The sequence below is a fragment of the Hyperoodon ampullatus genome (genome assembly GCF_949752795.1).
Source record: "Hyperoodon ampullatus genome assembly, chromosome: 14".
Taxonomy (NCBI): domain Eukaryota; kingdom Metazoa; phylum Chordata; class Mammalia; order Artiodactyla; family Ziphiidae; genus Hyperoodon; species Hyperoodon ampullatus.
In genome coordinates this window covers 58625753-58728964 of record NC_136927.1, presented here as the reverse complement: position 1 = coordinate 58728964, position 103212 = coordinate 58625753, and the positions used below count along the sequence as shown (strand labels likewise).

The window sequence follows — 103212 nt, the reverse complement described above, 5'->3', positions numbered from 1 at the left end:
TGGGTATAGGCCTCATGAGCAGCTTTGGACAGCCTAGGCCAAGAGAAGGGAAGGTGGACTGTGGACTTTCCTAAGGTGGAGAATTGGAAAGATGGCACATTTTCATCACTTTATAAAGAAATCCCATAACCTTTAGCTATCATCTCCCTATCCACTCCCTGCCCCTTCCCTGGCTGGCCCTAAACAGCCACTAATTTACTGTCTGTCTATAGATTTCCCTGTTCTGAACGTTTCATATGAATGGAATAATATCATATGTGTCTTTTATGACTGGCTTCTTTCACTTAGCTTCATGTTTCAAGATTCACCCATGACATAGTATTTATCAGTACTTCATTCTTTTTTTATGGCTGAATAATATTCTGTTGTACAGATATATGACATTTTGCTTATCCATTTGTCAGTTGGTGGACATTTGGGTTGTTTCTACCTTTTGGCAATCATAAATAACTGCTATAAATATTTATTTGCAAGGACATATGTTTACATTTCTCTTGGGTATATACCTACGAGTGGAATTGCTGGGTCACATGGTAACTCTATGTTTAAATGTTTGAGGAACTGCCAGATGGAGATCATGTTATTTTAATTAATCTAAAAATTATAATTATGTTATTATTATAATATTATTCCAAATTATGTTCTTTGGAAGATATTTTCAAATACAGACAAGTTTTAGGATAAAACTATTTAATCACCATTAATTCCATCACTCAGAGAATACCCTTGTAGGATACTTATCTGTGCATTTTTTTTAATAATAATTAGAAAATTTATTTATTTATTTATTTGGCTGTGCTGGTCTTAGTTGCGGCACGGGGGTTTTTTAGTTGTGGAATGTGGAATCTTTAGCTGCGGCATGCGACCTGTTAGTTATGGCATGCGGGATCTAGTTCCCTGACCAGGGCTTGAATCCGGGCCCCCTGCACTGGGAGCACGGAGTCTTAGCCACTGGACCACCAGGAAGTCCCCTGTGCATATTATTTTTAATGGGACCACGCTTGGCATAATATTTTTTAGCCTGTATTGTAAAGATCTTCTCATATCAATAAATATCTACATCAATGACTTTCAAAATTCTAGGGCTTCCCTGGTGGTGCAGTGGTTGAGAGTCTGCCGATGCAGGGGATGAGGGTTCATGCCCCAGTCTGGGAGGATCCCACATGCCGCGGAGCGGCTGGGCCCGTGAGCCATGGCCGCTGAGCCTGGGCATCCGGAGCCTGTGCTCCGCAATGGGAGAGGCCACAACAGTGAGAGGCCCGCGTACCGCAAAAAAAAAAAAAAAAATTCTTTTACTCTAGGAACACTTTCTCCAAAAGATCATTTTCCAAGAGTCCAATAGGTAATCATTCAATAATCAGCAATTATTATTGGGCTTGCCAGGTGCCAAGCATCCCTACCCTCCCAATACTTGTTCTCTTTAAATGCTTCAGCTATTGCACAGTATAGAGGAACCACCTTTGTTGGCTAGTTCCCTATTGAAGGACACTCAGTATTCAAGGTTCTGGGAGACGGGAGGAGAGGTAAATGACTTGGTCCCTGTTCTTCAATAACTCAGATTGAGAAAATGAGATTCAGGAAAGGGCAAAGGAGATTTTTATAAATAAAGCCCATTCCTTCCAGCAGTTTCTCTTTAGGAATTCATTCTATACATATCTGTTGCATCATTTAAATAAATGTTCAGCATTAGGGAATTGAGTAAATATATCAAGTAAAAGAAAGCAAGGTATAAAACATTCTGGCAAGTCCAAATTGAGATGTGCTGTGTGTGTAAAATGCACATTGGACTTTGAAGACTTGGTACCAAAAAAAAGTATGTAAAACATCTCATTAAAATTTTTTATATTGATAACATGTTGAAATGATAACTTTTCAAATAGGTTAAATAAAATATTAAAGTTTTTTTTTCCTTTTTTTTTGTTTTTTAAACACCCTTCCTTTATTTATTTTGTAATTTATTTATTTTTGGCTGCGTTGGGTCTTCATGGCTGTGCTCAGGCTTTCTCTAGTTGCGGCGAGTGGGGGCTACTCTTTGTTGCAGTGTGTGGACATATTGCAGTGGCTTCTCTTGTTATGGAGCACGGGCTCTAGGCAAGTGAGCTTCAGTAGTTGTGACACGCGGGCTCAGTAGTTGTGGCACGCAGGCTTAGTTGCTCCATGGCATGTGGGATCTTCCCGGACCAGGGCTCAAACCCGTGTCCCCTGCCTTGGCAGGCGGATTCTTAACCATTGCGCCACCAGGGAAGTCCTTTTTTTACTTTTTAAAATGCGGTTGCTAGAAAATTTTAAATTACATGTGTGGCTCGTATTTGTGCCTCCCATTTTGTTTCTATTAGCTAGGACTGTTTAGACTGACTCCAGAAGACTATGCAACAAATTATATTAGTGACTGCCTCTGGGGAGGGGCTCTGAAGATTTGGGTGGGGTGGGAGACATGCTTTTGTCACGTCCCCACCCTCCTCACCCCTCTCAGATGGGATTGGGGTCTTTCCGTTCCCTTCCTCCACATGTCTCCTGGCCCACCCAACCCCCTACGGCCAGGCCCTCCCTTCTGCCACCCCCACCCACTGCTCCTTGGCCTGAAGGATTGGGGCTACAGGGGAAGGGACTCAAGGCCTAAGCTCCAGCATTCCTGAGCTGCGACCCGACAAGCCGGAGGGCACCTCTCCCCGGGGCAGATGGGGTGCAAGAGTAGTTTACCACCCACTCGCTTTTGGGTTCAGCCTTCCCAACATGGTCCAGGAAAGATGGCTCCCTAGGAGGTGATCAGATAATTAGAAGATGCTCAGTTAAAACTAGTGACAAATTCAGCCTCCCTGATCAAAGAAACACCAATTAAACGTTGGCACCACATTAGCCAAACCATCAGTGGGCATGAGATAATTCCATAACTGGGTTCTGAGGTTGCTGACACCCTCTTTGGCCCTCACGGCCAAAACTCATGGCTAGACCAACCATTAGAGCCTCCTCTGGGGCTGCGGGAGAAAACTGGATCCCTTGGCATCACATCTAATCAGAGGCTATGGAAGCACCATCAGTTACGTGTCAGCCCCCACCGCGGGTCCACCTCCCGCACTGGGGGCTCCCCGTGGGAATTACGCTTTGAGGCCGCTCTGAGCTGCCAGTCGCAGGGTCAGGGAAGCTGTGGGAGTAGAGGCGCCTGGGGTGAATCTCAGCTCCACCATCTGCACAACCATGTGACCTTGAACGAGTTAATGAACTTCTCTACATTGTCCCCGTTTGTAAAGTGGAATGGCGAAAACAGACCGCACAGCACAGCTGTATTCTGCAGACTCCGGGAATGGAGGCTCTCAAGATGCCAGCCGGTGCTTGTGATGATGTTAAACGGCGGGGGTCCCTCTGAGGCTACCCTGAGGGGTTGTTGCATCCTCTGAGGCCCTCTTCGCTGGAGGCCCTCTACACACCCTCTTCGCTGGGGGGTGTGTAGCTCCAAACCACATACTGAGAAGCGGAATTTGGGAAGCCCGGCTCCTCGAACCGTAGCTGGGAGGGAGTGCGAGGGGCGTAAGAGAAACCCTAATTCCTCCACCCCACCCAAAGCCTGGAACTGGGCGAGGCCCTGCTGGTCCAGCCTCCGCGCCTTCCACCACACGGGCTCCGCCCTCGGTCCCGCCTCTCTTCTAACCCGCACCCCCATTGGTGGCGTCCGGCGGCGCGGCCGCTGTTATTTTTCGAATATATAAGGAGGTGGAGGTGGCAGCTTCTGCCAGAGGCTTCCCGGGCTGGTGGCTGGTCCATGCGTCCCTCCTCCCTTCCCCACCCTCCCCGCTTCCCTCTCCTCCCTCGATCCGGCCCCGTTGCTCTTCCTCCCTCCCTCCCCCCTCCACCCCGGGCCGGCTCCCTACCTCGTCCCGGCCAGCTGTGCCCGGCGTCTGTGGGTCGCCCTTCGCCCAGCCCTCCCGCCCCACCGAGATGGAGCTGCCCCAGCCGGAGCCCGCGGCAGCCTCGACTCTCAGTCCGGCCGTCGTGCGCGGTGGCGCCCAGCGTCCCGGCCACCTCCCGGGCCTCCGGCTGGGGGCTCATGGCCTCCTGGGGTCTCCGAAGCGCGCCGCCGCTTCCTCGCCGGTCACCACCCTCACCCAGACCATGCACGACCTCGCCGGGCTCGGCAGGTAGGGCGCCCCAAGGATGCTGGGTGTGGGGTGAGAGGCCCGCATTAGGGTTTAGTCCCGGGCCTCTTGGGAGCCCTGCCTGGGTGCCAAATGGGGAGGCATCCGGGACAGAGACTGCTTCAGGGGCCCAGGACTAGGGCTGTGCTGTTCACACTCTCCAGGTGACTTGTTCTTGGCCCTCACAAGCCTCTGGAGACCCTCTTCCCCACCTCCACCATGCTGCCTTCCTAATCTCAGCCCAAATCTCCACCATTTTGCCCCAGGCAGGGGATTCTGAGTCTGGAGGGGGAACTTGAGGGTGGCCCTGTTCCCTCCACCCCCAGTTCTTTCCTGGGGTTAAGGGGTTAAACTCTGGTCCTGCTCCCCGAGCAAACCTGCAGCTCCAGCCTGGGTTGTCCTTGGAGCAATAAAGACCAAAGTCTTGGCCATTCCTCCAGAAAGGCTTGTGGATGGGTAGGGGCCTGAAGAGTTTAGGGGAAGGCCCTCCAGGGCTGCCTGCTGCCCCACAATCCCCCAGGATGATCCCAGCCCACCTCCTCCAGCCTACCTCCTTGCTCTTGCTCTGGGTTCACCTTCCCCTGCACCCAGTAGAACGTTAAATCAATCAACAAAGAGAAGACACTTAGAGTCTCTGTAGAAGGCCTGAGAAGAGGGTAGGCCCTTGATGCCATCACCTCCCTGGGACAGTGCAGAGGCTGGATGGGCCCTTCAGAGGTGGGTGGCTGGTGGGAACATGGGCCGGCCAGCCCTTGAGCCCCACATTTACCTTTCTCCTTCCCTGGGTCCCTGCTCCCTTCCCAGCGAGACCCCAAAGAGTCAGGTAGGCAGCCTGCTCACATGCCTATCCCTGTCCCGTCGGGCGTCTGAATCCTCCCTGTCGTCTGAGTCCTCTGAATCTTCTGATGCAGGTGAGGCCCAGGGGTGCCAGGGGAGTTTGGGGGGCTGCCTGAGCCTCCCCACTTCACTACTGATCAGACTAACATCCTTACCACAACCTGGTGGGCCCAGCAGCCTCCCTCTGCCCAATTCTGGTGGGGCTTACCACACCCAGCACAGACTGGCTGGGCAAGGTGGGTGTTGGGTGGGGTCCTCTGCGGGAGATGAGATCCCACCTATTTAAAACCAGGCGCCAAAGTCCTGAACCACAGCCCCACCTGGGAGGCATTAGGGCTGAAAGTCTGTCATTTTATAACATTCACTTGCCTTCAGCTTTAACTTTTTCCTTTAAAAAGCCATTATCTCTTCTAGAACAGATTATTTTAAACCAGTTCTAGAAAAATGCTTAGCAGAGTTCTGGTTTAAAGCCTACAGGGAGGAGTTTCCATAGTAAACATGGAGTGGAGCCCTGTGTGATTTGGCAGTGTGTCAGCCCTTGCGGTCCATGGGTGGGTTTTGTTTCATTTTTTAATGTGCCAAGACCTAAAATAACAACAGGTTTTTTTCCCTTTTCTGAATAGGGTTGGGACATGGTGGGGGAAAGTGTGCAGGAAATGCCACCACTTTCAAACCAATGCACTCTGTCCCCAGGTCTGTGCATGGACTCTCCCAGCCCTATGGACCCCCAGGTGGTGGAGCAGACGTGAGTAGAGAAGAGGGACCACACTACCAAGGAGGGGGAACCTGCCCTGGGGAATCTCAGTTCTACCCTAAACTCACTGGGAAGCCCGGTAGAGCAAACAGACCTCTCTGGATCCCCAATGGGGGCACTAACTGACCTTCCCATGTCCTGGAATTCTGCTCCTTGTCTCAGGGAAGGGTCTGCTCTCATGGGAGCAGCTCAGAGTGGGTTCAGGGCCGGGGTGGTAGGAAAATATGGTCCAACTAATTCAAAGTTTTTAATTTACTTTAGGCCAAACAAAACAGTTGCTTCAAGGTGGTTTGGCCCTTGGCCATCCTATCAGTAACCTCTGGTTTCAGTGACATTTGACCCTCTGGCCAACCCCTGGACCAGGCCTTTTGTGAGGGGGAGTGGAGAAGTTGGTGGGCTCTGCTCAGCATAGTTCCCTGCTTCTTGGTTGTGGGACATGAGTAGTACCTTCCAGAGCACAGCTGTTCCCATCCAGCTGATCATGCCCCAGCAGGGAGAGCAGCTGTCAGGCATTACTGGGAACAGCTGGGCATCCCTGGCCTGAGCTAAGGGACTATGGCTTTGGTTTTAGGGCAGTGGCTGTCTTTCCTCCCATTGCCTTTGATCAGACTGGGCTGGGCTGCAGGTTTGTTCATAAACAGGAAATGGGGAGAGCATTGGGTGGTGGTGTGGGGACTGCACGTTGGGTTTTGATGGTAACACAGGACTGTCCCTGCTTTACCCCCAGGGCCCAGGTGCAGACTGAAAACCAAGCCAATTAAATTGGTCATCCTGATGCCAGGTTGGCTGGGCACAGCCACCCCCCTACTCGGGGCAGGGGCATCCCCCTGACACTTTAGCCCTCAGTTCCCCCCACCACCACTGCACCTGCTTTGATGGTTACACAGAAAGAAGTGTGTGTGTGTGTGTGTGTGTGTGTGTGTGTGTGTGTACACATAGACACAAAAACCCCGCCTGGCAGGTGGTCTCTGGTAACACAGCTAGCCTCAGAAGGAACATCTGTTGGAATTCTTTGCCTGCTGGCCTTTTCTAAGGCAGGAGGAGGGGGTAGGACAGAGGCTGGGTCCTGGAAAATTCCACAGGAGGGAGGAGAGGTTGTGACCCTGCTCATTTGTCACTAGGGGGTCTGGTACAGCAGACTGAACCAGGCCCCTGTCCTGGAGGAGCCAGGACAGTCCCACACAAGGGAGGGAAGCCCAGCCTTTCTGGCATCCAGGTCCTGGAGATATCCACATTGTCAGGACAAGGCCTGTCATCATGGGATGGATGGATGCCTTTCCTGGCAGCCATATGGCCCTGCTGAGGTGATTTGCATACAGGTGGAAGGCCTGTGGGCAGGCTGGTGAGACTGTTGCCTTGGTAACTCCTCAGCCACCCTGCAACCTACACCAGCTGTCTCTGTCACTGCCATTCTCCAGGCCTCCTCCATTCACGGCAGCCTTTGAAATCCCAGGCTGCCTCTCATCTCCCCTTCCCCTACACCTGGGCCCCCTGATAATCTGCATTCTTCCTCCCTCCTCTTTCCCCTGGCCTGAGCCCTGGCCCTGGCCCTTGTGGACTGAAAACCTAATGCTGGGGGTGGGCGATGGGCTGTGAGGGGAGCTGGGTTGCATGGGACCCTTCTCTCTCCTAGATTTGAACAGGCCATCCAGGCAGCCAGCCGAGTTATTCGAAAGTAAGTGCTCGTGCCTTCCTCACGCAGGCTCCCCTGCCCGGTGTGGGTGGAGTAGGCCCGGGGAGGGTGCTTTCCCAGGTCCTCCCGAAGGGGTGCACAGGGCTCTGTGGTGGAGGGGCACCCTGCATGCTCTCTGTCACGGCCCAACTCTTCAGCCTTGAGGTGTCCCTGTTTCCTTCTGCAGTGAGCAGTTTTCTATCCGACGCTTCCAGTCCTTGCCGGTGAGTGTCCTTGAGGCCCATCAGGAGGCTCGGGCTTGCTGGCCAGGATTGTGGAGGGGCAGGAGGGACTGGGGTTGGTTCCCAGAGGGTGGGCTTGAATCGGTTGGGTGTCCCTGGTCTGGCTGTGGGAGCTGGGCTTTGGAGGTGGACAGGGGAGCTGGGGGAGTTGGAGGAGGGATGGGAGAAGGTAGGGCCTGGGCTGGCACCAGAGGAATGCAGCCTTCTGTACCTGCTGCCCTCCTGGCTCTCTAGGGGAGGCTTCTGGGCCACAGCCCTGTGCTACGGAACATCACCAACTCCCAAGCGCCTGGCACCTGGAGGAAGAGTGAAGCATGTGGCCGAGCTGCCCACAGCTCTAGGGAGGACAAAGAGAATGTGCGCTTCCAGAAGGCCAGAGTGGGAGCACTCCAGGGAGAGAAGGGGGCTTGCTGGGATGGTTCTCTGGCATTTGATCATGTACCCCCCTCCGCTCCCTGTATTGCCCGCAGGATGGATTTGTCTTCAAGATGCCGGGGAAGCCCACACATCCCAGCCACACCCATGCCCTGGCAGAGTGGGCCAGCCGCAGAGAAGCCTTTGCCCAGAGGCCAAGCTCGGCTCCCAACCTGATGGTATATCAGGAGAGCTGACCCATGCAGGGCAGGCATGCACACAGGGCAGGTGCCTGTGAAGGCAGCCTGGGGGACTTGAGGGTGATCCTGAGCCCTGAGGCACTGGGAAACTTTTCTCAGCAAGTTTGGGGTGGGGACTGCCTCAGGGCCCCACCCCTGAGTCATCTGCGTCTATTCGTCACCCACACAGTGTCTCACCCCTGAGCGGAAGATGGAAGTAGAAGAACTGACTCCCCTGGCCCGATGTTGTTTCTCCCTGACCCCAACCAAGGGGGCTGCCGAGGAAGATGATGGATTCGTGGATATCCTGGAGAGTGACTTAAAGGTGAACAGCCTTGCCCTTTCAGGCCCCCTACCTCTCCCTCCCTGGGATCTTAGAAAAGGGGAGAGTTCTGAGTTCCTACAGCAAGATTATGACCTCATTTCAATGTCATAAGAAGAACTGGAGGTTGCCGAGTTACAGCTTGACCTCTGGCCAATCAGAGAAGAGGAGGTGGCTGGTGCTGCAGTGAAGGGCGGTTGGGCAGGGCAGAGGGAAGCCTGGTCCTCCTGCATGGCCACACTTCTCCCAGTTCTATCTATGCAAGCCCCTGCAGCGAGTGGGGCCCTGCAGCTTCCTAGTTCTGGGGGTCTGCCCTGTGCTCGGGTAAAGTGAGGGAGGTGTGAGCAGGGTGAGGGAGGGCTGCTGGCCTGGAGTTTGCTGGGAGAACTGGGAAGGCTGTCCTGGAAGACTCGGGGCCTTAGAGGTTGGACCTTTGCCTGTGAATGTAACCATATCTTTGCTGATTTGGCCTCAGGAGGATGATGTAGTCCCCCCAGGCATGGAGAGCCTCATAAGTGCCCCACTGGTCAAGACCTCAGAAAAGGAAGAGGAGCAGGTGAGCCTCTGGAGAGGCCCCTCAGAATTTGGAGGGGTGGGGCCCTACCCTCCAGGTGGGATTTGGGGTGGAGGGCAGGGGCTGGAAACTCTGACCCCGGACCTGCCGCCTCTGCCAGGACCTCATCATGTACAGCAAGTGCCAGCGGCTCTTCCGCTCTCCGTCCATGCCCTGCAGCGTGATCCGGCCCATCCTCAAGAGGCTGGAGCGGCCCCAGGACAGGGACCTGCCCATACAGAGCAAGCGGAGAAGGAGCGTGACCCCTCCAGAGGAGGAGCAGCGGGAGGCTGAGGAACCCGTGAGTGCCCTCCTTCTAGGGCGGGACTGGGCTTGGCAGGGCTGAGCTGCCACCCTCCACGTCCACCCTGCAAGTCCTTCTCAGCTGGGTTTGTGGCAGAGGACAGGGTGCAGGGAAGGGGGGTCCTAGCCAGATGGGGCACTGAGGGGCAGCCTCACCCCTGACCCTGGCTGCCACCTGCCTCACAGAAAGCCCGCGTTCTCCGCTCAAAGTCCTTGTGTCATGACGAGATTGAGAACATCCTGGACAGTGACCACCGAGAACTGATCGGGGATTACTCCAAGGTACTAGCAGTGGGATCCCTCAGGAGGCTCCATCCCTTACTAACTGTGGCCCCTGAGCCCAGCAGCTGCTTCAGCAACTCCCTCTCTCCCCAGAGGCCCCTCGCCTTGTCCTTTGCATCTTATCCTTTATTCTCATCTAGACTCCTCTCTCTCACTCTCCTTGATATCCTGACTCTACCCAAATCTGTACAGGGCATCAGTGGTGTCTCAACCTTGGAAAACATTTCCAAACCATAACATCTTGCTTGGAGCTTCTTTGGGCCTCATCCTGGGGCTTGCTTGGCAAAACATGGGGGCAGGAGGCATGGGGGTTCATCTCTTCTCCCCATCTTCATTTCCCCTTGGAAGGTTGTTCCCTGGGGATCAGACCCTAGAGGCCCCTCTTGGTTGCTATGGGAACCAGAGCTGAATTTGAAGGTCAAAGCAGGTGTGGCCTTTGGGCTTGGGAAAAAACTCCATCTTTTCCATCTTACCAATCTCACTTTCTCTCTCCCCTCTCTCTCCTCTTCCCTTTAGGCCTTCCTCCTACAGACTGTGGATGGAAAGCACCAAGACCTCAAGTACATCTCACCAGAAACGGTATGCAGGCATGAGCTATTTTCTGGTGCATTTGGGACTTCTGTTTGCCTGTTAACCTCCCCTGGGGTCAGGCTACATGCATGGGTCAGCCCCTGCCTGCCAGCCTGAACTGCTGGAACCCACCTCCGTGGCCTCCTACAGATGGTGGCCCTGCTGACAGGCAAGTTCAGCAACATCGTGGAGAGGTTTGTGATTGTGGACTGCAGATACCCCTACGAGTATGAAGGCGGGCACATCAAGGTGAGACAGGGTGATGGGAGAGGACTCACCCAGTTCTATCCTTCCTCTGCCTGGAGGATGAATCAGTAGGGGGTGGGTGCACCCTCTCATGGGATTCTGCCCCTCAAGAGGTGGGGTCACTCATCTGAAAGATGGGGACCACATAGGGCAGGGTCTCCCGCCCAGGCCTAGGGCTGTGGCCTGACCTCTGGCTCCTTTGGCAGACTGCTGTGAACCTGCCTCTGGAAAGGGATGCTGAGACCTTCCTGCTACAGAGCCCCATCACACCCTGTAGCCTGGACAAGAGAATCATCCTCATTTTCCACTGTGAATTTTCATCTGAGCGGGGGCCCCGCATGTGAGTCCCAGCTCCACCCAGCCAGCTAGTGCTGCTCCTGACCTTCCTCGCCCAGGACTGCGGGTGCTGGAGCCATCCAATGGCCAAGAGGCCCAAACCCAGCCATGGCCCTTCTGGGCCTAGACCTGTTGTCTCACCTGATACCTTGGAGCAGACCTCATCCCTGCTTCCCTGTGCATGGCACCCTCCTCCTGTCTCCCTCTCACTGTCCTTCCCAACAGGCCTCCCATCTACCCTCTGTCCCTTGCCGCCCCCCTCCCTAAAACCTAATTCTCCATCAGTCTCCATCAGTGTCCTTAAAGTCCAAGGGCCCTGTCCCAGTCCTCAGTGACACTGATCCTTCCAGAGTTCAATCGTCCTTTCTCTCTCCACCTCCTCCTCACCAAGCCTTGTCTAGACCTTCTGAATCTACCTCTTGAACTTGGTCCACTTCTCTCCTTTCTGCCTCCCCTTTCTCAGCCCAGGAGAAATGTCTCTGACAGAGATTGAGCAACTGTCTTCTGGACACAGAACCCCCTTGATTTGCTTCATTCCTTCTATCTCCCCAACCTCTTCTGTACCCAGTTAGCCAGACTGATCTAAAAGTGTTCTTGTGGCTGACATTCCTCCACTCAAGCCTTCTGTGGTTCCCCAAGGCCCTCAAAAGAGTGGGCACGGGGACCAGTTCCCCTGATGTACACCCCACTGCACGCCCAGCTCTGAAACCCACACCCCTGCTGGTCCCAGGTGCCGTTTCATCCGGGAACGGGACAGAGCCTCCAATGACTACCCCAGCCTCTACTATCCTGAGATGTATATCCTCAAAGGCGGCTACAAGGAGTTCTTCCCACAGCACCCGGTACCATGGGTGGGGGTGGCCATAGCCTCCGTGGGAGGGCTGGGCTACAGGGAAAGGGCTCGGCTAGGCAGTAGCCCTAGGAGAAGGAGTAGGGAGGACTGGGTCCCCCCCGCACCCGAAGTTGCCCATTTCCCCGTATTGATCAACCCATCCCATCCTGCCCTAGACCTTTTGTGAGCCTCAGGACTACCGGCCCATGAACCATGAGGACTTCAAGGATGAGCTGAAGACCTTCCGTCTCAAGACGCGCAGCTGGGCTGGCGAGCGGAGCCGGCGGGAGCTCTGCAGCCGCCTGCAGGACCAGTGAAGTGCTGGCAACTGTCCCACCCGCCTTTCTTGCTTTGTGCGGCCTGGGCGTCAGCTGCACAGTGGCTTAAAGGACTGAGGGTCTGCTGTCTGGGCGAAAGACGGTGAGGGTGTCCTGTCTGTTTGCCCCAGTGCTGATCCCCTGTCTCACTCCAGTCATACTCCATATCGTGGTGACACCCACGGCCCCACCCCTGGCACCCCTGGAAGAGCCCAGCCTGCTGACTTAATGAAATTGGATTAAGTCTAGTTCAAAGGAAGTGTTTTGTGTCTAGCAGGAGCCTTTTCGTTTTTTTTCTTTATTGTTTGGGTTAACCCTTTGTCTTCCTGTATTCAGAAAAGCCCCCTTTTTTCTAGGGGCTTTCTTTGTATGTATGAGGCTGAGAGAAAGCTACAGCCCCCTAGGATGGGCCACAGCTGTACTCTTCCCTGCCCTAGGAGTCAGCACTGTGCCCCAGGCTCTCGACAGCACTCCTGAGTGTGTGCGCCATGTTCCCCTTTCTCTTTTCCTCTTTCCTGTCCCTCCATATGAACACCTCCAGCACAGACATGAGCTCTTACTCTTTCCTGTTTCAGTGTTATATATATGCTTGATTTGTCTGGTTTTTTTTTTTTTTTTTTTTGCCCATCTCAGGATAGTCACAGGCTAAGATTTAGGTTCCCCCGTCCAGTTGGGGTTAAAGACTCAAACTTTATAACCCACTTGGCCCTGGCTTCTGTTGCCTCAGGAAGGGATGTTATTATCTGTGGAGGCCCTTGGGTGAGGGCTAAGGCCTGCATCCTGAGCCCACTAGAAGCCTAGCCCTCACTGCTGTGAACCCTGGGGCCTGAACCATGTCAGAACTTGCTGCTGTCTTGTCATGGATGGACAGATGGACGAAGGAAGAGTGGATGGATGGATGGCCGTGGATGCACAACGCCTTGTCCACAAACCGCTGAGTTGAAAGTGTCTCAGTGAGGATGACAGCCTGCAGCAGGAGTATACGTGTATCTGTATGGACAAAATCTTTACACTTTAAGGTTTGGAGATATTCAAAAGGAAATGTCATGGAAGCAGCTAAACCAAGGCCAGCCACCTCTGGATTCTGAATCTCAGGAAATGGGCAGGGCTTCTTGAAGGCCCTGATGAGTCATCTGGTAGGGTCTTGGTTCAATAAAGCACTGAGCAAGTTGAGTAAGGCAGCATGTGTCCTGTGGAGCCCTTGACAAGACTGCGGCAGACACTGATGGTGGAATATGGCAGGGGCAAGTCAGCAGATTGAGGCTGGAAGACTCCTGGGAAGGTGGCCTCATACCCTCTTCTTCCCAAGTCTTGCCAAGATTTTGGATTCAGACTCCCCATTTCCCTCATCTGGCTGCTCGAGCACTTCTGGGCTCACCCTTCCTAAATTCTGCACCAAAAAGGCAAGAGTGATGCCATCACTTCTCTCCTCTAGAATTGTCAGTGGCTCACCATTGCCCTCAGATAAACTTAAAAGTCTCATAGCCCTTTAGGACCTAGGCCCTCCCCAGCCTCATTCCTCACCTCTTGCTGAATCAAGTCCCAGCAACAGAGTTGCTGTTCACATTTCTTTGTCTTTGCATCTGCTGTATTATCCTCAGCAATGCTCTCCGCAATCTGCTTTTCCTCTTTTAAGATTCGGTTTCAAACGTTAATTCCTCCCGGAAGTCTCCCTGCCCTATCAGGGAAATGACTTTCCTTTCAGTATCCCCAGCACCCAGCAGAGGTTCCACCACCTAGGAGGTGCCAAGTTCAAGATCAAGAGAGTGGGAAAGGGCCAATCTGGGAATACCAGTCCCAGGCCAAAGCTGGGTGTGTCAGGAAATCCTCTCGGAATACCACAGCAAATAACTCTCCCCTCAAATATGAGCTGTGATTGTAGGGAATCCTTTGCAAATGTACAACTAAGACGCTGCCTGATACAGAGTGCACACAGAACATGTCAGGTGTCATTACTGCTTTCTGTCAAAGTTCATCTACCTTGCCATGATTATTTGCTCCATTTTGCAGATGGGAAAACAGGATATTTCTTGCCAGAGCAATAAGAAGGGACTTGAGATTCCCAGGCTGGGTCTAAAGGACACTTACCTGGTCTCTAGCTTGTCCCCCTGCCCACCCCAAGTTTCTTCTGCTCCAAGGCTTGGTCTTCACTCTTGGTCTAGAGCCCCCTGCAAGGGCACAACCTGTGGGGGGGCCAGCATCTTGGGGGCTGGACTTCTACTCAGGAAGAGGAACTCTGGAAGCCTCCAGAAGCCCCCTCCACTGAGCAGGCAGCTGACACCAAGGCCAGCTTTATTTGGGTGAGGATTTGCCCCAGAAAAAGGAAAATATCTGTGCAGACGCCTGAGAAAGAGGGAGAAGTAGAGGGAGGGGAGAGAGTGAGCCCTGGGCACGGTTATGCTGAGACTTGCCTGTACCAGCCTGAGGGCTCAACTGGTCTGGTTTTATGAGGAGGAAGGCAGCTGGATGCTCAGAGGGCACTCACTTACCCCAGGTTACACAGCAGATACAAGCAGAGCAGGTATTACAGCTGCCCAGGACTCTCCCACTCACCTTCTACCTCTGGCCCAGAGGGCCAAGGTGGTGGGGCTAGGCTGCCTGGCTTCTGCTCTGAGAGTCCTCTTACCACTCTGTCCATCTGGATCAGGTCACATGGGGAGGAGAAAGTAATAGGAGCTGAGTGTCTAACACCGCCCAGACTGTGCCAGGTGCTGGCAGCTGCAGCCACATCTGCCCCACTCATAACCCATCAGAGTCATAGCTGCTGTCAGTCTGCTCCAGACACTTTTACCTAGTGTCTTCTATGCACACCAGGTCAGTATTCAGCTCATTTTGCAGGGGAAACAGAAGAAAGAGGAAGGCAGGGAAGGGACCCTGGTCAAGCGAGGTCGAAACTGTTCCCTGAGAGAAGGCCCTGGTGCTGACATCCACCTTGAGGGAGGTGTGGGCCTGGGTCCGGTAGAGGGGGCGCCAGGGTTCACCTCTCCAATTTGGGTCAGGCCAAGACCTCCCTGCCCCTGGGAATTTCCGGGGATGGGGCACAGGTGCTGCAACCCCCTGTTCCACCAGGAAAAGAAGCTATAACTTTATTCCTGGATGCTCATTAAGAGGAGTGGATCAGGCAAGGAAGCGGTTTAAAATACTGGGCTGCCAGCCATTTTTTTTTTTCCCTTTCTTTCTTTTTTTTTTTTTTTTTTTTTTTTGCGGTACGCGGGCCTCTCACTGTTGTGGCCTCTTCCGTTGCGGAGCACAGGCTCCGGACGCGCAGGCTCAGCAGCCATGGCTCACAAGCACAGCCGCTCCGCGGCATGTGGGATCTTCCCGGACCGGGGCACGAACCCGTGTCCCCTGCATCGGCAGGCAGACTCCCAACCACCACGCCACCAGGGGAGCCCTGCCAGCCAGTTTTAAAGGTTGTTTTACTTGGGCCAAGGTGGGGCAGTAATTCCCACCTCTGGCTAGGAGCCTGGGAGCAGCCACGTGCAGCCGACTCACAAAGTTAAAGAGCTGTGCAGGGCAGGGCCCAAGTAAGGAGCCTCTGCCAGGCCTGGCAGAGTCAGGAGGCATTGCTGGGCACTGGGCATTATTGGATTTGCTCACCAGATAACTTGCAATGACAATTTAAAAAATGTTTTCTTGGGCTTCCCTGGTGGCGCAGTGGTTGGGAGCCCGCCTGCCGATGCAGGGGACACAGGTTCGTGCCCCGGTCCGGGAGGATCCCACATGCCGCGGAGTGGCTGGGCCCGTGATCCATGGCCGCTGGGCCTGCACGTCCGGAGCCTGTGCTCCGCAGCGGGAGAGGCCACAAGAGACACTTGCGTATCGCAATAAAAAAATAAATAAAATAAAATAAAATAAAAAATGTTTTCTTTTTAAATTGGGGAAAGATTGACATTTCCTCAAAGGTACACATCTTAAGCATAAAGCACAGATGTGAGGAGGCACCACACAGCTCAAGATGTCGACATTTCTAGCATCCCAGGAGGCTCCCTCCCGCTCCCTCCTAGTTACCCACACTCTGTGGTCACCACTAATTTGACCTCTATCATGGTAGATTAGTTTTGCCTGTTCTTGAGCTTCATAGAGATGAAATCATACTCTTTTGTGTCTGGCTTTTTTCACCCAGCATAATGATTTTGAGATTCATCATGTTTCTTTTAGCAAGAGTTATTCTTGTTCATTGCTGTGTAGTATTCCATTATATGGATATATTCTTTTTTTTTTTTAATTGTGGGATATTCCTTTTCACTTAGAAAATTTGCAAATAATTTTTAAAAGGCAATAGTCAATGTTGGGAAATATTTTTTTTGACTTTTTTTTAACATCTTTCTTGGAGTATAACTGCTTTACAATGGTGTGTTAGTTTCTGCTTTATAACAAAGTAAATCAGCTATATGGATACATTCTTACATTGAATTAGTCATTCTACTTTTTTCTTCTGGCCTTTATTTATTTATTTTCGCCATGCCACATGTCTTGCAGGATCTTAGTTCCCTGATCAGGGATTGAACCCACTTTCACGGCAGTGAAAGTGCCGAGTCCTAACCATTGGACCACCAGGGAATTCCCTGGCCTTTAAATCTTTAAAAAATTAAGGTAAAATTCACCCTCTTGTGTATACAGTTCTGTGAGTTTTGACGAATGCACAGTTTGGTAACTGCCACCACAATTAAGATATAGAACATTTTCATTTTGCCCTCAGTGAATAATTTGGGACTATTTCAAATTGTGGTGGAACTATACCAGGAGTGGAATTGCTGGCTTGTAGCATGTGTGTTTTCCACATAGTTCTCCAAGGTTGCTATACCAACTTACCTTCCTACCAGCAGTGTCTGAGAGTTCTGTTGCTCCATATTTTCATTAAGATTGGTAAATTTTAATTTCTCTCTCAACCAGAAAATGTGGTTATTTATAGCAAAAAGCTCTGTTAACTGTCAAGTGCTGAACCTACATGCTGTGATGTGGCAGTAGCAGGAGTTCCAGCCTGTTTTCTGATTCTCCTACGTTGAAATACTGATCTTAGTCTTAATTGTTTCTCAAGTCAGATTCTGAAAAAAGTTAAAGTGACTCTTTGGAGTTAACTGACTGTAGATCACTGGCTTGAGTCTTCCAGTGACAATAGCTCACAACCACCTAGAAAACATGATTTTTAAAAAGTCTTTATCCCTGGGATTGAACACACAGGCACCCTACTTTCCAGAAGCGATAAAACTGTTGGTGGTACAGAAAGGAAGGATGTTTAGACAAGGAGGTCTATAGCCATGTGGAATCTGGAAACAATCAGGAGAGGGAAGTTGAGCAATGATGGAGAAGTTGCTGTTCTACAGCCTTAAAATTCATGCCTTGAGAGAATGTTGGATGACATGAAGTTATTCAGCCTATTGTTCAAAGTAGACAGTTGGTTATGGGACAGAAGCTAAGAAGCATTCCCACCCAACCCACATGGGAATGTGGGTGCTGAGCAGTGCTGCTAGGATTGCTTCCTCCCCACCCAGTCCATACCAGCACACGTACCCCTGGGAGGGGTGGTGACTGAAGCTGCCAGGCTCTGAGTCAGCTGGGCCTGGGGCAGCGGGAGGGGAAAGGGTCTCACGTGGCTGGGCCTGAGCTGCCTCGTGGGGCCTCCTGGCTCTCAGCCCTGCAGGAAGAGCAGCCGTTTGAAAGGACAAATCACACACTGCCTAGCCCTTCTGGAGCCCAGCCAAGACATGGGGCCTGGGGCTCCCTGAGGGGAGGGCTCAGGGCGGGGGCCTCCTGAGCTGGGATTGGGAATACCAGAGAAGGAGATCATCCAACCAGGGTGGGAAGGGAGCTCCCAAGGTTGGATTATAGCAGGTAAGCAGGGCTGGGATTATGGCCTCTGGGAGCTGAGGGTGTGGGCCAACAGTCTCTGTGGTGACCCTGAAGGGATGGGGGAGAAGGGGACACACAAGGGAGGGGATGAAACAGGCTGAAATTTATGGACATGCACACCTCATTCAGTACATGTGTAATATCAGGAAAGTTACTTGATCTCAGTGCCTCATCTGCAAAATACGATAGTAAAGCCCCTCCTTCAAAGGCTTGTGGATTGGATCAAATGAGTTGGTGCATGTAAAGCACTAAAAATAGGGCCTGTCTACATCAAGTGCCACACAAGAGTCTGCCATGGCTGTTATTACTTAGAGCCAATGTGGGGATTACAAGACCAGACAGGTAAAAAGGATAAGCCTAAAAACACTTAATTAAAAGAAAGGGGCTAACCTGAGGGTTTGGCCCCTTTCTGCCCATAGACATGCCCCTGGGTGATGGGTTACAAGGGAAAAGCCCAGCCGCTCTGTGTAGGAGACTGGTGTCCTACTGCACCAAAGTAGCAGTTAGGAGACTGTGGATGGGGGTTGGTGCAGGCAGAGGAGGAGGAGGCCGTCTGGTGACCCACATAGGGCAAGCCATCTCTGAGATGGCCCAGGAAGGTGGAGGGGGATGGAAGTATAAGGCTTGCCCTACTTTGGTCTCCTTAATTCTAGGGCAACCATAGCCACTCGAGCTCAGCCCACCTGGGCTCTCAGTAAAGCAGATCCCCTCTTCCTCTTAGTTTCCTCCTCTACAATTTGAGAAATGGCTAAACATTCTTATCAGACATTCAAAAAATCCATTGCCTGGGGCTGGCAGAATCCATCTAATTGCCCTCCCCTCATCCAGAAGTAGGTGGTGGCCCAGCTGGTCTGGCCTGAGGTCTCAGGGGTCTGTAAAGATCATCAATAAGCATTTCCAGCTGTCAAAAACCAGTGGGAGGGGGGGACTTCCCTGGTGGCACAGTGGTTAAGAAGCCACCTGCCAAAGCAGGGGACACGGTTTGATCCCTGGTCCGGGAAGATCCCACATGCCGAGGAGCAACTAAGCCCGTGCGCCAACTAAGCTACTGAGCCTGCACTCTAGAGGCTGCGAGCCACAACTACTGAAGCCCGTGGGTCTAGAGCCCATGCTCCACAACAAGGGAAGCCACTGCAATGAGAAGTCCCAGGTTGCCGCAACTAGAGAAAGCCCGCATGCAGCAACAAAGACCCAATGCAGCCAAAAAAAGAAAAAAAACAATGGGGCTATCTTGGGGGAGTGAGCTCCCCGTCCCTGGAGGTGTGTTAAGCAGGACCTGAGGGTTGGTCCTGATGTCTGGGAGAAGCAGCAGAGCTTCCCAAGCCAGGCTGCCCATCAGTGATTCAGGACCCTGCATGGCTTGGGTGAGTGGGAAATGGAAACTGCTGTCCAAATTGAGTCAGTATCAGACACCACGTGCATCCTGATGGTGGGCATCAATGTGGATCGGAAGGGGCAAACACCAGGCTGCCTGCCACTGTGGGGCAGGCCTCACCCTGAAATGGGTAAAGAGCAATGGAGGGTGGGAGTGTGAGGAAGGGGTCAATGTGAGGGGCTTCAGGCAACCCCCCCAACTCAGAGGGCCACTGAGAAGAGCAGAGCTGGGCAGTGGAGTGATGGGCACCTTTGCCCACAGCCAGAGGAGGGGGAGGGGAAATGACTTGAAAGTGTGGCCCCTCGTCTCAGCTAGGCAGGTGGGCCAGGCCTCAAATCCAGCCAGCTGCTTATTTATTTATTTTTTTAGGGTTTTTTTTTTTTTTGAAGTACAGTTGATTGTGTTAGTGTTGTTGTGTTAGTTTCTGGTGTACAGCAAAGTGATTCAGTCATATATAATATACATATTCTTTTCCATTATGGTTTATTACAGGATACTGAATTGTAGTGCTTTACTTTTCTTCTTCTCTCCTGTCTCTATCACTCACACACACACACACACACACACACTCTAGCCACAAACCCACATCTTAATGTACTGTGTGCCTGGCCCCGCTACAATTTCTAGGGTAACTGCTATAAAAGGCTGGCACACATGAACATGCACATACCAGGAAGCAGAAGTTCAGCCTGTCCATCGCCCTGCCTCTGAGCTGCTGCCAGACCAGAAGGCCCCACCTGCTTTCCAGGACTGACCAAGGCCTCTCTGACACCTTCTCCTATCCTGCCTCTGCATTAATGCTTGTCAACATTTACTGATTTATTGAGTACCGACTACATGTCAGGCTCCACTCTGCCCACTTCACATGCTGCCTCACTTAACTCATTTGAGTTAGGCTGCACATAACAGAAACCCCACACACCGGTTTAACAAAATAAATACATTGCAGTATGTGCTACTCATTCAGCAAGAAGGCTCTGCAGCGTCTCGGGGGACCCAGGCTCCTTCCTGCCTCACTGTCCCCAGCACATTACTTTGACCTTGGGGGCACAAGTTAGCTGAGGGCTGCCAAAAGTTGGGAACGGCATCTGAGTCTGCCTCATTTATCTGGACACCACCTCCATCTGGGTCCCCCACTGACCTCCAGAAGCTCAGGCCAGCTTCTCACTGCTGTCTTCTCTGTGTATGTCACACTAGGCTGGCCTCCCCACCAGCCTGGGACCTGGAGTAGACTCACTGCCTGAGGAGTGGACAGAGGCCAGAATACTGTGTTCCGGATGCCAGTTGGCCCCCAGCAACCAGTGCCCTCTGCCAGCTCTTTGCTGTAATCAGGTGGCAGACATGAGTCCTGGCTGAGAGTGATAGGGACCAGGAACTGAGCCAACATCATCCCAGCCTTGTGGCTGGGGCCCAACTGTCTCTGGGCCTGCCCCTCCACCTACAAATACATATATGTGTTGCACCTGTGGTCAGAATGCCCACATGCTCTGGCCAGCCCCAAGGCCACCTCCTCTAGCCTCCCTTCACTGCCCCCCTGCCCACGTCCTATGGCCAGAGGGGCCCAGACTGCACTCCAAGGTCCCTGCCTGAGCTGCCCTGCCCTTCTTTCTTCAGTCACCAAGAAGTGTGTTTGGGGGCTTCCCTGGTGGCGCAGTGGTTGAGACGCTGCCTGCCGATGCGGGGGACACGGGTTCGTGCCCCGGTCCGGGAAGATCCCACATGCCACGGAGCGGCTAGGCCCGTGAGCCATGGCCGCTGAGCCTGCGCGTCCGGAGCCTGTGCTCCGCAACGGGAGAGGCCACAACAGTGAGAGGCCCGTGTAATGCAAAAAAAAAAAAAAAAAAAAAAAAAGTGTGTTTGGATTGGCTCCAGGCCTGCCTTGTGCATGGACGTGGGGAATGAAACTGGGCACCACAGCCAGGGTGTACCCCATAGGAGACATCAGCACCATAGGCAGACCCTCACAACGGATATAAAGGGGACAGCTGAATGCTAATGGGCAGTCCAGCAGGAAGACTTCCCCTAGGTTTTGGTCTGAGCACCTTTTGAAGGGCTAATAAAGGGGTGGAAAGGGCAGGCCAGGCCGAGGAAACACCCAGTGTGGGGTTTTGAGGCACAGAACACATCTGGGGAGGTTGCAGCAGTTCACATGCCAAGAAGTAAAAGGATTATGTGGGGAGGTGGGGGCTGGGGCGCCCAGGGCAGGCAATGAGGCCCACACAAGTCTTGCAGGGGCCCAAATACCTCTGGGCCAAGACTCCAACAGGGAAGCACCTGGCAGTGGCCCTTTCAGGCTTAAGGTACAAGTCCTTTCCCTACACTTTTGATGGCCTCCCTCAAAGAGGGGACAAGGAAAGAGCTTGTTAGAGGTGGGAGTGTGAAAGGAAAAACTAATATGGGGCTTCACTGGGGCCCAGTAAAGTGACTGACCTGCCAGGGATGCATAGCTGGTGACCAGAGTTTTAATCTTTCCACTCCAAACCAAGCCCTAGTCTTAACCCACCGCAGGAACCCACAACCCAGAAGCCCTCCCCGCCAACTACGTAAATATGCATGTTTCCCCACAAGCCTTCTTTCCCGGAGCTAAAGCCCAGCAACCTGAATTTTAACAGGCGCCCCCGTGATTCCCACGCATATCGGCCAGTTGGAGACCTCGGCCCTGCACCTTCAGACCCCGCCTCTTCCGGAAAGGCCACGCACCGGGTTGGGCGCCCCCTCGTGGCCTCCAGGGGAAGTGGCCTGGGGCTCGACTGGTCTAGGGCTTCGAGTGGGAACCCCGCGTACCCAGTCAGTGAGTGACCAGCGTCGGCCGCGCCGTGAACCCGGAGCAAGGGGCTTTTGGTCCGACGGTGAAAGTCGCCTGAGCCCGAGGCCCAGGCTTCCGAAGGCCACCCACGCCCCGCATCCGGAGCACAGCTCGGGATATGAGGCCCCGCCCACCCTGAGCGCGTCACTCTCGGGCGCGCGCCCGCTACTGGCGTGCGCAACCGCTATATCTCCCCTTTAGCCGAGTGAAGTGGCTTGTTAGTAGAAGTCCGTGGGCACGGAAGAAAAGGTGAGTGTCTCGCCTCGAGGACAGCGGCCCGGGGTTGCAGGGCACACGCAGTCCAGGGTGCCCCCTCCTTAGGCTTGGCTAGCTGGGGCAAGCAACTACAATCCCCCAGAGGCACAGCGCTACAGGGTTGCGCTGAGTAGTGACGTAAAGTGTCTTGGCCGCTACCATTCCTCTGTGGGGGGCGGGGGGGGGCGACGCGGTGGCGAAGGCTGATGACGGCTCTGATTGCGGGTAGCGGGTCGCGGGAAGTCAGTCGAGGTCTCCGAGCTACGGGTTTCAAAGCGCTGTCGTGAACCTTCCTGTTTAACCAGTTTAAACTCACGATCTATTTACCCTTAGCTACAGATATCTGCTTACCGTCTACCCGCTGCCTTTCACCCCCGGGCTGGTCACTGAGCCAAACACCATTATTATTACTATTTCGTGGTCTTTATTTTGGCGTGATCGCAAGCTTACGGAAAATTTCAAGACTGTTCTGATAAAGAACTCCTGTATACTTAAATTTCCAATTAAGTTAGTTGCAGATATGATGCCCCTTTACCTCTATATTTAGAGGTACATCAGTGTGTGTTTTCTAAAAACAAGGACATTCTCCTACATTCAAAATCAGGTAACATCGATCAAGACTATTATCTAACCTGTAATCCGTACTTAAATGCTTCCAGTTGTCCTAGTAATGCCCTATGTTGAAACTACCTTTTTCTCTGCCAGGGCTCCTATCTAGTATCGCAGGATGCGTTCGGCTGTCTTGTCTCTTTGGCCTCCTTCAGTCTGGAACGGCTCCCCAGGGTTCCTTGACTCTGATGACTGACATTTTTCAAGATTCCTGGCCGGGTTTTTGTAGATTTGGCTTTGGGGTTGTCTAAGATATCTTAGCTGCTAGACTCTTATGGACAGAGTTGGTGCTGACCACATTCAGAGGCTGGGCGTGTGTCTTGGATGACTGAGGAGGACCAGTGACCAGCCACACCAGCCTCCAGACATGCTCCCAGGCCTAGCTAGGCCAGACCCTTTCTGTGGTTGCCTCCCCTCTGGGGTTTTACACTCATCTCACTGAGGTCTCTGGCTTTCCTGCAGCATCCATCCCAGAGCCATGGTCCATGCCTTCCTCATCCACACCTTGCGGGCCACGAAGGCTGAGGAAGGCCTTTGCCGAGTGCTCTACTCCTGCTTCTTTGGTACCGAGAATTCACCCAACGACCCACAGCCACATGGTGCTGAGAGGGACAGGCTCCTCCGAAAGGAGCAGATTTTGGCCGTGGCCAGGTAACACAGTCCAGTCCATTGAATACACACCGATTATGATAGGTTTTCTGGGGGGCACAGAGAAACAGGAGGACTAAGAAGCAGAGAGAAAGTTTTAGAGTAGTGCTTTCAAAGAGTCTTCCACAGTTGTCACAAGTATTATATGAAAAAAGGTTAAAGACGTAATAATGTATTATCATCATCATTTATTATAGTTACCATTTATGGTAATTTTTTTGTAGTTAGCATTTATTGAGCCTGTATGTACTAAGCATTTTATGTTCTGAGCATTTCATGTATATGAACTCATTTTATCTTTGAAACAGTCTTTTGAGGTAGGTACATTATCCCCACCTTACAGATGAGTAAACTGAGCTGCAGAGAGTTAAAGAAATTTAACCGGTCTAAGGTTATGCGTCTAGAAAGTGAAAGAGTTGGGATTTGAGTGTAAGCAGTACAAATTAAATATGCTTTGCAGTGCAGGACTTTTCAGGGCCCTTAGTGTGCCTTTAAGCTTTATGAATCTCTAAGGAAGAGAGAGAATGTGGTTTATGGGAATCTGTGCCAAGAGCCTCCCAAAAGCTCAGGATCCACAGGGTACAGTTGGGAAACACTGTTCTAGATGGGATGGCTGACCTTGGACCTTCCCCTCCCAGACCCAGTCTGAACCAGCAGGTTCCAGAATCTCCTGGCCCCTCTGTGTTTTGGGTGGGGGGATTAACACTCTGGGGCAACCCTGGGCCAGCCTCTTGTTTATCTTTTTGTTCTGCTGGGTCTCCCCCTTATGTGGCACAGAAAACCAAACGTGTCTTTAAGAGCAGCCTGTACATGGCCCAGATTGGAAGGTGATTCATGAGAGATCAGAGAGTGATTTCAAGAGCCTGGATGTCCAAGTGCAAGGTTTTTCTTTTTTATTTGGAGAGGGCTGCAGGATGGGGTGAGGGTGGAGAGGTTGGACAGCCTGGGTTGGACATAGCTTTGGACATAGCTTTTACTCCACTTCTCATCTCTTGTTGAGATGTTGAGGAGGCCTCTGTGAAGCAGGTAGGGGCAGGATCTTCATCCCCTGGTGCTTTTTCCCAGCCCAAGGAGCTGTGTTCAGAACCTGCCTTCTCTTGGCCACATGGAGTGAAATGGTTCAGGGCCTGGAGGCTGGAGCCTGGATTCCCATCTGGGCTTATGCTCCCTGCTCTGTGGCCCTGGGCAGGTCACTTCACTTAGTCTTTCTGGGGCTCAGTTTCTGCATCTAGTTATGGGGATAATGGCAGCTCCCAGCTCCAGGGGTGGTCCTGAGGGTGACAGGTCAGTGACCCACCTATTCTCCACAGGCAGGTGGAGTCCATGTGCCAGCTGCAGCAGCAGGCGTGCGGCCGGCCTACTGTGGACCTGCAGCCCCAATCCTCAGATGACCCAGTGCACCTGCATGAGTCCCCATGTGGGGCCTTCCGCCTGACAGCAGGGGACCCTTTCCAGGAGCCTCGGACAGTGGTGTGGCTAGGCGTGCTCTCATTAGGCTTCGCCCTGGTGCTGAATGCCCACGAGAACCTGCTGTTGGCAGAGGGCACGCTTCGGCTGCTGGCCCGCCTTCTCCTTGAGCACCTCCGGCTGCTGGTCCCCACTGCCAACGTCCTGCTGCGGGCTGACTGCATCGAGGGCATCCTCGCCCGCTTCCTGCCCCATGGTCAGCTGCTCTTCCTCAATGACCAGTTTGTCCAGGGTCTGGAGAAAGAATTCAGTGCTGCCTGGCCCCGCTGACCCCTCCTAAGAGGGCAAGGAGGGAGGATGAAGATGGACGGATATACAGCCAGGTAAAATTTGGCATCTGCCTCCTTCCCAGCCTCCTCTCAGCTCTGGTGTGCTGTCACACCCAGGACAAATGGATGGGACAAACTGGCAGAAAAGGGGCCCGGGGAGAGGTTAGAGAGAAGGAATCACAGAGCATCCTATGCCTGGAGTGACTTCGTGACTTATTCAGACTGCTGCAGTGGGCCAGCCCGCTTGTCCTTGACCCCACTTTCTCCCATCCCTGCCAGCCAGCCCCAAATAGTCCACCCGCCACTAGTGCTGGGGCAGTAAGGAACGGCTGCGTGGAACTCAGCCCACTTTCTTCCAAACCCATAGTCATCGCAGTGCAAAAGGAGTCTCTGAGATTTCGAGGGTCAGGGAGCTGGCTTCTGCCTTTGCACTTACTTAGGCGCCATCATCAAGGATTTTGTTGGTGAGGGCCTGCTCAGTGTCCAGCCCCACCACAGTTCACAAAGGTGTGAGTTGTTCAACAGAGAGGCTCCATAGCTCCTTTTGGCCCCAGCCCATGCCCACTGGCAGCCATGAGATAATCATGGGCTTACTTTGTCTGCAGGGAGAGAGGGTGGTGTCGGGTGAGAGAGGTCTGATGCTGTCCTTCTCATTTTGAATTAAAAGCACCGAGTGTGATTTCACCCTCTGTTTCTGTGAGTTTGATTAATTCACGTCTTTTCCTGTGCCACTCTGAGCTGGGTGTCTGAGCCTTCGTGGTCAAGTATGTCCCCAAGAGACTTCTTGGGAGGTTCTCCACCTCTTGTCCCCCTCATCACTTCTGTCTCCTTAAATGCCTCCTTCGGATGGTAGCACTTGCTTCCTCTACCAAAATGTGGTGGGTTGGTGTGGATCCCTGAGAAGCAGAGCCTGAGACAAGGATTAGGTACAAGCAGTTTATGTTGAAGGTGATCCCAGAAAGCCCTGGAAGGGGAGGCAGACCATACAGGTGTCTTATCAAGGGTAGGTAGGGAGCTAAGTGCACTAAGTGCCCCTGGGGGCCAGTGCACAGCAGTCACCTCTGAATGACCTCACCTGAGGGGTGAAGGACTGTGGGTGTTTGTCTGGAACCCCTTTCCATCTGATTGTGAGTTGGTCCCAAGGCAAATTCCTTGGCTCTTTCTGCCCCCACAAAAAGCCCTTGGGCCTGCCTGCACCATGGTCAGGCCCAAAAGGTTATGGATGGGGCACCCAACTGCTGTTCGGGAGTCTTTACTCAGTAGCTCCTAGTGATGGTTTAAAATGATGCAGTTGGATAAAACCTCAGTTGTATCTATTTTCACGATCTACTTGTGACCTGTGAAGTATGGCTTTCTTGCATGGGCAGAACGGGCCTCCTAGGTGGTCACTGTGCGGGTGTGGGCCTGGTCTCATGTTTGCCAAGTATTAGTTGCCCCTCGGCACCCAGGAAGAACCCACCCACTCTCACTTAGGAGGCAGCACCTGTGATTGGAGTTTTGCCCTTCCAATTCTGCAGCGAAGGCCATCAGCCATGCCATGCCTTCCGTCACCACCGTCACTACTAGGACAAGGCTACCTTCTCCATCCTAGGGTGCCACAAATCACCCTCTGACCTTGAAGCACTAAAGGGACCTCAGTCTGTATTTGTGGCAAGCTGTACCACTGGAAATGTCCCAGAGGCCGCCAGTGGGACACCCCTGCCCTGTAAAGTCTGCTTTCTTGGCCTGCTCCTCCCCTCACTCCAGGCTGGTGGTCCTTGCCGAGTGGCTGTATTCTCACAAGAATAGGCCCCTCTGACTTCGGTTGAAGGGCTCAAGCTTGGGTGGTCTGAAACCTTTCTGCCTATTTTTCAAACTGAACTTGAGGAAGAGGGTGAGACCCTATTCCCCTAGAAGCTGTGGGAAATTGGGGTTAGGTGAGGCTTGTGGTGAGGCTTGAGGTGAGGCTACTTCCTCCCATCAAGTAGAGGAAACTGATACACAGAGAATGGCAGAGTGAGATCCTTCTCTGAGGCCACTGAGCCCCTGGTTTCCGTGGTTCCAGATGCCCAGTTAGTACCTGGGTTTCTTTAATCATTCGAGTTTGCCCAGTGCCCTTTCTGTATATTCCCACTTTTGCCCCAGTACCTCTGAGCCGGGTTTCCACCACAACTTCTTACGCTTGCTTCACTTTCATCCAGCCTGCCTTGGCCCTGACACTCTGCTAGGTGCTATGCATGGTATAAGATGACTTGCTAGGATTTTGATTGGGAATGCATTGAATAGATGAAGATGAAGTTGGGAAGAACTGACATCTTGACAATACTGAGTCTTCTATCCGTGAACAGGGAATATCTCGCCACTTATTTAGTTCTTTGATTCTTTCATCGGAGTTTTATAGTTTTCCTTAAGGAGATCTTGTACACATTTTGTTAGATTTATATCTAAGTATTTCATTTTTGGGGGTGTTAATGTAAATAGTAATGTATTTTTTATTAGTATTGAAGTATAGTTGATTTACAGTGTTGCATTAGTTTCTGGTGTATAGCAAAGTAGTTCATTTATACATATATATACATATTCGTTTCCATTATGGCTTATTACAGGATATTTAGTATAGTTCCCTGTGCTATACAGTAGGACCTTGCTGTTTATCTTATATATAGTTATTTGTACCTACTAATCTCAGAGTCCTAATTTATCCCTCCCCCACCCCCTCTTCCCCTTGGCAACCACAAGTCTGTTCTCTATGTCTATGAGTCTATTTCTGTTTTGTAAATAAGTTCATTTGTGTCATATGTTAGATGCCACATATAAGTGATATATGGTACTTGTCTTTCTCATTCTGACTTACTTCACCCAGTATGATAATCTCTAGGTCCGTCCATGTTGCTGCAGATGGCATTATTTCCTTTTTTATGGCTGAGTAGTATTCCACTGTATGTATATATACCACATCTTCTTTATCCATTCATTTGTTGATAGACATTTAGGTTGCGTCCATGTCTTGGCTATTATAAATAGTGCTGCTGGAGACTTCCCTGGTGGTGCAGTGGTTAAGAATCTGCCTGCCCATGCAGGGGACATGGGTTCAAGCCCTGGTCTGGGAAGATCCCACATGCCGCGGAGCAAGTAAGCCTGTGAGCCACAACTACTGAGCCTGCGCTCTAGAGCCTGTGAGCCACAACTACTGAAGCCCGCATGCCTAGAGCCTGTGCTCTGCAACAAGAGAAGCCACCGCAGTGAGAAGCATGTGTACTGCAACGAAGAGTAGCCCCTGCTTGCCGCAACTAGAGAAAGCCCGCATGCAGCAACGAAGACCCAGTGCAGCCAAAAATAAATAAATTAATTAAATAAAATTTTAAAATAAATAAATAAATAAATCAGTAGTGCTGCTATGAACGTTGGGGTGCATGTATCTTTTCAGATTACAGTTTTCTCTTTTCCAGATATATGCCCAGGAGTGGGATTGCTGTATCATATGGCAACTCTGTTTTTAGTATTTGAGGAACCTCCATACTGTTTTCCATAGTGGCTGCAATGGTAACGTATTTTTAATTTCAAATTCCACGTGTTCATTGTTGATATAGAGGAAAGGGAATGACTTTTGCATGTTAACCTTATATCCTACAACTTTGCTATGATTGTTTATTAGTTCCAAGAGTTTTTTTGTTGATTCTTTCAGATTTTCTACATAGACAATCATGTCATCTGCTAACAGATATGGTTTTATTTCTTCCTTCCCATTTTACTTACCTTTTATTTCTTTTTATTTCTTTTTTTTTTTTTGTCTTATTGCATTAATTAGGACTTCCAGTACAATTTGAAAAGTAGTGGTGAGATGAGACATCCTTGCTTTGTTGCTGATCTTAGTGGGAAAGCTTCTAGTTTCTCACCGTTGAAGTATGATGTTTCCTGTAGGTTTCTGTAGATGTTATTTATCAGGTGGAGGAAGTTCCCCTCTATTTCTAGTTTGCTGAGTGTTTTTATCATGAATGGATGTTGGATTTTGTAAAATACTTTTCCTGTATCTATTGGTATGATCATGTGATTTTTCTTCCTCAGTCTGTTGATGTGATGCCATTAATTAATTTTCAGATGTTGAGCCAGCCTTGCATACCTGGGATAAATCCCGCTTGGTCATGGTGTATAATTCTTTACATATTGTTGGATTCTATTTGCTAATAATTTGTTGAGGACTTTTGCATCTGTGTTCATGAGTGATATTGGTCTGCAGTTTCCCTGTATGCCTTTGTCTGGTTTTTTTTTTTTTTTTTTTTTTTTTTTTTTTTTTTTGTGGTATGCGGGCCTCTCACTGTTGTGGCCTCTCCCGTTGCGGAGCACAGGCTCCGGACGCGCAGGCTCAGCGGCCATGGCTCACGGGCCCAGCCGCTCCGCGGCATATGGGATCCTCCCGGACCGGGGCACGAACCCGTATCCCCTGCATTGGCAGGCGGACTCTCAACCACTGCGCCACCAGGGAGGCCCCTTTGTCTGGTTTTGATATTATGGTGATGCTGGCCTCATGGAATGAGGAAGTATTTCCTCTGCTTCTATATCTTCAGGAAAAGATTTTAGCAAATTAGTATATTTTCTTCCCTAAATGTTTGGCAGACTACCAGTGAACCCATTTGGGCCAGCCTTGAATTTTTATTTATTTATTTTAAAATTTATTTATTTATTTAAATTTTTATTGGTGTATAGTTGCTTTACAATGTTGTGTTAATTTCTACTTGAATTTTTTAAATGTTTATTATTTTAATTAAATTTCGTTTTCTAAACAGGTAACGTGGTTTAGAAATCAAAATGATAAAAATGTTTTTACTGAAAAACTTGGTCCCACCTCTGTCCTCATCTACCCTGTTTCCCCCTCTGCCCTAATGTATAATAGCCTTCTAGGTTTCCTACATATCTTTCTATCTCTCTTATACAAATACAAGCAAATACGTACTTTTTTTGGCTGCGTTGGGTCTTTGTTGCTGCGTGTGGGCTTTCTCTAGTTGCGGCAAGCGGGCTACTCTTCTCTGCAGTGTGTGGGCTTCTCATTGCGGTGGCTTTTCTTGTTGCGGAGCATGTGCTCTAGGTACGTGGGCTTCAGTAGTTGTGGCACATGGCTCTCAGTAGTTATGGTGCACGGGCTTAGTTGCTCCATGGCATGTGTGATCTTCCCAGATCAGGGCGCAAAAGCGTGTCCCTTGCATTGGCAGGCGGATTCTTAACCACTGTGCCACCAGGGAAGTCCCGTACGTGTATTTTTATTTTACTTCGTGCTTGCACTGTTTTCTTACACAATAGATTGCCTACTATATGTAGGATTCTGCACTTGTTTGTTTCACTTAACAGTGTATCTTGGAGATCTTTTTATAGCAGTACATAGTATTATTATTCTTTTTTTATTCTTATCCATTGTGTGGATATATTGTAGTTCATTTAGCAAACTAAAAATTACTGTGAAACAGTTCACATAAAAAAAGTGCTTAGAATTATAAAATGAGCATCTAAGTACTAATCATTCAACTTTAAAAAAATAATAAATTTATTTATTTATTTTTGGCTGCATTGGGTCTTTGTTGCTGCACGTGGGTTTTCTCTACTTGCAGCTAGCGGGGGCTACTCTTCGTTGCGGTGTGAAGGCTTCTCATTGTGGTGGCTTTTCTTGTTGCGGAGCAGGGCTCTAGGCGCGCAGGCTTTGGTAGTTGTGGCGTGAAGGCTCAGTAGTTGTGGCTCGCGGGCTCTAGTACGCAGGCTCAGTGGTTGTGGCACATGGGCTTAGTTGCTCCGCAGCATGTGGGATCTTCCCAGACCAGGGCTGGAACCTGTGTCCCCTGCATTGGCAGACGGATTCTTTTTTTTTTTATAAATTTATTTTGTTTCTTTATTTTTGGCTGTGTTGGGTCTTTGTTGCTGTGTGTGGGCTTTCTCTAGTTGTGGCGAGTGGGGGCTACTCTTCCTTGCGTTGCGCAGGCTTCTCATTGAGGTGTCTTCTCTTGCTGCGGAGCACGGGCTCTAGATATGCGGGCTTCAGTAGTTGTGGCACGCGGGCTTCAGTAGTAGTGGCTCGCGGGCTCTAGAGCACAGGCTCACGGGCTTAGTTTCTCTGCGGCATGTGGGATCTTCCCGGACCAGGGCTCGAACCCATGTCCCTGCATTGGCAGGCGGATTCTTAACCACTGCGCCACCAGGGAAGTCCAACTCATTAATTTGTGCTTTTATTTTCATTAAGTCCTTCCTTCTGTTTTTATTTGGTTTATCTATAACTCTTTAAGGGTGCTTATTAATTCTTCTATTTTCAGTCTTTTTTACAAAATTGGTATTAGCGGACTTCTCCTGGCGGTCCAGTGATTAAGATTCAGCACTTCCACTGCAGGGGGTGCAGGTTCGATCCATGGTTGGGGAACTAGGATCCCACATGCTGTGCAGAGTGGCCAAAAAGAAAAAAATTGGTATTAATGTTTAAGTTATGAATTTTCCTCTGACTGCTGCTTGAACTGTATCCTACAGGGGTTCTGACATTTAGTATTTTCACTGTTGATATTTTCTAGAAAATCTAGTTTCATTTTTTTTTCCTCTCTGATTCCCTATTTCTGTACAATTTCCTAAGAACAATATTCCTTAGTTCTTATGTATTCAAAAACATTTTTTTGGAGCCTTTATGCTTGCTCTTTTTGCCTGGGTGCCCCAAAGATTGTTTGTTTTCTAGTAATATTACTAGACTATATCTTTTAGTATAAACATTGTTTTTTTCAAATGTAGATTGAAATCCTTTTTTATTTTAGAAACATTTTCCTGAATTATATTTTAATTTTAACTATTGTATTTCATTGTTTTTGTTCCTTTCAGGGATGCTAATTATGCACTATTTGGCTCTCCTTTGCCTGTCATCCATAGCTTTCTTTTTTCCCCCATAATCCTCTGAACATGGCAGATCCCAGGAAGCAGGAAAAGAAAAAGCATGCCCTGAAGATGAATCTTGTATTTCAGTGAGGTAGGAACTGCATCACAACGGCACCCCTGGACTCAGTTTAGCTTAACGTAGGAGAGAGCCTGCAGGCTATGAAGTTCATGAGGTTCACCCATGTGATTCAGGTCTCTGCCTTCTGGGTGGTTTGAGGTCTTCCACCCCTGTGGAGCTGGCCCATCCTTCAGTATTCCAATACCAGTTGCTTGAGCCCTCATCCTGCCTGAAGTGGGATACACGGTACTGCCCCAGCACATCATATGTGTCTCCTGGCCATCACTTGTTCTCATCTTCTGATTTTGTGGCATTGTCCTTCTCACTTGGGTCTCAGTGCATGTGGATCCTCCCTTCTCTCTGCCCTGATGTGTCTGCTAAGAATACATGCTCTTTTATATTGTGTCTCTTGTTTTCTACATTATACTTAACACCTGGCACATAGCAGGCCCCCAAAGAATCAGGTATCTGGGTATAGCAGACTTTTACTAAAGTTTAGGGGGATAGAGGAGAGTTATCTTATAGAATCACAGAGCAAAAAACTTAAGATTGATTGTTAGACACTTGTGTTCCCTCAGTCTCTTGACCATTCCCCTCAAGGGGGTCTTCTCACTCCTAGTTCTCCCTGGTCCTTGGCCTCCCATCAACTTCCAGGTTGCTCCCTTCTGCTTTATTATTATTATTTCTTTTTTACTAAAAACTGTTTTTCCTTCTTTTTATTGTGAAATATACATAACATAAAATTGACCATTGTAACCATTTTTTAAATGTATAATTTAGTGGCATTAAGTACACTCACATTATTGTATCTTTTTTTTTTTTTTGGCTGCACCGTGTGCCATGCAGGATCTTAGTTCCCTGACCAGGAATTGAACCTGCGCCCCCTGCAGTGGAAGCGCGAGGTCTTAATGACTGGACTGTCAGGGAAGTTAACTGTACTAATTTTTAATAGCTTTCTTCACCCCACCCCCATTATATGTGTTTATTTGTGTGTCTTATAGTTTAATGTTTCTTTTTCCCGTCAGATTATAACCTCCAAGAGGGTTTATATTGTCTCTTGTTTTCTACATTATACTTAACACCTTGGCACATAGCAGGCCAGGTGAATGAATGAATTCATATTGAATGAATGAATGCATGAATGAATAGGTGGTTTATAGAAGCCCCTTGGGGCCAAGGATTCTGCAACATCACCAAGTAACAACTTTTTCTTTCTCCTGGGAAGCAGATAGAAACAATAGACTGTATTATCTCTCAAGGTTGGTACTCCCCAGGATCACAAGTCCCTTTCCCAGGTGATAAGCTGCTTGTTGCAGCAAAGGAAACATCATGTAGCATCTGCAAGTTTCCTGCTGCAAGGCCCTCTGTGTTCAGAAGTTATGAGTTACACTGGCTTGCTTTCACATTTCTATTAATGAATAAGAATGATCTTTCCCCTCAGTGTTCTGAAAGAGGTTAGAGTTATGATTGGCTGTTGCTACAGGCCTATGATTTCTGCCCCTAGGAAAGGTGAGTAAAAAAAGTGGTCAGGGGGCTTCGCTGGTGGCGCAGTGGCTGAGAGTCTGCCTGCCGATGCAGGGGACACGGGTTCATGCCCTGGTCTGGGAAGATCCCACATGCCGCAGAGCGGCTGGGCCCGTGAGCCATGGCCGCTGAGCCTGCGCGTCCGGAGCCTGTGCTCCGCAACGGGAGAGGCCATGACAGTGAGAGGCCTGCGTACCGCAAAAAAAATAAATTAAAAAAAAAAAAAAGTGGTCAGAACTCCTGCTCTTTCTGAAAGTCACCTGGAGGTGGCTTTGTCCACCCTAGTTATACAAGCCACACAAGCTTGAGGGCCCAGAAGTCTTTGAACCAGCAGAGATTCCACCTTCAGCTAGAGCTGGGAGCAGAGCATTTACTGTCTGGGCACTGTTTTTGTAACTGATACTTAATCAGAAGCAAAAGGACATTAAAACCCTTTGATAGGTCTCTGGCTCATGTGGCCCTGTAATATCCATGTGATAAAAACAAAGTAAGGGGCTTCCCTGGTGGCACAGTGGTTAAGAATCTGCCTGCCAGTGCAGGGGATGCGGGTTTAAGCCCTGGTCCGGGAAGATCCCACATGCCTCAGAGAAACTAAGCCCATGTGTCACAACTATGGAGCCTGCGCTCTAGAGCCCATGAGCCACAGCTACTGAAGCCTGTGCGTCTAGAGCCCATGCTCCACAACAAGAGAAGCCACTGCAATGAGAAGCCTGCGCAGTGCAACGAAGAGTAGCACCCCCCTCGCCACAACTAGAGAAAGCCTGCGCTCAGCAACGAAGACCCAATGCAGCCAAAAATAAATGATAATTTAAAAAAAATTCTTAAAAAACAAAGTAAGTCCTGGGCAAGAGGAGCCTTCTCTGATCCAGAGAGGTCCTAAGGTAGGTGGTTGATAACAAAATGATCAGTAAAAATAACTTTCCTATGTCCATGAATAATGAGTTAGTACATATAATGAAAGACAAGATCTCATTCAGGGTAAAGACAAAAATACAAAATACCTAGGATCCAACATAATTAGGAATACATTGTGTCTATACAAAGAAGATCTATGAAATCTACTGAGATGCTAAAACCAGTCAGTGAAAGATGGATGAGGAACAGGACTTTTATGTAGCCTTTCAGTGAATTAGTTATTAGTTACAAATGAGGAAGTAGTAAATCTACTACTACTGGAGGGCATCCCATTTATCAAGTGATCGAAGTGAACATCCCCAGTAATGGGACAAATGGACATCCTGTGCCTCCTGATGTGCAGGAAGGACACAGTGTCACTTCTGAGTGTTAAAAATGTTTAACTTGAATCTGATCAGGAGGATGAAACCAAACAAACCCAAATAGAGGAAAATTCTGACCTGCAGTCTTCAAAAATACCAAGGCAGTGAAAGGCCGAGGAACTGCTTCAGATTAAAGGAGATCAAAGAAACATGACAACTCAAAGCAATGGGTGATCAAAGTTGGATCCTGAATCAGGAAAAAATTGTTATTGTCTGGGCATTATTGGGACAATGATGGGACTTGGAAGCCACAGACTTTCAAGGGATTCATGGATAGAATTCATGGGATTCTGCAATTCAGATGGGGAAAAAAATGCATCTTTTTCACTAATTACTATCTGAAATTAAGTTTTAATTGTTCTTCTACTTTATTATATAAAATGTATGAAATGCTGCTGAGACTTTGTAGTGTATTGTGAAGTACCTGCATGGTTTAAACTGATTGCATTTTCAATAATAGTGTTTTCTCTCCCCTCTGTGTTGGTGCATAAAGGTCTTTCTGTTGGTAGGATTCCGTATTTACCCAACATTACACATATTTAAAGTGTACAATTTGATGAGATTTGATGTATGTATGCACCCATGAAACAATCACCACAATCAAGATAATCAACACATCTGTCACCTCTCCCCAAAAGTGTGCCTTTTTAAATTTCCTCCCTTTTAAAATGTTGGGTACAAGTGACAATGCTGTTAGCAGGATCTGATACTTGGTCACCAAAAGAAATTTTGGGTGTTTTAGTATCATTATAGAATTGATGCAGATACCTCAGATTATCATCTTTGCATGACACTATTTACATATTTGTTTACTGAAACATTTGTTTAATACTTTAATGTATTTCAGTATTGGGTTTTGTTTTGTTTTGTTTCTTTGTAACCCTATGTATCTTTAAATGCCTTTAAAAACAGTGTTCTGGCCTACAGACTTTACCAGACAGCCCAAGGAGTCACTGGCCCAAACCAAGTTAAGTGCTCATGTTCTAAAGAAACAGAACAGCCCCATGTGTGAGAGTCCCTCATGTTCTGGCCTGTAGGGCTCTTCCACAGGCCATTCCCCATATGGCCCTTTCAGAAGCAAGCCAACCAATGGATGTGTGCAGAACTTCCTTCATGCTTTTTATTGCCTCACTCTTAATGTGAACAAAGTTCACCAGACATTTGGGGAAAGCCTACAACATAAAAGAGAAACTAAATAAACAGCGAGAAATGGTTTCAGAGGAAAACCATGCAGGGAACATAAAAGATTTTTTTTTTTTAAGAAGGCTTTCTAATTGCTCTCTTTAGTAATTAGCTTCAGAAAGATATCACATCCATAAAGCAAAACCAGGAAGAACAGATAACAAGAATGAGTTCTCAATGTTGTTCCTTACATTAAAAATTAATTAGAACATTTAGAAAATAAAGTTAAGGAATCTAAGAAACAGGATAAAATAAAGGGACAGAAAAGGGAAGGTACAGGGAATATTGTTGCTTTGCCCAAAAAAAGGATCCGAGTACTTGGGATTTGCTGGCTAGTTCCAGAAGTGGGAGGCATGGTGGGGGCTGTGGATTAGTGTGACTTTTCAACCCACCGCTTAATCACACCCTTGCAGGGTGAATTTACCTCACCTTTTGGACGAGGTGGAGTCTTATTTCCACTCCCCTTGAATCTAGGCTAGCCCTGTGACTTGCTTTGGTCAATAGAATGTGGCAGAAATGATGTACCATTTGGAGCCTAGGCCTAAAGAGCATTTTGCTCTCTCATGGAAACCTGCCCAGCCATCATGAAAACAAGCCTAGGCTGGCCTGCTGGCAGATGAGAGACCACATGGGCAGAGATGGTCCATCTCAGTTGAGCCCATCCTAGGCCAGTCAATTCCCAACAGAATTGGCAACTGACTTCAAAGTCATGAGTGAGCCCAGATAAGATGAAAACTACCTAGCTAAGCCCAGCCCCAAATCACCAACCCACAGAATTGTGAGCTAAATAAGTGGTTGCTATTTTAGTCTGTTTCATGTTGGCGTAGCTTTTTTTTTTTTTTTTAATTTATTTTAGGCTGTGTTGGGTCTTCGTTGCTGCACACGGGCTTTCTCTAATTGTGGCTCGCGGGCTCTAGAGTGCAGGCTCAGCAGTCGTGGCGCACGGGCCCAGCCGCTCCGCGGCATGTGGGATCTTCCCAGACCAGGGCTCGAACCCGCGTCCCCTGCATTGGCAGGCGGATTCTTAACCACTGTGCCACCAGGGAAGTCCCTGGGGTAGCTTTTTTACTCAGCAAAAGCCAACTGATACAACTGGCTCCCTCTGCCTCCTTCTAGAGTGTTTTCCTATGTTGGGCAGAGGCTAGAAAGTAAGAAACTGCATTTCCCAGATTTTGTTTTTTCAGCCATGCTGTGCAGCATGTGGGATCTTAGTTCCCTGGCCAGGGATCGAACTTGTGCACCCTGCATTGGGAGTGTGGAGTCTTAACCACTGAATCACCAGGGAAGTCCCTCCTGGATTCTTTTGCAGCTAGAGTTACGAATATTAAGGTATGACAATTAGATGCCCCACCAGAGATTGGGGGTGGGGGGCAGAGGCCATCTTCCTGCTGTCACTTATGCTGACAGCAAGGACACAGAGATGCAAGGGTCTAGAGCCAGTCTCAGCAGCCAGACTCAGCATATTCCTGCATCAACCAGATGTTGAGACAGAGCCATGTGGAGCTGAGGGTGGCAGCAGTGGCCTCCTCAGTTCTGACCATGGTTATGGTAATGTGCTGTTGAACTCAGTTACTCCAGTGGCAGCCTTCTGACTCCTGCTCCTCCATTCCCCCTCACCATTTTGCACCAACTAATTCCCTGTATGAAATTCCTTCCTGTGAAAAAACTGACTATGTCAAGTGTTGGTGAAGAAGAGGACTGTGCTGGAGAACCTGGATCCATTGATATACTTGCTGGTGGTAGTTTAAAGTGGTGCAACCACTTTGGAGAATTGGTTGGAAGCTTCTAATAAAGCTAAACATACCCTACTCTCTTGTCCACCAATTTTTAAATGCATGCATAACTCCACAAAAAGACTTATATGTGAATGTTCATATCAGCTTTATTCCTAATAGCCTAAACCCAGAAAAGGCTGAATATTCCACTAAAAGTAGAATAAATAAACAAATTGTGATATATTCATATAATGGAATACTGCTCAGCAATGAAAGAGAAATTCCTGACACATGGAACAATGTAGATGGATGTCAAAAATGTTGTGTAAAAGATGCCAGAGACAAAACAGTATGTTTTATATGATTCCATTTATATTAAATTCAAGAACAGGCAAAACTAAACTATGGTGATGGAATCAGAATAGTGACTGAGGATGGAGACTGAAAAAGGAGTACAAGGGAACTTTCTGGGGAGATGGAAATATCCTAGATCTTGATCTAGGAGCTGGTTACACAGGTATTTACTTGGATAAAAAGTAATCAATTTGCACAGTTAAGATGGATGTATTTCACGAAATGTAAATCATGCTTCAAGAAACAAAAACCTTTCGTGCACATAATACCTACAGTGATTTCTGTTTTCTGCACTGAGCTCCAGATCCTGGGGGAGGGGCCCTAGGAAAAGAGACAGCAAGAGGGCCTGAAAGCAAGTCAGGCACCGATAAGTGTGGCAGGAAGCTGGGGTCTTGGAGGGATGTGGCCAGGGAATGGCCTTCTGCATTGGGGGAGGTGTGTGAATTTTAGGAACTCCAATATCTAACTTTGAAGGCATGTCCTACCCATGCACTCATTTCCTTGTTTTTCCCCAAACTGCAAGTAAATGTCTGTTGCCACGCAACTTATGTCAGTAGTTCTCAGAAAGGAAGGGCAGGATGGCAGCCTCCGAGTGGCAGGTGATGAGTAACACAATGTCCTGAGGTTGGTGAGGCCACACTGACCATAGGGGGCTGGATAGCCCCAGAGGCGCTGGCTGCAGCAGGGATCGGACCCATGAGCTGACACAGACCAAGTCCCTTCCTTCTCCTGAGACCCCTGAGAAGTAAGGTGGACTCGTACCAGACCAGACCCTTTTATGTCCTTCCCGTGTGGCTGGGCGAGGCAAGGGTGATTCCAGAAAGCCAGAGGACTCAGAGATCCGGCACTGTAGAAGAGAAAATACTAGAAGAAAAGACACCAGAGTGTTACCAGTAGTTTTTTCTGGGTGGTGGATCATAAGTATGAATTTTGGTTTTCTTCCTCAAACATTTCTGTTTTTCCCCATACTAACTTTATAAGCACGTATTAATTTTTCATAATAAAGTTGACAGTGTGAAAAAATAAAGAATAACAATTTTAAGACTTACTTGAAATGAGGTTGTAAAGGCAGGGATTGTATTTTGTTTTTCAGTTTGGAGAGTCCCCTGAAGGAACTTAGACATTTGAACATGTACCTTTTTGGGGCCCTCTGGCACTATCTTTGGGGCTGACTTTGGTCTCGGGGGGGGAAACATGAGCTGGTGGTTGCTGAGTCATAGCATGTGAGCCACAGCCTTCCTTGGAGCACTGGTCTGGAGACATGGGCTACCTGCCTGGGGATGAACTTTACTGGCGAGGGGGCCTCCTAGGACCTCAGTGGAGCGGGGGGCGACCTGTGGTATAGATCACTCTCTGGACTTGCCTTTCCCCTAATAAATGGACAATGATCAATAAATTTTATTCATGAAATAGGGTGGGATGCAATCAACAGTAAAAGATAATAGCTGGATAGAGTCAAAAGATGATTTTAAAATTTTATTTCACTTAAAAATTTTCATTTTCAAATAGTTTCAGACTTACGAAACAGTTGCAGAAATAATACAAATGTTTACATCTTACATAACCACAGTACAATGACCAAAACCAGAAAATTAACCGTAATAGAATATTAACTAATCCAAAGGCCTTAGTAAGATTTCATCATTTGTCCCACTGATGTCCTTTTTCAGTTTCAGGGTCCAACCCAGAATCCCACATTGCTTTTAGTTGTTATGTTTCTTTATTCTCCTTTAATCTGGAGCAGTTCCTCAGTCTTTCCTTGTCTTTCATGTCCTTCACATTTTTGGAGAGTTATTCTATAGATCAGTGCTGTCCAATACAACTTAAAAAAAACCTGGCCAATAGAACTTTCTGTGATGATAGAAATACTCTATATCTATGCTGTCCAATATGATAGTCATTAGCCACATGAAAATAGCATTTGAAATGTGGCTAGTGGGGCTGAGGAACTGAATTTTACATTTTATTTAATTTTAATTAAAATAGCTATATGTGGCAAGTGGCTACGGTATTGTGTAGGACAGCTGTTGAATGTTCCTTATTTTGGGTTTCCTCAGATTATGAGTTTTAGCAAGAATACCATAGATGTGATGTTGTGCCCTCCTTTGGTTCCCTGAAAAAGGTGGCAGGAAACTACCTAGACCTGGATTTTTATTGTGGCAAAATACACATAATGTAAAATTTACCATTTTAACCAGTTTTAATTGTGAAGTTCTGTGACATTAAGTACATTTACATTGTGCATTCATCACCATCATCCATTCCAGAACTTCTTCCTCTTCCCCAGCTGAAACTCTCTACCCATTAGACACTAACTCTCCATTCTCCATTGCCTCAAGTCCCTGGCAATCACCATTCTACTTTCTACTCTGTGAATTTGACTACTCTAGATCCCTTATGTAAGTGGAGTCATACAGTTATCCTTTTTGTGACTGGCTTATTTCCCTTAGTATAATGCTGTCAAAGTTCATCCATGTTATAGCATATGTTAGAATTTTCATCCTTTTTAAGGCTAAATAATATTCCATTGTATGTATACACTACATTTTGTTCTATCCATTCATCCATCAATAGACATTTGGATTGCTTCTCCCTTGTGGCTATTGTGAATAATGCTGCTATGGACATGGGTGTACTGTTTGAGTCCCTGCTTTCATTTCTTTGGGTGTATATCTAGAAGTGGAATTCCTGGATCATAATGTAATTCTGTTTTTACTTTCTAAAAAATTTTTAAATTTTTATTTTTTTTATTAAATAAAATTTTATTGTCTACTGTTTACACTCATGTTGCTGCTATAAAGTACGACAACATACACAGATTCCTAGCATGAATTACTCATTGTTCACACCCACTGAACTATAGACATTGCTTGAGAATTAGGTCTTTGCTTTAGGGATTAAAAAAAAAAATTGGGGCATAGTATCTTGAAAAGTATTCTCCAGTGACGTGTTGGAATTCTAAGGCATAGCCAATACAGTAAAACAGCACTGACTGTGCTGTCCCTGGGAGGAAAGGGGAATGGAAAACAGGCAGAGTAATTTTAAGCAGTTGTTTCTGGTGACAGATGTGACTCTGAAAGCTTGATTCTGCCCATCTGGGCTAAGTGGCTGCTTTGAGGAGGAACAAATAAAATGGGGGAGGGTGGGAACGTGGCTACTATGAGTTAAAAAAGTATAAAAAGTAATTAATTATATCTAAAATATAGATTAGATATGTGATCCAGAACTCATTAAATAAGCTCAAAAATACTGTAAAGTGGCAATTTGAGCTACATTTATTTTTAAACAAGTGTGGGGAATACTGAGCGTCTTGAATATTGTGTGCAAAACTGATCCACATCACCATCTCACCGTAACAACTGAACATGGCAAGGCGGGTGCATTGGTTTCCAGAGTCACAGGCAACACTGCATGTAGGTTTTTTAATGAACAATGTAAACTTCAGCGTTAAGGCAGCTAGCACTAACGTTGCACACAGGCTTAGCTCCGTGCCCATTTCAGGAATGAGACCGTCAGCACTTGAAAACAAACTGTGAGAGAAGAAAAGGGGAACCAGCATTATCCGACAAAAACAATGTGTCAAAATATTTTCCCTTTCACACACACAAAAAGAAAAACACATTTAGATAAACAAAGCACCCATCCCGCCAACTTCATCCTGTTCCTTAACAAATATTTCAAAATACTGATCAATAATAGTGACTGTAAATTCCAGTGCCCGAGCCTATGGCCCCAAGGAAGTCAGCCAACACCGACAGGGTGCCGATGCACAAGCCCCCAAATGCAGCCACCGTGGGCGTGTACCTATTAAGCTCATGAACCATAGAGGTAGCCCTGTGGCCCCTCATTACCATTTGCTGTTCTTTAAGCTGTTTAGCTACATCTTTGGCTGAGGAACCAGACACCTCTATCCACATCTTAGAAAAGAATGCACATGATCCCAACATGAAGATGATACAAACAACCACATGGACAGGATCCTCAAATATGGCGCCCATGGACTCAGGAGGAGAAAGGTAGTAACAGAGGCCCCCCACTGGGTAAGAATGAGCAGGTCCTCCCTCACTGACATCAGCCCACTGTCCTAGTAAATTTACTAAGTTGCCACTAAATCGAACTGACAGCATCTGGGAAATAACATACAGGTTGGACACCAGGGCCGACTGCAGGGTGATGGGGATGTTGGAGGTGTAGAAGAGCTTGATGGGGTAGCTGCTGTACTGCCCTTGGTACTGGGCCAACTTAATGGACAGGTCCACACAAAATCCCTGAAAATATATAACAACAGCAAACACGAAAACTGTAGCAATGAGGTTCATGAGACTGGGTAAATTCTGACGATAGAAAGCCTCCCTTAGAGCTCGAACTTTGTCCTGGTGGCCAGTAAGTGAAAGAGAGCTATGACTGCACCCTCAAACTCAGTACCTCTGCCAGTGTTAATGGTAGTGGGACTAACGGCCTTCCAGACAATGGTTTCTCAGATGTTGGTGGCAATAAAGAGGGAAATCCCAGACACCAAGCTGTAACCCTTCTGTAGCAGCTCATCTAACAGCAGCACAATCAAACCAGCAACAAACAACTGAATGATGATAAGGAGACAGATTCCAGAACCCATTTCAGCGGGATCCCCATACATGCCCATCATGACATACACAATGGCTTGCCCAATGGTAATGATCATACCAAATAGTTTCTGGGCTCCATTGAATAGGGCTCTATCTTTGGGTGTATCCCCAACTCTGGGCTCTATCTTTGGGTGTATCTCCAACTTCAACGATTTTGGCTCCAGCTAACAACTGCATAATCAAACCAGATGTTACAATTGGGGAGATACCCAATTCCATTAACATTCCTCTGTGGGATGCAAGAATAACTCTCATCCAGTAGAAAGGATCTGCAGAATCTGAAGACATGATTCCAAATAGTGATATCTGACAACATACTAAGAAGATGAAGAGAGTTATAGCAGTCCGTAGTACCTTCTCTCCAAACTTGATTTTCCTTTCAGGTTTCTGAATTTCTGGTAGAACTGCACAGAAAGGTTTGATAACTTCTAAAAATTTGATGCCCATGGTGGCGGCTAGGGCGGCCAGGCTGGGCCCTGCTACCTCGGCCCGGCCTTCGCTCGGGTCCCGCGGCTCGGGCCTCGGGGCCCACTCCCGACACGCTCCGGCCTGCCTCGCCTATTTTTTGCTTTTTTGAGGAACTGCCGTACTGTTTTCCATAGCAGCTGCACCATTTCACATTCCCACCAGAAATGTATAAAGGTTCGAATTTCTCCATATCCTTGCTGACACCTCATTTTGTTTGTTCTATAATAGCTGGCTGATATTTGCTGTAGACTGAATGTTTTTGTCCACTCCACCCCCCATTCATATATTGAAAACTAATCTCCAATGTGATGGTATTTGAAGGTGGGGTCTTTGGGAGGTGATTAGATCATAAGGGCGAAGCCCTAATGAATAGAATTAGTGCTTTTTAAAAAAATTTTATTTATTTTTTTATACAGCAGGTTCTTATTAGTCACCCATTTTATACACATCAGTGTATAGATGTCAATCCCAATCTCCCAGTTCATCACACCACCGCCTCCCCACCCCCCGCTGCTTTCCCCCCATGGTGTCCATACATTTGTTCTCTACATCTGTGTCTCAACTTCTGCCCTGCAAACCAGTTCATCTGTACCATTTTTCTAGGTTCCACATATATGCGTTAATATACGATATTTGTTTTCTCTTTCTGACTTACTTCACTCTGTATGACAGTCTCTAGATCCATCCACCTCTCTACAAATGACCCAATTTCGTTCCTTTTTATGGCTGAGTAATATTCCACAGTATATATGTACCACATCTTCTTTATCCAGTCATCTGTCGATGGGCATTTAGGTTGCTTCCATGACCTGACTATTGTAAATAGTGCTGCAGTGAACCTTGGGGTGCATGTGTATTTTTGAATTATGGTTTTCTCTGGGCATATGCCCAGTAGTGGGATTGCTGGGTCATATGGTAATTCTATTTTTAGTTCTTTAAGGAACCTCCATACTGTTCTCCATAGTGGCTGTATCAACTTACATTCCCACCAACAGTGCAAGAGGGTTCCCTTTTCTCCACACCCTCTCCAGCATTTGTTGTTTGTAGATTTTCTGATGATGCCCATTCTAATTGCTGTAAAGTGATACCTCATTGTAGTTTTGATTTGCATTTCTCTAATAATTAGTGATGTTGATCAGCTTTTCATGTGCTTCTTGGCCATCTGTATGTCTTCTTTGGAGAAATGTCTATTTAGGTCTTCTGCCCATTTTTGGATTGGGTTGTTTGTTTTTTTAATATTGAGCTGCATGAGCTGTTTATATATTTTGGAGATTAATCCTTTGTCCATCGATTCATTTGCGAATATTTTCTCCCATTCTGAGGGTTGTCTTTTCCTCTTGTTTATGGTTTCCTTTGCTGTGCAAAAGTTTTTAAGTTTCATTAGGTCTCATTTGTTTATTTTTGTATTTCTTTCCATTACTCTAGGAGGTGGATCAAAAAAGATCTTGCTGTGATTTATGTCAAAGAGTGTTCTTCCTATGTTTTCCTCTAAGAGTTTTATAGTGTCTGGTCTTAAATTTAGGTCTTTAATCCATTTTGAGTTTATTTTTGTGTATGGTGTTTGGGAGTGTTCTAATTTCGTTCTTTTACATGTAGCTGCCCAGTTTTCCCAGCACCACTTATTGAAGAGACTGTCTTTTCTCCATTGTATATCCTTGCCTCCTTTGTCATGGATTAGTTGACCATAGGTGCGTGGGTTTATCTCTGGGCTTTCTATCTTGTTCCATTGATCTATATTTATGTTTTTGTGCCAGTACCATATTGTCTTGATTACTGTAGCTTTGTAGCATAGTCTGAAGTCAGGGAGTCTGATTCCTCCAGCTCTGCTTTTTTCCCTCAAGGCTGCTTTGGCTATTCGGGGTCTTTCGTGTCTCCATACAAATTTTAAGATTTTTTGTTCTAATTCTGTAAAAAGTGCCATTGGTAATTTGATAGGGATTGCACTGAATCTTTAGATTGCTTTGGGTAATGTAGTCATTTTCACAATATTGATTCTTCCAATCCAAGAACATGGTATATCTCTCCATCTGTTGGTATCATCTTTAATTTCCTTCATCAGTGTCTTACAGTTTTCTGCATACAGGTCTTTTGTCTCCCTAGGTAGGTTTATTCCTAGGTATTTTATTCTTTTTATTGCAGTGGTACATGGGAGTGTTTCCTTAATTTCTCTTTCAGAATTTTCATCATTAGTATATAGGAATGCAAGAGATTTCTGTGCATTAATTTTGTATCCTGCAACTTTACCAAATTCATTGATTAGCTCTAGTAGTTTTCTGGTGGCATCTTTAGGATTCTCTATGTATAGTATCATGTCATCTGCAAACAGTGACAGTTTTACTTCTCCTTTTCCAATTTGTATTCCTTTTACTTCTTTTTCTTCTCTGATTGCCATGGCTAGGACTTCCAAAACTATGTTGAATCATAGTGTTGAGAGTGGACATCCTTGTCTTGTTCTTGATCTTAGATGAAATGCTTTCAGTTTTTCACCATTGAGAATGATGTTTGCTGTGGGTTTGTCATATACAGCCTTTATCATGTTGAGGTAGGTTCCCTCTATGCCCACTTTCTGCAGAGCTTTTATCATAAATGGGTGTTGAATTTTGTCAAAAGTTTTTTCTGCATCTATTGAGATGATCATATGGTTTTTCTCCTTATTTTTGACTGCACTGGGTCTTCATTGCTGTGCGTGGACATTCTCTAGTTGCAGCGAGTGGGGGCTACTCTTCATTGCCGTGCATGGGCTTCTCACTGCGGTGGCTTCTCTTGTTGTGGAGCACGGGCTCTAGGCATGCGGGCTTCAGTAGTTGTGGCATGTGGGCTCAGTAGTTGTGGCTCGCAGGCTTAGTTCCTCCACGGCATGTAGGATCTTCCCGGACCAGGGCTCGAACCCATGTCCCCTGCGTTGGCAGGTGGATTCTTTTTTTCTAAACATCCTTATTGGAGTATAGTTGCTTTACAATGGTGTGTTAGTTTCTGCTGTATAAAAAAGTGAATCAGCTATACGTATACATATATCCCCATATCTCCTCCCTCTTGCATCTCCCTCCCACCCTCTCTATCCCACCCCTCTAGGTGGACACAGAGCACCGAGCTGATCTTCCTGTGCTATGCGGCTGCTTCCCACTAGCTATTTTACATTTAGTAGTGTATATATGTCCATGCCACTCTCTCACTTCGACCCAGCTTACCCTTCCTCCTCCCTGTGTCCTCAAGTCCATTCTCTATGTCTGCATCTTTATTCCTGTCCTGCCGCTAGGTTCTTCGGAACCTTTTTTTTTAGATTCCAAATATATGTGCTAACGTACGGTATTTTTTTTCTCTTTCTGACTTACTGCTCTCTGTATGACAGTCTCTAGGTCCATCCCCCTCACTATAAATAACTCAATTTCGTTTCTTTTTATGGCTAAGTAATATTCCATTGTATATATGTGCCACATCTTCTTTATCCATTAATCTGTTGATGGACACTTAGGTTGCTTCCATGTCCTGGCTATTGTAAATAGAGCTGCAATGAACATTGTGGTACATGACTCTTTTTGAATTATGGTTTTTTCAGGGTATATGCCCAGTACTGGGATTGTTGGGTCGTATGGTAGTTCTACTTTTAGTTTTTTGAGGAACCTCCATACTGTTCTCCAGAGTGGCTGTATCAATTTACATTCCCACCAGCAGTGCAGGAGGGTTCCCTTTTCTCCACACCCTCTCCAGCATTTATTGTTTGTAGATTTTTTGATGATGGCCATTCTAATTGGTGTGAGGTGATACCTCATTGTAATTTTGATTTGCATTTCTCTAATGATTAGTGATGTTGAGCATCGTTTCATATGTTTGTTGGCAATCTGTGTACCTTCTTTGGAGAAATGTCTATTTAGGTCTTCTGCCCATTTTTTCATTGGGTTCTTTAAAAAAAATTATTTATTTATTTATTGGCTGTGTTGGGTCTTTGTTGCTGTGCGTGGGCTTTCTCTAGTTGCGGCGAGCGGGGGCTACTCTTCCTTGCAGTGCATGGACTTCTGATTGTCGTGGCTTCTCTTGTTGCAGAGCACGGGCTCTAGGCACACGGGCTTCAGTAGTTGTGGTACGCGGGCTCAGTTGTGGCTCACGGGCTCTAGAGTGCAGGCTCAGTAGTTGTGTTGCATGGGCTTAGTTGCTCTGCGGCATGTGGGATCTTCCCGGGCCAGGGCTCAAACCCGTGTCCCCTACATTGGCAGGCGGATTCTTTACCACTGCTCCACCAGGGAAGCCCTGTTTGTTTTTTTGATATTGAGCTGCATGAGCTGCTTGTGTATTTTGGAGATTAATCCTTTGTCAGTTGCTTCATTTGGAAATGTTTTCTCCCATTCTGAGGGTTGTCTTTTCGTCTTGTTTATGGTTTGTTTTGTTGTGCAAAAGCTTTTAAGTTTCATTAGGTCCCATTTATTTATTTTTGTTTTTATTTCCATTTCTCTAGGAGGTGAGTCTAAAAGGATCTTTCTGTGATTTATGTCATGGAGTGTTCTGCCTATGTTTTCCTCTAAGAGTTTTATAGTGTCTGGCCTTACATTTAGGTCTTTAGTCCATTTTGAGTTTATTTTTGTGTATGGTGTTAGGGAGTGTTCTAATTTCATTCTTTAACATGTAGCTGTCCAGTTTTCCCAGCACCACTTATTGAAGAGGCTGCCTTTTCTCCATTGTATATTCTTGCCTCCTTTATCAAAGATACGGTGACCATATGTGCGTGGGTTTATCTCTGGCAGGCAGATTCTTAACGACTGCGCCACCAGGGAAGTCCCTAGAATTAGTGCTTTTTTAAGCGAGCTCCCTTGCTCCTTCTGCCTTCTGAGGACACAGTGAGAAGACTGAGTCTGTGAACAAGGAAGACAGCCCTTACCAAACACCTAATCTGTTGGCACCTTGATCTTGGACTTCCCAGCCTCCAGAACTGAGAAATAAATGTTTGTTGTATAAGCCACCCAACCTATGGTATTTTTGTTAGATCAGCCCAAATGCAGTAAGTCAGTATCTCATTTTGTTTTTCAGGAAGCTGTATTTTTTAAAGCCCTGCAAGGTCCAGCAAAGATAGAGGGTGACAACTGCATTTGGAAGTCAGTCACCATACTCCCAATGGTCTTCCTGCAAGAATTAGATATGAGGTCACTGAATTTGGGGTGGGTAGCAAGCAGGAGTAAATTCTCAAACTAATCAACATTCACCCTGTCTTGGCTGAGCTGGCTTTATCACAGTTGAGTTCAGGTGTGATGTTAACAACATTTTGTAAATGCTGAATGTTGTGAATATCCACAGGGTTAGTACATAAAGTAATAAAATCTCATTTGAATGGTGTTTAGGCATCTTTCTACGATTCTGTTTGGCACCACTGATTTTGGAGATAGGTATGTTGCTCAGGCATTTGCAAGTGATCTCAGCCAAACCTCTTAGCCCTCAGTTGTCTGTCTTTTTTTTTTTAGGTTTTAAAATTAAAAAAATTTATAATTGTTTTTTAAAAATTATTTATTTATTTATTTATTTATTTATTTTGGACTGTGTTGGGTCTTCGTTGCCGCACACTGGCTTTCTCTAGTTGCGGCAAGCGGGGGCTACTCTTCGTTGAGGTGCCCAGGTTTCTCATTGCGGTGGCTTCTCTTGTTGCGGAGCATGGGATCTAGGCGCTTGGGCTTCAATAGTTGTGGTACGGGGGTTCAGTAGTTATGGCTCGTGGGTTCTAGAGTGCAGGCTCAGTAGTTGTGGTACAGGGGCTTAGTTGCTCCGTGGCATGTGGGATTTTTCAGGACCAGGGCTCAAACCCATCCCCTGCACTGGTAGGCAGATTCTTAACCACTGCACCACCAGGGAAGCCCTGTCTTTCTTTTCAAAGTTGCAGTATAAAGTGTAACAACCCTTTTTTTAAAAGAATTTTTTTTGATGTGACTTTTTTTTTTTTTAAGTCTTTATTGAACTTGTCACAACGTTGCTTCTGTTCTATGTTTTGGCCTTTTTTTGGCCACGAGGCACGTGGGATCTTAGCTCCCCGACCAGGGATCCAACCTGCACCCCCTGCATTGGAAGGCAAAATCTTCACCACTGGACCACCAGGGAAGTCCCTATAAAGCGTAACAATCTTAAGTGTACAGATGATGTATTTTTACATATGTTCAAGCCCAGGTACCCACCACTCACATCAAGATATTGAACATTTCCATCACTCCAGAAGGCTCTTTTGTACCCGCTCCTCAACATTCCCCAGAGGTAACCAGTGATATGATTTCTGTTTATGTAGATGAGTTTTGCCTATTTTTGAACCTTATCGTACCTTGTGGCTGGGAACAGACAGCATGTACTTTTTGTGCTGGGCTTGTTTAGCCATGTTGCCCATTCATCCTGGTAAGATTCATGCATGTTGTATCGATAGTTTTTTGCCTTTGTTGTTTTTCACTTCTGTGTCTCTCCATTCTATTGATGGACATTTGGGTTGTTTCCAGAGTTTGCCTATTGTCAATACAGCCACTATGAACATTATCTATTGTGTATGTTTCCAGGTGGACTCGTAGGTCAACTAGGAGTGGTTGCTGGGTGATAGGGTTGGCATATGTTTAACTTAAGAACTGCCAAACGTTTTTCCAAATCTTTTTTTTCCCAAATCTTTTAATCTTTCTTTAAAATTGGAAAAAATAAACCTCTACCTGGTTATTTTGCGGATATTTAATGGGCCCTAAGGTATAAGACTTTAAGTCCGTACCTGGAACACAGTGGGCACTCAATAATTGCTGGCCTCTGGCCCAGCAGAGGAAAGGCGAGGTGGTAGGCGAGCACTGCCGTGAGGTACCGCCCTAAATAATTGATCGGAGAGGCCTTTCCCACGCAGCACTCAAGGCCCACACCCTGCGAGCCGGGCGAGCCAACCTTGGCGCCCCTGCCCTGCATACAGCTACATGCCCCGATCCTGCCTCCTCAGGTCCAGAATGAGTGTCGCCTGGCTGGGCACTCATACCCTTGTGAACTCTGCGTGACACCGGACATTTATTGAGCACTGACTGTGTGCTTAGGCCCTGGGCGTCCAGGAGCGAACCACATAAAGACCCTCACCCCTCAAATTACTTGGCGGAAGGAGGGGGTAGCTTCGCGTGGGAAGCGTCGGGATCGAGCCCACCACGGTTTCTACTTGGTTTCTAGTCCGACCCTGGGCTTCCCCTGGAAGTTGCTCAAGACGAAGAAGGAAAGATCATCTGCACTTTCGCGCACGCAGTAGGAACCCAGGTCTGTCCCGAGCGCGCGTCCAGAGCCTCGGGGCCCCGCAAACCAAGGCCAAGTGCCCGCCCCCGCTGTCTGCCCAATGGCCGCGCGGCCCTACCTCCCGCCCTTCTCTCCCTGCAGGGGAGGGTTCCCGGCTGTCCGCGACTGGAGGCAGGTCGCCAGGTCGTGGCTACCCAAGGTAAGATCACCACCTTGGGAGCTCGGTCCTCTGGACTCAGGGCGCACAAATGCCTTTCGGGGAGGTGGTACGCGGCGCAGGAGCCGAGTGGGACTAGGAGTCCGCCGGGGTGCACGGGGCTTGGGGCGAGGGGGAGCTGGGAAGAGCAGGTACTAACGCACAGGGTGTTCGGGGCAGCGAGAGCTCCGTGCACCGCATCCAGCACCGGGGGCTCGGGAGGTGGGTGGCGCTGGCGCCTGCTCGGGCTGGAGGGGAGGTTGGGCCGGAAGGAGAAGGGCGCTGGCTACTGAGCTCCTCCAGTTGCCCACAGGCCCAGGGTGACTCCCAGGCGAGGCCTAGCCCGGGTGCGCCAATCTCCGGCGGCCGCGCTTTTGGGGGTCGCGGACTGCCGCCCTCCCTTGGGTCTTGGCTGTTTTCGGTGGTGACACCTGTTCAGAACAGCCTCCCGGTCCTCCGCGGACCTGGGTCTGGCCCAGGAATTCAGGAATAGGAGCTGAGACTGTGAAGCCTCGCCCCTTCCGGGAGGGTGGAGCGCTCTGAACTCAGCTTCTGGTGCAGTCGGGTCAGAACCCTCCTAGACGCGACGGTCAGGAACTATCCGCCCCACATCTTATCTGAGACCGGAAGGAGGTGCCTGGAAAACACTGGAAAAAACAAAACCTACATTCTTCGTTTGGAGGCTCAAGGACATCTGGAAGGACCTGAGAACCCGGCTGTGGTGGAGGGCAGGGTTAGAACGTCCTCAGACGTGTCCGAAAGATTTCCATGCCTCGCAAGAGAAGGGACTAAACAGTGCATCCTCCCAGGCACACTCTCACTTAGCACCCCCCCCCCCCACCCAGGCAGTGGCCTTGGCCCCTTCCGGGGCTTGAAGGCAGGGGGCTGTGTGAGTCTCACTTGCCGCAGGGGTCTCTAAGCCCTGCAAGGTGTATGGTGAGCTGCAATGAGGCAGCAAGTCCTGGGTTCAAATCCTGTTAGGCCACTGGTCAGCTGTGCAACTTGGCATCGCTTGTCCTCTTGGGATTGTGGCAAGAATTAAATGACAGAAAGTTAGGATGTGCCTGCCTATAGTGGACCCTCAATAAATGTGAACAAATATGGGCTTCCTTTCTCTTTGGTTGGACCATTACATACACCCATACTCCTCAAACTCTTTGCCTCAAAGGCTGAGGCTGGGATGCAGAAGAATGTATCACCTGACTCTCTCCTGGTACTTCCCTGGATCCCGTGGGAGGGAAGGAGGGATCTGTTCGCCACCACAGAGTTGTTTTTTGTTCATCTTCTGAAGGCTCAGAGGACCCCCACCCCACCTCTCTGATCCTCTTGATTTCTGTCACTGGTATTCACCCCACCAGGAATGTAGCACCTGGGGGTTGGCAAAGCAGGTCATGCAGCATGTGGCTATGAGGCTGGTGGGCTGCAGGTAGGCAGGACTACTGCTCCATTTCCCATGTGGCAGGGGACTGGTGGCCTCAGCAGCTTCTGGGCACTCTCTACTCTGCAGCACTGTCTCTTAGAGGTCCCACCCAAGCTTGACATCCAAGTTTCCACTCCAGCCTGCCCCTCTCCTCTGCCCACTTCCCTCCCTGAAAACCCCTTTGGACATCCAATAGCATCTCAAGCTTCACTTGTTCAAAATGGAACTCTGGAGTCCTCTCTGCACCACTGCTTCTCCCCCAGACTCTCTGGCTTGCTAAGTGGCACCCTCCATCCACCTAGTGCCTTGATTCTTCTCTCTCCTTCACCTCCCATATCCACAAAATACCAGGAATCCAGCCACCTCTTGCCACCTTCATGGTTACCATCCTGGCCATACCCATCATGTATTCCCTGCTGTGGCCTCCTGACTTGTCTCCCTGCTTCCATCCTGCCCCCTCCCCAGTCCAGGATCCTCACAACCAACACAGAGGTCTTTAACGTAAATAAGTCAAATCAAATAAAATCCTCTCCCTTTCCTGCTCAGAGCCCTCCAATGGCTCCCTGTTTCACTCCAAATAAAACCCAAAGTCCCTTCCTATAATGCCCTACATTAGTGGCCCTTCCCAACCTCCTTGACTTGAACTCTGCCCCTCCCCCTAGCTTTCTAAACCTGGACAACTCCAATCTACTTTCTATTCTTCAAACATGCCAAGCTTGTTCCACCTTAGGACTTCTCACTTGCTGTGCCCTCTGCCCAAAACACTGATCTTCTTACATTCGAGTTCAGCTCAAATGTCAGTTCAGAAAAGCTTCCCTCCCCATCCCAGTTCAAGCAGCATGCCCTTCTTCAGGGGCTCTGTCTCACCATCTGCTTTATTTTCTCTGTAACCTTTATTACTGTCTGGAATTCTTATTTATGTATATGTTTTCTGATTTGTTGTCTGTCTCATTCCAGTAGAATGTAAATTGGATGGTGGCAGAGATCTTGTCTGTCTTATTCCCTGCAGCTGTCTCTCATGAGAAAGGCAAATAAGAAACAAGCAAACAAACAGATCTATAATTGAAAATTGTGTTAAGTGCTACATAAGCAACCTGCGGCAATTGATTGTATTGGGGGTACTTCTAAATTTCAGGCTTATAAGGCTGAACTACTGTATTGTCAAAACAACCTCTCTGAGCCATTTTAGGGGTGAGGACAAGCCTGGAAAAGGCTGACAACTTGCCTGGGGTCACACCCAGAAGTGGAATTCAGCCTCCTACCGAAAAAATATGTATGTAGGGCTTCTCTGGTGGTGCAGTGGTTAAGAATCTGCCTGCCAATGTAGGGGACGCGGGTTCGAGCCCTAGTCCGGAAAGATCCCACATGCCGCGCAGAAACTAAGCCCACGTGCCACAACTACTGAGCCTGAGCTCTAGAGCCTGTGAGCCGCAACTACTGAAGCCACGTGCTACAACTACTGAAGCCCGTGCGCCTAGAGCCCATGCTCTGCAACGAGAAGCCACCACAATGAGAAGCCTGTGCACCTCAACGAACAGTAGCCCCCGCTCGCTGCAACTAGAGAAAGCCCGTGTGCAGCAACGAAGACCCAACACAGCCAAAAATTAAAAAAATAAATAAATTTTTAAAAAATTAAAAAAAATGTGTATAGCAAGCTTTAATGTCATGGTGGGCCTGCAGTCATGTTCTGGGAAGAACCTGATCCCAGATCCTGAAGACCTCAGTTCTTTGCTCTTCTACTCACTAGCAAGTCCCCTTCATTCCTTGGTACTTCATTTCCTTCACGATAAGAATAGGATAGATCCTATTATTATATCGGGTGCCTTCTCCTCTTCCCCATCCTCTCCCTCCTACCCCTCCTCCTCCCTCTCCTCCCCTTCCCCCTCAGTATACTCCAAAGGAGCAGCACTTCTAGATGGTGCTCTTTTGCTATCAGAAGCTAGGGGCACATTCAGACCTGGGGATGATGGGGCAGGAGCCAGAGCTCTCCCCAACACTGACCTACCTGCAGGGCAGAAATGGGCCCTAGGTCTTCTAGGTCTGTTTTTTTTTTTTATTCACCAATTTGTTTTTAGGCAAATTCATTGAGGGCCTCTGAGACTTAGGCAGTAAAATACGATGATTAAAGAAAAGAGCAAAATTTCCAAAGAGTTGAAAAAGAAAGAGAGAATCGCCTTTTGTCCAACTCCACTCCCAACTCTGTTGCCATGTGTGGTCTGTTTTCTTCCAGTCTTTTTTCCTCTCTCTCAGTCCATCCACCCTTCATGGGCCAGAGCCCTCTGCCACTTCAGAACCCGGACAGCGATGACGTTTGCTGAGGACAAGACTTATCAGTATATCCGCAACCATCACGGCAATTTTTGCAATATTCATGTTCTGGAGATTCTGCCTTACCTGTCCTGCCTCACAACAAGTGACCAGGTGAGCCAGGGTGTGACAACCAGGCATGGACTGGGGGCAGGGCTGTGGAATTCAGAGCTTCTCCCAAGCCAGGACCAACTCCTTCCTTCTCTGTTGTCTGTATCTTGCTTCCCATCCTTGACAGTTTTCTAACTTTCAGAAGGAAGTGTGGCTCCGGGTGTCCTTTCCAACCTCACTGAGCTCCCTCTTGTGTCGTTGTGGTATAGTGCTCCAAAATATGGCACTGAGATTTCTGGGCTTGGGACCCCGCACCCACTTTCATCGGAACCTTCTTTTTCTTTATCTCTTTTGTCCTTGTTCCTGTTTAGTTTCAATTGCATTCTCTTAGTCATGGGATCCATCCTGGCAGGGAGCCTGGGGCTCAACTTTGAGAGTCTTTGGGAGCCAGACTGTGCTAGCTCCCTCAGCACTTGCTGTGGGCCCCTAGTGAAGTGAGCCTGGCCCCTCCCAGTTTTAGCTGTCCCCACATTGAACCCCGAGGCCTCCCTCTGCTTCCTCCATGCAGATACCGGCGGTATGTGAGTTTGTGGCTGGTGGGATTTGGCTCCTCCCTCTTGTATTTTGGTGTTTGTGGGAATACCTTGCCATTTAGTTCTGCAGTAAATGTTTTCTGTGGGTTTTTGTTTCTGCTATCTGGTTGCTTGTTTGTATGTGCTAAGCCTCAGTTTCCTCATCAGTAGAGTAGGGGTAATAATAGCATTAAATAAGATAATTCACACAAAGCCCTGAGCAGAGAGCCTGGGACACAGTAAGGCCTATTTCCTGGGCCTTTAAACTTGGGCTCAAACTCTGGCCTTGTCCTGGGCTCTGACTCAGTTTCAGATGGTTGCTTCCATCTTGTAGCTTTCTAGGTACCTCCATCTGCAGCTGTCCCCTCCAGAGTGGGGAGGGGGTCAGGGCTACCAGGCTTGAGCTTGGTGGCGGGGCTGTGTCTTGCAGGACCGACTGCGGGCCTCCTATGAGCGCTGGGGGAACCAGGGCACTCTCTGGGACCTCTTCAACAGCCTTCGGCGGAGGAACGGCTGGGTGCCTTCCTTCATTGGGGCACTGAGGGCCTGTGAACTGTCTAGTCTCGCTGATGAAGTGGACCGAGTCTACCAGAGCAACCTGCTACGTGAGCCTCCCACCTTGACCCTTCTTCTGGAACTCCTATCTGATTCCCTGGCCTCCACTCTCCCTCTCCTCTCACCCCATACCTGCTGTCTTCATCTCTCACCCTCCCTCCCATCACTCCTGGGCAGTGGACAAACCAGAGTGTAGATCCCTGCTTTGCCACTTATTAATCTTTATTAACTCTTTGGCCAAGCCCCTTCATTCCCTAAGTCTCAGTCTTCTTTGTAAACTGGGGCTAATGGCAACATTTACCTTGTAGGGCTGCAGTGGATACCATGGGATGATGGCATGTTGAGTGCTTAGCTGGGGCTGGGCACCTTCCATGTGCTCAGCAAATGGAGCCTCCTCTAATTTTTGTGGCTGTGACGTTTGCCTCCCACGCTTTTCTCATTTCCTGCCGTCTACTCTCCCTCAGTTTGCCTTCCCTCTCTCTGCTCATCTCTTCTCTCCCCCTCCCTTCACTGCCTCTTCTTTCTTCCTCATGGGCTCCTTCCTTCCTTTCCCCTCATCTCTTCCCCTCCCACTAGTTTCCCCTAGAGCCTCCTTAGTTGCCTCCCACCCCCCCCCCCAGGTGCCCAGTTATCCCTCAAAGCCCTCTCAATGCTCCCTGCCAGGCCAAGTCCTCAGAGGGGGTCTGCTGAGGCCAGGGTCTCAGGGGCTGAGGCAGAAAGAAAATTCACACCAGCCCTATATATATTTCAGACTAGAGACAATTCCTGAGACACTGCTCAGATTTACAGCCTTGAAATATCCCCATGTTTGCCTTTCTTTCTTTTCCTCCCCCTCCCTTCCTCCCTCCCTTCCTTCCTTTCTAACTCATCTCTTCATTTGTGCAGATTACCAGTGATTCCCCCAGATAAAAACAGCTGTGGTAGGGCCAGGCGTGGCTGGTGGGGGCAAAGGGGAGGGGCTGAGGAGGAAGCTTTAGGTCAGGGGTCAGTTAGTGGTGAAAGCCACCCACGAGGAGGAGAAGAAAGCCACTGTGTCCCAGAATGCCTGGGGACAGAGAAGTGGTGACTGCTGACACAGTCTGGGTGGTGAGAGGCCTTCGAGGTGCCCCCAACACTCTCCCTTCCCCCACTGCTCCTCCTACCTCTCCTTGTCCTCTCCACCTCCACTCTCCCTCTGATACCTGCCTCCTGCTTCGTGAAGCTGGTCTCCTCTGAGGAGTACTGCCCACGTCAGGATAGAGTTTGATGCTGTGGGGGACTGATAGCCATGGACCTGGAGTTCTAGGAGCACCCAGGCCTCTCTTGTCACTAAGAGCACCCCAATTCCTCCTTGACATCAAAATATCTTTGTCCTTCAGGGAATCCGAACCACCGCCCATCCCCACTGGAGCGGCCATCAGTTCCTGCTGGGGTTCCAGGGCCCTCCACACCTGCTGTGGCCCCCAGCATCCCCAGCAACGGCTACAGAGAGGACGAGCCAAGTTACCCTATGCCTGTCCAGGACACCCAGCCACCAGAGTCCCTGGGAGAGGTGCGTCCTCATGATCTACCTTGAGCCTCCTGCTTTTGTGTTCCCATCTGCCCACTTCTGCTCACCCAGCCTTCTGGAAGTCCCCCACAAATCATGCCTAATCTCTGCTCAGAACCCCAGGGCTCCCCCAATATGGATCTGCCCCAGCTCCCAGACTGCCAACCAGGTCTTCACTATGTGGCAGCCCCCACCCCTCTGTCATCAGCCAGCTGTGAGGCCACAATTCTGAGGTCTTTGCAGTGGTCCATGTGAGATGTTGAGCTGGGTCAAGGGATCAGGGGATGACCAGATGAGGGAGAGTGAGGGAGCAGGAGGTGATGGGGAAAGGGGGGGATGGTTGGAGCTGTAATCATTGCCAGTAAAGTTTGGGGGTTAAGATGACTGATTCTGTTGGGATAGGATGAGTGGGCAGTGAGGTGTCCAGGAGATGCCACTTGGACTTGAAGCCTAAGAAAGGGGTCTGTGCAGTGGCCCCAAAGATGGGGACCTTTCTTTAGGGCCAGACAGATGAATAGGGACCCCCCATAGGATGATTTTCTATGAGGTGGCTTCAAAGTCACCTGCAGATAGAAGTCCTGGCAATGACCAAAGCCGAGGCAAGGGCTTCCTTGGTCCTGTGCTTCATGGCATGGGCTGTGGCCTGTAGGAGCCGTCCCAAGCATAAGGTGCCCTTTGCCAGCTCCTGGGAGCAGCAACTGCCTTATTCATATATTCCTTCGTGCAGAGTTCGAAGAAAGCCCCACAGCCACCCAGCTCTGGGGCTGTCCTCAAGAAGCTGGGTGGCCCCCTGCAGCCCTCATCTGACACGGTGGCCCTCAGCCCTCTGACCTGCAGTGGACATCAGGAGCAAGACACAGAGCTGGGCACTACGCACACAGCAGGTATGCATGGACCCTGGAGTTATAGGGCCTTTCTGACCTCCCAGTGAGGGTAAGGGTTAGAGTTGCCCCTCTGGTTTTCTTGGTCAGGAGGCAAAGGTGGTATTCCCCAGGGAAATGAGTTCACCCCAGGGAACAACCCAGTTCCTCAGAGGGCATATTGGCTAGTATTTGCTTTGTAACATACAATCCCAAAATTTAGTAGCTTAAAATACGACTATTTACTTAGCTCATGATTGTGTGGGTCAGCAATTTGGGCTGGCTCAGATGGGCTGAATTCCCTTTTATATACACATCAGGGTACATATAAGCTGTTTACGGCTGTTGGCTGGGGCACCTCAGTTCTCTTCTATGAGTCTCTTACCTTCCAGCAGTCAAGCCCATTTCATATACCTGAGCAGAGTTCTGAGAGAGGGAGAGAGGGCTTCTGGGGCATAGGCTCAAAACTGGCACAGTTTTCCTCCTGCCTCTTTCTGTGGGACAAGGCAAGTTACAAGGCCAGCCCAGCATCAAGGAGTAGAAAGATAGACTCCATCCCTACATGAGAGGACTGACAGGGTCACATTGCAGAGGGCGTGGACACAGGCAGAAGTGAATTAGGGCCATGCCTGCACTATACCAAAGGGACTATGTAGGGATGCGCCAGGACCTGGAGGACAGTGCAAGAAGAGTACAGGGCTGGGCCAGCTGTTGTCAGGGAGCACTGCCCTACCCTAAAGGGGTCTCTAGCTCCCAGTGAATCACTAAAACTTTTCAGCCCCCAGGAGAAGTATGTTCTTCATCAGCCAAGGGCCTGGACCCTCACATCAGACATCTCAGGAATATAGTGCTATCTACTTGGATCTCTCAGGCTGGCATCTCTGCACCACTATTTCCCAAACCGTGTTCCATGTGACAGTGATGCCCAGCCAGCCCACAGTGCCCATGGAACAGCCACAAGACACAGGAGCTCAGAGAAGCCACCTTAGTGTCCCATGCTCCTGTCACACCAAACTGTAACCCAAGTATCCTTTTGCACTTTGCATTGTCAGCTTGCTGTGGAACATCTTTTCAAGAAATGCTGCTGTGGACCAGGGAGGCAGAGGGCACTTTGATTTCAGTATGAGTATGGACACAGGTCCCATGAGATTCTGTGTTGTTAGCTTTGGGATGGGGGGTGGTGGACATCAGAATCACTCTCGACCTTTGTCAGCTGTAGGGCCAGGCATGTGTGTTCTCAAGAGTTCCATGGTGAATCCTTATGTAGCTGCCTTTATGGACCATCACCACCTGCTCCCTCCTGCTTCCCCCAGTTCAGACTCTCCTCCCAGGGGTGGCTTTGTCCCTGTAACCTCAAGCCCTTGGGCCTCCTAGAAGATTTGCACACACTGGGGGCTGACTGGGCCTCTGGTGCCACATGACTGGTGTGAGCTCTTCTAAGCAGAGCCATCCTGCTCCTCTTGCCCTGGCCTAGGATTGTTCCTGCTGAGAGGAAAGATGGCAGTGGGAGAAACATCCAGGATTCCACTTGCCTAAGGAGAGGATGGAAGAGGCAGACACAACAGGAAAGGGGGGTGTCCTAGGCAGGAGAAGAAAAAGCAGAGATGAAAATTAATAATGATTTTCAAGCTCCTAGACCCTGTTAAAGGGAGGGATCATTTTGCTCTTGTGAGAGAACACGTCAAGGACTGAGGAGGGACAGGACCAAGGATTTATCTGCAACCATCGGGCCTTCAGCCCTGGGAACCAAAGAGACTGTGGAGACTCCTCCATTGGTAGGAGGTTGGGAGGCTTGGATGCAATAGGGATGGTGTGAGCTGGGGCAGAGACCCTTCTCCAGCCCTCTGATCCCAAGGCCACTGTGATTTTAGGATAACACTCCTGTGGGTTTGTGTTTCTCATTTTGTTTTGCCACCTGCAGGTGTGGTCTCCAGTTTCACATCATCCTACGGGCCTGTGTCTCCGACTGTCTCCTTCCAGCCCATGGTCCGTTCTACCCCCAGGGAAAGCCGCTTGCCTGAACCCCCAGTGTCAGCTCCATCTATTGGCACCTCCTCCTCCTCCACTGGCTTGGCCTCTGCAGGAGGTGCTGGTGACCAGGCTGAAGGTACCATCTGCTCCAGCGGGGCAGGGGTGCCCACCAACTCAGCATTTGGCAGCACAGTGCCTTCCAAGTTGTCCACCAGCTTGAAGCCCCCTGGTGCAATGCCCACTAATGTGCTCACCAGTCTAGCACCATCCAAATTGCCCATCAACTCAGTGCGTTCTGGCATGGTGCCACCCAAAGTGCCTACTGGCTTGGTGCCTGACGACAGGAAACATATGTGCACGGTGCCCAGAAAGCTGCTTGACAACACAGGGCCCACCATCAGGAACAGCAACAGACTCGTGGAGGTGAGTCCTCGCCCCTCCTAGCAGTGATCCAGGCCTCTTCCTTTTACCCTTTCCAGTCTCCATTCTGTCTCCAGCCTAGGCTGGTCCAGGGCTTCTTCTGAGGGCATAGGGACAGCTGAGACCTAGCCTCATCCAGACCTAACACCATGTCCTTTAGAGTAATAATAATCATTAGAACTCTTAAGTGTGAATGCTTCAGGAGGGTCAGGCTTGCTGGGCCACCTCCACTGGTCACATGCATTAACCCATTTAGAGCTCACAGCTCCCTTTTAAGCTCATCAATACTATTTTGCAGGTGAGGAAACATTGAGGGGTAGAGCAGGGTAGCCTGTTTGCCTTGATGCCTTGCTCTTCACCACTGGGATATCTGGCCTGCCCCACCATGACAAGGGTTTTACAAACTGCAGTCCCAGCCCATCCATCTCTGACCCTAGCAGCCTCCACAGCTGCCTGCTCAGAGCCTGCACATCTAACCCTACTGCTGCTGTCTGTCTGGAAGAACCAAGTCCATGGGGCCCCTTGGGTGCATGGCCCAGCCTCTGACCCGGTGGCTGCTTCATGGCCATCAAGCCCAGGCATAATGTCAAAGTAGGTGGGGCCACACATGACCAAGTGCTCCCTGGGGTGGGAGTGAGCTCACAGGCAGGCCAGTGAGTAGAGCTTTCAGCCCTGGAGGAGTTCACCACTGATGCTCCTACAGGGCCTTAGTCCCCTCCTCCCCCACTGTCCTCCTGCACCATCAGTGGGTTGAGTCCCCAAGAGAGGGTTGCCTCACAGCACTATGGGCTGGGAACTGAGGGGTTGGCCTGTTTTGGGAATGGGGCCACCCAACCTGGCTTGCCCCCCACCATCCTCAGTCCCTCCAGTCCCTCCTTTCTTTCCCAGGAGACTCCAGCATCTCCAGCAGCCACAGGTACTGCCACTGGAGGCACCTCACCATGGCCAGATAGCAGCTCTGACTGCTGGGGCTCAGAGCTGGAGCTGAGCAAGCCTGGCAGGCTGGTATCCAGAATGGACAGCCAACCGTTCTCGGGCTGCTCCGCAGACCTTGCCATCAGCCTCAGTAACTCCCTGGGCGCGGGGCCTGACAACGCTCCGGAGGAAAATGAGTACAAGTCGGAGGACACCATTAGGATCCACGGGGGCCCCAGTACCCCCATCCTGGGGGACAGCCCTGGGACACACACCGCCCCAGGATTCCGGGAGGAGGAAGAGTTGGAGGAGTTGCTGGTGGTCAGGACCTCGTCCTGGCCTCCGTGGCTCAGTGTGGCTGTGGCTGGGGTGCTCCTAGCTGTGCTCCTGGCCACACGGTACCGGCGGCGCTTACTCCAGTGAAACTCCTGGGCCCTCCTTATCACGCATCTGCTCCCTTTCCCATGGTACATCTGCCTGAGCCACTGAGTTGAGCTGTCCCAACATCCTTGACCCTATCTCGGGGCTGGGAGAGGCTGGGTCAGAGGCGAGGCAGCATTTCCGTCCCAGCTCGTGCCCTTGGCAGCTCCCCCACCATCCTTGGCTTTCTGGGCCCTGGGCTGCCCTGAGTGCTCCAGCCCTTGCCCACCTGGCCATCTGGTTGTTGCCCTTATCCTCTGGAGGAGGTGCCCCCGTCTAGGCCTTATCCCTCTTTACCCAAGTGCAAGGATCAGGAGGTGCTGCTGGAGACCGCAGGGGGTCGGAAACATCCCCCATCCTGCTCTGGTCCCTGGCAGCCAATGGGTGGGGGGTAGGGGACCCCATAGAACATCATTCCAGCCCCCAGTGGCCCAGCCTCAGGCTATTGCCCCAGCAGCAGCGGAGTGGCCCATCTTCAAGGACTTAGTCCCCTGCCTCTCTGGTTCCCCTCCCCTGCCACACAAGGTTGGGGAGGAGGTCTGGAGATTCCCATGGACCCCTGGGAAGCCTGATCAGGTGCTAGGCCTGAGGACCACCTAAGTGCCCCTCTCCAGCCTTCTCATCCTGGTCTCTGTTCTCTTCAGCTCCGTATGGGGGTTAGAGAGGGAGCACGTGCAGGGCAGAGCTCAGGCCAAGGTTTGGATTTCAGCTCCACCCCTTCTTGGGCTGTGTGGCCTTGGCAGATAATCAGCCTTCTCTGGTCTTGCTTACTCATGTGGACCCGTGAGGATCATGGCTCATCCTTCACTGTGTTCTCCTGAGATTGAAGCATACACGTCTTTGTCAAGTGCCTGGTCCAGAGCAGGTGGCCACTAAATGCTTCTCTCACCTCTCCCTGCCCAGCCTGGTAGAGAGATGAGGGCATGAGAGGCAGAGTGCCCAGTGGGTAAGCGTGCACTGCTGCAGTGTAGGATGGCCTAAGCCTGCATCCCATCTTACTAACTCTGTGCTCTTGGGCAAGCTGTTAACCTCTCTGTGCCTGTTTTCTCATCTGTAAAATGGGGATGAATAGTAAAATTTTATGTATAGACATACATGTCCTAGTGTTGTGAGGATTAAATGAGTTTATCTATATAAATCTTAGAATGGTTCCTGACATTTCATTTACTAGGGGTGGATACATGTTGTTATTATCTCTATTCAAATGTGGAGGGACTGGAGCACTTGGCCGTGCCTTTAGAAGCAGACCCAAACCCTACTGCCTATGCCCCTTTTATATTTGTCCCTTACCTTATTACATGCACTGGGGAATTGTTGGGGAGTGAGGAGGGAGGCATGTCCACTGGGGCAACTGTGCAGGGTGGGGGCTAGGGTGCCTCCCAGCAGACAGATGGATTGAGGGATATCCTTGTGGGTTCTTTCCCAGCAGCCATTGCTGGACAAGGGCCAGGGACAGGAGCCTCGGGAGCTACCTTCATTTCTGGCTCTGCAAGGGATAGGAACTAGAACCCTGTGGAGACATAAGGGGTAGGGCTCACTGTGGCCCACTCCCAAACTGTCAGTCTGCAGGGTCCTGCACCCTGCTCTGGCTGCTACAGCCTTTCTTTACACTGCCCTTGGGGACTTCAGCAACCTAATGACCTCTACTCCTACCTCTGAGCTTCTCTTCAACCCTCTCTCCAAATGCAACCACCTGTACCCTGAAGCCAGGAGTGGTCCCCACCCAAGCTGTCTGCGACCACGCCCCATCACCCTTGCTCTTAACCCTCTGTGCTCCTTCCTCCCTCCCAGGTACCCAGGTCAGTGAACAGTTCATGAACAGGTACTGGTTTTAATGTGTTACCCTCCCAAGGTAGCTTTGGAAAAAAGTATCTCAAGAAAGCAGTTTGTAGACCCAAAGAATGCTACTTAAATGGTAGAATTTCAAGCACAGTGACCAGCCATGTGGGAGATACCTTTGGGTAAGGTGTGTAGGAAACATTTAGGGACCATCTTGGCACTTTTCAAATTATGCTGCTCAGAAGCCCTGACTTGGCCTGCATTGAAGAGCATTCCTATTTTGGCTGTTGTCAATAAAATGCCACTTCAAGCAGGATTGGGAATTGGCCTGTGGCCAGGAGAGGGCTTGGGGTAGTTGATAAGAGAGATGGGGAAGCACCCTTCACCTCGGGGTAAAGGCCGGGGTGGGGCCAGAGGGCTCAGTGCCATCCTAAGCGCTTAAGGGCAGACTCAGCAGTAGCCAAGGTACCTGCATATAAATCCCTCTCCATCTTCTCTCCTGTTGAAACATTTCCTTCAAAGCCCAAGAGCTATCACTGCTTCTCTTTCCCTGGGAAACACCTGCTGATTCTGCTTGATGACCCACTGAAGCCAGACTAATACCACACTCTCACCTTGTTTCCCTGGTTGGATGTGCTCAGATTTAATTGATTTGGGGGAATTTCTAGTCAAAGATCAGCAAGATGCCCTTTACTCTTTCAGGCCATGGATTATTCATAGCTTCTTTTAAGAAACTTTTTTTTTTTTAATGGAAAGCTTTTAAGCACACACAGAAGTACAGAAACTAGAATAATTACCTTTCCCCTCCACGTGCCCATTACACACCTTCAATAATTATGGACTCATGGATAGTCTTGTTCATCCCTGCCTGATTCCCCCTTTTCTGTACAGGTTCTTTTTGTAAGTCAGAAAGTGAAGAGTTCAGAAAGTCAAGGGAAAGACTTGGGACAGGAGGATTCTGTGGCAAAGGCCCTCTTTTTTCTTCCAAGGCATTCCCCTCTTGGTTTCTTGGCCTCAGTGGGTGACATCCCTCTTGAACCAGTTCAGAGCGTGAGTAGCACTGGTTCCCTGTCTTAGGAGGAGAGACCCAGAGGAGGTTCCTTCACTGACAAGCTCCTTGGAAGTATCTAGCTACTGCTTCTGTCCCAGAGAGGTGATGACTGACAGGTGTGTCCAGTGGCAGTTTGCCCCATTGCACGAGGGGCCTCCTTTAGGCTCTGACAAAGCCCTTCCAGCAGGCAGAAATTCCCATTCTTGGCCAGATTCAAACTTCACAGCATGTGTCCTGCTCTTATAGGAGTCTCCTAGAAATGGAGTCATTCAAGCCTTGAGGTCCCTTGCTTTCTACCAATGCACTATCGTGAAGCTGATGGCCAAGGAACACCTCCGCCCCCACCTTCAGGGAGAGTAGTGTTCAGGGTCCCTGGGCTAGTCTGTGCTGGAAGTGATAACTCTTTATGGATAAAAATCACATGCTCCCCTTTCTGCTCTTTTCCATGTAGCCCAGGGCCATGAAGTCCACACTTGGTGCAGGGCATGGTCACTCAGCGTTCCTCATCCCTGCTGCTGCTGCTGTTAATAACAGCAATAATAAAAAGTGCTACCACTTACCCCACACCTTGTTGCATACCAGGTGCTGGGCTAGGTGCCTTACATATATTAACTTGTTTAATCCTCACAATGACCCTATGAAACGGATACAAGTATGACCCAATTTACAGCTGATCTGCAAGACTGGGAGGGATGAAGGACCAGAGGGGACAATGCAAGGGAAGACTCTGGCCCGTGGGCCCCAGAGTTGGATGTTCTCCATGCCCATGACCCACAGCTGATCAGGTGTCTGGAGCCTGGGACCCCATTTAAAGTGAGATTTCACACCATCACATCTCTGTCCGGTGTGCCAAGATCTGCCACCTGCTATAATAGTGTAATGATGTGCAATATATAATTAATATAGTCTCAGGGATGTTGTGACAATATGAATATAATCATCTTGTATGTGCCCAGGCTCAATGGCCTGAGGCTGCGTGAGGTGAGGCAGCTGGAGGTCAGTTTGGTTTAGCAGATATTGTTTGTTAAAGGATTCCCCTGTGCCAGGTCTAAGGCCTAAAATGAGTAAGACACCTGCATACCCTCCAGTGGTCGGGAATGACTCACAAAGTATGGTGGAGACATATAGGCTTTCATGTCATTTTTTTCATGTACTTATACAACAGATATTTATTTTGCTCCTACTGAGTGCAGAGTATGGGGACAGGCCTTGGAGAGACACAATAATAACGCAAAGAGCCCACCTTAAGTGCCCCCTTCTATCACTCACTGTCTCCAATATAATTGTGAGTAGTCTAAAGGAGTGTCTAAAAGCAAGGGCAGGGGAGGGGGGGAGGAGAGAAAAGTGTTGTTTTGATCAGTCATGTACTATTAACAATTATAACAATGAAATCCAGGAAAACAGTAAAACTTAGAGCCTCTAGGGAACAAGAAAAATATTAAGTATAAATTTACAAAGATACCTATCAGAATGGCTAAAATGAAAGTGTCTGACAAGATCAAATGTTGATGGAAATATAGAGCAACTGAACTCTCAAACTTTAGGGGTAATGTAAGTTAGTAAAACCCTGTTGGAAAATAGGCAGTATCTACTAAAGTTGAACACATGCATAACCTATGACCCAGCAATTCCACTCCTGGGTATGTACATGACAGAAACAAGAGCTCATGTATACCAAGATATGTGCAAGAATATTTCTAAGTGCACTGTTCAAAATAGCCCCAAACTGGAATCAACCCAAAGGTCTATCCATAGTAGAATGGATAGAATGGATATATATATATATATATATATATATATAAAAGTTGGGGTAAAGTCATACAGTAGAATACTAGTGCACAACAATGAATACAAATGAAAATACTGCTACACTCAATGTGGATATATCGCACAGACATGATGTTGAGAAAAAGAAGTCAGTACAGGGCTTCCCTGGTGGCGCAGTGGTCAAGAGTCCGCCTGCCGATGCAGGGGACACGGGTTCGTGCCCCAGTTCGGGAAGATCCTACATGCCGCGGAGCGGCTGGGCCCGTGAACCATGGCCGCTGAGCCTGCGCGTCCGGAGCCTGTGCTCTGCAACGGGAGAGGCCACAACAGTGAGAGGTCTGCGTACCGCAAAAAAAAAAAAAAAGTCAGTACACACACAGAAGTGTTGACTGGGTGATTCTATACATACAAAAAGTACAGAAATAAGCAAAATTGATCTATGGCATTGAAAGTCGGCATGGTTACCTTTGATTTGGGTGTTGGTTTCATGAGTACGTTCAGTTTGTGTCCAGAATTGCTTTAGAGATATGGAGATAAACCAAGGCCACCCAAATGAGAACAAACATAGGCTGTTCATTCTGAGCTTGTAAGAGCAGCCACTGTCACTTGCATTTGGCCAGGAGGGTATCAAAGGCAGGCAGGAACTGGGAAAACACTGTGGTGAATAAAAGAAAGGGAAGGCTTCAGATGTGCTGTGATTGGAGGTTATTTGCCTGGGACACTGGATGCTGGCTAACTAGAAGAGGGGCACCTTATGTGATTGGTTGGGGAACATATTTGGCTTTCTCTGGTTGGTCCCGAGATGGAAGAGAGGGAAGAGGTGGTTGGGGATTGGGAAGAAGCTGGCACACATTAACCAAGACCTGATCATTCTGGATGACTGCTGCAGAGGCTGTGGTTTGGCTTTCCAGGCTGGTTACTGCAGAGAGTTTTATTGTCATGTATGGTCTGGCCACTGTCCTTTTGTATATTCAGTCTCTCAGAGGGAAGGATATGGGCTCTGAGAGGGGTCTCCACTGCCGGAATGGGATGGGAGTGGGCACATGCATGCTTCATCCAGCTCCCTATCCCTCCCTGGGGTCAGTGGTGCTGCCTGTAAGGATAAGGCCAATGGCTAGAGGGCTCTGCTGCAAGTCATGGCTTAGCTACTGCACACACTAAAGTTTTTTTCTTTAAGGCCTGGCTTAAAGCCCAGCTCCTTTTGGAAGCTTTTTTGAATAGATCCCTCCCACTTATTAGCCTTCCTAAATTCTCATGGCTTACCTCAAATTCTTCAGAGTAAATTCTCACCTTCCTGCCTGCATTTAAAAAACTTACACTGGGGCCTTCCCTGGTGGCGCAGTCGTTAAGAATCCACCTGCCAATGCAGGGGACATGGGTTTGAGCCCTAGTCCGGGAAGATCCCACATGCCGGGGAGCAACTAAGCCCATGTGCCACAACTACTGAGCCTGCGCTCTAGAGCCCGCAAGCCACAACTATGGAAGCCCACACGCCACAGCTACTGAAGCCTGTGCGCCAAGCCTGTGCTCCGCAACGAGAAGCCACTGCAACGAGAAGCCCACGCACTGCAACAAAGAGTAGTCCCCACTCGCCGCAACTAGAGAAAGGCTGTGTGCAGCAAAGAAGACTCAACACAGCCAAAAATAATAAAAAAAACCCACACAAACAACTTACACTGAATATCTTCCTTCTACTTACTCAATGCTGTTTCTATAAAAACAGCAATATAAGAAAAATACCCCCTCAACCCCACAGCTTTTTATTGAAGTAAAATATACATGCTGAAAAGGGTACTTCAAAGACAGAAGGGATGTGGGGGGATGGGGTGGGCAGCAGCCAGAAAGGTGGAGGTGGGGAGAGAAAATGGGAACGGTGAGAAAGATGAAGAAGGGAAGTAGCCCTGGGTTCTAGTCCTGGGTCCACAGCCAGCTCCTGGCGTCCCTTTCCTTCCTGGACCCATAAACCATGAGGCTGGACCAGGTGATGTCAAATCCTTCCTCCTCCAGAGCTCAGTCCCATCAGCTCTTGAGTGTCCTTGGCACGGACTGGCTGTACCAGCTTCCTCCCCTCCTCTGTCCTTCCCCATCCCCAAGTGCCACTGCCATACTGTCTGAATCGTTGACTTCCTAGCAGTCAGATGCTGTCTCCTATTTGATCAGTTTGCTTGTATTTAACATAAGAAGAAAAATCCTTTCATTATCACATGCAGCTGGAAATCAGCTTCTTGCAGGAGGCCTGTCCAAAGGAATCAGGAAAGAGAGAAACTGTGGTAACTGATGAAAGAATTGCTTTTTTCACTACTTGCTATCAGGACGATGTTCTTAGAATTGTGAGCCCATGGACTCACGTTTCCAGTAATTCTGCTATTATTACTTCTAGAACTTAAGATCCTTTAACGTTTCTTTTATTCAGCCCACAGTTCTGAGGATCTACCCTGGCCAGATATCTGCTTGAAGTGAGGCTCCTGCAGTGAATGTAAAAGAACTTTCAATCTGGGGGGCTTGTGCAGGACCCCTCCCCCTTTTTCCTCCCACCTTCACTTTCAGGAGTCTCTACTCAGGGACAAGCTCCTCAGTTCCCCACATGTCACCTTCTGTCCTGGCTCAGTGGACTCCTTCCTTCCCACCCAGTGCAGGGGGTCAGTCTCCCCTCAGAATTTTCACCTTCCTTATAATCTAGTCTCTTTAAATCATCTTTTAATTACACAGGTAATACACGAATATGTGCTTGCTGTAAAGAGTTAAAATTCCACCAGGAGTTCCCGGGTGGTCAAGTGGTTAGGATCCCAGGCTTTCACTGCCATGGCCTGGGTTCAGTCCCTGGTTAGGGAACTGAGATTCCACAAGCTGCAGTGAGGCCAAAAAAAAAAAAAAAAAAAAAATAATAATAATAAGTAAATTTTAAAAAAGAATAAATAAAATACCACAACTAGAGATTATCATACTAAGTGAAGTAAGTCAGAAGGAGAACAAATACCATATGATATCACTTACATGTTGAATCTAAAATAGGGCACAAATGAACCTATATATGAAACAGACTCAAGAGAATAGACTTGTGGTTGCCAACGGGGAGGGCAGGTGGCAGAGGGGTGGACTGGGAGTTTGGGGTTAGTAGATGCAAACTATTACATATAGAATGGATAAACAACACGGTCTTACTGTATAGCACAGGGAACTATATTCAATATCCTGGGATAAACCACAATGGAAAAGAATATAAAAAAGAATGTATGTATAACTGAGTCACTTTGCTGTACAGCAGAAATGAACACAACATTGTAAATCAAGTATATTTCAATAAAAAAGTGAAATTAAAAAAAAAATCCAAACTATACAGAGTTATATAGTCCAGAGTGTCTCAAACTTCAGTAGAGATACAAATCCTCTTGGGGATCTTGTTAAAAGCAGGTGCTGACTCATTGAGTCACTGCATTTTTAATTTTTTTTTTTTTTTTTTTTTTTTTTTGTGGTACGCGGGCCTCTCACTGTTGTGGCCTCTCCCGTTGCGGAGCACAGGCTCCGGACGCGCAGGCTCAGCCGCCATGGCTCACGGGCCCAGCCGCTCCGCGGCATGTGGGATCTTCCCGGACCGGGGCACGAACCCATGTCCCCTGCATCAGCAGGTGGACTCTCAACCACTGCGCCACCAGGCAAGCCCTAGTCACTGCATTTTTAAGGAGACTTTTTTGACTAAAGAGAAAGAGCAACAATTGATAATGTCCTTTAATCCCTTGCAATCCTGTTTCCTTTTTAGAGGGGTTGATAAACATCATTCCTTGCCTCTCTCTATGTACTTCTGTGCCATTTGATAGCCCTGACTTAATCCCATCCTTGGCCTGGGGCTGGGGGTGCTCTCTGAGGTCCATTTCATAGCAGTGGGGTGCAGGGCCTTCTCTACAGCTCCCTGTATTGCTCCACAAACTATTGTTGCCAAGCTTAATGGGTCTTTGTTGAATTGAATTTAGTTCATGCAACAGTCCAAACAATTTGGTCATTGTTTCAGTTGGTTGAGGACCCTCTGGTTCTTGATTTTTCCCCACCATGTGCAGGATGAGCCATCAAATCACTAATGAAATGGAGAACAGGGCAAAGCCAGAGCCCCACACAATTCTACTCAAGATCATTGGTCAACTGATCTCATCAGTTGACCTCATCATTAACTGATTAATCAGCATTCTACTTGCCCTGCAGTCATCCAACAGTTAAGAGTATATATAACACAGCCGCTATGGAGGTGTACCCATTAACTAATGCTGCATGAGAAATTATTCCAAAACTTAATAGCTTAAAACAACACATTTAGTATCTCAGTTTCTGTGGGTTAAGATTTCAGGTGCAGGTTTGCTGCGTCCTCTGGCTCAGGGTCTCTCACAAGGCTGCAATCAAGTTGTTGGCCAGGGCTGCAGTTTGGGGAGGATTCACTTCCAAGCTCATTCACATAGTACTTGCAGGATTTAGTTCCTGATTTTTTTTTTTTTAATTTATTTGGCTTTGCCAGGTCTTAGTTGCGGCACGTGGGATCTTCATTGCCGCATGCGGGATCTTTAGTGCAGCATGCGGGCTCTTCGTTGTGGCATGTGGGATCTAGTTCCCTGACCAGGGATTGAACCTGGGCCCCCTGCATTGGGAGTGCAGAGTCTTAACCACTGCACAACCAGGGAAGTCCCAGTTCCTCATTGAATTGTTGCTCTGCGGGCTGCACTTCCTTGTTGGCTGTTGGCCAGAGGCTGCCTTCAGTCCCTTGCCACATGGGTTGCTCCATAGGGCAGCACACAACATGGTAGCTTCTTTCATTAGAGAAAGCAAGAAAAAATTTAAATCTCTAAAAATTGAATCAAAATGGAAAAAAAATGGACTCAATTCTGTATTGAGTTGTTGGCTGAATTACACAGAAGGAAATTATTTCAAATGACTTTAAAGCACAATTTGATTTTTCATCCCTAGTGCAACACATCCTAAGGACAAAAAGAACTGCAGAAAAATCTTAAACAGTGTATAATAATCACATCATTGGTAATATTGACATTTTTATTCTGAAACTATTATCTATATACTTAATGATAAAGCAAATAAGTAGTGAATGTTGTGAAGTCCTTAGATTTTCAGGTTAAGATAAAAGAAGCTAAGTAAAAACTGTAACCTTAAAAATGAATGGAAATTAGTATAAATCCATGATACATTTTTCTCTTTAAAAATTTATTTTCTGGGCTTCCCTGGTGGTGCAATTGTTAAGAATCCGCCTTCCAATGCAGGGGACACGGGTTCGAGGCCCGGTCTGGGAAGATCCCATATGCCGTGGAGCAACTAAGCCCGTGTGCCACAACTACTGAGCCTGTGCTCTAGACCCTGCGAGCCACAACTCCTGAAGCCCGCGCACCTAGAGCCTGTGCTCCGCAACTAGAGAAGCCACTGCAATGAGAAGCCCACACACTGCGATGAAGAGTAGACCCCGCTTGCCGCAACTAGAGAAAGTCCGCGTGCAGCAACGAAGACCCAACGCAGCCAAAAGTAAGTAAGTAAGTAAATAAATAAATAAATAAATTAAGAAAAGAAAAAAGACACTATACACAGTAAAGAAAGAAAAGCTGGGCTTCCCTGGTGGCGCAGTGGTTGAGAGTCCGCCTGCCGATGCAGGGGACACGGGTTCGTGCCCCGGTCTGGGAAGATCCCACATGCCGCGGAGTGGCTGGGCCCGTGAGCCATGGCCGCTGAGCCTGCGCGTCCGGAGCCTGTGCTCCGCAACGGGAGAGGCCACAACAGTGAGAGGCCCGCATACCGCAAAAAAAAAAAAAAAAAAAAAAAAGAAAAGCTACACACGCTTCAAGTGTTGTTTTGATGTTGGGATTTGTCTAGGCAGTCACAGGTAATGATGATTTTTTTTTTTTTTTTGTGGTACGCGGGCCTTTCACCGCTGTGGCGTCTCCCGTTGTGGAGCACAGGCTCCGTACGCGCAGGCTCAGCAGCCGTGGCTCACGGGCCCAGCCGCTCCGCGGTATGTGGGATCCTCCCGGACCGGGGCACGAACCCGTGTCCCCTGCATCGGCAGGCGGACTCCCAACCACTGTGCCACCAGGGAAGCCCTGATGATGATTCTTGATTCTTCAGGATGATCTATTGCAGCTCACAGACCTGGATGGAAGTTTCCTCAGGTCAAGGAGAACCGTTTTTTTTTTTGTTGGGAGAGGCAGAAACGTAGGCAATGCTGGGCACTGAGATTTAGAAGAGTAGCTATATGTTTTCTTGGTTTTTGTAGGATCCCTCTGGGGTGGCTTCCTTCAGCAGACGGAACTTCCAGAGTTAGGAAATAGGGTTTCCAGAGTTAATCCTACAGTGAGGGGAGCTATTAAAAAATTTTTTATTTATTTATTTATTTATTTATATTTATTTTTGGCTGTGTTGGGTCTTCGTTCCTGCGCGCGGGCTTTCTCTAGTTGTGCTGAGAGGGGGCTACTCTTCGTTGCAGTGCGCGGGCTTCTCAGTGCGGTGGCTTCTCTTGTTGCGGAGCACGGGCTCTAGGTGTGTGGGTTTAACTAGTTGTGGCTTGCGGGCTCTAGAGTGCAGGCTCAGTAGTTGTGGCGCACAGGCTGAGTTGCTCCGTGACATGTGGTATCTTCCCAGACCAGGCTTCGAACCTGTGTGCCCTGCATTGGCAGGTGGATTCCTAACCACTGTGCCACCAGGGAAGTCCCAGGGAGCTAGTTTTGAGTGAGCATGGCAATTCTATTCAATAAGCAAGAGAGAAGCTCATATTTCTTGTTCAGCCTGCTACTAGCAGTCATTACAGGAAAGATGAAGAACATAAGGGGCATTACAGTCTCTCAGGGGAGGCACTTATGAAATAATTTGCTAGCAAGATAAACCCACAATCCCGTTCAACTTGACAGAATGAGGGAGTGCCTTGGGAGTACAGAGCCATGGATCATTCCGGGCATGGGCAACCTATGGGAGAAGAGACACTTGGATGGACCTTTGGTCAGTATCTCAGGGCTGGAGGTGACCATGTTCTCACCCCCAAAAAGAAGGTGATAAAATGATTTAAAAAACAAAAAAACAATGATTTAAAAAACAAAAAACCAATCAAGACAAAATCCCCAACAACCCAGGCCCCAAGGCGGCCACCAAATCCTTCTGTGTCCTCCACTGCACCACAAAGAAAGGGGGTCCAGACTCTCCTTCCAAGAGCCAACCCTACTTCCCGGCTCCCACACCCCCCTCCTTCACCACAGGGGGGTGGCAAAGGATTTATAACCCACCTCTTTCTTCCAGTTGCCATGGAGACCAACCCCAGTCCTTTCATTAGTTTTGGTACTGGGAACATCTCTCTAACACAGGAGGAATGAAGGGGGCTTAGCCTAAACACGCCAGTGGCAGTGCTGGGGAAGGGGGTGGCGGTCAAACAGAGCGCGGAGGACTGGTGGCCTTGACGGCAGCAGTGGAATCAGGTCGAGGGACAAAGGCTAAATTCAGCCGCGGTTCAAGCCCCTCTGTTTGCCAACGACTGGCGACCAGACCCTGCGGCACACCGCTGGGCTGGAGAAGGGCGCAAGCCGGGAGACGACGGGACGCAGCAGCAGGGCGGGGCTCGGGGGCGCGAGGCGGCTCCCGGGAGAGTTCTGGGGCCTGGAGCGCCTACCTGTGCACCCCGGTGGAAGGGGGCGCGGACCCCTCCACCAACGCGTCCATTGGGCGGCGCCGCCATCACTCTCCGCTCAGCAACACCGCCTTCTCCTCTGCCCAGCCCGGATCCCCTCCCTTGCCGTCCTCCGCCCCGCCCCGAGCCTTTCACTGGACGGAGGCGCGGTCGATCCGCCTCGAATCAGGCATCCGATTGGACACGAGGCCTTCGGGCCGCCCCTAGCTTGCTTGGATTGGCTTGCTGCGCGTTGGCGCAACGGAAGAGGCGGCCTGCCGAGGGTGTTCTTCTGCTCTGGCTGGATTGCCGCGGAGGAGGCGACGAGGGCACTGGCCTTGTGGGGCTAGCTCGGTCGGCAGCGGTTCCTGCTGCGGATGGGAGCGGGCCGGCTCGGCGCGCCCATGGAGCGCCACTGGGGGGTCGCCGCCACCCCCGCCTCGTCGGTCCGGGAGCCGGCGTCCGGCGGCCCCGATGGGCGGCGGCGGGAGCCACTGCGGCGCCGGGCGAACAGTGCGTCGGCTCCCGCTGTCGGGGCCTCGGCTTCGACGGAGGGCGTAAGGCGGGACCGGCCCGGCTCTTACAGCGGCGCTACGTCGGCCTCCCGTCAGCGCGTCGAAAGCCTCAGGAAGAAGCGGCCGCGTAAGTGCCCGGCGGGGCGCCCTCGCGTTTCGCCCTGCCCCCTTCCGGCCCGGTCGCCGTTTTTCCCGCGCGGAGACAGTGCCCCCGCTCGGTGGTCCCAGGTTGGTGCTGGGCTGACACCTGGCTGGAGGCCTCGGGTCCCCCAACGCGGGGGCTGCGGGTTCGGCCCCGTCCGGCCTCGCGCTTCTGCTTCTCGGTTGTCCGAGTGTAGCGTCCGTACCCAGGACCTTTTCTCTCTCCCGGTTTAGTTCCTTGTGTATTCTTCGGCCGAGAATCGCATTATTTTTTTCCTCGGGAAGGCTTCCTTTGACCCATTTTCACCACCTCCCCTCCCCCCTCAAGTCGTTTGAATCCCCAGTGTCTGTCTTCCGTGGATTTCCAGAGAGCTGCAAGACGTTACATCCTTTTTACCTGGAGATTTTGGGCTCAAGGAAAACGGTTGAGTTGCTGCAAGCCTAAAACTGGATTCCGTGTTCTGTATACTAAGCTTTGTCTGCTTTTCTTCCCATGAGAACTCGGGTCTTGTCTCACCCAGATATCACCTCTATTTTCTTTCCATCTCTTTGCTGATACTCACGATTCAGTACTGTAGCACTCTGGGCATTAAGCCTTTCTCTTTTGAGGGAAAACGACTTCTCGCCTTGGCGGTTGCACATGCTCTTCCCAGAGAATCGTTTTTTCCGTTTTATTATCAGGTTTTTTTTTTCTGCATTGTGATCTAGTCCAGATATTTTCTTCTCTTTACAGGTCTTCAGTTCGGGTCCTCCTTCAAAGAGCCATTGCAACCCTTGAAAGTATCCACTGTCTTGATACTCTAATATGAGTTTTACGATATAATAACATTTTACATGTGGCTATATATTTTTTTTCTTGTCGTTGCCCGTTGCCAGATTCCTATTTCAGGAAATCAGCTTGTTTTAAATGTAGATTATGAGAGTGAGAAAGTGGCAGGATGAATGTGAGGTCGTTTTTAAAAAAATTATCATTATTTTTTACTTTATTTATTTTTTTTATACAGCAGGTCCTTATTAGTCATCAATTTTATACACATCAGTGTATACATGTCAATCCCAATCGCCCAATTCATCACACCCCCCCCACCCCCCCGGGTGTGAGGTCTTTATTGGATAGTCTTGTACCTCAGCCCAACAACCCAGTTGCTTTACTTTTTTATGATTTGGATGATTAAATATTAAACGCACCCCTATTTTGCTATGAAAAGTTTGAGAGTTCTTAATTCTTTTGTCTTTTCCTATGTTCTTGAAAGAGAATTGGAAAAGAGATGATGTGCTCTCAACCTATACCGTTTTTAGAGCCTGGTTCCTGTTTTGAGAAGCACCTGATTTTTAAGCGATGCAAAACATCAGTTCCTTCGTGGTTTTGTACTGCCTCATTAGAGATGGATGTAAATTCCAGAGATTCAGCAAAAAAGAATCACAGCCATGTAGCCAGCTCTTTGTGACCACTGGCCATGAAGATTCTAAGTATTGTGATTTTGGTGTTTGCCACCAGTCAGGCACTCTTAAAATTTTTTTTTCATGTACTCTTCTAAGAGCTTTAATAAACTCACATTAGTCCTTACAAAAGTCATGAAAACCCATCTCTCAGATAATGAGAACTAAAGAAATAAACAAGGTATTGTTTTCTTTCCGTTTGTTCTTTCTGTACTGTCCAGGGGTACACCTGTTAGATGGAGAGGCAGTGTATTGATTGTGTATTGACCAAAGAATATACTTTGGTCTTAACTTTGAGGGAATTCAATAAAGATTAAATCTTTGTATTTTTTATTAGGAGAGTTGGGTTGGTGCCACCTTTCTTTTGTTAGAAAACCTCATTCTGATATCATTACACTACTTATCTTAAGGTAGGAGCCTAGTTGTCATTGGAAACTTGAAGGAGCTGTTCAGTTTATCTTAGGAATTGTGGGCCCTGATTATAGTCATGTTCTGCCACACATGTTCCCTAGAGCAGTGTGATTCCCAAACCTGTCCCCACCTCAGACTTAACACATCATAGTCATTAGGGATGAGGCTAGGCATGTGTGTCTAAGAAGTTCTTCAAAAGTTTTAGATTAGCTGGAGTATGTCTCATAGGTCTGAGAGAAATACCAAATAAAAATTGGTTTAAAATGATGGTAACGATGATGCTTACGTGTTCATGTTAGACACTGTGCCAACATTTAAGTCTTGCAGTTATCCTCTGAGGTGGGTATTTGTTATCCCCAGCTTCCAGATTAGGCAACAGGCTCAGTGAAATTTTCTCTTTGTCCAAGGGCATATAGTGAATTAGTAATGGAGCTGTGTTTTGATTCTAGGTGTCTGACTTCAGACCCAGTGTTTCTTGACTTTCCACATCTTGGAAGGTGCATGCGATGTAGTTCAGTAGTGGTTCTCACGTGGAATCACTCAGAAGCTTAAAAAAAAAAAACCTCAGATCTGCAGAGGGGTCTAAAAATGTGTTTTAATTTTTAAAATTTTATTGAGGCATAATTACATACAGTAAAATGTACAGTTTTGACAAACGTAACAAGAGAACATTACATGCATGTAACATGAGAACATACATTTTAATCTACGGCCCCAGATATGCAGGAGGTGTGGGAACTCTGGGATCACAGTGCTTCATGGCAGTGCCAGGGGATGAGCTGGATCTTTGAAGGTGACTCCCGAGCATGTTTCAGCACTCCAGGGGAAGCTTGGGGACATGCTGATTTTGGACTCATGCCAATCATGGAATTTCCTTAACTTCCATTAGTCTAGAAAATAAAGCTTTTGTTTGTAGCTTGATAATACTAATCTAGAAAATAGTTAGCTTTTCCTTGGTATTTGGGGGAGCATCAGTGTTGCCAGAATGGAACTGGTGCTGGGAGGTTGCCTTTTATCAGGTGCAGTGTTTCATCTTCAGTTAGGGAATTAGGAAGGGCCGCCCACTGGGAGCTCGGGGAAAAAAGTTAGATTTCTGTTGCTTTGTAGCCCATTTTTGAGGGACAGAATAGGAGAGGGTGCTTTTTAGCCTATTGTTTTATCAACTTTAAACCTAAATGAAATAAAAGTAAACACGGCTCCTCTTCTTTGATGAATAACGAATATAAAGCATTAAGCATAACCTAAAAATAATATTATTATGCAGCTTGTAAAATTAAGTATGTTATTTTAGGGGCCCATGTATGAATTGTGTCCTTAGTATGACTGTTGAGTGTTGGCATCACTGCCCTCTGTATATCTGAGGAGACCATTAGCAAGGGGGATGTATGTTATTAAAAATATTTTGCTTAAACACATGTTAAAAGGAGAGATAAGGACGAAGATAATAGCCTGTAGGTTGTTTGAGAGTACCTTATCAGGCAGTGATATAGCAGAATAGCTATTTTGTCTGGTTATTTAAAAGAGCAGTGAGGTTCCTTGGGCTTAAATTTATAACCTTGGGAGCGCTTTTCAGGTTCATAATTTGGGGTATCTTTATATTCAGGCACTGTTCTTTCTCAGTTAATATTCTTTTTCAGTTTTTGTCAGCAAGGTGGACTAGGATATGAAAACCCTTTATAATGGCTTAAAGTTTGCTTTCTGAAAGTGAAAGCTATCTTGCAGTTTTTAGTAGCCTATTAAGTTTTGTATGTTTATATTTCTTTTCTTAAAAAATAAATTTTATTTATTTATTTATGGCTGTGTTCGGTCTTTGTTGTGCGCGGACTTTCTCTAGTTGCGGCGAGCAGGGGCTACTCTTTCGTTGCGGTGCGTGGGGGTCTCATCGTGGTGGTTTCTCTTGTTGAGGAACACGGGGCATTAGGCGCGCGGGCTTCAGTAGTTGTGGCACACGGGCTCAGTAGTTGTAGCACACGGGCTTAGTTGCTCCGCGGCATGTGGGATCTTCCCGGACCAGGGCTCAAACTTGTGTCCCCTGCATTGGCAGGCGGATCCTTAACCACTGCGACACCAGGGAAGCCCTGTTTATATTTCTTGAATGTAAAATTTATTATTGAGTCTGCTGGTTTTATAGTAGGTAGTATTTTATAAGTATCTGGTCCCTGAGTTAAACTATTTTGGGAATATTTATTGAGGTCCGTCTTTTAAAAAGTATTTATTTATTTATTTGGCTGCACTGGGTCTTTCTTAGTTGCAGCACACGGGATCTTTGGTGTCACGTGCGAGCAGGATCTTTTTAGTTGCGGCATGTGGACTTTTTCGTTGCGGCATGCGGGATCTAGTTTCCTGACCAGGGATTGAACCCGGACCCTCTGCACTGGGAGCTCAGAGTCTTAACCACTGGACCACCAGGGAAGTCCCAAGGTTTGTCTTTTAATATGAGGCCAAAGATCGCTGCCTAGACCAGTCTAGGGATTTGGGTTTGCAGTATTTTAACCACATGTGGTCTGGTGTAAAGATATAATTCATAATGTTGGAAAATTGAGTACACTTTTATAAACCATATATTTCTCATTGGAAAGTATTTCAGTTGTTGAGACCTATTATGAGACAGTGTGCTATTGATGATTTTACATAAATCTGTGAGGGAAAGTTTAAATTCTTTCTAGAAATGTGTCCTAAGTCAAGTGTACATTGTCTAGGTGGAGCACCTTAGAGGAAATATATCAGGAAATATGCTGAAGGCCTAAAATAGACTAAAATATCTGTGGAAATTAATGGAAAGACTCACTAATCAGAAGTGATAAAATAGGCCTTCTATTAGTGAGATATGAGGAATGTGAGGGCATAGCAAAAGTTCCTTGACTTTCCATGACTTTTCCTGCCAGAAACACATAGTGGGTTTTTTCTTTTTTTAAAAATTTATTTATTTTTGGCTGCATTGGGTCTTTGTTGCTGTGTGCAGGCTTTCTCTAGTTGCGGCGAGCGGGGGCTACTCTTCGTTGCGGTGCATGGCCTTCTCATTACGGTGGCTTCTTTTGTTGCTGAGCACGGGCTTCAGTAGTTGTGGCACGTGGGGTAAGAGCGCAGGCTCAGTAGTTGTGGTGCACAGGCTTAGTTACTCCGCGGCATGTGGGATCTTCCCGGACCAGGGCTCAAACCTGTGTCTCTATTGGGGGGCGGATTCTTAAGCACTGCGCCACCAGGGAAGTGCCACATATAGTGTTTTGAATAAGCATTGAAGGCTTATTCTAGTAGTCATCATGTCATAGTATATGGGTCAGTCTCTCAGTTATTGTTAGGAATCTAAACCCCCTTTGATAGGCTGAATGTTTAGAAATAACAGAATTGTATGGCCTGAGATATTATCAGAGAGCATGCATCTAATGGACCTCCAATGTCTTTCATTGTCTCTCAGTTCTTGGATATGTAAATGTTTGATTAGTAGTATAACTAAAAAATCCAGAAGCTACTAAAGGATATAATAGGCTATTTACTCTTTCAGCCTTAGGCTCCTTACTTTTCCTTATATATTGTTGGTCCTCTTTATTTATTTAAGGTATGTGAATTTTATTAAACTACTTTTACTTAAAAAAAATTTAACCCAAGAATATGTTTTGTGCTGTTAGGTTTGTATAGATACTGGTTAAAAGATACTTTTAAAAGGACTTAGGAAATCTGAGTTTGAGTCCCACTTCTGCCTTTTCTTGACTGTGAGTGACCTTGGGCTCTTTTGCACTTAAGTTTCTTTTTCTTTCATTCTTTTTTTTACGCGGGCCTCTCACTGCTGTGGCCTCTCCCGTTGCGGGGCACAGGCTCCGGATGCGCAGGCTTAGCGGCCATGGCTCACGGGCCCAGCCGCTCCGCGGCATGTGGGATCTTCCCAGACCGGGGCATGAACCCGCGTCCCCTGCATCGGCAAGCGGACTCTCAACCACTGTGCCACCAGGGAAGCCCTGTTTCAACTTTTTAATCTATGGAAAGGGGAGTAAGGCTTAATTTGTTTTAAGCATTACAGCCTTCCCTTGGTCTTAGATATGTCCAAAACTTCAGATTCCAATCCTGTTGATGGGATATATTTGTTGGTAGAGTGCTGTGTCTCTTCTTTGCTCTCCACGAGGTTGGCATCATCTTAAAGTTGATGGTTAAAAGAATGGCGCTGTTAGTAGGAAAATAGGAATTGAATCTCCTTACTTCAGTCATATCCAGCACTGTTGATTTCATTAGTGAAGAAACTTTTTATTCTTCCAGTCAGGGCCAGACTTCATGACTCATGCCAGGTTGAGTTAGTCCCTCATCACTGGAAATGGAGTTTCTGTTGGTGTTAAAAAAAAAAAAAAAAATCAGGGATCTCTTTCAGACTGAGGTGGAATGGCTGTTGGGGAGTCAGCCACAGTGTTCTCTTTAGAATTGCATTGACATTGTTAGTTAGATTAATTTGGGGGAGAATTGACACTTTAATAGTATTTAGTTTTCCTTCCTGGAACATGATATATCTTCCCACTGTTATGTCTTTCAGTACACCATTTTAATAGCAATCATAGATATTTAGTATTAGATTTATTTATAAATATTTTATGGTTTTTGTTATGCATGACTTTTTTTTCACATCATTTTTTTGCTGGATTTTGCTTATAACATAGGAAAAGCTATTGGTATTTGTATTATTTTTTGGTGTGTCCAGTTATTAAAAATTTTTTTTATTTTGTTGGCTTAATTGATTCTCTTAATTTTTGTTTTTTGGAGTGTATTTAGATAATCATGGTTTTTCTCCTTCAATGTACTAATGTAAGCAATCCTCCTTAATTGGAGTTTTAATGTGAAAACCATCCTTGCGTTCCAAAGAATCCCTGTTGGCCATGGTGTATTACTTTTATTGCACAACTGGATTCTGTTGTTTAATAATTTAATATTTTTGCATTTGTTTTGTGAGACAATTCTTTTCTAGTTTTGATATGAAGTTAGAATGACTTGGGAATCTTTCTAGATTTTTTTGTGCCCTAGAAGCTCTTAATGGTTTGCCTGGAAACCATTAGGGCCTGGTGCTTTTTTGTTGTTGTTTGGGTGGTAGATCTTTGACCTCTTTTTAAAAATTTTCAGTGCTTTTGATTTGTGTTTTTTACCTCATTTTGAGCCACTTTTTTATTCTTTTCTAGCTAATCCTCTGTTTAGTGTACATTTTAAATTCACTGTTACAAAGTTGTAAATTGGCTTATTTGTAGTTTCTGGTTGTGTAAGTTCATCTTCTTTGATCTTTTTTTTTTTTTGAGAAAAGTTATATCTTCTTTCTTTTTCTTAGATACACTTACCAGAAATTTGTCTGTTTTAATGGCTTTTTCAAAGCTTGATTTTACTGATCATCTTGTTGTGGCTTTGTTCATGATGATGTTTTTCTAATTTCATTTACATCTTGCTTTCATCTTTAATAACTTCCTTCTGCTTATTTTGGGTCTGCTTTATTTTTGTAGCATTTCAAATTGTATGTGACATTCCCTTTTATTCAGGCTTCCTTCTTTTTGAATACATTTGATAAACATTTAAGGCTAGAAGTTTCCCTTTGAGTCCCACCTTGGGTAGACATCCTATTCCTTTTGCTATATAGTGTTCTCATTGTCATTCATTCAAAAATAAATTGTTTTGATTTCATCTTCAGTTTCGGAGTTAATAGAAATGAGGTTGAAGATTTCCAGGTGGATAGATTTATTTCCTTGTGTCTGTTGGATTAATTTCTTATTTAGAGGTATTGTGGAAAGTGAATGTGGTTTGGTTTTGTTCTTTGGAATTTGAGGTTCTGCTGATTTGTAGATTTGTCAGTTTCTCCTTGTTTTTAATATTTTTTGAAGCATATGTCAGGATCATATCAATTATAGTTTTATATGCACATGACATCATTTCTTTTTGTCCTCTTATAATGCTTTTTGTTTGAAATCTTCTCAGTCTGCTAGTATTGTATTTGCTTTCTGTTAACATTTGCTTAATAGAGTGGAGTAACATTGTCCAGGCATTTGTTTTGCTTACCCAAATTCAACTATATAAATGTGGCAAAGCATGGTGACAGTGACTACTCACCAATTTAGTCATTGGATATATATTGGATTGGCCAAAAAGTTCGTTCGGGTTTTTGTAGGATGTTACAGAAACCTGAATGAACTTTTTGGCCAACCCAGTAATTGCGAGCGAGCTCAGGGACGGTAGATCACTGTTTGGAGGGGCACCTCTTATAATGTGAGCCCTTGATTAATGCAGTATTGGTCTTGAAACATAAGGTTTGACTTTTACTATATCATGTTTCCTAAATGTAAGTCAACCGTTCTTTCAGTCTCCAGTGAGGTGCTTAAGATCTTGATTTATTCATTGTGACTGAATGCCGTTTTCATCTTAAAGAATCCAACTCCTCTTTATGATGGGACTCTACTGTGGGTGTTTTACCGTTTATTTACCTTCAGTCTACTTGTATTATCTTATTTTAGATGTATCTTTTTATATAAGCATATATCTGAATTTTCTCTTCAATCTGGAAGAGAAATTTGACGTGTCTGTGATTACTGATATGTTTGCATTCATTCCTGTCCTTTTTTGTTTTGTATTTACTGTACTTTTTTTCCTCTTCGTTTTTTTTTTTTTTTTTTACACGGGCCTCTCACTGTTGTGGCCTCTCCCGCCGCAGAGCACAGGCTCCGGACGCGCAGGCTCAGCGGCCATGGCTCACGGGCCCAGCCGCTTCGCGGCATGTGGGATCCCTCCGGACCGGGGCACGAACCCGTGTCCCCTGCATCGGCAGGCGGACTCTCAACCACTGCGCCACCAGGGAAGCCCTCCTCTTTGTTTTTGAACTGATTTTTTCCCCCTAGTTGTTTGAAGGTCATATGTTCATTTTCTCTTTTTTTGGAGTTGCCTGTAAATTTTTTTTTAAATTAATTTATTTAAATTTATTTTTGGCTGTGCTGGGTCTTCGTAGCTGCACGGGCTTTCTCTAGTGGCAGTGAGCGGGGGCTACTCTTCATTGTGGTGCGCGGCCTTCTCATTGGAGTGGCTTCTCTTGTTGCACAGCATGTGCACTAGGCACGCGGGCTTCAGTAGTTGTGGCACACGGGCTCAGTAGTTGTGGCTCGCGGGCTCTAGAGTGCAAGCTTAGTAGTTGTGGCGCACGGGCTTAGTTGCTTCGCAGCATGTGGGATCTTCCTGGACCAGGGCTCGAACCCGTGTCCCCTGCATTGGCAGGTGGATTCTTAACTATTGCGCCACCAGGGAACCCCAACCTGTACATTTTTAACGCATTTAAATCATCACTTCTTTATTCTTGTTTAGAAATAATCAGAATCTTTACCTTCCGTTCCCCAACGAGACAGAGCTGCTGCTTGCTTTGACTTCCCTGTCCTTTCTCTTCCCTCTTCGACTTCCTATGTTGAAATCATGTAAGTATTTTAGTTGCAGATTACTTATTTTCCTAAAAGTCAGCATGTATTGCTTCCTGTGCTTATCATTGTTTATATAGCTCATATCTTCTTGGGTGCTTTAAAAAATTATATTGGAGTGCATCTACTAATTATTTCAGAGAAGGTCTTTGAATAGTAAATGTTGAGCTCTTTCATGTGTAGAAATGTCTTTCTCTTGCACTCCCATTTGAAAGCTGATTTGGCTGGATATGAGTTTCAAATTGTTTTCCTTATAACTTTGCCAGTGTGCTGTTGTCTTCTAGCATCTGTGTTACTGACGAAAAGTCTAATTTTACCTTAATGTGATTTATGTATCTTCGTAGGAATTCACTTTTTTCCTTTGGGAGTTTTTAGGGATTTCCTGAAATTTAAATAGGATGTGACTATACATCTCCCTTTTCTACACTTATTAATTTTATTTCAAGCCAATGATTCCTGTCTTCCCCTATCTCGCCAGAAAATTTCTAGAACTCGTATAACACAGATGTTGGACTTTCTGGTTCTGTGTTCTATATATCTACCTTTCTTTCATACTCAAGAGGCATTTTGGGAGAGTTTCTTAGTTTTGTTTTCCATTTGTTTTTTCTGTGCCCATTTTGTTATTAAATGTATTGTAGAGCTTTATTTTGGAAATAAATATTTCTCCTTTTTTTCTATTATAAAAGTGTCTTTATTGGACATAATTTACATACAATAAAATATATCCATTTAAAGTGTATAGTTCCATACATTTTGACAGATATATACACCCATGAAGCTCCCCTCTTGCCCCCAACAATTAAGATTTGGGTTATTACAGAAAGTTTTCTCCTGCCCCTGTGTAGTCCTTCCCTCTCTCACTCCCCCAGCCAGTGATCTGCTATCAGATACAGAAATAATTAGCTTGCATTTTCTAGAGTTTCATATAATGGACTCATAGTATGCAGCCTTTTGTGCCAAGCTTTTTTCACTCAGCCTGTTTTTGAGAGTCACCTATGTGAAGTATATTGGTGTGTCCCCCCGCCCTGCGCCCCGCCCCCTGCCCCGCTCTTTTTGGTTTTTAAAGCTTCTCCCACAACCCCCAACTAGAAAATTAACATTGATACAGTTCACAGACCTTAGTTAGATTTAACCAGTTTTCCATAAACTCTTTTATATGTGTGTATTTAGTTCTATATAATTTTGTCACATGTGTAGATCCTTAACAGCCACAACCACAGCTGGCAATCATTTCTTAATTTCTAGTTTTTCTTTATGGTAGCTTATTCATTTTTAAAATTAATTTTTTTATTGAAGTATAGTTGATTTACAATAGCTTATTCATTTTTCATGGATGAAATCTCATTTTACCTTGGAGGATATTTATGATTCTTTTAAAGCCTCTTCTTTGTTCCTGCAACTCTTTCTTTAGATGTTAGCTTCTTGGTTTTGTGGTGTTGATTTTTCCCTTTTGGTGATTCTGGTTTGTAAAGTGATCGTCTCTGGTTTAAGGATTGCTTTCTCCTGTCAGTGGGTGCAGTGTCTGTTTACCAGTCTGTCAGGATGGATTGTAGGGGAGAGATGGGCCAGATGTGGGGGCTCCCCACTTCTTCTGGGTAACAGCAGCTACGTGGATACGTACTGATGTTTGGGCTCAAGTGCCTGTGCCCAGTGAAGACTTTGACTCTTTGGAGGAGGGGGAGGGGAGTGGCTGGCCTGTCCAGTTGTGCCAAGTGTATTTCCCCACCATATCACTATGACTGCACCAGAGCCTGCTTCTGTTTCCCCATGGCAGCTACCCCATCGACAGCTTGGATGGAGCACCCATCTGCTCCCCGCACCTTCATAGCTGCTCCCAATTTTTATAGCATTTCTCTTTTCAGGGTTCTGGACAGTTATTGTCTCTATCAACCTCATTCTGCTGATGGTATCACTTCTTGTTTCTCAGAATTATTTTAGAAAATCAGTAAGTTTATATCTTTAGTCATTTTTAGGATTTAAGGTGGGAGGAGAAGGCATGTATAGCTAATGCAGTTTATCTTGATCCAGTCTCCTTAAGCCATTTTTTGGGATGGATTCTTTTTTTTTTTTTTTTTTTTTAGCTCCTTCACGTAGTATGTGGGATCCTAGCTCCCCGACCAGGGATCAAATCTGTGTCCCCTGCATTGAAAGCGCAGGGGTCTTAACCACTGGACCACCAGGGAAGTCCTGGGATGGATTTTTTGGGATGGATTTTTGGGGAACGGATATTAACTTTGAAACACCTGTTCCACTGATGGCCATTGAAACCTGATGGATTGATTGATATCAGGGTTTGAGAGAAATTGACCACTGGAGCTTATATGTTACATAGGGTTGGGAATTTCCTCTAGCCCTAGTTTGAGTACTAAACCAAAGCTCTGAAAAGTCTCAATGTTTCTTTAAGGCAAGGGCAAAGATGAAGATTTTCATTTTCAATCTTTTTTTCCAGAGTTGAGGTTAATGGGTGTCATTTTGCTGTTTTTTAATATTTCTCAGTGCAGTTTGGGCTTGTCTAAGAGGGTTGTGTTGGCTTAGCATTGTGATATTTTTCTTCTTGATCTTTGCAATTCTTTTTTTTAAAGATTTGTTTCTAGATTAGAATCATATTTCTTCTTCCAAAAACCTTTTTGTGTATATAGTTCTTGGAAACCTCAAGGTATGAAATAAATTGTTAATCTAATAAGTGTAAATTTAGTTTTCAGAAAAAAAGCTGTTCTGACTTTTTTTTCCTTCCCCATTTAGTTTTTCCTTGGTTTGGCTTGGATATTGGTGGGACCCTGGTCAAGCTGGTTTATTTTGAACCCAAAGACATCACTGCTGAAGAAGAAGAGGAAGAAGTGGAAAGTCTTAAAAGCATTCGAAAGTACCTGACCTCCAATGTGGCTTATGGGTCCGCGGGTATTCGGGACGTGCACCTGGAGCTGAAGGATCTGACTCTGTGTGGACGCAAAGGCAATCTGCACTTTATACGCTTTCCCACTCATGACATGCCTGCTTTTATTCAAATGGGCAGAGATAAAAACTTCTCGAGTCTCCACACTGTCTTTTGTGCCACTGGAGGTGGAGCGTACAAATTTGAGCAGGATTTTCTCACAGTATGCATTTTTTAGCTTATATACAATTTATGGTAATCTGATTGTTAAAAATAATACCAATAGCAAGTGGTGGAATCATTTCTATCTCTAATGGAACTTGAATTTTCTTGAGTCAAGTTAAGATTAAATATCAATTAGTGATAGGAGTTGCCATCTAGAGATTGTTGTATAGTTTACTTTTTGCCCAATTCAGATGAGTTGATGAGAATCAGAAGCACTAACAGCATAGCATTTTGTTGTTCTTTTAGTATGAAAAAATAGTAAAGCTGTAATAAGCACAGGAAGGAATTACCAATGAGGAACAATATCATTGTCTTGGACAATGTGATTGAAAAATAATTTTAAAAATTAATGTCATTTCATGTTATAAAATTGTTTCCAATCTTATCTACCACATAATTTTTCTTATCCCCCTCATTTGTTTCTTGGCAATTTTACTATTTAGAAATATGAGGAACTCTGGTCCAAAGCAGTGTTTTTCAGGCTTCAGGGTTAGTCAGAGATGGTTGACAGCAGAGTCTGCTCTCCCCAAATGCCTTTTGATGTGTCCTGAGCTGCACACTTGATAACAGGAGTCTGGATAGTAGGGGGAGTGCCAGTGGGCCCTTGATTTTGTTTTCATTCAGTGAACACTGTGTGTAAGGCCTTGAGGCTAGGTCATTTGAGGGTGGATGTGGGGGTAGATGGGATAATTGATAGGCGAATTGGCCAAGGCTCTGACCTTCAGAGTGCAGTGTAGATTTAAAATATCTTCAGCGACCATGTTTTTAATGCCACCAATGAAAATGTTATTACAGAGATTCTGCCTTTGCCTATGTTGTTTTTCATTTTCTCCCCCCCAACCTTGCGTGTCATTGTATGGTTTGTGACTTTGTCTTTCTTTGTCCTCTATCTCCTTTCTCCCATAACTGACCATAACCATAATATAGAATTGACATGAATTTTAAAACTGGTTTTGCATTCTTTGCTTGAATTTTCCTTGGTTGTTGGTTTTCAGTGGTTTCTTTTCTACCTGTGAGTAAATGGGAAGGTGGCAGGAGGAGAGGAGGTCCCCCTCCTTTGCGGTCACAGTGGACTCTGGATTATAACTGATAGGCAGAGGAGAAAACCTCTCGATTTCTGGGACCCTGTAGAGATGCCTTTGGAACATGTTTGAATACCATTTGGGCTGTTACCAGAGGTTGTGTGCTGTGTGCTAATCCAAGGAGAGGTGCAGAGTAGACTTTAGACTTTAGGGATTGGCTCTTAGGCTGTTGGGATTTCTCATCTGTATGCACCAGCGCCGTCCTTGAAAACTGGGGGAAAATGAAATGCCTAACAAATCCTTTTTGTGCATCTGGAGTAACTATTATCTAATAAACCACAGTGAAGTATTTTTAAAAATATGGAGCTTACCCTGTTTCTCTTTTAATGTGAATCAGATTTCCTCACATTGTATTGAGTTTGCTTATGGGTGCAACACATAATTATGAGTAACTTGAGTTAGTGAAATAACTTGCATATTTGGTCATCTTACTCTGTCAATTAGGCTGGGATTCATTAGGATTAATAGCACAGCAGGGCACTTCAGGTAACATGAATTATGGGAAAGAAAAGGAGGTATTGGTTTGACATACAATGGCAGAAAACTACTTTTATTCCAGTAGGCTACCAGTGTAAGATGATTTTGCTTTGACATGAAAATGCTGGCACTTGAGATTCAAGTGTCAGGAAATCAGAATTGAATTCATTGTGGCAGGGAGGGCATGGGCAGATAAAATAAGGACAGTGATGAACATTTTCAAGGCTTGGGTTTCCTCAGAGGAGTAATTTAATATTCGTAATTAGGGATTACTTAAGGATTAAGATGAAGTTACCTATTAACTTCCATCTCCTTTGGATCAAAATAAATTGAGTATAATATAATCAAATGAGAGTTGAATTAAAGGGGGAGGACTTGCAGGGCTAAACTTGGTTTTAAACAGAAATAGGTGCTTTAGGGGGTTGAGGCATCTTTGTATTTGTCACATATATTGAGTAGGTAGATAATGCTGGTAGCATTCAAATGGGGTAGAAGTTCATAGAGTAAAAAGTGAAAGTTGCTTTATATCATCTCTGCAAAGTTACCACAGTTAAAAGTTTATGTATCTTTTTAGTTTTTCTGTGCATGACTGTGTATGACACATACACATGCATATAAATATGGTTTTAAAATAAGGCAAATATAAAATATTTCTCAGCTTGTTTTTTTTTTTTTTTTTTTGACTAAAAACATGTCTTGGAGTTCTTCTCACTTCAATTCTTAATTGAATAAAGATCCTCTTCATTCTCGGGACTTCCCTGGAGGTCCAGTGGTGAAGACTGCACTTCCACTGTAGGGGGCACGGGTTCGATCCCTGGTCGGGGAAGTAACATCCTGCATGCTTTGTGGCGCGGCCAAAAAAAAAAAGTATATATATTGATATATATGTATGTTTGTATAAAGATCCTCTTCATTCTTAATTGCTATACAGTGTTCTATAATATGAATAATAATTTAATCATCCCTTTATTAATTATTTAAATGAAATTAAGTTGATAACAGTGTTTTAAATTTTGATTCTGCTAAACTCCCCCCATCCCTTGAGGCTGTAATCAGTTTAAATAGTGAAGTATTTTACTTTCTAATTGGACACTTTCAGTCCTTTGGCTGCAGATTATTAATAATAAAGTGTGGCCTACTTTGATACTGCTCTATAGCCTTGAAGATGGTCTTTGGAAGGTAGATGTTGGATTCCTTGTGGCTCCTGCCATGTGTTTCCAGGTCCTTGCATCATTTAGACTTCTTAGAGTCTGCTTTCTGATGGGGCTGTGCCCTCAGCTGTGCTTCTGCCTCATGGTCCCCGTAAGCAGACATCTTGTTTTCTGCTTGGGTTTTGGCACATTTCTCCAGCTGCTGCGGTGGTTTGAGTGTATTGGGTCTGTGGGAGCAGAATTCTGTCTTGTCAGCCCATCCCTATATTTGTTGTCTCCAGATCTGTTTTGTAAAGCAAGCACAAATAGTACACATCCATGAGCACTTTTATGGTTTGTCTTATGTAGAGGGGAATGCCTTATTAAACAGTTTTTATTTCTGCTTGGCTTGTTAAAAAAATCTGAATACATTTTTATTTCATTACAGATAGGTGATCTTCAGCTTTGCAAACTTGATGAACTAGATTGCTTAATAAAAGGAATTTTATACATTGACTCAGTTGGATTCAATGGACGGTCACAGTGCTATTACTTTGAAAACCCTGCTGATTCCGAAAAATGTCAGAAGTTACCATTTGATTTGAGAAATCCATACCCTCTGCTCCTGGTGAACATTGGCTCTGGGGTTAGCATCTTAGCAGTATATTCCAAAGATAATTATAAGCGGGTCACAGGTACCAGGTAGGTCTTTTATATAAAGGTCATTGTTTATTCTTGATATCATAATGGGTTAAAACTGAGTTTTCAGGTACTGCATGTAAGAACATCTTCAAGAACCTGTTAAAATTATGTGAGAGATATGTTTCTTTAGGATTATGCAAGCAAATATTGTTTCTCTTTGGAAATTCTGATTTCATGATCTACTTTTCTTTAATCTCTATTGCTGAAGATTTCACTACCATAGTTTCATAAAATATCTCATCAGCAGACTCACTGAGCCCAAGGTCCCTGCCCTCAGATAGTGTTACAGTGTGCATATACCATAAAGTAACCAAAGCTACTAGGTAGCATTTATAAGGAGAAGGCAAGGCAAGATCCCAGCTTTGAACTAGTTTAGATTTTACATGTATCCACACATACACATGGCCAGGGGATGTCGTGAGATCTAGAAGTTGAGGTACTGAGCAGTAGAAATATGTTTGGGGGAGGGTAGTCTGAAAAGGGAGGATTAGGTGGCAGATGAGAATGAATACCTTTTGGTTTAAGGATCAGCGATCACTTGAGGGAAAACAGGAGCTGGGGATTGGGATAAACAAGTTTTTGAACAGGTGTCAGTTAAAGAATGAGAGGAGTAATTTTGGGAGAGAAAACACATTCATGGAGGAGTTCTAGTCGGGTAAGGGGGGCTGATGACCCAGGGTGACAAGATGCTTGGATGAGGATGACTCGGGGCTTGCACTTGGAGAGAGAAAGGGAAGAAGTTCCACCATGGCCCTGGTGGGCTGATCTGCACCTGAGGCTCCTAGTATTCAGCAGGTGCCCAGACTGCATTGGGGACATGGGTAAAGAGGCAGGCCCTGTGTTTTGCTGCTTTGTTTGCTTGGCTTATGTGAATATGGTATCTTCAAGGTGTCCATTAGACACTTTATTTTTATCTTTTCACAGACTTGTTTCCTACTTAGTGGCATCTGCATGATTGGGATGGGGCAAGAGTGGGTTGATACATGAATATGGTTTTGGATTCATAAATATTACCTTCCTGTTCTTATTTTGAAAAATGTTATAATACTATGTTTGTTTTTAATCACAGTCTTGGAGGAGGAACTTTTTTTGGTCTTTGCTGTCTTCTTACTGGCTGTACCACATTTGAAGAAGCTCTTGAAATGGCATCACGTGGAGATAGCACCAAAGTGGATAAACTAGTACGAGACATTTATGGAGGGGACTATGAGAGGTTTGGACTGCCAGGCTGGGCTGTGGCTTCAAGGTAAGGGAAAGGGACGTGTGTGCTCTAAGAAATACAAGGTAATACAGTAGAATATTATCAGCCATAAAGAAGAACAAAATAATGCCATTTGCAGCAACATGGGTGGATGGACCTAGAGATTCTTATACTGAGTGAAGTAAGTCAGACAGAGGAGGACAAATACCATATGATATCACTTTATATATGGAATCTTAAAAAGGCTACAAATGAACTTATCTACAAAACCAAAATAGAGTTACAGATGTAGAAAATAAACTTATGGTTACGGGGTGGGGGTAAGGGGTGGAGGAGGAAGAATTGGAAGATTGGGATTGACACATACACACTACTATATATAAAACAGATGACTAATAAGGACCTACTGTATAGCACAGGGAGCTCTATTCAATACTCTGTAATGGCCTATATGGGAAAAGAATCTAAAAAAGAGTGGCTATATTTATTTGTATAACAGATTCACTTTGCTGTATACCTGAAACTAACACAGCATTTTAAATTAGTTATACCCCAATTAAAAAAAAATCCAGGAATCAAATATTAAGTATTGGGTATATCTTTTACCCTTTAAATAGCTTTACATACTATGAAGTCACCTGCTTAAAGTGTGCAATTTAGTAGTTTCTAGTATATTTATAGAATTTTTCAGCCATCTTCAAAATACAATTTTGGAACATTTTCATCGTTCCAGAAAGAAACCTTGTATCTGTTAGCTGTCACTCTGCATTCCCCCACCCACAGTCCCTAGTAAACACTAGTCTATTTTCTGTCTCTCTATGGCATCATACAATATGTGATTTTTGTGACTGGGTTCTTTCACTCAGCATAATATTTTCAAGGTTCATCCACGTAGTAGCATGAATCAGTACTTTGTTCCTTTTTACTGCAGAATAATATTATTTGTATGGATATACAGTGTTGTATTTATCCATTTATCAGTTGATTATCTTTTGTGTTGCTTCAACTCTTTGGTTTATTATGAATAACGGGGCTATAAATATTCATGTACAAGTCTTTGTGTGGACATATGTTTTTAATTCTCTTGGGTATATACCTAGGAGTGGAATTGCTGGGTCATGTGGTAACTCAGTGTTTAATCTTTTGAGGAACTGTCAGACCGTTGTCCAAAGTGGCTGTCCCGTTTTACAGTTTCACCAGCAGTATATAAGAGTTAAATTCCCTACATCCTTGCCAATACTTGTTATTGTCTGTCTTTTGGGTTTTAATTGCCTTAATAGGTGTAAGGGGATCTCTTATTTTGATTTGCACTTCCCTGATGACTGATGGTGTTGAACATCTTTTAATGTACTTATTGGCTCTTTATTTTCTTTGGAGAAATGTCTGTTCAAGTCTTTGCTCATTTTTTAGTTGGATTCTTTGTCTTTTTATTATTGAATTGTAAGAGTTCTTATATGTTTTGGATACAGGTCCTTTATCAAGTATATAATTCGCAAATATTTTCTCCCAGTCTGTTGGTTGTCTTTTCACTTCTTGATGGTGGCCTTTGCAGCTTAGAAGTTTTAAATTTTGATGAACTCATTCTTATCTATCTTCTCTTTCATCACTTGTGCTTTTGATGTCATGTATAAGAAATCATTGCCTAACCTAAGATCATGAAGACTGACTTCTGTATTTTTTTCTAAGCATTTTATAGTTTTTTTTTTTTTTTTTTTTTTTGTGGTACGCGGGCCTCTCACTGTTGTGGCTTCTCCCGTTGTGGAGCACAGGCTCCGGATGCGCAGGCTCATCGGCCATGGCTCATGGGCCCAGCCTCTCTGCGGCATGTGGGATCTTCCCGGACCGGGGCACGAACCCATGTCCCCTGCATCGGCAGGCGGACTCTCAACCACTGCACCACCAGGGAAGCCCAGCATTTTATAGTTCTAGCTCTTACATTTAGGTCTATGATCCATTTTGAGTTCATTTTTGTGTGTGGTGTGAGGTAGAGGTTCAGATTCATTCTTTTGCATGTGACTATATAGGATATATGGTTGTCCCAGCACCATTTGTTGGATAGCCTATTATTTCCCCATTGAATTCTCTCGGCCCCTTTGTTGAAAATCACTTGACCATAAATGTATGGGTTTATTTTTGGACTCTCATTTCTATTGCATTTATCTATATTTCTATCCTTATGCCAGTACCACACTGCTTTGATTACTGTAGCTTTGTAGTACTAAGTTTTGAGACTGAGAAAAGTGAGTCCTTCAACTTAACCTTCTTTTTCAAGATTGTTTTGGCTAACCTGGGTCCCTTGACATTCCATGTGAATTTTAGGATCAGCTTGTTGATAATCTGCACCAAAAGGCAACTGGGATTTTGACAGGGATTGTGTTGAGTCTGTTAGGTCACTTTGGAAAGTATTTCCATCCTAACACTATCATGTCTTCTGACCCAAGAAGATAGAATGTCTTTCCATTTAGATCATTGCTGTCATTTACCAATGTTTTGTAGTTTTCAGTGTACAAGTGTTATTCTCTTGTTAAATATATTCCTAAGCATTTTAGTCTCTTTGATGCTATTATAAATGGAATTGTTTTCTTAATTTCATTTTTGGATTGTTTAGAAATACAGTTGCTTTTTTGTGTATTGGGGCACATGGTTTTTAATAATAGAAAAGGCACTCATATACATGTTTGTTTACTCATTTTAGGTACTTTGTAAATGCTGTAGATTTCATTTTCTATGTTTGTAGCATCTGCTCAATGATAATCACTTCCTTTTCTGATTGGTTGGGTTTGTGATCAGGTCATAGTTATTTATATATCAATTCTGCTGGTCAGGAACTTTGAAATACCTGATCTTCTGGGGAAATCTGAAACTCTTAAATAGTTTACTCAGGGACTCAGCTGTCAGATGAAGCAGTTTACCAGATATGAATGTGACCATTGAGCTGAGTGGAACAGCTGTGCAGTTGGGGGCAAATTGCTAATTGAGGCATCTTCCTGAAACTTAGCCTGGTTGCAGAAGGAGCATGGTGCCTTCAATGGATCTGAATGTGCAAATACGTGGCGTCAAAGCTAGATTTCAGTGGAAACCACAGGGAAAGCCATTTGCTCATTCAGAATGCTTGAGGTGTGGGAATTCCTTGGCAGTCCAGTGGTTAGGAGTCCGAGCTTCCACTGCAGGGGCCATGGGTTTGATCCCTGGCCAGGGAACTAAGATCCCACAAGCCATGCAGCGTGACCAAAAATAAAATAAATAAAATAAAATAAAAGTTCATTAAAAAATATTTGAGGAAAAAACTAAAAACTAAAATAAAATTCTGTGTCCTATTATTTAAAAAAAAAAGAATGCTTGAGTTCTTGAAGTTGCATTTCTATTTGAGCAGATGCTCTGTTATTTTGTAATAAAATGTTTGAATATTTGAACAGTGGTGCCCTGAAAGTTACTTTTGTCTTAGTAAAGTAACATTAAGTTCTGTTGAGCTGTGTTGCCTTTGGGTTAGCAATGAGATATTTTTTTTCCATCATAGCTTTGGAAACATGATGAGCAAGGAGAAGCGAGAAGCTGTGAGTAAAGAGGACCTTGCCAGAGCGACTTTGATCACAATCACCAACAACATTGGCTCAATAGCAAGAATGTGTGCCCTTAATGAAGTAAGGGGACATGGATTTTTTTAGTTGCTCTGAGGAAAATACAGAACTTACTATGTGGGCCCCGCCTTGTATACATCTGTTTTCTCTGAACAGTGCCTAAATGTAGTTGTGGTGGAGTTTGTTTCAATGGCAAAGTTAAAACGTTTCACCTGTAGATTAGTCTTAATAGATTTTTTTTTCCTTACTCAAGATAAACACTGCTACTATCTGGAAGTAGAGGAAAAAGTAGAGGAAGGTAGGGAAGGTAGCCAGTATTGCAGATGATGGGGACTGTTGGGTGGTGGTGATGGATGGCGATGCTGAATCTAGACGCCACGCCCACTGTTGAGCTCTAGAGTCCCTGGGAATGAATCCAGAGGAAGGCACTGAAGCTGGGAGAAGACTGAGTGGGCCGAGGAATGCCCACCCTGCTCCCCCTCCACTGCAGCAGAGCTGTCTTTGTGCTTTCAGCTTCTTTACAGTGCTGCCTTGTAGCATTCAGGTCAAGCAGCATTGTACAGGGCTATGAAAGAACTAAGAATGGCCTTCCCTTGGGGATCCAGTTGGTGCAGCTTTATAGCTTATCCCTATTTATACACTTTTGTTTAAAATTATTATTTTAAATAGATAATATAAGCATGTGATTTAAAAAGGAAACCTCAAAAGGTACAAAAGGATTCTCATTTTTAGTTAAAAATACTGTATCAGTGTGAAGAAATTAAAAATTCTTTATTTGAATATTTTAATACTTCTGTTTTCTTTGTTGCATGTTCCCTTAAGTCCTGTGCTTACGTATTTTAAGATATTTTAGTTGGTGTACATACCATTCTATGTTTTTTACTTAAGTATTATAAATTGCATGGTTGTATATTTGATTTCTTTTTATGTCATAAGTCATTCACATAGAACTGGGCATTTGGTTGCTTGCCGATGATAGCTCTGCAGTAAAGCATTTTTAAGCGTGAAGCTGTTCCTTGGATGGATTTATTCTTGATAAGAGACTTATTCAGGAGTGAGATTTCTCATCTAAAGAATATCATACTTATGAATTGTGATAGGTATTGCCAAGATGCTTTGCACAAGGGCTGCACCAATTTAGATTGTTTTTAGCAATGAATGAATGGATTGGTTTTACCACAACTTGACTAATATTGGGGTTAGAGTTTCAGTTAGTTGTTTGTTTTGCTAACTTTTTTTTATGGTGCCAATTTAAAATACAGTTTTATTTAAGACATTGCATTTTCCACTTAAAATACAGTGCTTATAAAGTGCAATGTTATTTCCTTTCCCTGTGTACATATTCACTGTTCAAGTATCAAGAATGCCCAGTTGTTTACTATAGCAGCTCAGCTTTAAAACTGCCTTGGAATTTGCTACACATTTGGGTCCTTCAGTGTTTTTTGTGAAACAGTGCTAAATCTATACTGGGTTGGCTTAATCAACCTCTTCAGTGGTGGGTGTGGAGGAGACACCACCAGATGGAGGAGCTCGGCCCGCAGGCATTCCTCCTGGTATGTATGCCTCCTGCGCTCTCTGGTACAGCTTGGTAATGATGGAGTTGCAGATTTTTTTCCAGCTCCTTCTGCTGATGTTCGAATTCTTCCTTCTCCACAGGATGTAAGATCTTGTGTCACTCAGACATCCAAGGAAGGAAGCTGCCAACATCTGGAGTTCTTTGCTAACTTTTAATGGATCTAAAATTTTACTTTTTTTGCTCAGTGAGATTGAATTTTTTTGTCTGTGATATTTCTTGTATAATTTGCCTATTTGTGTTACTTTTCTTCTTTGAATTGGGTCTTAATATTTTTTACTTATCTGTATAAAACTTATTTATTTTTAAAATTTATTTAAAATTTATTTTTTATTTTTTGTTTTTATTATGGTACGCAGGCCTCTCACTATTGCGGCCTCTCCCGTTGCGGAGCACAGGCTCCGGACGCGCAGGTTCAGCATCCATGGCTCATGGGCCTAGCCGCTCTGTGGCATGTGGTATCCTCCCGGACCGGGGCACGAACCCGTGTCCCCTGCATCGGCAGGTGGACTCTCAACCACTGCGCCACCAGGGAAGCCCTAAAACTTTTTATTTAATTGTAGTTATTGTTTGTCATATTTAATTTAAATGCTTTTCCTAATCTGTATTCTCCTGTGACATTTTCTGGCATACTTTGAAGTAGGTTTAGAGTTGTCTGGGGATCAAATTTAAGCAGCCCTGGATCAACTGGATTACATGTAAATACTTTTTTTTGATCAGCAGTCAACTTGCTACTAAAAACTATGTACATGGTACTCTCTTTGGGGTAGCTTTTATGAGAGAACAGAAATTAAGATGAAAACTAATTGCCTTTTTTTTGATGTGCTCAGAACATTAACCAGGTGGTATTTGTTGGAAATTTCTTGAGAATTAATACGATCGCCATGCGGCTTTTGGCATATGCTTTGGATTATTGGTCCAAGGGACAGTTGAAAGCACTTTTTTCGGAACACGAGGTAAGCAGACTTACTTCCTGTGACACGTTACCTTCATAAAGGGCATGCAGTTCATGCTGCGCTGGAATTTGAAGCAGTACTTATTTGTTTCTGTACTTGTATAATATGGGTTAACTTTGGTCATGTTCAAAAGCTGTTTCTTACCTGATTTAATGTAAGGTAGATATTTGGTTAATTTAATTTTGAGCTTCAGCAGTTTTAAAGAAGAAAGTCTTGATGAACAGCCAGCTATATTACGATGCCATATTCTTTTCTGAACCATCCTTTATATTTTCCCCATTGCAGTTTGCACTTACTTTGTAAATGCACTTACTCTGAGTTCTTTTTTCATTTTTTTGATGTCAGTTTTTATGTATTGATACAGTTCATGTGCCAGTTTGCCAGTTATTTAAGATGTATGTTCTAAAAACAACTAGATCAGTAAAAAGCATTCCAGGATTAGAGCCACACTATCATAAGAACTTAACACATAGACAGGCTATGTGGAAAAGAATAACTGAATTGCTCAACCTGATAATCCTATTTTGGAAAGTGCCTTTCTGTTTTTCAGTATGAGGAACAGAACCAGAGCTATGGAAGGGACTTTCTCTTTCCTCCCCTTGGTTGTGGGGCAGTTGGACTCTTTAAAGTGTTAAAGTGGATTGTAGATAGTGTTATCATGAACATTTTTCAGAACTGTATTTGCATATTTACTTTAGCAGTGTTTCTGTGAATTGACAGAAATCAAAGTAGGATTTGAAGTAATATGAAGAGGTTGTTTTTTCTTTTAAGGTTGCTTTAAGTTTTACGTTTTAAGTTGCTTAAGTTCATAGTTAAAACCCAAAGTGTGTAATTCCCCATATCAAAAAGCTTAAAGTTTAAGTTATCTAACTTACTTTTTACCTCTAATCTTATTATATTAGTAAATCGGTACTGAATTATCAGTTTCTTATACCTTTTATATGCATCTTGCTTTTTGTGATCTTTGACCTGTTTTATTTTGCTTAATATTAGAATAAAAATAAATCCTGTTTAATGTTGTATCTTAGTATAACTTGCCTCCTGCTGAGTTTCTACCTCTTTTGAACCTTTTTCAAGGCAGAATGTGGAGATTTCTTAGGTTAACTTTTTTTTTTTAACTTACGTCTTCATATCATAATAATTACGACATGAACCCTTTATGAAGTTTTGTTTTTCCCATTTTGACTTCCTCTCTGGTTAGCCTGTTGGCTCTGTTTGTCTCTGTGTTTTCCATTTACATTCGTGCCTCTGGCTCTAATGTCGATCTCTGTACTTCTGGAACTCTGATTATTTTAGGTTCTCTGAGTCATGAAATATTCTCCTGTCTGCACACTGAAGTCAGTGTGTCTACTGTTGTGAAAGCTTTGTATAGATTATTCTCAAGCCTTTCTCTTTCATTGTTTACTGTTCTCATCTTATACTTCTTGGCTTGTAACAACCTCTGTCTTTTACTAGATAGTAGATTTTGGGTCCTCAGTGGAACTCACTATAATGGTTAACTTTATCCCTTCTTTTGTTGTAAAATAAAGCACAGATACAGAAAACCACTTTATATGTAGAGCTAACTGTTACAAAGTGAACACCCTTGGGACTTCCCTGGCGGTCCAGCTGTTAAAGCTCTGTGCTTCCACTGCAGGGGGCGCAGGTTCCATCCCTGGTCAGGGAACTAAGTTCCTGCGTGCTGTGGCCAAAAAATTAAAATAAATAAATAAATAAATAAATAAAGTGAACACCCTTGGATTCTATCCTCTGGCTGTAATTGTGGGTTTCTGAGTGTGGCTGAGTCTTGCTCAGTTGTGTCCCTTCTACAGTTTCTGACTTTCTCTCATAGTACATTCATGTGGCTGCTTATTTATTTATTTTTTATTATTTTTAATATTTATTTATTTATTTGGCTGTGTCAGGTCTTAGTTGTGGCAAACGGGATCTTCGTTGTGGTATCTTTCTTTTCGATTTGCGGGCTGTTTGTTGCAGTGTGCAGGCTTTTCTAGTTGAGGTGTGCAGGCGAGTTCATGGGCTCTGTAGTTGTGGCGCACGGGCTTAGTTGCCCTGCGGCATGTGGGATCTTAGTTCCCTGACCAGGGATTGAACCCGTGTACCCTGTATCGGAAGGCAGATGCTTAACCACTGGACCACTGGGGAGGTCCCTGTGGCTGCTTATTTTTAAAGCCAAAAAAGAGTGAAAGGGCAGGCCTCTCTGTTGTGTGGCCGCATGTTCTTTGGAGAAGCTTTTCTTGGAAAATAGACTAAACCTTAGTTATTTATATTTCAGAGACTTCTCATATGTTCTTTTAAAAAAATTTTATTTATTTATTTATTTATTTATGGCTGTGTTGGGTCTTCGTTACAGTGCGTGGGCTTCTTATTTTGGTGGCTTCTCTTGTTGTGGAGCACGGGCTCTAGAGTGCAGGCTCAGTAGTTGTGGCGCACGGTCTTAGTTGCTCCGCGGCACGTGGGATCTTCCGGACCAGGGCTCGAACCCGTGTCTCCTGCATTAGCAGGTGGATTCTTAACCACTGTGCCACCAGGGAATTCCCTCATGTGTTCTTCTAATCCATAGCAGGTCTTCCAGGATCTTCCCATATTCCTTTTTCAGTCACTTCTCTCTTTCTTACAGTACTTTACTGTCTGATTGCATCCTTTGGAGACCTTGGTGGATTCTGTATCATTGTACGATTATTCTCTGATTCCTGCTGATTTCTGCCAGTATGGGTTTTGCCTCATTTTCTTTTATATTTAATCCTTGTTTAGGTTTCGTGTTTGGGTTGTCATGTCTTGGTTGTATTTGGCCTTGATTGCTTACTTCAGGAGATGGTCCTGTAATGTCTTCCTTCAGCTGCTGCTGCTCTGTCTCATGCCTCTGCCTTCCCCTCAGTTGCTTCTGTTCTTCAGATGTTGCTCCTCTGTCCTCACCCTTCTCTACATGTTGCCTGAAGGTTCTGTTGTCCACTTCTCTGCTGCTCACCTCTGCCAGTACTGCTCTGACTGCTGCCCCGCTCCAAATCCAGACATCCAGTGACTTTCTGGGTGTGGCTGCTTGGCTGCCTGGGGCACCTCAGCTTTGCACATCCTGTATGGAACCCCCTTCCTTGCTCTCCACATCTCTTGCTCCTGTGTCCTTGTTCTCTCAGGGGTGGTGTGACTGGATGTGTGGGAGGGACATCAACATCTCTGCCACCCTCATCCCCTTCTTCAGGCGAGTCTTGAACGCATCCCACCCCCTTCTTTCCACCCTCAGCCCAGCTAGCCCTCGCCCTCTGTGACCTGTCCCCGCTTCTCCTTCATAGCACTTCATGTCTCATATTCCCTTCATTCCAGAGTTGTCTGGAAATGCTGCAGGCCCCTGTTGCTTCTCACCACCTCATTCCGCAGGAGACGGCCCAGGTACCGTCCTTTACCAGGGGTAACTGGGCTGCTCTGGGCCTCATAACTTGTGGAGCCCCAATTGTGGGCTCTGGTCTGATGTGCCAGAGTGTCCTTACCCCCTGCCTGGGAGCTCTGCAGAGGAGCTCTGCTCCCAGGCTGGCCTTGGGCTCAGCAAAATGTGAGTCAGGAAATGGGTGTCAGGAATTAAGGCTGTGTTGGCTTTAATGCTAGTAATCATATTTATGGTAATTTAAATAAGTCAAAGGAGAATTGCTCTTATTTTTTTTTCTTTTTCAGGGTTATTTTGGAGCTGTTGGAGCACTTCTTGAGCTATTGAAGATCCCCTGATTGTTACCTGGGGAGGGGTTCCTGGAACCTTCCACAATGGGATTTGTGGACTTGTTTTTTTAAGAGACTTACTCAGTTTATGATTGTGTACTACCTGCATCAAAGCGAGAAAGGACAAATGTATTTTTCTAAGTCATCAAGATATCTTAATAACCAGTAAGGAAAGTTATATATTAAAAAAAAAAGTGGACCATGTCCGTGTCGGTGAGAATTCTCTGTATTTAAGTTGCTCTTCAGTATAGCTTTGTTCAACTTGCTGTGTATTTTTGAAATTCAGCATCACTTTGTGGAGCCACTTCAGGGGAGGGGAGGAGAGCTGTTCTGTGTTCAGCGGGCTGTGGTTTTGTGCCCTGTTGAACTAGCTAAATGTAAGGCAAGCTATTGATACTATGTATTATAATCCAATCAATTTTATCAGTGTGGCCTTGGAGATCATCTTCTGTGCATTAACTCTGGTGTGCATTTAGCTTGTGTGAACGTATTGAAAAACATGTTTCAAGGTTCTACAGACTTATTGGGCAAGTTAATTCTGTGCCTGTAACTTTAACAGTTAAGCAACTTTTGGAAGGGCAGTTCCAGCTTGTTTACACTGTAGATCCTGGGAAGGTCTGTTTGGAGGGAAAGGACTTCTCCCCTGGGCAGAATTCCTTGGGTAGTGGAGGGATAATTGATGTGATGGAAGTGAGTAAGCTAGTAGAAAAAGCACATCTGGAAGACTAAAAGCAGACAAAGAGGGCTGCCAGTATCGACAGCTTTTCAAGGAGTGGTGGGGGGGATCTGGTTATTTCAGGCTGGTAGAGAGGGAGGAATTGAGGTGTCCATTGATCAGCTCATGGAGAGCAGGGCGGGGCTCTCCCGCCTTCTGCTCCCTGCCTTGTGCTTGCTGGAAACTGCCTGGGAGGCTGGCTCAGTTGGATCTAGTGGAGGGGCTGCGCGTGGGAGGCTCAAAAGGCTGCTTGAGGAGAGACAGGTTTCTAGATGGAGTCTTGGTAGAGGTTGGCTTCTTCCTCTGGACCGAGGAATGGAGCCAGCGTGAGCCCGTTTGCTGCCCATGGAGACCCAGGTTGACCTCTGAGGCCTTGTGGGGTCCCGCCTGCTCTCCCCGCAGTTACTGTGCTCACGAGGCTGTGCCATTGCTTTTTGTGGGTCGTGTCATGCAGCCCTTGTCATCTCCACAACTTAACAGAGGAGGAAACCTGCCCAAAGTCACACAGCTAGAATCCGGCAGAGCCCCCTTTCCTCTTGTGCCTTGAAGTCGCCTTCTACCTCCATGGATTCACCACTTCCTGCTCTTGAGAAACTGCCTCTGTGACTTCTCTTTGTGCTTTGTGCTCAGCCCATCCTTTTTACTCCAGTGAATCTCAGTTGCTAAATCTAATGGACATTTCATGTTATCATTTTCCTCAGTTCTAACACTGCAGACCCCTCCTGCTTTTCCTTCTATCTCCTAGGCCACTTTATCTCTGCCACTTTATTCTCCACTGAAGATAATTAGATATTGCTAGCCCTCAGGCTCAATCCTTGATCTCCTTAAGCAGTCATCAGCACTCACCTTGGCTCTGAGGTAGCATGTCTGGCCCAGCCCTTGCCTCTGAGCTCCAGTCCCAAGGCATTGACTGCCTTCTCTTCCCTCTTCCCCCTTCCCCTTTCCCCCTTCCCTTCTCTTCTGTATCTCCAAGGCCATCTTTACACAGAAATATCTCCATCTCTCCCCTGAAGCTCCGCCAGCATCCTCTCCCAGTTTCCTGCCACTTCACTACCTCCAGTTTGTGAGATGCATGT

The 103212-nt window shown here is 46.4% G+C and overlaps 4 protein-coding genes and 1 pseudogene across 8 annotated transcripts; 4 read left to right on the top strand and 1 right to left on the bottom strand.

Annotated features, from left to right (window-relative positions):
* Positions 1 to 3933: 3933 nt before the first annotated feature.
* CDC25B (cell division cycle 25B) lies at positions 3934 to 12167 on the top strand (the record flags this gene model as incomplete). Of its 4 annotated transcripts, none has more annotated exons than XM_079719954.1 (16): positions 3934 to 4133; positions 4962 to 5041; positions 5661 to 5712; positions 7355 to 7396; positions 7581 to 7617; positions 7870 to 7992; positions 8106 to 8228; positions 8419 to 8553; positions 9026 to 9106; positions 9225 to 9404; positions 9593 to 9688; positions 10205 to 10267; positions 10409 to 10507; positions 10711 to 10844; positions 11571 to 11682; positions 11849 to 12167. In XM_079719954.1, the coding sequence occupies 16 exons, from the start codon at positions 3934 to 3936 to the stop codon at positions 11987 to 11989; spliced, it is 1698 nt and encodes a 565-aa protein (XP_079576080.1). In that variant the 3' UTR covers positions 11990 to 12167. The 4 variants fall into 4 exon arrangements, with proteins under 4 accessions (XP_079576080.1, XP_079576079.1, XP_079576081.1 ...); XM_079719953.1 differs by having other exon boundaries at positions 4935 to 5041; XM_079719955.1 differs by lacking the exon at positions 7870 to 7992 and having other exon boundaries at positions 4935 to 5041.
* Positions 12168 to 23362: 11195 nt separating this feature from the next.
* On the top strand, positions 23363 to 25955 carry AP5S1 (adaptor related protein complex 5 subunit sigma 1). Its single transcript, XM_079719410.1, has 2 exons — positions 23363 to 23538; positions 24846 to 25955. Exons 1-2 carry the CDS (start codon positions 23366 to 23368, stop codon positions 25270 to 25272), a joined length of 600 nt encoding a protein of 199 aa, XP_079575536.1. The 5' UTR covers positions 23363 to 23365; the 3' UTR covers positions 25273 to 25955.
* A 15921-nt stretch (positions 25956 to 41876) lies between these two features.
* On the bottom strand, positions 41877 to 43326 carry LOC307063088 (protein transport protein Sec61 subunit alpha-like; annotated as a pseudogene). Its single transcript has 2 exons — positions 42938 to 43326; positions 41877 to 42679 (listed from the first exon to the last, which is right to left on the bottom strand). The product of its transcript is annotated as a protein transport protein Sec61 subunit alpha-like (transcript).
* Positions 43327 to 54476: 11150 nt separating this feature from the next.
* MAVS (mitochondrial antiviral signaling protein) lies at positions 54477 to 61774 on the top strand (the record flags this gene model as incomplete). Its single annotated transcript, XM_079718394.1, has 6 exons — positions 54477 to 54593; positions 55533 to 55707; positions 57016 to 57188; positions 57913 to 58069; positions 59967 to 60439; positions 61325 to 61774. 6 exons carry the CDS (start codon positions 54477 to 54479, stop codon positions 61772 to 61774), a joined length of 1545 nt encoding a protein of 514 aa, XP_079574520.1.
* An 11527-nt stretch (positions 61775 to 73301) lies between these two features.
* PANK2 (pantothenate kinase 2) lies at positions 73302 to 101625 on the top strand (the record flags this gene model as incomplete). The annotated part of the gene is given in 9 exon segments (XM_079719069.1): positions 73302 to 73343; positions 73881 to 74348; positions 74352 to 74643; positions 86663 to 87015; positions 90155 to 90408; positions 91478 to 91654; positions 95127 to 95250; positions 97591 to 97716; positions 101380 to 101625. Coding segments are annotated over 9 exon segments (1887 nt in total). The 3' UTR covers positions 101431 to 101625.
* Between the last annotated feature and the right edge of the window lie 1587 nt (positions 101626 to 103212).

What these genes read in the sequence shown, in the direction of transcription:
- AP5S1 (XM_079719410.1), top strand. Translation starts at nt 23,366, where the DNA reads ATGGTCCATGCCTTCCTCATCCACACCTTGCGGGCCACGAAGGCTGAG. An exon ending in CAGATTTTGGCCGTGGCCAG is followed by an intron (nt 23,539 to 24,845) that starts GTAACACAGTCC and finishes TATTCTCCACAG; the next exon opens with GCAGGTGGAGTCCATGTGCC.